The 144179-nt window shown below is 33.2% G+C and overlaps 10 protein-coding genes, 2 long non-coding RNA genes, 2 other non-coding genes and 1 pseudogene across 16 annotated transcripts in view; 11 read left to right on the forward strand and 4 right to left on the reverse strand.

Annotated features, from left to right (window-relative positions):
- The first annotated feature begins 13612 nt into the window (after nt 1-13612).
- On the forward strand, nt 13613-27605 carry LOC131661444 (ABC transporter D family member 1). Of its 2 annotated transcripts, none has more exons than XM_058930986.1 (27): nt 13613-13825; nt 13976-14143; nt 15830-15976; nt 16749-17028; nt 17383-17607; nt 18257-18454; nt 18612-19066; nt 19218-19356; nt 19445-19523; nt 19650-19888; nt 20008-20312; nt 20422-20527; nt 20613-20771; nt 22285-22384; nt 22461-22569; nt 23043-23133; nt 23677-23801; nt 23921-24070; nt 24160-24232; nt 24972-25152; nt 25229-25387; nt 25511-25669; nt 25763-25999; nt 26370-26533; nt 26714-26766; nt 26866-26944; nt 27189-27605. In XM_058930986.1, the coding sequence occupies exons 3-27, from the start codon at nt 15915-15917 to the stop codon at nt 27273-27275; spliced, it is 4014 nt and encodes a 1337-aa protein (XP_058786969.1). In that variant the 5' UTR covers nt 13613-13825; nt 13976-14143; nt 15830-15914; the 3' UTR covers nt 27276-27605. The 2 variants fall into 2 exon arrangements, with proteins under 2 accessions (XP_058786969.1, XP_058786968.1); XM_058930985.1 differs by having other exon boundaries at nt 15834-15976.
- A 9101-nt stretch (nt 27606-36706) lies between these two features.
- Nucleotides 36707-37597, forward strand: LOC131658063 (uncharacterized). Its single transcript, XM_058927399.1, has 2 exons — nt 36707-37137; nt 37240-37597. Exons 1-2 carry the CDS (start codon nt 36707-36709, stop codon nt 37595-37597), a joined length of 789 nt encoding a protein of 262 aa, XP_058783382.1.
- Nucleotides 37598-51383: 13786 nt separating this feature from the next.
- LOC131655743 (uncharacterized) lies at nt 51384-52296 on the forward strand. Its single transcript, XM_058925554.1, has one exon. The coding sequence runs from the start codon at nt 51571-51573 to the stop codon at nt 52150-52152; it is 582 nt and encodes a 193-aa protein (XP_058781537.1). The 5' UTR covers nt 51384-51570; the 3' UTR covers nt 52153-52296.
- A 7156-nt stretch (nt 52297-59452) lies between these two features.
- LOC131661445 (uncharacterized) lies at nt 59453-60381 on the forward strand. The gene has a single exon (XM_058930987.1). It carries the CDS (start codon nt 59698-59700, stop codon nt 60274-60276), a length of 579 nt encoding a protein of 192 aa, XP_058786970.1. The 5' UTR covers nt 59453-59697; the 3' UTR covers nt 60277-60381.
- Nucleotides 60382-62101: 1720 nt separating this feature from the next.
- LOC131661446 (uncharacterized) lies at nt 62102-63134 on the reverse strand. Its single transcript, XM_058930988.1, has one exon. It carries the CDS (start codon nt 62946-62948, stop codon nt 62373-62375), a length of 576 nt encoding a protein of 191 aa, XP_058786971.1. The 5' UTR covers nt 62949-63134; the 3' UTR covers nt 62102-62372.
- A 19240-nt stretch (nt 63135-82374) lies between these two features.
- Nucleotides 82375-83984, forward strand: LOC131658064 (GDP-L-galactose phosphorylase 1-like; annotated as a pseudogene).
- Nucleotides 83985-84940: 956 nt separating this feature from the next.
- Nucleotides 84941-85802, forward strand: LOC131655744 (uncharacterized). The gene has a single exon (XM_058925555.1). The coding sequence runs from the start codon at nt 85051-85053 to the stop codon at nt 85633-85635; it is 585 nt and encodes a 194-aa protein (XP_058781538.1). The 5' UTR covers nt 84941-85050; the 3' UTR covers nt 85636-85802.
- A 7086-nt stretch (nt 85803-92888) lies between these two features.
- Nucleotides 92889-93899, forward strand: LOC131655745 (uncharacterized). The gene is made up of 2 exons (XR_009299870.1): nt 92889-93346; nt 93456-93899. It is a non-coding gene; the product is annotated as an uncharacterized LOC131655745 (long non-coding RNA).
- A 7010-nt stretch (nt 93900-100909) lies between these two features.
- On the forward strand, nt 100910-101866 carry LOC131655746 (uncharacterized). The gene has a single exon (XM_058925556.1). The coding sequence runs from the start codon at nt 101013-101015 to the stop codon at nt 101595-101597; it is 585 nt and encodes a 194-aa protein (XP_058781539.1). The 5' UTR covers nt 100910-101012; the 3' UTR covers nt 101598-101866.
- A 5037-nt stretch (nt 101867-106903) lies between these two features.
- Nucleotides 106904-107801, forward strand: LOC131655747 (uncharacterized). Its single transcript, XM_058925558.1, has one exon. It carries the CDS (start codon nt 106987-106989, stop codon nt 107584-107586), a length of 600 nt encoding a protein of 199 aa, XP_058781541.1. The 5' UTR covers nt 106904-106986; the 3' UTR covers nt 107587-107801.
- An 8407-nt stretch (nt 107802-116208) lies between these two features.
- LOC131655748 (uncharacterized) lies at nt 116209-117520 on the reverse strand. Of its 2 annotated transcripts, none has more exons than XR_009299871.1 (3): nt 117032-117520; nt 116586-116866; nt 116209-116487 (listed from the first exon to the last, which is right to left on the reverse strand). It is a non-coding gene; the product is annotated as an uncharacterized LOC131655748 (long non-coding RNA). The 2 variants fall into 2 exon arrangements; XR_009299872.1 differs by having other exon boundaries at nt 116209-116498.
- A 14002-nt stretch (nt 117521-131522) lies between these two features.
- LOC131655749 (uncharacterized) lies at nt 131523-134129 on the forward strand. The gene is made up of 5 exons (XM_058925559.1): nt 131523-131728; nt 131815-131888; nt 132231-132360; nt 132500-132814; nt 133618-134129. Exons 1-5 carry the CDS (start codon nt 131612-131614, stop codon nt 133891-133893), a joined length of 912 nt encoding a protein of 303 aa, XP_058781542.1. The 5' UTR covers nt 131523-131611; the 3' UTR covers nt 133894-134129.
- An 87-nt stretch (nt 134130-134216) lies between these two features.
- On the reverse strand, nt 134217-134289 carry TRNAR-ACG (transfer RNA arginine (anticodon ACG)). The gene has a single exon. It is a non-coding gene; the product is annotated as a tRNA-Arg (tRNA).
- An 8812-nt stretch (nt 134290-143101) lies between these two features.
- Nucleotides 143102-144179, forward strand: part of LOC131661448 (uncharacterized) — a 2804-nt gene continuing 1726 nt past the window's right edge. Inside the window, exons 1-2 of the mRNA XM_058930990.1 lie at nt 143102-143528; nt 143851-144179. The exon at nt 143851-144179 is cut by the window's right edge and continues 183 nt beyond it. Of these exons, the coding sequence (XP_058786973.1) occupies nt 143409-143528; nt 143851-144179 (449 nt within the window). The 5' untranslated portion in view covers nt 143102-143408. The remainder of the gene's footprint in view (nt 143529-143850) is intronic.
- On the reverse strand, nt 143109-143181 carry TRNAR-ACG (transfer RNA arginine (anticodon ACG)). The gene has a single exon. It is a non-coding gene; the product is annotated as a tRNA-Arg (tRNA).

Raw genomic sequence — 144179 nt, forward strand, 5'->3', positions numbered from 1 at the left:
CAGCATACCCAACTTAACACTAGTAGGAGTACCTTCACATACCAAACTCAAGTCTCTGAATTGTTCAATTAAATCCAATTCCTTCACCATTAGCATAGACATATGCAAGGTCTTCCTACTTAAAGCATCAGCAACTACGTTTGCCTTACCCGGATGGTAATTCAAACTAAAATCATAGTCTTTAAGGAATTCCAACCACCTTCTCTGCCTCATATTCAGTTCCTTCTGGTCAAATAGGTATTTCAGACTCTTATGATCACTGAACACTTCAAATCTAGACCCATACAAATAATGTCGCCACAACTTCAAGACAAAAACCACTGCTGCCAACTCCAAATCATGAGTCGGGTAATTCCTTTCATGCACTTTGAGTTGTCTCGACGCGTACGCGACCACTTGTTGGTTCTGCATCAATACTCCACCTAAACCCATCAGTGAAGCATCACAATATACCGCAAATGATTCTGTCGGATTCGGCAAAATCAAAATAGGAGCACTAGTCAACCTCTTCTTCAGCTCTTGGAATCCTTCCTCGCATTTAACATCCCAAATAAAAGCCTGACCCTTTCTGGTTAATTTAGTTAACGGCAATGCTAACTTTGAGAATCCTTCAATGAACTTCCTGTAGTAACCTGCAAGGCCAAGAAAACTACGAATCTCTGACACTGACTTCGGAGCTTCCCACTGAGACACAGCTTCTATCTTTGTAGGATCAACAACAATACCATTCTTAGAAATCACATGTCCAAGAAAACTAACCTCTTCTAACCAAAATTCACACTTCGACAGTTTGGCAAAAAGTTGCTTCCCTCTCAACAGCTCTAACACAGTTCTGAGATGTTCTGCATGTTCTTCCTTACTCTTAGAATATATTAGGATATCATCTATAAACACCACCACGAACTTATCGAGATAAGGATGAAATATCCTATTCATATACTCCATAAATACACCAGGTGCGTTAGTAACTCCAAACGGCATTACCGAATACTCGTAATGTCCATACCTTGTCCTGAAAGCGGTCTTCTGAATATCATCGTCTTTCACACGAATCTGGTGATACCCAGACCTCAGATCAATCTTACTAAACACACGTGCTCCAACCAACTGATCCATCAAATCGTCAATCCTCGGCAAGGGATACCGATTCTTGATAGTAACCTTGTTCAATTGTCTGTAATCCACACACAACCTCATTGAACCCTCTTTCTTCTTCACTAGTAACACAGGTGCACCCCACGGAGAGACACTAGGACGAATGAATTTCTTCTCCAGCAATTCTTCCAACTGCTTCTTCAGTTCTGTCAGTTCAGACGGTGACATACGGTACGGTGCCATTGACACTGGGCTAGTTCCCGGAATTAAATCAATAGAAAACTCCACTTCTCTTTCCGGTGGTAATCCATTCACTTCTTCCGGAAAAACTTCTGGGAATTCACACACCACAGGTAATTCGCTACTCGCCACTTTTTCTCTCACATTCATCAATGCGGACAACATAAACACTGTTGCACCATCCTTGATAGCTTCACCCACTTGTCTAGCCGTCATCTCCAGATCGTCAGAATGAACTTCTTCAGGAAAGATTACCGTCTTCGCAAAACAGTTGATATGAACACGGTTGAATTCCAACCAGTTCATTCCCAGGATTACATCAAGTTGTTTCAACGGAAGGCACACTAAGTCCATCCCGAATTCCCTACCAAAAATATCAACCGGACAATTCAAGCATGCAGACGAAGTAGTTACTGACCCCGACGCTGGAGTATCAATAACCATACTTCCATTTATTTCAGATATTTCCAAATTCAACCTCTCAGCACAATCCAAAGAAATAAAAGAATGAGTTGCTCCAGTATCAATAATCGCAACTAAAGGTGTGCCATGAATAAAACACGTACCTTTAATTAATCTATCCTCCGGAGTGGTTTCTGATCCAGACAAAGCAAAGACCTTCCCTCCAGCTTGGTTCTTCTTCGGTTTAGGGCACTGTGGGCTAATGTGACCCTCTTCACCACAATTGTAACAAGTCACAATCTTCTTCTTACAATCAGCGGCAACATGACCCACCTCTTCACACTTGAAGCACTTCTTCTGATTCAGCTTGCACTCATTCCTACGGTGCCCGACCTCACCACAGTTATAGCACCTGACAAAAGCACTGGAGTCTCCCCCACTAGGCTTCTTCCAACCACCAGTCTTTGGATTACCTCTACCATATGGCTTACCCTTATCCATAGGCTTCTTCCCTTTCCTGTCAACTAACTCGCGAGAGTGAGATGACTTCAGCTTGAGATTATCTTCCTCGAAGATCCTACTACAGTCCACCAAGTCTACAAATCTCCGGATTCTCTGATATCTGATACCCTGCTTAATCTCATCACGGAGACCGTTCTCGAACTTGACGCATTTCGAGAATTCACTAGCTTCATCGTTGTTATAGTGAACGTAGTACTTCGCCAACTCCACGAACTTCGAAGCATACTCTGGTACTGTCATGCTACCTTGAACTAGTTCTAGAAATTCAATTTCCTTTCGACCTCTCACGTCTTCAGGAAAGTACCTTCTCAAAAACTCTCTCTTGAACACAGCCCAAGAAATAGCCACACCGTCAACTTCCAGTTCAGTCCTGGTAGTAAGCCACCAGTCGTCAGCCTCTTCAGACAACATGTGAGTACCATACCTCACCTTCAGATCCTCAGCACAATCGATGACTCTGAAGATTCTCTCGATCTCCTTAAGCCACTTCTGAGCACCTTCAGGATCATGCGTGCCCTTGAACAATGGAGGATTGTTCCTCTGAAAGCTGTTCAGCTGCCTGTCGGCACCGATCGCAGCTCCATTGGCATTTCCTCCCAGCACACCAGCAATCATGCCCAGAGCCTCATCGATAGCATCATCGTTTCTTCCTCCTCTTCCAGCCATTGTTCTGCTTAAATCACAACCAATTTAATCAGAACAGAAGTATCGACAGTTAACTCTTACTAGTCGCATACATAGGGAAGCAAAACTGACACTAAGACTCTGGTCATAACGACCGACTATGCTCTGATACCACTATTGTAACACCCCTTACTAACCCCGCGGCAATTTTAAAACAATTATTCAGAGTACATGAAATAAGGGTGCCACAATTCATAATAAACAAACATCATTCAGTCATGTCATGCATACACTGAGGTAATCATCATAAATTAAAACGTTTCATGTTCACACAGCGGAAATTTATCAAAAACGGACTAAGTTTAACATCTTCAAAACTTATCCTTCAAAACATCAAAACATAACTAGAGTCATAATCATAAGCTCTAAACAAAATCGCGCCCCCCAGTGTTACAACTATCAGAGCATGACACCTGACGCTACTAAGACCCTGACTCATGAGCTAATCCTCACCGAGTCGAACAGCCGCTATCCTCAATCTGAAAATGACAACATGTAAGGGTGAGTCTCATCATAATTAACAAATGTTATAAGGTTATAAAGTAATAACACATCACAGTTGTATCATTCACCCAATTGTTTCATAACAGACATTCCAAACAATCAAACAACAAGCAACACATCATCAACATTTACAACACTGGAATACATCCAATCATGTTATAAATTATGCATATGTATGAACTGACACTATGCATGTGGTACCAATCATCATCAAATGGGGTAACCCATGACCGATCCAACATCGTCCAAGATACGGCCCTGCCAGCACAGATTCCACACGATGGGAATCATGCCCTTCACTGATCCAACACACCCTTATGGATACAGTATCGTCAATGAATATGAATGAATGCAACATATATAACATACTTATACCATCATCATCATCAATCATCAGCATCATCATCATCATTCCAGTATGTTCATATATATTAACAACATTCAATCACAATTCCATCATCATCATATACACAACATACACGTATTTGCACCAATCATCATATTCAACAAGAATAGCATACATGTATTTTCATCACTCTAAAAACAACTCAATCATCATCATATAGATTATCCTACAAGGTTCGTCTAGCTCAAAACGGCGCATCAAACGGACCAACGGTTAAAAAGTTATACATCTTTGAACTTTTAAAAACATCTCAAAAACACAAACAGCACGCGGCGCCATCACTAGTTCGCGGCGCGCACTGAGCGTCCCAAAATTCATTGGCTCTCTGCCAAGCTGTTCGCGGCGCAAACATCCACACGCGGCGCGAAACGAGAAAAAGTTACGCCTTCGCGGCGCGAACGCAGGTACGCGGCGCGACCTGAGCGTATCACAACTTCTTGGCATTCTGCCCACCTGTTCGCGGCGCCACCCTGTGCACGCGGCGCGAACCGGCAATTTCAGAAACCCCAACCTGCAGAAAACAGCATTCTATGCATTCCAAACACACCCAAACCATACCAGTACGAACCTAGGGAAATAGAATGCACAAACAACACAAAATGCGTCGTATAATACACCAATTACACATCAATTGAGACCATAACAACGCAGACATCGTAGATTCAAACATAGAGATCAACCATCATACAATTGACTCAATCCCTAAACCTATCATATGACTCAATCGACCCGAATTCCACATCTATTCAGTATTATCAACCCCTAACCCGATAATAGATGATAATCAGACAAGTCCCCCCTTACCTTAGACAAATTCTTGATTCTTGGTCTCTCCCTCTACCGTTCTCCTTCACGTTCCTCGTTCCTCAGACTTCTGTTCTTTCACGTTCTTTCTTTCTTCCCAATTCCAATTATTTTATGAAAATAATAATAATATTAGTAAAGGGCCTTCCTATATCACACCCCCTCTTTTACTATTTCTCACATGGCCCAAATGCCACAAACCATTATTTATTTATTATTTTCACAAAATCCTTAATAATTCTAATTATTAATTCAATATTCTTGATTAAATTAATATTAAAATTATACGGGCGTTACATCCACCCCCTTGGAGTGATTTACCTCACCTGAGGATTTAATCCACTAATCACACAAGATTACAATGGTTTTCCACTTAGATAACCTCTAAGTCTTCTAGAGTATTCTGATCACAACCTAATCACTCTAGGAACACAATGCTTAGATACCTTCTAAGACTTTCTAGAGAATCCGATCACAACTTGATCTCCTCTAGTTCTTTACAAAAGAATGTAAACAAATTCTTACAAGAGTGTTACAATGCTTCTTAAAAGCTATAATCACAACTGTGATATTTCTCTTAAAGTTTAAGCTTAATCTCACTAAGATATTACAACAGTAATGAAGTGAGGTTGAAGATGAAGTTTGAGAGCTTTTGAATTTGACAGCGTTTCTGTATGTTTGTGCAAAGTGTTGTTTTCAGCTTCTCATCAGAACTTCTATTTATAGGCGTTTGAGAAGATGACCGTTGGGAGAATTTAATGCGTTGCGTGGTCCGTACAACATTGCATTTAATGTTTCACTCTTTTGTCAACTACCTCGAGCCTTGCTTTTCATGCTTTAACCGACGTTGCCTTTAATAGCTTCTAACGTTCCTTTTGTCAGTCAGCGTAGCCTGCCATCTTGTACTTGCTTCTGATCTGATGTTTGTATAAACAACGTTTGAATATAATCAGAGTCAAACAGCTTGGTGCAGAGCATCTTCTTGTCTTCTGACCTTGAAGTGCTTCTAGCGTGATACCATGAGAACTTCAGTGCTTCTGCTTCTGATCTCAAGTTCTTCTGATTCTTCAATAGACCATGTTCTGATTCTGCTTGACCATCTTCTAATGTCTTGCGAGAGCATGTTCTGATGTTGCATACTTGAACCTTCTGAGTCAGTGCTTCTTGCGCTGATTTTGTGCATACTCTTTATATGTTTCCTGAAATGGAAATTGCATAAGATTAGAGTACCACATTATCTCAAGCAAAATTCATATACATTGTTATCATCAAAACTAAGAATATTGATCAGAACAAATCTTGTTCTAACATTAACCACCGAATGAATTGATTTTGTCGCTCAAAATCGCGCGTTTGAAGCCGTGTCTTTGACACTTTATTGCTCATACTCCAAATACGCAAGAATACCTACAAAAAGAGTAGAAAACTATCAAAAAGTATAAAAGTGTATGAAAATATATCTATTCACAAAGTATACGTATTTATGCACAAAACGGGGTATTATTCAAACGGTATTAACAAAAAGTATCGATAAGTGCAACAAAACATATATACAAAATAACTACATTTTGGCACTTAACAGTCGGTTGTGTCATCATAGGTATCTAGGGAATGCTTTTTCTCCATCCCGTGGGGGAGTGGAGTCTCCATGATTGCTCAAGACAATGGACTGCGGGTGGTCGTCCTCCTCGCTTCTTACCGGCAAGCAGGATTGGGAAGACTCGACCCGAGGGCTCCGGTGGTGGCGATGCGGGTTTCTTGGCCGACCTTCTGCTTGTCGACCGCTTTGGTTTTCTTCTTGTTTAGGGAGTGATGTTCCTTGGAGGGAGGGGTGCGCTCCTGCTTCTTGGGAACTTCTAGGGGTGGTCAAAGGGAGGGGCTCTGAGACTCATCTCACCTGTACTTCCGTCGCGGGTGAACGAGAGTGGTTGTCTCGGAGACAGAGTGCGAGACTTGAAATGTTGCTTCCTCAGGGTTGGAGATCGGCGTTCAACCTCCATCATCATAATTTGCTATTTCAATTGGAATACGAGGAAGTTTGTCTAGTTGATGGTTGCGAGCAGGGCCGCAGAAAAAAGTTGTATGAATTCTCATAACATTTGAAAATTCTCTCATTTTTTACCTTCATCACATTCTTGGGGTAGGAGTTGAATCCCCACCCCTCCCTTTGCAACTCCAGCGCCTATCCACTAGGTTGGATGCTTTACTTTGTGTTATCAATGCGTTGAATGGTATTAATAACATACTTCATTTGTATTCACAATTCAAATATATTATTACTTTTAAGAAAAATTCCAAGAAAATTTTAGTTTTATTTTTCCTTTTTGTTTTTGCTGTTTTTCGTTTTCTTGTTTTATTTTATCATTTTTTCCTTTTTGTTTTTTAATAATATTTATTTTAATTTCAATTGTTTTTTTAATTTCTATATTTTAAATATATTATTACAATCAATTCTAATATATATATATCTCATATTAATTGAGATAATATGTAAATGAATGTAATAATATATTGAAATTATGGAAATGAATGTAATAATATAATTTTATTATGTAAATGAATGTAACGATTTATTGAAATTGTGAATATTAATAAATATATCAAGAAAAATTCCAAAAAAATATTAAAATTAAATAAATTAGAATTGATCACAATATTAAATAAATTGGAATTGATCTCAATATTCCTACCGTCAATATAAAATAAATTGATCTCAATTAATATTAGATTTTTATTAGTATTGAAAGTAATAATATATTTAAAATATTGAAATTAAACAAATAATTGAAATTAAAATAAATATTATTAAGAAACAAAAAAAAATCATAAAATAAAACAATAAAATGAAAAAACAGTAAACACAAAAAGGAAAAAGGAAAAATAATATTTTTTTGGAATTTTTCTTAAAAGTAATAATATATTGGAATTGTAAATACAATGGAAGTATGATATTAATACCATTCAATGCGTAGATAATTCAAAGCAAAGCATCCAACCAAGTGGGTAGGAGCTAGAGTTGCAAAGGAAAAGGTGGGGGGTTGACTCCAACCCCAATCATTTTTGATCATTTAACATATTTTCTCATATTAACAAAAAAATAACATAAAATAAAATGCCAATGTGGCATTAAAATTAATAATAAATTAAAATAAAAAGTCACTTGGCCATTCAAGTTAATAAAATAGTAAAAAATAAAAAAAAATTACCTGTCACGTCACCTTTTTTGATGACTGAATGTGATGAAGGTTAAAAATGAGAGAATCTTCAAATGTTAGAGGAATTCATACAATTTTTTTTCAGGGGGTTTTTCAAAAAACGCTTATAGGACAGGGGAGAGAATATGTATTAACCCTTAAAATAATTGTCAGGAACACAATAATGTGGGTATTCATATTGTATATTGCTTGGTTTCAAACCAAACTCGTCAGCGATCACATTGAATGTGATCATCGATAAAACAAACCATCGAAAACTCAACCCGATCACTTAGGCTATGTTTGCGAGTTTGGAGGAGAGGGGAGGGAAAGACTTCCGAAAACGAAATTTTAAAAAAATGTAGAAAAATATTTGACATTTTTTGAAAAATTGATTTTGTTTAGAATGATAAAAGAGTCATTATCATTACTAAATTGTTAATTTTCAGAATAGTATAACAACTTAAAAGATATTTGGAAAATTTATGTAAGCCCTTCAAAACTCCCCTTCAATATAATTTTTGAGTTCCCTCATTTTATGGAGTTTTTGGTGTTATGAATAAAATGAAACTCTCCAAAACCCTCCTACCCAAAATCTTTTTATTCTTTTCACTCAATTCTTCCTATTTTTCAAAACCTCCCCTTCATTCCCTCCAAACTCGCAAACAAAGTCTTACTGTCTTTTTTAAGTGAACTTCATTTTGTTATCTTGCATCACCTTCTAATCTCCCATATATTCTCGAAAATCAGTTTGTGAAATTTTTCTTAAATTGTCTTCAACATTATGCTCAACCTAGATATGTCCATCAACCTTGTTACAAATACAATAGTTTGCAACTTCTTGAGCATGAACATTGTTAATCATGTGAAAAAAAACCTTAATCAATTCCATCAATCTTCCTCCACAACCTAAATCCACTACTATTATATCCATAATCTTTTACTAAGCTAAACTCCTCAAAATATGATAATTTGTCTGAATCCAACCCTTCAACAATTTTTTCCACACATCCTCTTGTAACATGAAGCTTTCTTGGACAAAGTTTCTCCATGGTAAAATATGACATTGAACAAATCCATGTCTACATAACTCAAATGTGTCTAACAATTAATATAATGGGTACAATAAAATCCTACTTTATATGATTGATAAATGAAAAAACCTAGAAGTTAATAGAAAGTGTACAATAAACAAAAAAATATGTAACAATCATGAACAAGCAACAATGTGGATTTTGGGTACTTGATATTTTTGTAAGCAAGCAATAGCTGCAACGTTTGAGTGAATGAGCATCCAACAATGACGTTCCAACCAACAATGTTGAAGACATTTGTGGAAGACAAAGTTTTATTTTTTAGGTTCCAGAGGTGATTTTTCTACAGTTTAATACATTTTCAATTTTAATTCATTTTATTTTAAATTAATTAAATTAAATTATATAAACACGTGGAAGCACATCAGATAGAAAATAAATTAAAATATTAAAAAACCCAATATAACAATATCATGTCATCAACGGGACTAATTTAATTTAATAGAATAATCTTTATAGGTAAAGGGAAAGTTCATTTTTTTAACACAATTTTTTTTAGACTCGTCCCATGAGACGAATTGAGTATTAATTTTGGGGTCCTCATAAATATCAAAACATTAATTTTAATCTATGAAAATTTTTTCTTCAAAAAATAGTCCTCATAAACTTTTCCTTTCCTAATTTTAGTCCCTGTCGTCTATTTGGTTTGACTGAAACTGACGTGGCACGCCATGTCATTTAAAGTCAACATCATTTTTGACTGCAAATAAAAAACATGTTAGATTGTGGGGGTTTCAAACCTCCTTAAATTAAAATTAATTTTAAAAAATTCCAATACATCAACATCATCTTCTTCAATCTCTGTTTTCCTCTATTTCTCATAATAATTCATAGGTGACTGATATAAATGTCATAGCATTTGGGAAATTTCTCCGAAAATGGTTGATTCATTAAAGATATATCAACAAATCTGTTCTCAACTTTTGACCACTGTTTGTTAAAATACCTCTAATACCTCCGACCTTATTGATTTGGATGACATCAACTTTCTTAAATGTGTGGATTTTAAAAGTTTCTACTAATTTTAAAACTGATAAATTATCTTGTATCAAAGGTTCTTAACTATGCATACAAATACTGCTATTTGTGTTTCCCAATTCCATAAATTCTCGGTGATCATGCAAGTCAACATTGTCTCAATTTTTTTGACATTTAACAAATACCCAAAGTTAATTCATGGATACACTTCTAAAGTTTAGCTTGGTAATTCATGGATACACATCAAATCAGCTTGGTAATTCATGACACCTACTATCTAAATTTTATAGATACATATCCTAGGTAATTCATGGATACACAAAACTCTATGCATGCTTGTTTTGGGTTGTTGCGTTTGAATTTCATGAATTTAGCTTGAAACATCTTACAAGAGATTGATTATTAAACCTAACACACATATGTAATCTTGGATTTTATTCCCATGTTAATGACCAAAATTTAAGTTAAAATGCAATCCTTAAGTATTACCATTTATATGGGTTGATTCAAGTTAAAAGAAACACTTATGTCTAAACATGATTTATTTATTATTTTTGAATGGCATAATCTTCCTAGCATTAACTTGAGAAATAATTCTATCAAAGGCAACATTCCTTCATCTATAGCTAGACAAACTTCTAAAGCTAAGAAATTTACAACATTTATCTTGAACCATCTTTCCTTTCCTTCATCTCATCTCATGCAGATACAATGGATTAATAAATTGAATGTTATCACATCAGGTTCACACCCTGCATCTTTCATTTCCTCATAAACAAAAACCACTTCAAACAATAACAGAAATAGATGATGTATAAAACAAAAACATAAACAAGGTGATTTTAGAACCACCTTCACCGACTTCGAATTTGTTAACAACATCGAAGGATAAGAGCATGGAAGTAGCGACATTGAGTTGTGAGCATCGATTAACATTTTTGTGATGTTTGTGAGCATCAATTCAGGGTTTAATATTTCATGTAAACAAATTTTAAGAAAATAATCCTCAAATTTAGGGAGGTTTATAACCCCCAAAATCTAACTAATTTTTGTAGTGTTAACTTTAAGTGACATGGCGTACAACATGGCGTGCCATGTCAACTTTCGTTAGACCAAATAGATGGCAGAGATCAAAAATATGGATGGAAAATTTTAGGAGGACCATTGTTTGAAGAAAACTTTTAGAAAGACTAAAATTGACGAAGGTGTGAAAAATACTAGAAAGAAGGGGTTTGAATAAGGTTTAACACCAAAAACTTTTCCCTTTAAAAGAAGTAGTTTGTTGATAATAAAGATAAATATGCAAGAAGGAAAGAACAAGGTATGTTTATACTAGTTCACTTGAAAAATATATAGCTAATCTAGTCCACCCACCAAGGTGATTTAGCCTTATCAACAAGGTCTTAATCCAATAATCTAAAGATTATTACAATGCACAAGCTAACTGCAAGTGACTAACTTACAACCTTTAAGACACAATAATCTTAGACTTCTTAAGAATTATGACCGACTGGTCTCTTAAGGCAAAGATCAAACTACAATTTGAAAGAAAGTTTGCTTACAATATATGCTTCTACACAAGCTGGAGTAAACAGTATAATCAGATTCTGGACTAAAGAGATTGAAAAGCTTATGAACAGTCTTTCAAGAGAGTATGAAGAACGTATGAATTAGCAGCTTTCTCTTTTAGTCTTCAAGCCTATTTATAGCCAAATATAATAATATATCCGTTGGAGGGCGTTTCTGGAATTTCCAGAAAGTTCGCAGCTTGAACGTAGTAGGGGACAAGATTGTATGACGCGCCAGTCCTTTCATGGTAGTGGAGCAAACATTCGTTTTGTACCACATACTATGTACTACGTAAACATTATCTTCTATTCATCTTGGACTTCAGAGGCTTCTGATGAGCATGAGTTAGTAGAAAGAAAATAAGTCAGGGTTCTTCAGAGCTTCAAGTCTTAAGAGTCTTCAAAACTGCATCTTTAGTATCTTCAACACTTGGTCTTCTGTACCCTTTATCTTAAAAAACATAAGTCTTCAGCATCTGAACTGTTCTTCAGAACCTTTGTCTTCAGATCATCAGAACTTGGTTTCTTTAGATAGTGTATCAGAGTGACAAACTTCAGAACCTTCTGAAGTGGTTTGCTATTGTTCAGCAGAACTTGTATAGCGCAGAAGCGGAACTTGGTTTCTTCTGATGTGTTGGCCACGCCTTTCATCAGATACAAAACCTATGTGTTAAATACTCAAAATCACAAACATTATAGTATCAAAATTGTTCATACAAACATACTTATTGTTATCATCAAAACTCAGAGATTATATTGCAAAACCAAATCTTGTTCTAACAATTGAATGTTGATCTGTTTATAGGGACTAAAAACATATTTAAGCATTTGTTTTAAACTTTATAAAACATTTTCTTCTATCCTCACAAAATATTAATGATGCGACAATTTTTTTAAGATTTCTTAAATAAATTTTAAATTTAAACTTAATTATTTTGAAAAAATAAATAGAGAGCATTAAAAAAAACTATATTTCTAAATCAATATCATATTATATTAATTAAAAACTCGTAATTAAAAATAAAATATGCAATATATTATTGTATTTGTATGGCTAAACCTAATTTTCTTTTGCTTTTTTTAAAAAAATTCTTTTTATAATTTGAATTGCATTCAATGTCCTAATATAAAGAGATTTTCTAAATGAGCATGATTTTACAACAAAAATACTTGATATAAGATGTAATTCAATAACCAACTTTATTTTTTTAATAATTGTGCAATCTTCTACATACAATCGCATTGATTAATTTCTCTGTGCAGAATTATCATAATGAGGAGTGCTATCAACACTCTCTTTTGAACACTCTCTCCAGCACTCACTTTTTTATTGGTTGATACATGTGTGGGCCCCTCACTTTAGGTCTCACATAAAGTAGTAGGACCCACACATATTTCAACCAATAAGAGAGAAAGTGTTTGAAAGAGTGTTCAAAAGAGAGTGTTGTTGGCATTTCTCTTATCATAATTAACGACAAATATTTTTTAAGAAATTTAACACTGTTGTGTGTTTGAGTTAAATTTGAACCGTAAATCTCTATTTAAATTAAAAGAGATCTCACCATCTCATCCAAGTGTTTTTGATCAATAATCATTTAAAATAAGAAACAAAAATAGTGTAATTTAAATATTATGAAAGATGAACCTAATTTAGTACTACTAGTTTTGGATTATAAATTTTTAAGTTTTAATATTTATTTCCTATATCCCTCTAAAAAGAGTTTGATATTTATTTTTTCATTATTAACTATACTAATTAAAATTTTCTTAATATCAAATACATTTATCTTGATACTAGTATAGCATTATTGTTATTAACACTAACATGATCTAAAATATCGGTTTTAACGATTATCCAATTATGCATTTATTATCCACACGTCTTCTTGCATCACACTAACCGAATCAATTATTATTATTATATAACCTTTTTCCCTTAATGACAATAAATACCATATTAATATTACCCTAAATAATTAAAAAATAATTTTATACTTAATTTAGATTCAGTATTTGTTTTAAATAATTTGAATAAATATCCTTAAAATAATCGCCATCGAACCCACTAGCGTGGGTATTCGTACTGTGTTATATCGCTTGGTACCAAACCAAACCCGTCAGCGATCACCAGATTGACATTCAATGCGATTACCAACAAAATAAACCACCGAAAACCCAACCCGACCCGACCCGACCCGATCACTACTGAAAGTGAAGTTCAATTTCGTTATCTTGCATCACCTTCCAATCTCTCCCATATATTCTCGAAAATCACTTTGCCGAATTTTTTCAAACACCTTGTGTTCTTCTCAATCTTCAAATCTCCAATTCCACGTAATTCAACCGAATATCCTTCAAAATCTATTGTTTTCTTCTTTACTTCTTCCACTTGTTGCTGATTTCACATCTTAATTTTTATCGCTCCATATCCGATTTGTTAATCGAGGTTTTTACGGTGGAACAATTGAATTTTTTTTGTTGCAGATCATTACTGCTAAAACGGATCGTTGCTGAAATTGGTTTTTACAACGATCAGTAATTGTCAATGCTAACAAATGTTTGTATCTCGTTCTGAGATTGGATTTTATATTCTATAAGGTTTAATATACTCGCTTTTGGATGGGGCATGGTTAACACTATCGAGCTTTGAAGGTTAGTTTTTTTTTTTTTTTGCCTTCGTAGTGTATGATTGATACTACCGCGTCGGTGGTTTAGTTTTCTGTTTCTACATGATTTATTTATGGTTTATACGATATTAATTGTGCGAAAGACTAAATTTTTTTAACTACCTTGGTGTGTTAGGTTGTTTGTACACGGGTGGGTATGAGTACCTACCTACCAATATGGGGGTGGCGAAATTTCTAAAAGTTAGGGTATGTGTACAGTATGAGATATTGTGTAAAAAGCATAAAAATGTAAACGATATAGTAATTGAAATCGTAAGAGGCATTAAAAAAATTGAAATCATAGAAAATATTTAAACAAGGCAGAAGTTTTGAAGCAAACTAAATTACTTTGTAGCAAAACTTGTGTTTTAAATGGAATGGCTTGTACTTAATTATTGGGTCATGGATTTGGCAAGTATTTAAGAAAAACCATGCAACCCATGTTTTTTTTACTTGGGCATATAAGCAAGACAGAGTATGGAATGTAATTTTAGCAAAGAGCATAAGCATTTTTAAACTAGAGGAAGAAGTTGGAGATCATATCATAACACCACAAATTACGCGGTTTAAATATCTTGGTTCTATAGTACAAAACAACGGAGAAATATAAGATGTAAACCATCAAATTTAATTGAGTGATTGAAATGGAGAAAGGTTCCATGTGTTTTATGTGATACAAAAGTACCCTTCAAACTGAAGGGAAATTTTTTATCAAATATTGGTAAGACCAACGATGTTGTATATGACAGTGTTGGTTGTAAAGAACAAATCGAAAATAAATTCAATGTAGAAGAAATGAGGGTGTTGCTTTGAATAGGTGGTTAGGTTGAATGAGATATGATTAAAAGTGTCAACATTAGAGAGAGTAGGGGTAACACCTATAGGAGAAAAGTTGGGGGAAACTAAGCTTAGGTGGTTTAGACTTATTGAGAAAAGACCTATGAATTATCTAGTAAGGATAGTTCATTAGCGGAAATGTAGTCAAACAACTAGAGGAAGACCTAGAAAAATTAAATGAGAAAGTATGAAATAAATCTTAGATTAATGAGTTAGATAGAAGTATGATAATTGATAGAACATTATGGCGTGGTTTGATCCATGTAGCCAACTCCACTTAGTGGGATAAAGCTTAGGTGTTGTTGTTGTGTATGATCAGCACAATGTCCCAATCTATTGGCTACACACAATCAATGCCTTGAGAATTGTCCCTGTCTGTCTAATGCAGGGATCTAATTTAAGGTTAGAGCAAACATTTTTTAACTTTTGAAGAATGCTATATTTTCCTTTTGTCATTTTTTCTTCCTTTCACAAATTGTTTGAATATGTTCTCCACCAAGGGGTAGGCTATGCGAAAGTCTATGACTGCTATCATGCTTAAATAAATAGCACTTGCATGTTGCACTATACACACTTTTGTTTCTAATTGTAAAACTTGATTCTATAATCAAGCTTTTGATTTGATGAGCTTATGTTTTATGTTCCGTAGAGCACTATGATCATAATTATTAGAGATATGTATATCAATATTATACTCACATAGTCTGGCGCGAAAATGGAAGCCTAATTAATATGGGGAGCATGGTGTGCTTAAGTATTATACTTTGCTTAAAGACTTATAACTCCTGCAAATCTGTTTACTTACCTATTGTTTTTTGTTGGATTATCATTCAAGCTAGGTTTTTCGTGCTCCTGACTTACTAGGAGCATCTACCACTATTCCATTCTTTGATAAGTAAGGGAGAGGTTGAACTTCTGTAATGCCATCCCTTCAGCTGTTGAAATTAACTCGGCATGGCCAGAGTTTTCTGGCTTCGAAGAGGTATTGAACTGTATATGTTTCTTTTGGTGATTCTTAAACTCATGATTGGCAATTATTTGCCTAACTCTGTTTCAATATTAGCTTAAATATCAAGTCTGTTTTATCAGCTATTTTTTTTGTAATGTCTAGTAAGTTCTGATTTATGCATGGTTCCCATTTAGTTCATAGTTTTCTTCATTTTGATTGTCTTTTTAATAGAATTCTCATAGTGAAATTGAAAAAAAAGATCCAAAACATGATAATGGGTGTTGCACCAAAACTACACTGATAATTGTTTCATCCAAAAATAAAAGATTAGGCGGCAGCATATTGGTTCTACTATTTCAAAATCCCTCTACTCCATTCTCAAGACTTTTAATGCTATTTTGTTTAAACTATTAGAAACTAGTAATTATGAATAAAATAAATGCTAACAATACACTCTCTATATGCTCTATTCACAACTTAGTTGCAATCAGATGGGTCCAAGAAAGAGACAAATCTTTCTGAGGCTGAAGCATCCATTTAATATTTCATATTTGATCTTAGAATTTCCTTCTCGTTTCTGTTCCATTTTGAGGGCAATGCATCTCATTGCTGTGTTGGTTTTGCATGAAATATCATATTATCTTCTACATTGATGCTATCCATGTTTCCTTGTATTAATAGTAGTATCTTTTTACTCTTTCCATAACTGGGTTGATCACGTTGTTGATTAAATTATTAGGTTTTTAACTTGTTTTGCATGTATACTGTATTATTGTTGACCCTTTCTTCATGTGGTTACTGACAGGAAAGCTTTACTACTTGCATCTGGTATCTTAGTTGCTGGTGGAACAGCTGCATATATGCAATCAAGGTTTAGAGTTAATAAACGTGATTTATTTGGTCGTTGCAATGAGCACGGCAATAATAAAGAAGTAACAAAGGAAGAGGTTATGAATGACTCAACTGCACCAAAAAATAAACAAAAGAAAGGAGGCTTGAAGTCACTTCAAGTCCTTACTGCAATTCTTCTATCTGAGATGGGTCAATTAGGTGTGAAGAATCTTTTATCTTTAGTTGCCACAGTGGTAAGGGTGTTTTCTTGTGGAAGATTATGCTTTGTGCTCGGCCTTTTTTTTTGAGTTGAGATGAACCATAGAAATAGTAATAATAATAATAATAATAATAATAATAATAATAATAATAATAATAATAATAATAATAATAATAATAATAGTAGTAGTAGTAGTAATAATAATACATATTCAAGTATTCATCACGGTATTTGATTCTTTCTATTCATGTTTGAAATTATATAAATCTAGTCGTTGCTTAGTGATGCCTCGCTTGCCACATTTACAAATATTTTAGTTGACCCCCACCCACCCACAAAAAGAAACGAATAATAAATGTAAGCCAATGACACATTTAAATTTTTACAGGTGCTGCGAACTGCTTTGAGCAACAGGCTAGCTAAAGTGCAAGGCTTCCTATTTCGTGCTGCTTTTCTTCGGCGTGCACCATTGTTTTTTCGGTTAATTTCAGAAAATATTATTCTGTGCTTCCTCTTGTCAACCATTCATTCTACATCAAAGTATATAACAGGGACTTTGAGTCTTCATTTCAGAAAATTACTGACAAAGCTTATTCATTCCCACTATTTTGAGGTATAAAATGTTGAATTGTATACATATAATTAGATTATTTGTGATGAACTATTGGTCAATTTATATATTTCTAGTTCCGGCTTCCCAGTGAAGTGTATGTATTTTAGTTATCGACTTTCATCCTTCCTTTGTTTTCCCCCTTTCACATTTGCATGATAAGTCTGTTGTCATCTCTGGACATGGTGTTTGAAAATGCACTTCTAAAATATTTTCAGAATTTTTCTGTTGGCACCTTAAATTCTATTGCTGTCTTCTGCTTATATTATATGGTCATGGACTTTTATTTAGCCTGGCTAACAGTCCATAATTGGTCTGCTGGAATTTGATCGTATTAATAATATATCGTATTAGTAATATTTAAAAAAGGAAAATAGGGCTTGATTGTCCAGCTGGTTATCATCTGGCATAGCTTTAGGATCTTTGAATGGTCTCTTAACCAGGATTATTCTAGTCTTGTTCCTTTAATGGGAAGTTACTTGAAAGTGTTCTGACTTTGAGCAGATATTCTACCCTCTCAAAGCAGAATAAATTTCCACTATTCAATAAATACTTTAAAATTCTTAGTAATTTAGTATGCATTGACAGCATTCGTAGTGGGCCCCTTTAGTCGTTAGTGTTGCTGAATGTTTATTGTTTATTTTTCTTTCAGAACATGGTATATTACAAAATATCACACGTTGATGGTCGTATAGCAAACCCAGAGCAAAGAATTGCTAGTGATGTGCCGAAGTTCTGTTCAGAGTTGAGTGAAATTGTCCAAGATGATCTAACAGCAGTGGCTGATGGACTTCTATATACTTGGCGGCTTTGTTCGTATGCTAGCCCAAAATATGTCTTCTGGATATTGGTATGTCAGTAATTGAACTATACTGTTAAATAGATTTCTCACAACAGCTTCTGCTCATATTTTTTGAGTTTTTGCTAATTGCTAGTGGCTTTTAAAGCTTAGATATGATGTTAGAATCAGTTTTTTTTCCCTCAATATACTGTTTTGGCCTTTTCAGGCCTATGTACTTGGAGCCGGGGCTGCAATCAGAAACTTCTCTCCTTCGTTTGGGAAACTTATGTCCACAGAACAGCAACTGGAGGGAGAGTACCGACAGCTGCACTCACGATTAAGGACTCACTCAGAAAGTATAGCATTTTATGGTGGAGAGAAGAGAGAAGAAGCTCATATTCAACAAAAATTTAAGACTTTGGTTGGGCACATGAGTAGAGTGCTACATGACCATTGGTGGTTTGGCATGATTCAGGACTTTTTGTTGAAATACCTTGGTGCAACTTTTGCTGTTATTTTGATTATTGAACCTTTCTTTTCTGGTCATCTAAGGCCCGACAGTTCAACTTTAGGGCGTGCAGAGATGTTAAGCAATCTAAGATATCACACCAGTGTCATAGTTTCCTTATTTCAGTCTCTAGGAACTCTTTCTATCAGTGCAAGACGGCTCAATCGTCTTAGGTATATTTGATATTTTTTTCCTTTCCTTTTTATAAATTGATATTAGAGGCTTTTATTGGTTCGCTACTCATTAAGCGTGGCTTATATGCAATTCCTTCATAAGATTCATATTGTCTTCCTAGAAGTTCTGACCTATATGTATGTATTACAGTGGGTATGCTGATCGCATTTATGAGTTACTGGCTGTATCAAGGGAGCTAAGCTTGGTAGATGAGAAATCATCCCTGCAAAGAAAAGGAAGTAAAAATTGCATAAGCGAAGCTAACTACATTGAGTTTTCTAATGTCAAGGCAAGTCAAATCCGTCCAATCATCTATCAACCATGACTACTTGTTGTGTTTTAAATGTTTTAATAGCAATTTTGCTCCCAAAAATCAGGTTGTGACCCCTACTGGTAATGTCTTGGTGGATGATTTGACTCTCAAGGTTGAGCCAGGATCTAATCTTTTGATCACAGGTAGCCAGCTGAACTCTCTTCTCGATATTATTTTATTATGCATTTCTTCTGTTGAAAAAGTCATTGTAAAATATTATTTGTAACGGTTGATAGTTTGACATCTTATTGACAACTCTTTTGCTGAAGGTCCAAATGGAAGTGGAAAGAGCTCGCTTTTCCGGGTTTTAGGCGGTCTTTGGCCTTTGATATCTGGACATATTGTGAAACCCGGCATTGGCTCTGATCTTAATAAAGAAATTTTCTATGTACCTCAAAGGCCATACACTGCTGTGGGAACACTTCGTGATCAGTTGATTTATCCTCTTACTGCCCATCAAGAGGTTGAACCACTCACAGATTATGGGATGGTGGAGCTTTTGAAAAATGTAAAGTTCACAGCTAACCCCATGTCTTTCTCAACGCCACGTACATATGTAGCAGTTTATTGATAATTTTGTTGATATATTGTTATCATTCACTAAAATTGCATTTGTATGTGTTCCAGGTTGACCTTGAATACCTGTTGGACCGTTACCCGTCTGAAAAAGAGGTAAATTGGGGCGATGAACTTTCGTTGGGTGAGCAACAGAGATTGGGCATGGCTAGACTTTTCTACCACAAACCTAAATTTGCTATTCTTGATGAGTGCACAAGTGCTGTCACTACTGACATGGAAGAGCGGTTTTGTGCTAAAGTTCGGGCCATGGGAACATCATGCATTACCATATCACATCGTCCAGCGTTGGTTGCATTTCATGATGTGGTTTTATCCTTAGATGGTGAAGGAGGATGGAGTGTTCATTATAGAAGGTTTGAACTTAGCTATGTTTTTTATCATTGTTCCACTCTAGTTATGTTATTAATAAAAAAACACTTTATGGTTATGTTATTATTGATGAGATTAAGATTTAAACTCCAGGGAGGACTCTTCTACCGAAATGGGGATTGATACAATGAAGACATCAGAAACAAATAGGAAGAATGATGCAAAAGCAGTTCAACGAGCATTTGCCATGAGTAAAACGGTGCGGATATTTCTGATTTTGATTGTGATGTCTTCATTGTTCTTCGTTTACATTGATTTTAAAGATTTCCACAATTTTCTTCCAGGACTCTACATTCTCAAGTTCAAAGGCAGAGTCGTATATTTCAGATGTTATATGTTCATCCCCATCTACGAATCATACTATTTTGCCATATACTGTTCCCCAACTTCATGGTAATACCAGGATATTTCCATTGAGAGTAGCTGCCATGTGCAAAGTATTGGTGAGTACCTTCTGTAGATATGATGCTAAAAATCTTTATTTTTTCCCTCCATTGTGTTTGTATGTGTAAACTGTAGTGAATTGGTGCTTAATTCTGCATTCATTTTTGGTTTATTAATTATTATTTATAACATTCTTATAGAAATGACAATATTAGAGAGTGTCGGGATAACACCTATAGTATAAAAGATGGTGGAAAATAGGCTTAGGTGGTTTAGGCATGTAGAGAGAAAATCTGTAGATTGTGTTGTAAGGAGAGTAGATCATACGGAGAGGAGTCAAACAACTAGAGATAGAGGAAGATTATTGAAAGTTAATAGGATTGAGTTATGTCTTTATAAGTGGGGGCAATCCTCACCCTAAAAGCTGGTTTTGTAGGGTTGAGTTAGGCCCAACCACACATTCTTAACATGGTATCAGAATCTATAAGCTATCTTGCATCTGATCTCAACCTAATTCAGTATACAAGGATTAAGTCTTCCTTTCTATCATTGGCAAATCCCATGCAGCATAACATAACTAGTATGTCCTGTTGGTGAGTTCTTCTAAAGCGCATCTTTGTTGATTTCTTTTCCAACATCTATACTGACTCCTTTTTTATGCCCTCTTAGATAAATTAAATCAGAATTTTCTCATTATGGAAATAAGTTTAGCAGGTGATTAAAGCTCACCGTCTCCATCCCTTCCATGTTAATCCGTTGATTCCTTCATGCTCTTTTACTAAAGAAGACTGAGTTCTAGGTAAAATCCTCGATGCTTACATGACCTGTGAGCAGCAAGACTGATTACTTCTGTCTTGGTTACAACCTTCCCTGATAATTACTTAAGTCATAGGCAAGACTGATTATTTCTCTCTTGGCTACAACCTCCCCTGATAAGTTCCACTTTTAAGTCATAGGCTGTTTTCAGTTTTCATCCCTATCAATTCTGGGAGCAGGTTCATAATAACTTCCGTGCACCAATTAGAGCAATGGCATGCAAACAATGCACTTATTTGAGGAATACGAAGAAGGCCAATGGAACAACTTATGAGTTTAACATTGGATTGAAGTATTTGTTGATTCATTTTTCTCAGTCGGCGATCTGGTCTCCTCCCCATATAGGCATAACTTGATATCATTCTTGAAGGTCTTCCCAAAGAATATTGTTCTATCATATTGTTGGTCAGCAGTGAAGGGGTCACAGTGACTTAACTCGAGTCCTCTAGGCTTAAAGTGTGGACAATAGATATGCCCACTCTTAATTTTTGTTGCAATTTGAACTAAATTTAAAATGGGGGACTGCTACATATGGTTCTTAAACTGTGTTAGGTGAAGGCCTTACATTAATTTATATTATATTTGGGCTTACCTTCAGAAATGCATTTGCAATCACAATGCTATAGGGATTAAATGAATGCAAATACATGGCTGTTTGTGCATTTTCCCATTGATGACTTAAGATGAGATACCCATTTTAAAAAATTATATAATTTATGTGCTTGCAATATGTTTTATGTGGACTGTTGCTTTCAGGTACCCACTGTATTTGATAAACAAGGTGCACAATTGCTTGCTGTTGCTCTTCTTGTTGTTTCAAGAACATGGGTCTCAGATCGTATTGCATCTCTTAATGGTATTTTCCCATCTTTGACTAATCACTATTCTGAGATTCCATGCATGTAATGTTAAAATAAAATTTATGTTCTTAGGTACCACTGTGAAGTTTGTTTTGGAGCAGGATAAAGTTGCCTTTATTCGGTTAATTGGTCTGAGTGTACTTCAAAGTGCTGCATCTTCTTTCATTGCACCTTCTATAAGGTAAATGGGTGCAAACCCAAACCCTAATTGGGAACAAACCCATCTGGAATGTATTTCTTTTATCTTAAACAAATAACTGATAGTACTAATTTTACATATGGTTCATGATGAAACGTTTGATTATCTAAAGAAGTTCATATAAGTTTCTGAGAAATTTTCCTTTGTATATAAAAATGAAAAAGAGAAAGTTGAATAGATATTTTGAAGTGTGAAATAGGGTGATTGGATACAAACCCATCTGGAATGTATTTCTTTTATCTTCAACTAATCAGATGAAATTTTTAATTATCTAAAGAAGTCCATGTAAGTTTCTGAGAACTTTTCTGATGAATCTATAATAATGAAAAGGGAGAAAGTTGAATACTGAATAGATAGAGTTTGAAGTGTGAAATAGGACGAGGGGGGGTCTGGTTTGTTGGTCTATTATTCCTTTCATAAATCAAAATTTGAGTGAATTGTATATTGCTCCTCAGGCATTTGACAGCAAGGCTGGCCCTTGGGTGGCGAATTCGTTTGACACAACATCTACTACAGAACTATTTGAGAAGCAATGTCTTCTACAAGGTAATTGAAAATGAACTATTCAATAGTTTTGTTCCTTCCTCTATTTTTTGAACATTACAAGCACACTCTGTTGGTCATATTCGTTGCTATTTGATACTCCCTCTGTCCCAAATTCTAAGATGCCTTGCAAATAAGTTTGTCCCAAATTATAAGTCACTTTACAATTCCAATGCAATATTTATAATTTTTTTCTTAATATACCTTCAAGTATTTATTATTATTCATCCTTTCAACTCTTTTAATTTCTCTTTCATGTGTAATTATAAGGGACATTACTGTAAAGTCATACATAATTTGTCTTTCCCATACAGTAATGATTAAGTTTCTTAATTCGTGTGAAATACCCAAAACGTCTTATATAATATGGGACAGAGGGAGTAACTCAGAATATACTTTGCACTATAATTTTTTGAACATGATTATTTTTGAAATGATTTGTAGACCAGTTTACTTTGATTTGTAGACCAGTTTACTGCGTAGTTATGATTGCTTTATATTTTTGGAATTTAGTTTCAAATTTTTGTTGTCTGCTTATCTTTGTAGGTCTTCCACATGGCAAGCAAAAGTGTTGACGCAGATCAGAGGATAACTCAAGATTTGGAGAAGTTAACCACAGACTTGTCTGGACTGGTAACTGGACTTGTAAAGCCATCCGTAGATATTTTGTGGTGAGTGATTCATTCATGAATTTGAATTAATATATTTTACTAGCATAGCACTATGCATTTTATACTAGCATTTGAATCAACATATTTGATGTTTTTCTTCTATGACTTTACTTCTCAAGGTTCACATGGAGAATGAAGATGTTAACTGGTCAAAGGGGAGTTGCCATACTCTATGTTTACATGTTACTTGGCCTTGGATTTTTAAGAACTGTTACTCCAGATTTTGGTGATTTGATAAGCCAAGAGCAACAACTTGAAGGACTCTTTAGGTAAACCAATAACTGTTTGTGTTGCCTCAATCATGGCACTAGTGTTGTGAAAATAATACTGACCTTTTTTAATCTTCTGCTTCTGCTAGGTTCATGCATGAGAGACTTTGTACTCATGCTGAATCCGTTGCTTTCTTTGGAGGCGGTGCTAGAGAAAAATCCGTGAGCATCCCAACTCTACAATATTTAATATCTCTTTTCTTTAGGGTGTGGTTATTTGAGTGTGTTAAATTCAGTTTGAAAGTTACTTACTCACTCTTCCCACAATCAAATGTGGAATGATTGGAAGTGTAATGAAGTCCAACTAATAACACACCACCCCTCAAATATCAGACTCACCAGTACATGACCTTTTTAACAAGCGATCAGGAGTGAATTTCATTCTGTTTCATAATTCTCATTTACCACTTCCTTTGGACACACAAACCCTAAGGCTTTGTTTGGGAGGTTGGAGGGGAGGGTAAATGAAGGGTTCTGAAAAAGAATTTTTAAAAAAATATAGGGAAATATTTGACATTTCTTGAAAGAATGATTTTGTATAGAATGATAGACGAGTGTTTATCATTATTATATTTTTTATTTTTAGAATACTATATCAACATAAAATATATTTGGAAAATTTATGAGCCCTCCAAAACCCTTCCCACCTAAATCCCTCTATTTTTTTCACTCAGCCCTTCCCTTTTTTCTAAGCCTTCCCCTCCAAACTCCCAAACAAAGCCTAAATGTACAACTCGTGCTTAAGTTTTTGTTTTATAAAATTTATTGATCTCAGGCTAAATACAGGGGCACGTGACTAGGTTCAAAAGGAAATGCATGGCTTATTGATTTTTCTTCAGCTTGCAGTTTATGCATTTTGATCACTGTAGATTAAAAAATGTACTTTATGAACATTGTGCAGATGGTTGAATCAAGATTCAAGGACCTTCTGGCACACTCCCAGTACCTTCTGAAAAAGAAATGGCTGTTTGGTATACTAGATGATTTCATCACAAAGCAACTACCTCATAATGTGACCTGGTTGCTGAGCTTGTTCTATGCTATGGAACACAAAGGAGACCGTGCATCGATAAGTACTCAGGGTAGGAATATTCGACTTTTCTCAGTTACTCTATTTCTCTCTCGCTCCCCACTGATATACACAGTACTATATTACAGGTGAGCTGGCACATGCATTGAGGTTCTTAGCATCAGTTGTTTCTCAAAGCTTTTTAGCTTTTGGAGACATTCTTGAATTGAATAGGAAGCTTGTAGAACTTTCTGGGGGTATTAATAGGATTTTTGAGCTTGAAGAGCTTCTGGATGCAGCACATTCTGGTACTTTATCACCGTTACTTTGATTTATATGCAAACATGCCATTTAAATTGTTATCTTCTTGTTTGTATAGAAGTTATACTTTACCATTATCTTCATGTGCTAATGTTTTCTTTTATGCACAGGGGAATCCATTAATGGTGGTGCTATATCTTCAGCGAGGGATTATCATTCTAAAGATGTTATTTCTTTTTCTAAGGTTAATATTATTACTCCTTCTGAGAAGATGTTGGCCAGGGAGTTGACATGTGATGTTGAGCTTGGGGGAAGCCTGCTTGTTACTGGTTGGTATAGTTGTTATTTTGTATATTTTTCCTTTTGGGAGAGGGAATTCTATTTTGATTAGAATTTTAATCTTGCATATCATATTTCAAAAGGTCCAAATGGAAGTGGAAAAAGTTCCATTTTCAGAGTTCTTCGAGGACTTTGGCCAATTGCAAGTGGAAGACTGTCTAGACCATTGGAAGGTATGGACCAAGATGCTGGATCAAGTTGTGGCATCTTCTATGTTCCTCAACGGCCGTACACATGCTTGGGAACACTGAGGGACCAGATTATATACCCTCTATCCCGCGATGAAGCAGAGTTTAGAGCATTGAAGATGTTTGGAAAAGGTATGTTTAGTGCATAAAATACCACTGGCTTAAGAAACGCCCTTGTCTGGTTTAAAATGATGTGTGGGCACCAGTGGTTCATTTGATAGTTTAAAATGATGCTGGCTGCCTGCTTTGCTTTTGGTTATTAGCCACCACTTGAGAATAGGTTCTCTTCCTAGCATCCCTGTAGTTGTGACTCGTGATAATGCATGAAATTGATTACATGTTGTTCATATTTATAGTGTTGAATATTTCCTTTCATATAAATTTAGTTGCTTAAAATTATAGTTTGGTTTCCTTTTATTCTCTTGTAATCATTTCAAAGATGCATTTAGTTTATTTTGCTTTTCCCATTTTAGCTCTGATCGTTAGAATCTTGCTAGTTCAGGTGAAAAACATCCTGATACTATAAAGTTGTTGGACAAGCACTTGGAAGTTATCCTGGAGGATGTTCGGTTGAATTATCTTTTAGAAAGGGACACAAATGGCTGGGATGCAAATTTAAATTGGGAAGATACTCTCTCTCTTGGAGAACAACAGAGATTAGGCATGGTATGTGAATTGATTTTATCAAATTTGTAATTCTAGAATGATTTTGTTAAATTTCTTCAATAATAATTAAATATAGATCTTAGACCTCAGTTTTGAGCTTGACTCTTAATTAGAGGAAGACATTATAATAAATCTGTGGCATTCTTCTGTTTAAATTAACATTTACCTTTTGTTTTGAAGGCACGCTTGTTCTTCCATAAGCCCAAGTTTGGCATCTTGGACGAGTGTACCAAGTACGTATGATCTATCTCTTACTTTTTTCTCTAAAAGAATTGTTTTGTTATTATTTGGTGTTAACCTTGTTTTTCTCTTTTCCTGAAAAATTATCGCAGTGCAACAAGTGTTGACGTTGAAGAACACCTATATGGGCTAGCGAAGAAAATGGATATCACAGTTATTACTTCCTCACAAGTAAGATTTTACTTTTAAATTTTTTGACAAGCATTAAGAGCAAATCATTAGTCGGTTTTCATTGTTTCACTATAGCGGATACGGCAAGTACTTACTTTAACTTGATATAGGATTACTTATAAAATTATACACGCACATTCCTTCTCTGCACACAACTATGTGATTTTTATACAGTTTTAGCAGAGTCAGTTATTAAACATTAACACCAAATCTGGTCAGACTAATTATCGTCTCTTGTCTTCAGCGTCCTGCTTTAATACCATTTCATTCCATGGAATTGCGGCTGATTGATGGCGAGGGTAATTGGCAACTCCGTTTGATCAAGCAATGATACTCTGGTAGGTAGCGTTGATGCAGACTCTCATAGTTAGAATATTTTGCGGAGTCTTGAACATACTGGCTTATCTTGAGCGTAAAGAAGGTTGGCTGATGATAGTATCCCCATTTTCTTTCATTTTGGGTTTACCATTTTAATATTCTCCAAGGTTCAAGTTTTGCAGCACCAACCAAAATGGTTGATACGAAGTTGAAACAAAACTATTTATAGCTGCAGTATATTAAGATCAATCATGTACAGTCCCCCCCTTATATTCCTAGGTAGTTGATATTTATTCATATTTTGTAACCATTGTTTTAATAATAAAAAGAATAGCTTGAAATATAGTAGCTCTTGGATATATTTTGTTACCGTACCATCATCCGTTCATTGTAACAGGTTTGGTTTCTTTTCTTCAAGTCCATCATTTCTCGGTTAACCCTCTTGATCTGGACATCGCTTATATAAAATCTAATTAGAACTTAATTCACATTTCATGTTGGCTAAGACATCTGCATAAGAATTAGTTTTGTGATATGATTCATATGAATGACTGATTTTAATGTCATTCTAATTTCAAAAGTTTCCTGTTTGTTGAATTCTCAAACATGCAACCTTTTCCTACACAAGTAAATAGTCACACTATACTACAACTTGGGAATCAACATGAAGCACAGTTGTCTTAAACCTTTATCTGTAGTCAATTGTAATTCAGCCACATAAGCTGTCCATTGCTTAAATCCAAAAACGTATTTAAACCACCTCATCACTCGCCACCACAGCCTCTGAAGAGACAGACCTTCACAGCATGTTTTCAAACTCTTACTAGCACTTTCCAAATTAAGCCTAATCCTTCCGTGAGAAAGGTGGCCTCCACAAAATCTTCATTGGAACTCTGTCCAAGGAGCAACACAACCAACACCTTGTGGTAGCATCGAGGTCACATACTATTGCTCGAGCGCCTTATATCAACTCAAGGGAAGTTCTCTTTATTTCCCCAATAGAGAAACTGGCAAGCAATTGGCCAACAACATATGGCCAAGACAATCAAATTTGTAACTTTTTACGAACATAATATTAATTTTGACCAGAGAAAAGCAACTAAATGCTACGCAAATACAAAATCCTAGAAACTAACTAAACTCCAACACTACGCAAATATAACATACAATTGTAAGGAAACATTTATAACTGTTAAAAGATAGAAAGGTGATAGAAAGGTTAACACGTATGGCTGGTTTGTTTCAATTTTGTATAGCTCACAAATTTATTTATAATTTATAATTTATTGATTGTAAAAGAATTTTTTTACTCTTAAATGGGATCCACCAGTCATTTCAAGTTCAAGTTTTAAGCTGAGATCCACTCTATGAATTACTTATCGAAATTTCAAAAATATCTTAAAATTTTGGATTTTAAAATTCGGATGCGTCTGAAATATATAACAAATTATGAAACATGTCAAAACAAATGTTAAATATTTTTTTAAATATTTTTTGGTCATGTAGACTAGTGGCTGGGATTCTGCACCTGATGTCCATGCACAACTATCAACTGAGCTGATTTAATGGGACAATATTACTTAACCATACCACAAAGTCATCCTAATGTAATATGGATGGTGTTCAAAAGTGTTTTCGAATTTTGAAATCTAGAATGTACACTGTCATCACAAAAATCAGAATAAAAAAATATATCCTAGGAGATTTTTACGATTTTGAAACATGGAATACTCACTGAGATCAAAAAACCAAAAACAATTTCATGATCACATACAAGAGTTGAAGAAAAAAAGAAATTAACATAAATATTTTACGATTACATTGTAACATTACATAGATCTTTGTTAATATAAATATAGCCTTATATTTCACGATCAAGAGACGACTTTAGATGTTTCAACATTTTTAAAAATTCGAATATGCTACACACACCCTTCTGAACAATATGACAGATTCAACATATAACTCTTTTATAGAAGAATTTATTATAAGTTTTTAGACATTCATTATGTCTTCCAAGATCACACTTGGTTTGATCGTTTCCCTGTCTCCACCCTTGATTTATTTGGTCCATATTGTAAGTTTAAGTCTACCTCTCACATTTTTTGTTATGTGATACCTACATAGTAAATCATATGATTTAGGAAATATCTTTGAAATCAAATTTATTAGTGCGATATCGTGATCGATGACAATCACATGTGACATGTTTTCTTGGTCGTTCAACATAGTCCTACACACTTCCAAAGCTCACGTAAAATTGTCCTCTTTTTCACTTTTCAAAAATGTCAATCTAACTGCAAAAGTCATATGTGTAAAAGTAACACTAATAACTTTCATAAGTGGTGATCTGTATTTATTGGTCTTATTTGCTGAATCAATTATGAGTATAGTAGAAAAATGTTAAACAACTTGATGGAATTAGGACGAGTCTAAAATATATCTCGATCGGTTTTTTCTTTCTCACAACCTCTGTATCTAGATCTTGGACCTCTTTTTGCCTTGTTGTTTTAGGTGCAGACATTGTACACTTACCTAAAATTTGAGGTCTTTACCTTTTCAAAATTGACATTATATTTTTTGTGTTGAACCATGTTAAGTAAGAGAAGGAAAATTAGATGCCATTCAAAGCGTTTTCTTATTAGAGAATGCTTTATGGTTTATGCAATGTTCCAATTACTTTTTTAAGGTGCATCCTTTCTATTTTTTATTTTATTTTTATAATATGCTTGAGATCTCTATAGAGATAATTATGGATGCTTTTTCTATTTTGGTAAAACTTTTGATATTTTTCTTAATCACTTAAATGCCATTTTGAATAGATGCATTGAAATTCATCTTGTTTTAAATTGGAAAAAATCTCATATAATGGTTATTGAAATTCTTTTCTTAGGACATAAAATCTCTTCAAAATGCATTGAAGTCACCACATCTTAATGCGTAAGGAGTGAGAAATTTTCTAAGTTACGGTGGATTTGACCGAAGTTTCCTAAAATAATTTTACAAAATTGCATAACCTTTATGCAATCTCCTTGTTAAGGAAACTCACTTTGTTTTTCAAAAATGATTGTTTGACGACGTTTCCTAAAATAATTCTATAAGATTGCAAAACCTTTATGCAACCTTATTGTTAATGAAACTCATTTTGTTTTTCATAATAATTGTTTGAATTCCTTTATGTTGATTAATAAAAGATGGCAACAACGCCCATAATTATATATCATAGTAGTATTTGAGAATTTTCATTTGAGCTGTTAGTGATTATGTTGTTGGAGCAGTGGTTGGCTTGACGACATGAATTTTCTTATGCTATTTATTATACAAGTATGGTTCTAACTTCTAAATGAAAACTAAGTGAGCTACACTCTAGGATCATTATTTGCTTTAGAAAAGTTTCACTCTTATCTAATTAGCTCCAAAATTATTGTTTTTACACATCATTTAACATTAAAGAATTTTCTAGGTTTATGATATTAGTTGAGATTAAGTTTCATGGTATATTTTATGATTGCATACTACATTATATAAGATTAACGAGAGGAATGAAAATTTTGCAATGTTTTATAATTGATTACAACTAGTGAGAGTGAGTTAGATAAGATTGTCTAATGAAGCAATCATCTTAGCTTTTTTGATGAGTGTAAGTTGAAGCCATCGTGAACTTCAATCATATCCATCGGAATGTTGAAAATTTTCTGAGAGGTGAAATGAGATATGATAATGACACTAAATATGTGTCATGTCCGTTATATTTGCCCATCTAAGAAAGTTTATTGGACCACACCACAATGACCAAAGCTAAAGAGATGAAATTAAAGGCGATTTTTTTTATAAGTGATTGCAATAATAGAGCACAAGGGATGCTAAACCCAATAAAAGGAAGAAAACAACAATAAAGAGAGGAGAAAACAATCCTCAACAACAAAATAACTAGACCCTAACATACTCCCTGTGGTTAGAAATCCAAACTTCCTTAACAACATCTAGCTTGCCTTTTGATAAAGTGGAAATCCAATCCCAACCAAACGATTTAATCAAAGACAGAATATCTCGCTTATTCCAAACATAATTATGAAACACTGCTTTGTTTCTACTCAACCACATACACAAACAAACTAACAACCAAAAGAAGGGAATAAAGAAGGATTAATAAAACCACAAAACCTGTCTTTAAGTTGCACCAAACTGAAACAACCCACTCGCTACCCCACCAACCAACCAGCCCAACACGTCCTTCCACACCCCATCAACTCTACTACAAGTAAGAAAAAAATGTTGAACTAATTCATTCTCCATCTCACAAAGAGGACACAAGCTACCACTCAACAAATGCTCCATTCCTGTATTCAATAGCTCACTTTTAGTAGGTAAGCTATTCAAAATGAGCCTCCATCCAAACAACTTAACTTTACTCGAAACAAAAGCTTCTCACATCTGCCTCAACTACAATAAACTCTCTTCATTCAACATCAAATTTATAGAATTAAATCATTTAGTCTCGAATAGCTATTTTTAACCGAAAAACCCTCACCATTTCTCCACCATACCATTTTATCAACCTCATCCAAATTCGGTTTAACACCCCTCGAAATTGAAACCACCTCCAACTGATCCTCGAAAACATCACTATGAAGATCAACCTCATTAATTCCAAAATTTCAATGCCAAAAAGAGTCCACCCAATAACCCATATTCATAACTTTAAACGACGGAGTAGAACAAGCATTATAAACGAGCGAAATTAATGGACATCTCAACCAACCAACAATGATCCTAAAAATTAATGGACATCTCATTCTCCAATTTCCAAGAAATGCTATTATAGAACCATAATTGACCATTAACTTTAAGATTACAAACTGCCCTAACATCCTTCCACCAAAGTGGCAAATTCTTCAAGCTTCGAGAAGACTCATGCTGAATTACATTCAACAGGCAATCACCATACCTAAAATGGATAAGATTAGACCACAATGCATCTTTCTCCGACAAAAGCCTCCACCCCCACTTGCTAATTATAGAAACATTGAACCTCCCAATATTCTTAACACCTAAACAACCGTCCTTCTTAGAAAAAAAATCCTCTCCCAACTAACCCAACGAACCTTCCATCTACCGACATTTTTTCCTCACAAAAAATCCCTTTGCAACTTAATAAAGCTTTGAAAAAAAGACAACATTTAGATCGAAATATTATTAATCACCGAATTCAAAAGAGTAACCTTCCCTCCCAAAGAGAGATGCTTACCTCTCCAAGAACCTAACCTTTTTTGCATATTTGAAAGAACAAAAGACCAAGTATCCTTACGCCTATGGTTAAACCCCAACGGAATACCAATAAACAAGAAAGGTAATTTTCCTATTTCTCAAGTCAAGAAAGCCAACGCCACTTGCAATAAAGAATCGTCCAAATGAACTCCATATAACTTACTTTTATTCAAATTGATACATAAAGCCGAAGCTAACTTAGAACCTCTTAACATTGATTTGATGCAACACAAATTAGGTCCGACCCATCACAAATAAGAACCGTGTCGTCCGCAAATTGAAACATCTCAAAATGAATATCCTCATTAAAAGAAAAACCCTTGAAATTGCCAACATTTGAAGCATTTCTCATAAACCCAACCAAACCTTCCGCCACCAGAAAAGAAAGGAAGGGAGATAGAGGATCCCTCTGTCCAAGCCCTCTTGAAGCCACAAATATCATCCGTAGGACTATCATTGGCCAAAATCGATAGAGAACTAGAGAAAACTATAGCTTCCATCCAAGACAATCATTTATGACCAAAATCCATCCTTTTGAGCGTGAATATAAGAAAACCCCACGACACACAATCATAGGCCTTCTCAAAATTAATCTTCACCACTAAGCATTTCTTCTTCTTTCTCTTGGCATAGTCCAAAACCTCATTGAGAACCCCAACACCATCTAACATTTGTCTACATTTAATAAACGCCGTCTGAGAGGGAGAAACTAACTTCAAAATCAGACACTTCAATCGGGCCACAAGCAATTTAGAGATAAGACATGCAACCCACCAAACAAATCAGTCTAAAGTCCTCAATACATTGCAAATTATCTATTTTAGGGATGAGAGCTATAAAAGACGCTGTGACCGCTTTAGAAAGTCTACCATGTTCATAAAATTCATGAACAAACTTAACAACATCATCTTTCACAAAATTCCTACACTTCTTAAAAAATCCAAGAGAAAAACCATCCGGACTCTTATCACAATCCCTCAACCAAACCACCTCTTTAATCATTTCTAACAAAAACTGATTCAAGAAGCACTTTATCATCAACCAATAAAGTATTAAAGGCCACCCCATCCATCACTGGTCTATGCAGGACCGACTCAAAAAAGCGCTTTTTGAAATGATTCAACACTTCAAATTTAATATCTACAACCTCCTCAAATCTTCCTCAATCTAAATTCAACCTAAGAATATTATTCCTTCTAAATCGACCTTTCATCACATTATAGAAGAACTTAGAATTCACATCGCCATCTAAAATCCACTTGCTCCTAGATTTTTGCCTCAACATCCTATCTGTATAAAGAATAGAGTCCTCCACCTAGGACTGGTCCCGACATTTTAGAGGTCCTAGGCAAATATTAAATTTCTTATATTTTAATTTATTATTGTAAAATACAATTTAATAATATATTTTTTATAAAAAAAGTAATAAAACTAAACATAAATAATAGTATATTATATTTTATCATATAGATTTAATAATAAATGAATTTATTATTTGATGGATTTTTCAAATATATTCTATATACATTATTCGAATTTTATTTTTCAAAAATTGAAAAGGTCCATGAAAATGTATATATGATATTTTTAGTTATATTAATACTAAAATGGAGAGAGAAATTATTTAAGGCAAACTTATAATATATAAATAAAAAGTGGGGACAACTTTTCTACCCATCACAAAGTTGGGTAGTGTACATTCAACCAATCACACGATCCCATTTAATTTTAACATATTTAATTAATTATAAAATAGTATCATTATTTGTCGTTTCCAAGACATTTTACACTGAATATAACTTTATCCAACTTTTTGAGTTGGGTAGATAAGAATTCACCATAAAAAATCAAGATGGAGAGAGAAATTGCTTTCAAATCCACTAACAATGCATTAACATTTATCACGTTGCTATTGTGGTTTCATAAAGTAAAAATGAAAATATAGATTTTTAACAACTACTCCTACTATGACTCGAGCTTAAAGACATACGCTTTCCATAACCATGGCTTTTTCCGCTCGGCTATTGCTTCAAGTTATTAAATACTTAGCTCGGGTATTCATATGATTATTTAATTAATTTCTAAAATTATTATATTTAATGTTGTATGTTGATTAATATACATTGGTGTTTTAATGAATCTTCTAGCACTTTCTTGGTATATAAGGTTGAGATTAAGAAATTTCTTACATGAAGAACAAGTCAAATGCCAACCTCATCTCTCTTGCTAAAGAACATGATGTTCCAGACCCATTTTGAGAGTTCCTAAACTGGCTACTACAGTAGGATGTGTTCTTCTACCCATACACCGATCACTGCCACACGAAAATTGGATGAGATATGCTTCTATAGGTGTTGTACTTGATGTAGATTATATATGGTCCAATACCTTTTTGAGCAAGTTTTGTTTCAGTTCTGGTATATACAAACTATGCCCTAGAATTTAGCTGTCTCTGCTCAGCCTATGATCATTCTAGAACTAGTTTACCAAAACTATGATGAGTATACAGACAATGTGTTGTTTATCCTTGACCGAGGCAACCATAATCTACATGGATGGGAGACTGAGGCATGGTATATGAGGTGGTATTTTTGGATATATCACATCCTTACCAGCTGTCACACCAGAAGAAGATCCATTAAGACCAGCTGATAAGGAAACACTAATTATATAGGTAACAAGTGAAGGTGAGGGTGACCATACTGATAATGGGGTCTCTTTATGTGTTTGTATCCAAGACATTGCAACTAGGCTTTGTCTGCGAGACCGAGAGTTTACAGGGGAAGGGAAGAGAAGACTTCTGAAAACGAAATTTAAAAAAAAAATATAGGAAAATATTTGACATCTTTTGAAAAAATGATTTTGTTTAGAATGATAAAAGAGTTATTATCGTTACTATATTTTTAATTTTCAGAATACTATAACAACTTAAAAGATATTTCGAAAATTTCTGTAAGCCCTCAAAAACCCTCCAATACCATTTTTGAGTTCCCCATTTTATGGGGTTTTTGGTGTTATGAATAAAATCAAACCTTCCAAAACCCTCATACCCAAAATCTTTTTATTTTTTTCACCAAATTATTCCTATTTTCTAAAGCGCTCTCATCCCTTCCCCTCCAAACTTGCAAACAAAGCCTAAAAGACTCTCTGTTAGGGGTATATAGGAGGGAATTGTAGTTCACGATGTGGTGCACCACAATAGGTAGATGACGAGTTTGGCAGGTTGGATGAAATACAATAAGATGTACTACTTTGACCTTATTTATAAGTAAAAAGGACGATTCTCATTAAGAAAATTAATTAAATATATTTAATTTTTTTTGGTTTCATATAAGAAATAAAACACAATTATTATTATACCCTCAATTAAATTGTCATTCACTAATAATATTAAGTAATTAATGCAAGAATAATTTTAAAATAAAAATATTAAATACATTTAAAATTGTTGATATTTGCTTATATTTAAAACTAAAATATTTAGAAAATTTTTATTTATAAATAAGGCGGGAGTATTGTATATTATATATATTTTGTTAGATATTTTAATATTATATAATAGTATAAAAATTATGTATTATGGGTTTTTTTTGTTTGTTATAATATTATTTGGTTATAGTCTAATATTATTATTAGAATTAATCGATGGTGTTTATTTAAAATATTGGATTCTTCATTTTGATCGCCATAACAAACCGAATTAATCCCGCTGATGATGCCACTGTTTACTTTCATGGAACTATTTTCAAGTTGTCCTATCAGAGGACAACTTGGAAATAATTCCATGGAGGTAAACAGTGGCATCATCAGCGAGATTAACTCGGTTTGTTATGGCGATCAAAATGAAGAATCCGATATTTGTAGAAATAATGGGAGACAATGGAGACTTATGGATGTGGATATTGGAGGCAAATTATGTTCGGCTATTGTTGCGTTAGGTGTTGTAGATGCGGAGGGGAGGACTAATCTTATTAATAGGATTGAGTATTTGGAGCCGGGGGGAGTAAAGAAAGGGGAAGTAAGGAAGGAGAATAAAGAAGGTGTTCAATGATTATTGGTTCCATGAATATTAGGGGGGGGGGGGGAGTGAATGCACTCAAAAGAAGGAGGATTAGTTCTTTGATAAAAAAATGTAATGCAGATGTATTTTTAATACAAGAAACTAAGGTAGTCAACATGGATGATAATTTGGCAAAGTCTTTTTGGTATTCTCCGAAGGTGGGATTTTCTTATTCCAATTCTTTAGGTAGGTCGGGAGGATTACTCATTTTATGGAATGATAAAGTGGAAGTCTTGAATAGCTTTAAAGGAAAGGGTTACTTGGGAATAAAAGCTTGTTGGGAGAATAAGTTTTATTATGTGGTAAATGTGTATTCGCCTTGTATGTTGAACAAAAAGATTGCGTTATGGAAGAAGTTGCTTGAGTTGAAGGAGACATTCAAGGATGGGGAATGGATTATGGGAGGGGACTTCAACGCGATTAAAAACATTAGAGAAAGGAAGGGGAGAGCGGTGTCCGTGAATAATAGAGAAGTGGAGCCTTTTGCGGAGTTTATTAACAAAAGTTCTTTGGTGGATATTCCTTGCAAAGGGAAAAAGTTCTCTTGGTATAGCGGGGACGGGAAATCGATGAGTAGAATCGACCGCTTTATCTTATCAAACGAAGTGGTGACTAGATGGGAGGTGATGGGATAATTCATTGGTGATAGGGATATTTCGGACCATGGTCCCATTTGGATTATGAAGGATCAAAGGAATTGGGGCCCAAAACCATTTAAATTCAACAATGAATGGTTTAGTTTCGATTCTTTTATCCCCTTTGTGGAAAACGAGTGGAAAAGCTTGAAGGTGGAAGGAAGAGGTGATTATGTTTTAAAAGAAAAACTAAGGCTCTTAAAAGATAAGTTAAGAAGTTGGAATAAGGATGTGTTTGGAAGAATTGAATTGGAGATGGAGGACAGAGCTTGCAAGTTGAATTTGGCCGATGACAAATTAGCCTCAGATGATTATATCAACTTTGAAAGCACAATTGAGTTTAGGAAGGAAGCGTGTAGTAAGTTGGATTAAGGAAGGAGACTTCAATAGCAGTTTTTTTCATAAGGTGATGAAACAAAGAAGAAGGAACAATCATTTAGGTCCGATTCTATCTACGGAAGGTTTGGCGGAGTCGGTTGAGGAGGTTAGGGAGAAGGTTTTCAAACATTTTGAGGAGAAATTTGTTGAAACGGAGGAAAGTAGACCAATTTTGGAGGGTATTCCGTTCAAATCTTTAAGTAAGGAAGAGGCGGAGGAATTGGAGAAACCTTTTCTTCAAAATGAGATTAAAGAGGCGGTGTGGGAATGTGGAGGAGATGAAAGTCCGGGGCCGAACGAGTATTCCTTTATTTTTATTAAAAGATGTTGGTCTTTCATTAAAGAAGATTTCTTCAATTTCTTCAACTATTTTTTTTGGAGGGAGTTCTTTATCAAAGGTAATTACCTAATCTTTTTTGACTTTAATTCCAAAGAAACATAATCCTTTGGGATTGGATGATTATAGACCCAGTTGCTTGGTGGGATGCATATATAAAGTGGCTTCTAAACTTTTGGCGGGGAGACTTAAAAAAGTGCTAAACTCTATCATTTCACCTTGTCAAACTGCTTTTGTTCCCGGTAGACAATTGCTTGATGGGGTGGTTGTTGCGAATGAGGTGGTTGATTATGTTAGGAAGGCGGGTAGTAAATGCACTCTTTTCAAAGTTTATTTTGAAAAGGCGTACGATAAGGTGAGTTGGAGTTTCTTAAAATTTATGCTTAAAGCAATGGGGTTTGGTAGGAGATGGATGAAGTGGATGGAATTATTGGTGTTTAAGAGCGATATGTCGGTGCTTGTGAATGGGAGTCCATCTAAAGAATTCAGTGTTTTTAGAGGGTTGAGACAAGGAGACCCCCTTTCTCCTTTTCTCTATGTTTTGGTGGCGGAAGCTCTTACGGGCTTGGTGAGAAAATCTATTGAGATAGGGGATTTCGAAAGCTTTGTTATTGAAGGTTCGTGTCGGGTGGACATCCTTCAATTTGCGGACGACACTTTATTAGTGGGGGATGGTAGTTGGAAGCATATTCGGGCGATTATGGCGGTTCTTAGGGCATTTGAACTTGTGTCGGGCCTTGGGATTAATTATCACAAGAGTAAATTGATAGGTATTAATTCTAGCTATCAATTCTTAGAAGCGGCGTCTCACTTTTTGTCGTGTAAGGTGGAGGATAACAAGTTTTTCTTTCTAGGCATCCTAATTGGTCACAATCCTAGGTTGGAAGCTACTTGGGATCCTTTCTTGAACAAGACGAAGGCTAGGTTGGAAGGTTGGACTAATCGTTTCTTGAATTTAGGTGGAAGGATTACTCTCTTGAAGTCGGTCCTTAGTTCTCTCTCCATTTTCACTATGTCTTTCTACAAAATGCCGTTGAAGGTGGTGAAGAAATTCAATTGTATGCAAAGTAAGTTTCTTTGGGGAGGATTGGAGGAGAAAAGAAATATCCATTGGGTTAGGTGGAAAGACTTATCGCTTCCCATGGAGAAAGGGGATTTAGGAGTAAAGGATATCACTTTGCTCAATATTTCTCTTCTTAACAAGTGGAGGTGGCGAATATTACAAGGTTGAAATTCGCTTTGGCTTAGTGTCTTGAAAGCCTGGTATGGTGACATATCGTCTTCTTTGTTGGTTGATGGGAAGGTTAGTAACACTCCCTCCTCTCATCTTGTTGTTTCTTCTTTTTCTTCTTCTTCTTTTTGGTGGAGAGATTTGGTTAAAATAAGGTCTTCTTTTCTTTTGGATCCTATGGTGGAAAATAGTAAATTTATTATTCACAACGGGTTCCATACGCCGTTTTCGGAAACTAATTGGTTGGAAGGGATTCCTTTGAAAGAGGAATTCCCGGAATTGTATTTAAACTCTAATTTGAAGGGTGTTTCGGTGGCGGGAATGGGGGGTGGTTTGAAGGTGTATGGTTTTGGGGTGATTTTGGTTTAAAGTTGGTGGGTAATTATTTAGAGGCAGATTTGATTAAGATGAAGAACCGGTTGGAATCTTTTAAAGGGTGGAAACACGGCAAGGATGCGGTCGTGTGGACCGAAGAAGCGTCGAAGGAATTTTCGGTAGCATCTTGTTATAATTTTTATTTGAATCTACATATTCCGTTTGGTCCGTCAAACAAACATGATGAAGTTTTTGGGCTATTGTGGAAAATGGAGGTGCCGTTTAAAATCAAGGCTTTTGGGTGGAGACTTTTTCTTGATAGGCTTCCAACGATTGATGGCTTGGTGTATAGAGGTATGACTATTTCCCTTGAAAATTCTAAGTGCGTTTTATGCGGTCTTGAATCGGAGAATAGGGATCATTTCTTTTTTGGTTGTTTGGTGGGTTAAAATATTTGGAATGAGATAGCATTTTGGGTTGGTAAAGGGGGTATTTTGGAAAATGAGTGTTTGCCGCATTTTATGGAGTGGCACTTGTTTTTCCGCTTTCTAAAGATTAAAGATAGTAAATTGGATGTGGTGTGGCTTGCCACCACTTGGTCTTTTTGGTTGCTAAGGAATGGTGTGCGTTTTCGGAAGGAAGCTTGGAGCATTAACAACACCGTGTGGAACATCAAGTTCTTGGTTTGGAAATGGTCTTTTTGTGGGAATATTACTCATCCCAATTATGCTTTTTACGAATTTAGCAAGGAGTCGTTTTTCTTCCTTTCGTAAGGGTAATTGATGTGTAATTTTTCTTTTTGTCGGGCTTTTTCGCGCTCCTTTGAAATCGGGTTGGAGAACCCTTAGTTCTCCGTTTAATATTATTTCTTAATTAAAAAAAAATACAAGAAAACATGTACTCTACATTAAAATACAAGTTAAGATTATAGAATACATGTGCTTTATATTAGTACTTGATATAATATACGAGGTTCAAATACAATAAAAACATGTTCTTTATATTAATATTGTATGTGCAAATGATGTATTTATCACATTCAGATTGTAGAATCTGAACCCAATAAGTTTGTTAAATTCTTATGGGGGTGTCTTTTTCAATTTAATTTATAGAATTCAAATGTGTAAAATAAGTTTGAATTATAGAATATGAACTGTTGTAACACATGAATTTTTTATGTGTGGTCTAGATCTCACGGACAATTTTTGTGGATTTCTTTATACATAAACTTGTATAAATTGATGTATTTCGTTCATTTTCATTAACAACACATAATAATGAACTTTTATTCATACCCAATGTACTCTAACCTTGTTGTAGTAGGAAAATCCAATTTGTTCAGGATCACTGTCAATGTTATACAAAATAATTTGAAGAACAACTTGTGTTGGTGCACAAGAATTAAAGATGATAACAAAGAGAATGAACAAAAGGAATAACGGCGCAAAAGAGATGAGAGAATAAAGTCGTATATTCTACTTGCGTTGTTAATAAATGATAGCTACTACAAGACTATTTATACCAAAGAAAAAATTGACACCTAAGCCCTAACAGACTAAACTTAGTGAACAAGTTTAAAGTACAAACAGTACAATACTACAAAATAATAAAGTACCCTTACTAGCTAAATAGCTAAGCTAACGGGACCCAAGAGGTAGAACTTCTGGTCAACAATATCTTCTGAGTAACCATCAGAAGATCAGCCCACATCAGAACTTCTGATGCTCATCTTCTGAATATGAATTACTCTTCAATACCATCCCTTAATTCATATTCTTCAATCAAAGCTGACAATGCCAATTCCATTCCTTAAGAGAATAAATTGATCCATCTTGATCGCCTTTGTCAGAACATCTGCCATCTGCTTCTGGGTGCTACAGTGCACAACTTCTAATGTTCCGTTCTGGACTTGGCTTCTCAAGAAATGATACTTAGTCTCAATATGCTTGCTTCTTCCGTGTAACACAGGATTCTTGGCAAGATTGATTGCAGACTTGTTATCAATCATCAGCTTCAGAGGCTTCTTCACTTTAATCTTCAGATCTTCTAATAAGTTCAGAAGCCACACAGCTTGATATGCAGCTACAGCGCCTACAATGTACTCAGCTTCACCTTCTTCACTGATGCGTCACCACCGTAACACCTGACCAGTATATCCCACGCCTCCTTTGACGTCATAGAATCAGCAATCTTCTCAAACACATTCACATCCACACACTGATGGATGAAGAACAACGCTTTCTGATCTTTCTTCCTTGTTTCTCTTTGCGCATCTTTTTGTTCTTTGCATCCGCTGCAGCCGGAACATATCCTTCAATGACAAGATCTAGAACATCTTGAGCACCAAATAATACACGCATTTGAATCATCCATCTATTCCAGTTTTTGCCATCAAGAACTGGAAGTTTGGTATTCAAGTTGCTTCCACTCATCTTTAAACTTGTGCAGAAAAAACATATTTCACTCACACAGTGTTTCCCAACCCATAAACAACCAAGAAAAATGTGATTCAACACAACTTTTTTTCCCTGAAACAAAATCAATCACACAGTCACACAAACTCACGTTCACTCGTGTTTCCCTGTGTTTGGAACCGGAGCTCTAGATACCAATTATTGGTGCACAAGAATTAAAGATGATAACAAAGAGAATGAACAAAAGGAATAACGACGCAAAAGAGATGAGAGAATAAAGTTGTATATTCTACTTGCGTTGTTAATAAATGATAGCTACTACAAGGCTATTTATACAAAAGAAAAAATTTCCACCTAAGCCCTAACAGACTAAACTTAGTGAACAAGTTTAAAGTACAAACAGTACAATACTACAAAATACTAAAGCACCCTTACTAACTAAATAGCTAAGCTAACGGGACCCAGAAGGTAGAACTTCTGGTCAATAATATCTTCTGAGTAACCATCAGAAGATCAGCCCACATCAAAACTTCTGATGCTCATCTTCTGAATATGAATTACTCTTCAATAACTTGGACCAACAAATGGTTCTGTCAACGGTGATGTTAGGACGCTAGATTGTAACTCTAACAAACTAAGAAAAAGCTAAGAGAAATAAAAGAGACAAGTAAAATAAACTAAGAAAATTAAAGACTTTTCATTTCATTTGATTGATACTCTAAAATGTGTCAAAGACACTACATATATAATGCTCCTAATGGATAAATAATTAAAAGCCCAAAAGCTATTAAAAGCCCATAAGCTATTAGGAATATTCTAGAAAATATAATAACATCTAATACATCAAAATACTAATAAAACTAATAATGAATTATTCTATTAAGTTCCCTATCATTACCAATCCCTTCAAAAACAACATTTTCCTCAAGGTTATAAAACTTTATTGCTGCATGACTTTCCTGGATCTCAATGCTTGATGTGATGAGATTTTCTTAATGTAGACACACCCAAAATTTGACCTGAACTCCAATGTTGAAAGTGGGCAAAAGAATTTGGAAAGTGTTTACAAATAGTTGTCTGCCTTGCCACCATTAGTATGTTTGAGTTTGTGCAAACAACAGCAAATTACGATCCTTGTGTAGTTGGTACATATGAACAAACACACAATGCAGTACGAAGGTGACGAGGATGGTGGGAAACCACGTCCCGCATTCAAATGCTATAGATTTTGCAGTGAAAATATTGTCACCTGTAATCATTTTGACATTCACATCAGCATGTTGGCAAGCTTCCACCGCGGTCTTCACCGCCGAACGACACAGATCCTTAATACCAACAAGTCTTAACAATGTTAAACCATTGTCTTTTACCACTATCTTACTGTTTTCTTCTTCATCTCCTAGCTCTTGAACTTCAACTTCTGCATACACGAAAGTGATACAACGAAGACTACTAGCTGCCATACCTTGAATAATGCTTTCAAATTTTGACATGGTTTCAATATCAAGATGTTTCACAATACCATAAGCATCATAGTATTTTGAACACATTCTTAGAACCATCTCTGCTACTCCTTTCCAATGTGCATTCATTTTGTTGTCAATATTTCTTCTCAACAAAACTCCACTTCTTTTCTTTTTTGAGTTGAAAGTCTCAACTTGAATAATAGAACTACTTTTTGTCAAATTTTCCATCCCCATATTCAATTCCAAAACAGCCCAAGATAATATTGCCTTTTTTGTTGGACTACCAGAAAACTCAAATTTTGAATCAGAGTCTGATTTAGATTCATGAACACCACCGGTTGTATTATGAGCAACTCTTTCTTTAATCAATTGAATAATAAATGGATCAACATTTAAATATGCATTCCTCCAAGCAACTGCAAGCAACTGCTCCCCTTGAGGAAGCTTGTAAACAGACATATCAGCAAGAATATCATTCCTCCAAACAAAAGGATGATGATGTTCGAGATTCGACAAAATCGAAAGGATCAACGGTTCAATGATATCAGATTCATTAATACGGAAAAGGAACCAAAGAGTAACACCAGGAATGAACTCGTTAGGCGATTGAAGATTGTTACGGAGATTATAACAAATGAGGATCATCTCTACTCTAAACATTTCACCGGTTTTAACATTCACAGTAGAATCCTGATCAGCCTTAGAGTAATCAAACTCTATAGCAGCAAAAACAGGACTCTCAAACAGTTGACGTAGGTTCGCCTCAGGTGGCGGAGGTACCGCCGTAGCAGCGGCGTCAATCAACAAGACAGTCTTAAGAAAAATCTCAAGCAAATGAGCCACAAAATTATCGAGACAATGCTTCAAATCAATCCAAAGATTAATGGAATGAAACTGGACACAAAATTTCCCAAAAATTGAATCAGTAGTACTAAGAATACCGATAATGGAAGTGTAATAGTTAACCTGAGATACGTTCTGGAGACTGGTGACGAGTTTAGGGAGAATCATAGGCCATGCTTTAGGGAAATCGTGTTTACCGATGATAGCTAGGGCTTCGCTAAGTTTTGATTGGATTTTAGGAGAAGCGGCGAGCATGAGAGGAACGAACAGGTCGTAGTCAACGGCGGTTTCGTGGAGGTGGAAGAGAGCTATGTAAGAAGATTCCTGAGCATCGCCGGACTCATCAGTTTCCTGAGCACATGTGATATCTGATTCGATGATAGGGAGAAGATTCTCATTGGAAAAGGATTGTTGACGGCGGAAGAGAGAGCGACGCGATGAACATCTGATGCCTTTCGAATCTTCGACAAATCCAAGGAATCATCGTCACCCGTCGACCGAAGTTCTTTCTCTAAATTGCGGTTGGAGGAGGAAGGGCTCCAATCGGATAAGAATCCACCTTCAACGAAAAGTGCTTCTCTAGCGACTGAACCTCCTTTGCGGAAATTAGGGTTTCCACTGCTGCTTTCGCTGTTGTTGTATCTTCCTCTGTCGCTCCCTCTTCTACTTCCACTGCCCATTTTCTTGCTTCGATTGAACAATCCCGGTTATGGTTTGTTATTGGAACGTGATTTGTTGTCAATCAATGGCGGTTTTGGGAATTTTTTCGACGATTTTTTGAAACAGGGGTGAGAAACTGAAAATTGTTTTTCAAAATCCCTTCTAACCCTACAAGGATTTGGATGCCTAAATTGTTGATGAGCAGGGTTGATTGATGAAATTTCTTGGTAGTGAAACTAATAGTTAGTTTTTGGATAGTGAAACTGATATTTAGTTTCTGGCAAGTGAAATTGTTGTGTGGCTTCTGGGTAATAACTATTCATATAGGTGGACTTGGTGAGTGTTTGTTGTTGAATGAATGGTTGGTGTGAAGATAAAAGTTGTTCTTGTGGGTCGTTGTGTGGTTCATGACCCCCATTTGGATAAACATATGAATATGAAGGATGTGTTATTGAATAAGAGGGATATGGGTTAGGTATATGTGGTGAGTATCCATGATTTGGATACAAACTTGGTGATGATGATCCAACATGAGTGTAACAAGGTATAAAAAGTTCCCTTGGAAAAGATGGTGCGGTATGGTGTCTATGGTGGAGTGGTATGGAAATGAAGGTGTATGATAAGAATAATCCATAGGAGGATTTGAGTACATGGATGAAAGCACCAATTGTTAGGAAGCTAGATTGTAACCCTAACAAACTAAGAAAAAGCTAAGAGAAATAAAAGAGACAAGTAAAATAAACTAAGGAAATTAAAGACTTTTCATTTCATTTGATCGATACTCTAAAATATGTCAAAGACACTGCATATATAATGCTCCTAATGGATAAATAACTAAAAGCCCAAAAGCTATTAAAAGCCCAAAAGTTATTAGAAATATTCTAAAAAATATAATAACATCTAATACATCAAAATACTAATAAAACTAATAATGAATTATTCTATTAAGTTCCCTATCCGGTGACCAATGGTTTATTAATCACTAGCAAAATAGCACCATGGATCCTCTCATTCCCTCCTTTTCTCTCCTTCACCAAAAGCAAGTGTAATTAAATTAATGGTGTGAGATATTGGATCGAACTCTAGTATTGTCGAAGGGTAGCTTCTTGGTTCGACAGTTCGACAGAGTTAAGCATGAAGTCGAAGGATTGTTCAAATGCTGGTGTCGAAGTGTGCATGCTGTAGTCGAAGATGGGTCTAGCATGCAGATGTCGAAGATGCTAGGGTTGTTAGCATGTTAAATTAGGTTTTAGTGCTTAAACCCTAATTTGTTAAGTTAGCTTGTTTATTAAGTTGGCTTGTGTAATGGGCCTTGCTGAAAAAGCCCATTAGTTAGTATGTTAGGTTTTATTATAAATAGCATACTAGTCTCTCATCATTGCTAAGCTGCAAATCCTAATTTAGGGTGAGAGAGGTTATTTGTTATTCTTGTAAACTTGTAATCTTGTTCTAAGAGAAAGTGAAAGAATAGCAGTTATAACCAATTCTTGTGTTCTTATTCTCTTCCCTAATTCCCTATTATACTTTGTTATTGGTATTCAATTCACAACAAATTGGTGCGGTGAGCGTGGAGAAGATGCCTTCAACAAAGTATGAGATTGAAAAGTTCACCGGAGTGAATGATTTCGGTCTGTGGCGCTTGAAGATGAAAGCCCTACTGGTTCAGCAGGGTTGTTTGGAAGCGTTGAAGGGAGAGGCAGCCATGAATGCTGCATTAACGGCAGCGGAGAAGACAACTATGATCGAGAAAGCACACAGCGCAATTCTGTTGAGCCTTGGTGATAAGGTTCTCCGGCAGGTATCAAAGGAGACGACGGCATCAGGGTTATGGGTGAAACTTGAAAGTTTGTATATGACCAAATCGCTGGTAAATCGACTCTACCTGAAGCAAGCTTTGTATTCATTCAAGATGATTGAAGACAAAGTATTGGCTGAGCAGTTGGATATGTTCAACAAGCTGATTCTTGATCTTGAAAATATTGATGTGAAGATCGATGATGAAGATCAAGCGCTGTTACTATTGTGTTCTTTGCCTCGATCACATGCTCACTTCAAAGAAACTCTCTTGTATGGAAGGGAGTCCCTGACGTTTGAAGAAGTTCAATCAGCCTTGTACTCTAAGGACTTGAATGAGCGAAAGGAGCATAAACCTTCGACTGTTGGCGAAGGTTTGGCCGTTAAAGGAAAACTCTTACGAAAGGATGGTAAGTTTGACAAGAAGAAAGGCAAAAGCCAGTCGAAGTCTTACGGTGGCGAAGCATCTGGCATTCGATGCTACCATTGTAAGAAGGAGGGTCACACAAGAAAGGTGTGCCCTGAACGCCTGAAATATCATGGAGGTAAGGATAATGGCAACGCTGCCATTGTTCAAGATGATTTCGAATCATCTGATGTTCTTGTGGTTTCAAGCAGTGACTCTAAGAAGGAGTGGATTATGGATTCAGGTTGCACTTGGCACATGACTCCAAACAAAGACTTGTTCGAGGAATTATGTGATCAAGATGGTGGATCAGTATTGCTGGGAAACAACAAGGCTTGCAAGATTGCAGGTGTTGGATCTGTGAGATTCAAGCTCCATGATGAGTCAATAAGGTTGTTGACTGAAGTCAGGTATGTTCCTGATTTGAAGAGGAATCTGCTTTCTCTTGGTGAATTCGACAAGAAAGGATATGTTTTCCAAGGAGAGAAAAGCATCCTAAGAGTCATGAAGGGTTCGAAGGAAGTCTTGAGAGGCGTGAAGAAACAAGGCTTGTATACCCTTGAGGCTGAAGTTGTAAGTGGTTCGACAAATGTTGCATCCACGAAACCTTTGTCGAAAACAGAAATCTGGCACATGAGATTGGGCCATGTCAGTGAAAGGGGTCTGGTCGAATTAGGGAAACAAAATCTGCTTGGTGGAGACAAAATTGAAAAGCTGAAGTTTTGTGAACCCTGTGTATTTGGAAAATCTTGCAGAGTGAAGTTCAACAAAGGCAAACAAAGAACACATGGATCCCTTGACTACATCCATGCTGATCTTTGGGGGCCTGCAAGGTGTGCATCACATTCTGGGGCAAGGTATTTCCTATCCATAGTAGATGATTATTCCAGAAAATTATGGGTATTCATCCAGAAGACTAAGGATGAAACTTTTGAGAATTTCAAAAGTTGGAAGACTCTGGTTGAAAATCAGACTGGCAGAAAGGTCAAGAGGTTGAGAACCGACAATGGCCTTGAATTTTGCAATGAGGCATTCGACAGTTTTTGTGCTGCCTCTGGTATTGCAAGGCATAGAACTACTGCAGGTACTCCACAGCAAAATGGTTTGGCTGAAAGGTTTAATCGAACTATTTTGGAGAGAGTCAGATGCATGTTGACTAGTGCAGGGTTAACAAAGGTGTTCTGGGCTGAGGCTGTTTCGACAGCAACATATCTGATAAACAGATGTCCTTCGACAGCGTTAGATATGAAGACACCTGAAGAAGTTTGGTCGGGACATCCACCAGATCTCGACAAACTGAGAGTATTTGGCTGCGTAGCCTATGCTCACATTAGGCAAGACAAGGTCGAACCTAGAGCTCTGAAATGCATGTTCATGGGATACCCTGAAGGAGTCAAAGCTTATAGGCTATGGTGCCTAGAGCCAGGTCACAGGAGGTGTATCACCAGTCGAGATGTAGTTTTCAATGAAGCTGAAATGGCTTTTAAGAAAACTGATGATGTTGGTCGAAGTACAGAAACATCTGACGAAGAGCTGGAACAGGTAGAGATTCCTGTTGAGGTGGAGCATGTTGATGCTGAATTGCATATCCCAGATGAAGTCGAAGAAGAAGCAGAAGATGCTGAAGTTGAGGAAACTGACGATGACTACCTATTGTCGAGAGATAGGTCGAGAAGAGTCATCAAGCCACCTCAAAGACTTGGATATGCAGATCTTATAGCTTATGCCTTAATCTCTGCAAGTGAGGTTCTAGACGAAGAACCTAGAGACTATAAGGAAGTTATGAGGAGTCGAAATAAGACTGAATGGCTGAAGGCCATGGATGATGAGATGAAATCTCTTCATGATAATCATACTTGGGAACTGATCAAGAAACCTGTTGGGGCAAGGTTAGTCAGCTGTAAATGGATTTTCAAAGTTAAGGAAGGAATTGAAGGAGTGACGTCGAAAAGATACAAGGCAAGGTTAGTTGCAAGGGGTTTCACTCAGAAAGAAGGTGTCGACTTCAATGATGTGTTTTCTCCTGTTGTGAAGCATAGGTCCATTCGAATGTTGCTTGCCATGGTGGCACAGTTCGATCTTGAACTGGAACAGATGGATGTGAAGACTGCGTTCTTGTATGGTGATCTAAATGAAACGATCCTAATGAGGCAACCTGAAGGGTATGTCGAAAAGGGGAAGGAAGATTATGTGTGCAAGTTAAAGAGATCTTTGTATGGGCTGAAACAATCTCCTCGACAGTGGAATAGGAGATTCGACAAGTTCATGGCACGCATAAGTTTCATTAGAAGTCAGTTCGACCACTGCGTTTACTTCAGATTTCGACCTGGTAATTCATTTGTTATTTTGTTGCTTTATGTGGATGATATTCTCATAGCAAGCAACAATGTTGAAGATGTGATGAGGGTGAAGGCTGAACTCAATAAGGAGTTCGATATGAAGGATCTGGGAGCTGCTTCCAGGATTCTTGGAATTGACATTCGAAGAGATAGAAAGAAGTCGAAGTTATGTCTATCTCAAGAGGCATATCTACGGAAGATTCTTGAAAAGTTTGATATGTCGAATTCGAAGCCAGTTGTGACTCCAACAAACCCTCAATTCAAGCTGAGTATTGATCAGTGTCCCAGTACTGATGTCGAAAGAGCCTATATGAATAGCATCCCATATGCTAATATAGTCGGTTCTTTGATGTATGCTATGGTCTGTACTAGACCCGACATAGCATACGCAGTAAGTCTTGTAAGCAGGTACATGGCGAATCCTGGAAAGGCTCACTGGCAAGCATTGAAGTGGATTTTAAGGTACATAAATGGGTCTCTGAATAGAGTTCTAATTTATGGTGGAGCCTTGGGTGAAGATGGTAAAGCAGTAATCGAAGGATATGTCGACTCTGATTATGCAGGTTGTATGGATTCCAGGAAATCTATTTCTGGATATGTTTTCACTATGTTTGGCACAGCAATTAGTTGGAAAGCAACACTTCAGAAGGTTGTTGCTCTATCAACCACTGAAGCGGAGTATATTGCATTAACTGAAGCTGTGAAAGAAGCATTGTGGCTTGAAGGTTTTGCGAAGGAGCTGAAACTTCAAGGTCGAGGTATCACTGTTAAATGTGATAGTCAAAGTGCAATACACCTGTCGAAGAATTCAGCCTATCATGAGCGAACTAAGCACATTGATGTGAGGCTGCATTTCGTCAGAGGAGTAATCGAGCGTGGAGAAGTCCAAGTGCTGAAGGTTTCGACTGAAGACAATGCTGCTGATATGATCACCAAGACATTGCCGAGTTGCAAGTTTTTCCACTGTATGCAGTTGCTAAAGCTGCATGAAGAAAGCTAGTTTGTTCCCTTGATGTTGTAGAGTTAGATCCAAGGTGGAGATTTGTGAGATATTGGATCGAACTCTAGTATTGTCGAAGGGTAGCTTCTTGGTTCGACAGTTCGACAGAGTTAAGCATGAAGTCGAAGGATTGTTCAAATGCTGGTGTCGAAGTGTGCATGCTGTAGTCGAAGATGGGTCTAGCATGCAGATGTCGAAGATGCTAGGGTTGTTAGCATGTTAAATTAGGTTTTAGTGCTTAAACCCTAATTTGTTAAGTTAGCTTGTTTATTAAGTTGGCTTGTGTAATGGGCCTTGCTGAAAAAGCCCATTAGTTAGTATGTTAGGTTTTATTATAAATAGCATACTAGTCTCTCATCATTGCTAAGCTGCAAATCCTAATTTAGGGTGAGAGAGGTTATTTGTTATTCTTGTAAACTTGTAATCTTGTTCTAAGAGAAAGTGAAAGAATAGCAGTTATAACCAATTCTTGTGTTCTTATTCTCTTCCCTAATTCCCTATTATACTTTGTTATTGGTATTCAATTCACAACAAATGGTATTAAGAAAAATGATAAAAAGAAGAAGAGAGAGAAAATATTAGAGAGAGATAGAGAGAAAAGTGTGAAGGAGATAGTTGGAGAGAATAAATTGAAGGAGAGGATCCAAGTCCAGCAAAATAGAGAATAATTTAAAATGATATTAACGTTATGCATGTCAACCACTACATTTTTGTAAGCTTAATGAGAGGTAGGAAACTTTTGCAATGTTTTATAATTGATTACAACTAGTGTGAGTGAGTTACATAAGAATGTCCACTGAGGTGAGGGTCTTGGCTTTTTGGATTGCTGTAAGATACTCTTTCTTAGTAGCCAATACCATGCATGGGCCAAATTGGAAAATCTAGCCTTTCGAGATTCTAAAGGTTTTCTTTATGAAGATATAATCTTCAGCACAATCTCATGTGCATATTTAAGATTAAGTTGGTATTAAAATATTCACAAAAATCACAAAATGAGATATAGGAAAATATTAGTCTGTCAATTAGTTAATAACTTTTTCTTCACTATATAATACATCACATTGAACGATGCAAACACAAACAAACTCCTCATACATATTCTTTACCTTTAATTTCCTCTCTCTTTCCAGTTACAACACATAATTATTCCCTCAATTTTTCAATGGATCCATCCCATGTAGTTGCTTATGCAAACTTCAGTTGTGAAATAAAAATAATACAAGCTCGAAACGTTGAATTCATCAAGTCCACCAAAAACTTGTTTGCTAGGTTGTATGTTCCAACAGGAAACAACAAAAGAATTCAACTCAACAGCAAAAATGTTTGGGACAAGTCTTTTAATCTAGATTGTTCTTGCCCACAAGAATTCTTGGAAAACCTTAATCAACAAAGCCTAGTGTTGGAGCTAAGGCAGAGGAAGATGTGGGGGTCACAACTTATTGGTAAAGGTGAGATTCCATGGAAGGTGATTCTTGAATCACAAAAGATGGAGTTAAAAAAATGGTTGAAAATGGATTTGGTGAGTGGAAGTGATTGCAAAGAGGTTATGTTGACAACACCAGAAGTGGAAGTAGAGATTAAAGTAAAAGTGTGTTCAGTTGCTGAGATGGAGAAGCTAAGTAAGAAGAGGTTTAATAATTGGAATGAGTGTGGATGTAAAAATGGGCATGATCATAATGCTTGGTGCAATATTGCAGAAGACTGTGATATATTTGCACTTGGTGCAGCTTTGGAAGCTTTTTGATTTTGATGCAAGATTATGCTATGAACATATGAACTAACATCAACTAATTCACGTATCATTGTATTGAACAGATTTTTTTGACAAAAAATATAATATATTGATTCTATATGAACTCCCAAACGCATTACTTTTTAATTTTATTGGAGTTGTTTACTGAATTTATGGTTTCTTTTTGTAGTAAAATTTTGTCATAATAGTTTGCATAGTATATTGTGAACCAAGTACCAACACCTATTGTTAAATTGAAGGGATAAATCTTATTAGCAGTATGTCATGAACACGACTCAATGGGGGTATAACTTGGTGATAGATAGTTTTGACAACTAAATGCTATGATCAGAATGGAAACCTGTTTTATGGTGAGTTCTTAATGACACGAATGACACGTTGTTGGTGGGAAAAGGTACTTGGAAACATGTGTGGGCGATAAAGGGGATTTTAAGAACTTTTGAATTGGTATTGGGTCTAGGAATCAACTATCACAAGAGTAAGTTGATTGGTATCAATATTAATAGTTCCTTTTTGGAAACCGCTTCTTGGTTTCTCTCTTGTAAATTGGAAACTTGCAATTTCAAATTTCTTGGGATCTTGATTGGTGCTAATCCGAGGAAAGAAGAAATGCGGAAGCCTTTGTTAGAGAAGATGAAGAAGAAATTGGAAGGGTGGAAGGTTAGGTACCTTAATTTGGGAGGGAGGATTACTTTGCTAAAGTCCATCTTGAGTTCTTTAATGATTTTCACAATGTCATTTTACAAGATGCCGACGAAAGTTGCGAAAGAATTCACGAGACTTCAAAGTAACTTTCTTTGGAGAGGGGTGGAAGGGAAACGAGGCATTCATTGGATTAGTTGGAAGGAGGTCACTAAATCTTTTGAGAAGGGGGGTTTAGGGGTAAAAAACATCATGGATTTTAATTTATCTCTTTTATGTAAATGGAGATGGAAGATACTTCAAGGGTCGGACTTCACTTGGTATCATATTTTGAAGGCGAGATATGGTGATTTATTGGTGAAAGTTTTGGGGGGTGATAGAGCTTTGGCGGGTAGCAAGAAGGGTTCCACTTGGTGGAGAGATTTATTGAAGATTGGGAGTAAAGTCAGTAAGGATCCTTTTGCTTCTTCATGCATCTTCATTCCTAAAAACGGTTACAAAACTCCGTTTTGGGAAGCGAAGTGGATGAGTGATAAAATTTTGAAGGAGGAATTCCCGCTTGCCTATGACGCCTCGTGTTTGAAAGGTATTTCGGTAGCGGGAATGGGAGGGTGGGAGGTTGTTGGAAGTGGGGGGATTTGGGGGTTTCTGAGGAAGCGGGGAGAAATTTGGAGTTGAATGCCGATTTGGAGGGTTTACGTGATTTGTTGAGAAATTTTGCGGGGTGGGGGGAAGGCGGTGATGTTGTTGAGTGGGAAGCGAACCGGGATGATGGCTTTACGGTGGCTTCTTGTTATGCTCGTTATGCTAGTTTGCAAACATACTTTGGTCCTCCTTGTAAATTTGATGAGTTTAAGGGTATGGCTTGGAAGGCGGGAGCACCATTCAAGATTAAGGTCTTTGCTTGGAGACTCATTGCTAATAGACTTCCTACCAACGATTTGTTGCTTCATAGAGGAGTTCCGCTTTCTATTGATGATTTAAAGTGTTTATTTTGTGGGATACAATCGGAAAGTCGGGATCACTCTCTTTTTGCTTGTATTTTGGTAGTAATGTGATTTACTATAGGCCAATGCAATTATGCGTTAAGTTTGAAATGAGTTAGGGTAGTGCGGAGTGCACGCTCGTCGAGCCAAACGTGTAATTGAATACGAATAATAGAAACGGGGTTCAAAGGGGCGTAGCCCCTGGCAGGCTGCGGGGCAGCGCCCCGTTCGAAAAATTCGTTTGAATAGTTGTACCATTTCCCAACCGACATAACCGTTTTTCTGAAAAGTTGTACCTTTTCGGTTTCTGTTATTAATCTCCTATATAAGGAGTCATTTGGCCTCAATTTTGGCACACGAAATTATACTTCCTCTTTACATTCTGATTTGTTCTCTATTGTCAGAAACAGATTGTTCTTCGAGAATTATCCCCGCAAAGATTTCGTGAACCCAGACAAGAATATGGTCGAAATACTTTGTTCGGAAAGTGAACGAACACGATTCTTCGAAGATATCCAGGATTATCATACCGAATATCTAACAGAGGGGATAGAGAAAGAGGAGTGTCTTTCAAGTTTTATGGATTGACACATATTTTGTAAAGCTAAAAAGGTAGATGTGAAGAATATCGATTTGATTTGGTTAGCCACGACTTGGTCTTTATGGTTGAGTAGGAACGGTGTGTGTTTTAGGGAGGAGCGGTGGAATTTTAATGACGTCGTTTGGAACATAAAAACTACGGTTTGGAGGTGGATTTTTTGCGGAGATATTAAACATCCCAATTGCTTCTTTTATGATTTTAACAAAGAGCCTTTGGCCTACTTGCGATAATTGTAATGGCATTTGGTGGGTAATTTCTTCGATAGGCTTTTACCTTTTCTGTTTGTAAACAGTTTGGAGAACCCTTAGTTTTCCTTTTCTATATAAAATCTCTTGTTTAAAAAAAATGGTGAGTTCTTAATGATTCATATGCTCTAGAGAGACTTTTTCATCACAACAACATCATTCAAAAGTACAGGAAAAATGTAAATTGCATAAACTAGATTAAAGTAAAAACTAGATTAAAGTAAAAGACTTGATAAGTTTTTCTAAGTTACAAGACACCTACCTAATCGGCCTATAGGACACTAATTAACACTAAAACATACTTAAACATGAAGCTAAACCCTTGGGAAACTAAAGAACTTCGAAAAAAAACAGAAAAACTCCAAAAGTCCCACGGTCTGAGAAATTTACGGTCATAATAATTATTATGGGTGACCTGTAATAATTATTACATGTGTAATTTTTATCACTCCCTGAACGTAATATGCACAACTTGGTGCAGAAAATTGACTTTTTGTTGAGTGCAAATTACGACCGTAATTTTTATTACGCCCGTAATATGCAATTTCTTGAGCTATTTTCTTCATTTTTTTCTGACCATTTGTCTATGCTGTGTGCTTTTGACTTTGATGGATTTTCATAGCTCTTGGATTCTTTTAACGACCATTGTTTTCCTATATTACCAAACAAACAAATCAAAGCAAACAATACGAAAAAAGTAACTAAAATTGCGAGAAACAAACACATAATTTAACATAAAACACGAATAAAAATAGACTTATCAACTTTCATTGACACGTTTTCACTAGCTTTAGTAAAATTATACTTTTTGTGAGCAATTAAATCAGGCTCATGCTATAATTCACAGATAATGAAACATCAATCATGAATGATGCATTTGAAAGAAAAACCCTTTTACCATATCATTGTTCTTAACTTTTGTTATCAAACTAACTTTTGTGATTTCATATGCATTTGGTTTTTCAGATCAATTGAACCATTTCCACACAAAGCGTTTTAAATATAAAATTTTCAAACTTTTTCTACAAATACTTAATAATAAAAACAATTTAAATATCACATAATTTGTGTAGGTTTAACTTTGATCTTTCTTGCATTCCACCCTTGTGGCAAATTTTGGTCTATCCTAAGATTTTCACAAAAGGAATGGCGTTCCATAGATCCTCACTTAGTCACATGAATCCTTGCTAAGCCACCGAATTATATGCAACAAGTGCGCTAAGCGCACAACATGCTTCGCTTAGCGGGCACCCTGCAATATTTCACATTATCTATCATACTTGTTCAAATTTCATCTCAAAACACACCACATAATTAAGGGAAGATGTTTCAAACGGTACTTAAGTGTTTTGGGAGTTTGGGCATGCTCATGTACTTAAGAGAGATTAGCATATGCATCATTCATGACAAAAAGATCATGGTAAAAAAGTTATCTAGGCAGAGCTTACTAACACACCAATACCCGATCAATTCAAAAATTTAATCCCTTGTAGTCACTTCTTTCTATCTCTCTCCACTTTGTATTTTCATTAATTTTTTAAATGAATAAATGGCCATGATGAATTGATGAGCCCGTCTAATAATGTCTATATATGGACGACGTTTGTGACTAGTGGTTGCACTAAGCAGTGACTTAGTGGATCATGATCGACCGATTCCACCAGTCCTCTATAGTGTTGGGGAGTTCGAGAGAGTCGGGAGCACCAATGTGACCAATGCTCCAGGACCACAAGAGAGGGAGACGTCACATCTCCACCTAAAACCTTAAGGTGATAGGTGAATGAGTCATCTCTCTTAAAAATCTAACATTTCACCCATTCATAGGCAATGTGGGACTTTAACCACTCACACTTGCACCCAACATTCTTCCCACAAGTGTGAGTCCCCCACATCTTTTAACAGAATCCAACACTGGATCTAGCTCCGCTCTCCCAGCAAGCCGAACCAGGTTCTGATACCACTATTAGGGAGTCCGAGAAAGTGGAGATCACTAATGAGACCAATACTCAAAGGCCACAAGAGAGGGAGACACCACATCTCCACCTAAAACCTTAAGGTGATAAGTGAATGGGTCTCCTCTCTTATAAATCTAACATCTCACCCATTCATAAGCAATGTGAGACTTTAACCACTCACACTTGTATCCAACATTCTGTTGGAGGAAATTTGAGGGTCAACACGAGAAAACATTTTACACTTGGAACATTTCCTTTATGAGCAACACACCTTTTGTGAGAGACACACCACATATTCACTCAAAACCTGAAGGTGATAGGTGTGTGGGTTCTCTCACTTAAAAAGTGCTCAATCTTCTCTTTTCTAATCAATGTGGGACTTCTTTCTCACACTTGATTCTCAACACTCCCCCTCAAGTGTGAGTCTATACACCCTCAAATGGGAGCACTTTCTTCCACATACACTTGTACTCTTCCATTTTCTAATGAACGTGAGACTTTTTCCTCACACTTGATTCTCAACACTCCCCCTCAAGTGTGAGTCTATACACAATGCTCTCCCTCTAGTGGAATCTCTTTATTCCATATACACTTGAACCATTGTTAAGACTCTTTAATAGGACACCTCCTATCCACCACCTCTGGGGAGTACTTTTGATACAAGTAAGCCAGTCCCTTCACTCGAAACCAGACTCTTATACCACTGTTGGATGCAATTCGAGAACCAACACGAGAGAACATTTTACTCTTGGGACATTTCCTTTAGGAGCAACACATATTTTATGAGATACACTCTACATATTCACCAAAAACCTTAAGCGATAGATGTATGGATTCTCTATAAAGTCCTACTCAATCTTTCTTTTTCCGATCAATTTGAGACTTCTTTCGCACATTTGATTCTCAATAAATAAAAGGATCCTATCTAGTCGACTACATGCTCTCCCGTTTGATTGAAACAAAGTAAAACTCCTACCCGCAAAAGGAAGGTCTAAAGCACCGTCTAAATAATAAAATTCCCAAAAGCATATCACTTTTCTAGTCCATCAATCTTGTGTCTCCCACAAGTATATTATTTCTCGCAAATGGAAACATCTATGACTCACTTAATCCCCAGACCACGAATAGAGAAGTTATTCACCACCGTACAAGCAACCCAAATTCCAAGGACCCAATTCCAGATAGGTCCCAAGGAACCTAAGTTTCATCAGTAGAGAACACATAAGTTCCATTTTCTTTACACCATAATAATAAAAGACTCCCGACGTTTCTTATAGTTGGTATTGGTATTTCCTCCGTTTTAAAATAAAAGTCGTTTAAGGTTGTTACCACAAAATAAAAAAAGTAATGATTTGTAGATAATAATTATTAGGGGTAAAGTTGGTAAGAGTTAATTAATGTTGCATTGGAAAAGTAAAAGACTATTATTTTGGGACTTTTTTTTTTTAGCTAAAAAGACATATTTTGGGACAATATGAAATTTCAATAAGAAATAGAGTTACCAAAAGCTGACTAGGGAGACAAACAAGCTCACTAAGCTTAATTTCCCGAGTCTAGGGGTGGCAAAACGGGTCGTGGCCCGCCGAGCCGGCCCGCGCACCCGCAAAAAAATGGCGGGTTGAGTTGAGATTTTAGGCCCGCCGCTCGCCAAAGCCTGCCCCGCCAAAACCCGCCGTCTGCCATAGCCCGCCCCGCCAATGCCCGCCGCCCGCCAAAGCCCGCCCCTCCTCCAAAATTCCCTCTTTTTTAGTTAATTCTAGTAATTCTAATTCTTTATGGTTTATTTTATATATTTATTTGTAAATATATGTAATATTTTTTTAAGTAAAATTTGTTAAAAAGTTGCTTTTATAAAAAATTATTTTAAAAAATAAGTGAAAAATTTAATTAAAAGGTTAAAAAAACCCTATTAATCTATTAAAAAAATGAAAAAAATATAAATAAAAATAGGCGGGCAAGTCCGCCGTCCGCCAACCCGACATCTTGGCGGGGCGGGTATGATTTTTATGCCTATTTCACATGCCCGCCCGACTCGTTTTTTGGCGGGCTTAAGGCAGGGCGAGCGGCGGGCGGAGCTGGCGGCCTGTTTTGCCACCCCTACCCGAGTCACCATAAACCTAAGAGCTATTCTTTCTTATTTATCTCAATGCAAGAGTTAATGACTTGATATCTCCTATAGACAATGGTACATATGAAGAATATAAAAATCTCCTCAATTCAGGCCGAATAATAATGATAAGTGCACATGGTAGTAAAACATTTTTTACATTAATGTTGTTAATAGTATTCATTCTCTTTTGAAAGTTATTCTTCATTTACTTAATAAAAGGTTTTGATGATTAATACTTTTATTCTCTTGGCTTAATTATGATCATTTCTGTCAAAAAAATAAACAATATTTTTTGGAAAAGAAATATATCTTAAGACTTGCAAACACTGTCCTATAATAAGTGACAAGAGTTTTAGAAGATGGTCTTACATTTGTGGATAATTACTACACTCCACCTTAATTTAATATGTACTTTTTATGAGAAGATAACAGATTTTTGTTTTATAATACTAGTTGAGATAAAGTTTCATGTATGGCCAGTATTGACTTAAGTTCAATGTTCTAAATTTTGCAATGTTTTATAATTGATTACAACTAGTGTGAGTGAGTTTGAAAAGAATGGCCACTGAGGTGAGAGTCTTAGCTTTTTCTTTTTGGATTGCTGTAAGATACTCTTGATTAGTAGCCAATACCATGCATGGGCCAAATTGGAAAATCTAGCCTTTCGAGATTCTAAAGGTTTTCTTTATGAAGATATAATCTTCAGCACAATCTCATGTGCATATTTAAGATTAAGTTGGTATTAAAATATTCACAAAAAGAACAAGTGAGATATAGGATCAATTACTACATATATTATAGCTAGGAAAATGTTAGTGCGCTCGAGGATAAGAGCAGTTTCATGGAAAGCATTTCCAATTAGTTAATTGCTTTTTCTTCACTATATAATACATCACATTGAATGACTCAAACTCAAACAAACCCCTAACACGTATTCTTTACCTTTAATTTCCTCTCTCTTTCTAGTTACAACACATAATTGTTCTCTTATTTTTCAATGGATCCATCCCATATAGTTTCTTATGCAAACTTCAGTTGTGAAATAAAAATAATGCAAGCTCGAAACGTTGAATTCATCAAGTCCACTAAAAACTTGTTTGCAAGGTTGTATGTTCCAACAGGAAACAACAAAAGAATTCAACTCAACACCAAAAATGTTTGGGACAAGTCTTTTAATCTAGATTGCTCTTGCCCACAAGAATTCTTGGAAAGCCTTAATCAACAAAGCCTAGTGTTGGAGCTAAGACAGAAGAAGATGTTTGGCTCACAACTTATTGGAAAAGGTGAGATTCCATGGAAGGTGATTCTTCAATCACAAAACATGGAGTTAAGAAAATGGTTGAAAATGGATTTAGCGAGTGGAAGTGATTGCAAAGAGGTTATGTTGACAACACCAGAAGTGGAAGTAGAGATTAAAGTAAAAGTGTCTTCGGTTGCTGAGATAGAGAAGCAAAATAACAAGAGGTTTAATAATTGGAATGAGTGTGGATGTAGAAATGGGCATGATCATAATGCTTGGTGCAATGCAGAAGACTGTGATATATTTGCTCTTGGTGCAGCTTTGGAGGCTTTTTGATTTTATGCAAGATTGTACTATGGACATATAACCTAACATCAACTAATTCACATATCATTGTATTCACTAGATTTTTTCGAAAAATAATATAATATATTGATTCTATATGAACTCTCAAATGCATTATATTCTAATTTTATAGATTGGAGTTCTTGACCCCAGTCTGGTCAAAAGCTCTATCAGTTTAAGATTAACCGGGTATAAAATCTTCAGTTTCAGAGTTCAACAGGTGTAAAATCTCAGTAGGTTTGAGATTAGCCCGGTAAAAATATCGGTTCAATTTGTGGTCATCCCGTGTAAACCTAAGTTTGGTTCACAGGATAACCAACTTTAAATTCCATCTTCGTTCGAGATCAACTGGTGCAATATCTCAGTTTGACTAAGACTAATCGCTCAAAACTCTGCCCATTGTTTGGCGTGAAGACTAAACGTTTTATTTCATAATTTGTTGTTTGGGTGAAATTTAGCCCGAAATTTTATTTCCTTGTATAAGAGGGTTCATGAGCTTGACCTTTTAAAAGTTTTCAATCATTTTTGGACATTCTAAAAATAAGTTCTTAGGGACAGAAGTAGGTCACTTCTTTAAGACCAAATGTAACACCCGAGGCCAACGAAGGAAGGGGAATGGTTGTCGGTGCAAGAGGCATGACAATGAGACACTCCCAAAGCTGAACAGGGCGATGAGAAGTCGCTGGATTCATATAGGAATAAGATGGATTCTGAGACTATGTATGTATAGGATTGCATGGTTGAAGGAAGAGTTATAAGGACTGATTGGTACTACCTATACTAACAAGATGCATCTTCTTTTCGGTAGCATATTAGATAAGAACTTCATAGTTAAGTGTGCTTGACTTGGAGTAGTATTTAGATAGTTGACCTTCTATGAAGTTTCTCGGAAAGCGTGTAAGTGAGAACAAAACATGCTGGAAAGACTCGTGTTGGTTTGTGGGGTTAGTCGATAATCCTGAAAGCAGTATAAGGTGTTACAAATGATATCAGAGTAGACATCTCCCAGTACGATGTAGTTCGGGGACGAACCAAGCGAAAGCTGGTGGGCATGTAACACCCGAGACCAACGAGGGAAGGAGAATGTTTATCGGTCGTCAGATTCACATCGGAGTGAGAGGGATCCTGAGGTTGTGCAGGTCTAAGACGACATGGTTAAATGAAGGCTTATAAGGATTGGTTGATACTACAAATACTAACAAGATGCATCTTCATTTCGGTAGCCTAACCGATAAGAACTTCATAGTTAAGCGTGTTTGACTTGAGTAGTATTTGGATGAGTGACCTTCTGGGAAGTTTTTCGAAAAGCATGTGAGTGAGGAAAAAACATGCCGAAAAGACTCGTGTTAGTTTGTGGGGTTAGTCAGTAATCCATAAATCAGTGTGGGGCATTACACGAAACCTCTATAAAGTTCTGGTGTCATGCTCTCTTCTCTTGTCTCTTTTAATTTCTACTTAATTTCTTTACCTTGAATTTTTCGCTCCTTATTCAACTGTTTTTAATAAAATATTTTCAAACTCTAATTTAGAAAATGATTTTATTTTAAGCAATTGTTTTTCAAACAACCACAATTACGGTTATTATTATTTCCGTTTACAAATCGTTTCACATGCATCAAGTTAAAAAGCCAGCTACATATGCTTTACGCCCAATCATTTTGGATAACGCTTGCATCCTTTGTCTTACTGCGGCTGCTGGCACATAATTAGCCGATGTTTATTCCGCAGATACCCTCATTTTTTCTTCTAAGGGAAAATAAGTTCATGACCCGTAGGTCATCTACCTCCACTCGACTTTGCTCCGTCATGCTTTTGCCCATTGTGGAAAATTCCCCATGGCTATCTCCTGTAGGATCTCCTTTATCTTCTTCTGGTGTATTTAGTTTTATGAATTTCATCTGTTTTTGATACAAAGAGAAGCCCTAATCTAAATAAAGAACTCCAATATATAAAATTAAAAGATAATGCATTTGAGAGTTGATATAGAATTAGTCTATTATAATTTTGTCAAAAAAATCTATTCAATACATGATACATGAATTAGTTGATGTTAGTTTATATGTTCATAGCATAATCTTGCATCAATATCAAAAAGCCTCCAAAGCTACACCAAGTGCAAATATATCACATTCTTCGGCGCTGCACCAAGTATTATGATCATGCCCATTTTTACATCCACACTCATTCCAATGATTTATCCTCTTGTTTTGCTTCTCCATCTCAGCAACCAAAGACACTTTTACTTTAATCTCTACTTCCACTTCTGGTGTGGTCAACATAACCTCTTTGCAATCACTTCCACTCATCAAATCCATTTTCAACCATTTTTTTAACTCCATGTTTTGTGATTCAAGAATCACCTTCCATGGAATTTCACCCTTTCCAATAAGTTGTGAGCCAAACATCTTCTTCTGTCTTAGCTCCAACACTAGGCTTTGTTGATTAAGGTTTTCCAAGAACTCCAGTGGACAAGAACAATCCAGATTAAAAGACTTGTCCCAAACATTTTTGGTGTTGAGTTGAATTCTTTTGTTATTTCCTGTTGGAACATACAACCTAGCAAACAAGTTTTTAGTGGACTTGATGAATTCAACGTTTTGAGCTTGTACTATTCTTATTTCACAACTGAAGTTTGCATAAGCAACTACATGGGATGTATCCATTGGAAAATTGAGAGAATAATTTAGTAGTTATGTGTTATAAATAGAAAGAGAGAGGAAATTAGGGGTTTGTTTGAGTTTGAGTCATTCAATATGTTGTATTATATAGTGAAGAAAAAGTGATTAACTAATTGAAAATGCTTTCCATAAAACTGCTCTTATCCTTGACCAAATAAATAATTAAATGTGTTAAATGAGATGGAATCATATGATTGGTTGGAGGTACACTACCCAACTTTTTGTGATGGGTAGAGAAGTTGTCCCCTTTCCTAGGGTGAATTCTTATTTACCCAACTCAAAAAGTTGGGTAAGGTTACCTCCTTTATAAAATGCTTTGAAAACAACAAATATTTATAGTAATTTAATAAATAATTAAATGTGTTAAATGAGATGGAATCATATGATTGGTTGGAGGTACACTACCCAACTTTTTGTGATGGGTAGAGAAGTTGTCCCCTTTTCCTAGTATTTTAATTCCAACTTAATCTTAAATATGCACATGAGATTGTGCTGAAGATTATATCTTCATAAAGAAAACCCTTAGAATCTCGAAAGGCTAGATTTTCCAATTTGGCTCATGCAAGTTGCAACATGGTATTGGCTACTAATCAAGAGTATCTTATAGCCATCCAAAAAGCCAAGACCCTCACCTCAGTGGCCATTCTTTTCTAACTCACTCACACTACTTGTAATCAATTATAAAACATAGCAAAGTTTAGAGCATGAAACTTAAGAATCAGTACTGGCCATATATAAAACTTTATCTCAACTAATATTATAAAACTCGGATCGTTATCTGCTCATAAAAAGTACTAGTATATATTAAATTAAGGTGGAGTGTAGTAATTATCCACAAATGTAAGTCTGTCTTCTAAGATTGTTGTCACTTATTATAGTGTGTTTTCAAGTTTAAAGATATATTTCTTTTTCACGGAAATGATCATAACTATGGAAAGAGAATTAAAATATCAATCATTAATACCTTTTAATAAGTAACTGAAGGATAACTTTTAAACGAGAATGAATACTATTAACAACATTAATGCAATAAAATATTTTACGACAGTACGTACTAACCATTTTCCTGCCTAAATTGAGATGATTTTCATCTATAAAACACGGACACCCCGAACAAGACATTGATACTGATACGGCGACATCGGTAATAATTTGAAAAAATAAATAAATTAGACGTAACCGCAGTTGTCAGTGCCTGTGTCCTACACAGACACACCTTTTTTCAGAGGTGTTGGAACTACATAGATTTTCATATTCTTCATATGCAACATTGTGAATTTATAAGAGATATCAGATCAAAAACTCTTGCAGTGAGATAAATAAGAAGGGATAACTTTTAGGTTTAAGGAGATTAAGCTTAGTGAAGTGTTTATCTCCCTTGTCGCATTTCTTTAGGGTAACTTTCTTTTATTGGAATTTTGTACTAGCTACTTCATAATGGAACATGAGTTGATGGGTAAACGAGGAGGTTGTGCTTAGTTGCAGTGGTCTAGAAATTTCGATGCGGTGGAGAGCGGACTGACCTGCAAGGTTACCACTCAAATACTCAAGCCAGTAAGAGAGTGACAAGTGAAGTCTGAATGAGAATGACTTTGAATATCTGGAGAATGTAGTTCTTCCTTTGTTTAAACACGAGAAGCGATTGACAACTGAAAGCATGAAGTGAGGCTTGGATTGCGGTCAATCGTCAGATTGATCTGGGTGGTCAGTAAAACTTCTTTAGGCGGAGCTGTCTGCTTCCAATGGGGGTGAAGGTCCACCTATTTTGAGCATTTCCACACTTCCATTTTACCCTTGGGCCTTTCATCTTTGGGCTTTGCGAACAGTCCAAAACAGTTGCCCAAAGCTCTTTGCTTTAGGTCGGTCGCCAGGTTCTAGTAGGACGCTAGACCCAACACACAAGAATGCAAAACATAACTGAGACACCGAAGATAAAACATTGCAAAATTTAGATATGAAACTTAAGAATCAATATTGGCCATATATCACCCTGTTTTCTAACTTTGCCTGCCTGTACTCAACGGATGCATGCCTGTACTCAACGAATGTGAGGGGTGCTAATACCTTTCTTTTACATAACCGACTCCCAAACCTGTTCTTGGTTGCGACGACCATTTTTTTTTCTTTCATGGGTTTTATCGGTATTTTCCCTTTCCTTTTGGAATAAATAAAATTCGGTGACAACTCTGTTGTATTTCGAGCGTGCGATACGCTTGGGTATTTTCCGCGTTGCAACACATCCTTGAGTTGGATTCAATTGTCAGTGCTGTGGGCGTGTCATCTATGAAAATGGTTATATTTTGATTTGCCAGTCCGGGTAAATTCACTGACGGGGCAAAGGGGTCAGATTCATGCTTTTCACAACTAGGTATTAGCATATTCTTGGCAAATTTTATCTCGTTAAGTGTTCAAATGCATGTACTTTTCATACTTATCATACATTCCCTCATCCACATCCTCTCTTCGCCAACAAAATTACTTCCCCAACAGGTGTTCATAGCTTGCTTCAACTGCTGAGGTTGGATTATTAAAGTGAGTGTTAAGCTTCTCCTCCAATGTTATATATGGTCGAGCTAGGTTCAACATATGTTGAGTTATTCTTACCCTTTTTTCCTAATTTGGTGTAGAGAGGGTGGTCGCGGTGGAGGCCATTCTCAAAGATTCAGCATTGAATAGATTCTTCGGATCCTTCTACTTCTATTATGACCGGAGTGAATCAGTCGATGTACAACCATAAGCTCTCTCTGTCTCTCTCCCTCCTTACACGATGTTGTTTAAGGCAACTATAGTAATCAATTATCTCTTCCATGCGGTAAAATGTGCAATAAGTCGATTGAAAAAATCTACCCACGATTTGATGCAACCGTCAAGAAGATCGTTGAACCACATTCTATCCGGTCTAACTAGCGTTAACGCTAGCGATCTTAATTTGGAAGCTTCATTTGTGCTGTAGTAGTTGAGTTGTTTGTTGAAAAGTTGAACGTGTTCATCGGGATCTCCTTTCCTACCGTACTCTCCTAAAATGGGAGGCTTTTGCATTGACTTAGGGGTCTTGCTTTCCAAGATCCTAACACATAAAGGATGCTTAGGTTGTACTCTGACCAGCTGATATTCATTACGATGCGGGGATAGAGCATAAATGCCTCTGTCTCTGCATGGGCTCTCTTCCACTGCTTTGAGTTTTGTTGCTAAACAATGTTGTAAGTGTATTTGATCAGCTCGTTCGCTCCTTGAGAACCTAGGTTCGCCTCAAAAAATGTCGAAAACATGTGAGATCTCAAGTCGTTCAATCAAAAGAGGAGTTGTAATTCCAAGCGGCGGTGCCTGGATTGTTCTTGCTCTCGGAGGAGGAAGGATTAGATCTGGTTGTTGAGGAGCGTTAAAACCAAGTTAGTTTCGCCAGGAGGATGAGTTGTGTTCACTCGACAAGTGGTTGACGGTGCTTTGCCAGCAGTAACTAGAGAGGCTTCACGTGCGGTGGCGGAACGAGAAACTTTGGATCATCCATTTTTAGTAATTGAAGAAGTCAGAAGTACGAAGAACTAAAGATTTGAAGAATTGGCACATCGTTATCGATGTTGAATTCGATGTAATCTAGCGCAACCAAGTTTTGTGTCCGATTTACAAGATCTCCGTTTAGAGGTTGTAGAGAACTCTACTCTAGAGAACTCAAAGTGGAGATGGAGAATCCTAGGATACGCGGGAATCAGAAGTCTATTCCCACTGATGAAGCCATTATTTCGATCAGGAATCAGAAATATAGAGAGTTGCAGAAGCTATAACGGAGTAGAACTTTCGGTGCGACGGAGCAGAGATGTACCTGCAAAGTTAACAGTTCAACGCTAAAGCGAGTGTGTCAATAAGTAGAGGTACTTCAAATTATGTTTGAACCTTGTTGACTGAAATGATGTCATTCTGTATATATAAGGAAGAGGAATAATTGTCTTACTATCTTTCAGACGTGGAATGTTGAAAAACATTAAATGTGTTTCAAGCATAAATCTCCTACAGTTGAATACATGATAGTCCAGTCAGTAGAATATTTTGAAAATCAAATGAGTGTCTTGTTACATCTAGGATTTGGAGTGTACTGTTCAATGGTGGTCGGATCAAAGGAGGTATGGCCCGATTTCTTTTTCAAGTTATCTTGACACTTTACCCGAAAAGATTTTTCAATTTTCATTTTTGGAGTATATCAAAATTATACTAACATTATGATGGAGTAATATGTCACAAAGAGTTAAAGAACATTTTGCAATGTTTTATAATTGAATCGAAGTATTGCAACTTGTGTCACTAAGTTGAATAAAGATGCCTATTGACCAAGGATTCTAGCTTTTTTTATGGCTGTAAGTTGTGGCCAGCATTCACTTTCAAGCCTATTAGTTTAATACATTCACTTAAAACCTTGGACTTTATTGAAATCTAGTACCTTTGGGATCCCCATTTTTGTATTACATAAAGATACTCTTTATTCGTAGCCAATTTCATATTTGCAACTTGCAAGAGCCAAATTGGAAAATCTAGCCTTTCAAGATTCTAAAGGTTTTCTTTAGTAAGACAATCTTGAGCACAATCTCATGTGCATACTTAAGTCTAAGTTGGTATTAATATAATTAAAAAAATCCCCAACTGAGATAAGTGTTCAAGGATAAGATCTCCTTCATGGAAAGCATTTCCAATTTACTTTTTTCTACACTATAATATTTCACAGAGAAAATAGAACAACTCAAACAATCCACTTTAATAAATGATACAAAGTGTTCATCTATCAATTGATTTTAATCAATGTAATACTTTACTTGTGAATGCTCGGACAATATTTATACAGTTCACACTAACAAAAATTTGTTTATTAAACAGTTATTTACCAACAGTTAAAAGATTGTTAAGAAACCAAAAAATAACTTTCTCTTAACAAATTTTACTGACTCTAACTACTAGGTTTTGTTTAGATTGATGGACACTACTAGAAATTTTGGTTTTACCAATGGTTCCTACTAGTGATTTATTGTTTTTGGCGGTCTTAGAAATCTTGATAAATTATGCACGAATTCTAGTGATTTTTTTCTGTGAATTCTTTTCGGCTATGTTTGCGAGTTTGGAGGGGAGGAGAGGGGAAGGCTTTCGAAAACGAAATTTTAAAAAATTATAGGAAAATATTTGTCATTTTTTGAAAAAATGATTTTGTTTAGAATGATAAAAGAGTCATTATCATTACTAAATATTTAATTTTCAGAATATATAACAACCTAAAAGATATTTGGAAAATTTATATAAGCCCTCCAAAACCCTCCTTCAATATAATTTTTGAGTTCCCCCATTTTATAGGGTTTTTGATGTTATGAATAAAATCAAACCCTCTAAAACCCTCCTATCCAATTTTTTTTATTCTTTTCACCCAATTCTTCCTATTTTTCAAAGCCCTTCCCTCCCTTCCCCTCCAAACTCGCAAACAAAACCTTAATGTTAAATTATTGACTTTACTTGTGAATATTTATGCTGTAACATTCTGCAGGAAGTATATTTGTAGGTTAAATTCTTCCTTCAAAAGAAATTCTTGGAAAATTTTTCAGGAATACCTGCGAACATGGCTGTGAAATATACCATCCGACCTTGTTGTAGAATTTGTTGCAGGCTTACCTGCAGAAATATTTAAGGATTTGTTGTATTCCATTTTATTCCGTCACTTACTATCATTTTTTGTATTCTCTTATTTGAGAGGGATGAAAAAATTGCTCTATTCCATTATGAAACACCAAAACAATGTAATGACATCTTTATTTCATTCTGCTTCATTCCAATTCTTTTCATTCCGCTATGCTCTATTTCGCTCCATTCGTTTTACAATATCCAAGAATAGCCCTAGTGTTCTAACTCTAATTGTTTAACATTACTCAAATACTCCCCCACAAGCTCAAGTAGGAGGGAGCGGAAACACATTGAGCTTGGTCTTCATGTCTCAAAAATTAATCGAAGGCAAGTGCTTAGTTAGAATATCAACAATCTGTGATGGTCTTGGAACATGTTGAATGATGAGTTTGTCGGCAACTGCTCTTTCATGGACAAAGTGGATATCCAATTCAATATGTTTAGTTCTAGCGTGTAGAACTAGATTCTGTGAAAGCACGACTCACTAAGATTATCGCATAGAAAAGTAGGAGAAAGGAACTATATGTGCCATTCACAGAGGAGAGATTTCATCCATGGTAGTTCTGAAGTAGTATAAGTAAGTGCTCGATATTCGCCTTAGTGCTAAACCTTGATAGAAGTGGATTCTTTTGTGAGCTCCAAGATACAAGGTTAGGGTAAACGTAAATGTATGACGCAAACATGAATCTTATATCATTAGGATCACTTTCTCAATCTGAGTCATTATTGACTCTTAGAGAAATTTTTTGAATTGGACTAGCTGAGGAGAGAAGTAAGTGATGAGTTTCTGTGCCACTAAGATACTTTAATATCCTCTTAAGAGTGGAACAATGATTTTCAAGAGGATTACCCATAAATTTATAGGATTGATTTACACAAAAGCAATGTCAAAACGAGTTAGTGCTACAAAAACCTCTTTTTGACACTCACCATTAAGGAAAACATTGTTTACATCTATTTATTATATTCCCACTTGTAAGAATAGACAGAGACAAAATAGTTCTGATGATTATTGAATTCACAACAGGGGGAAAAGTCTCGTGAAAATAAAAACCCTGTTGTAGGGAAAACCCTTGTCTATAAGTCTCTCCTTGATTATAAAAATCCAACCTATGGATTTTATGCGAGGAAACAAGGTTGTAAGTGTCCAAGTATCATTCTTCAAAAGAGAATCATATTCACTCTTCAAAGCATCAAACCACATAAGTTGAACCAGAGCTTGTTTTCCAGTAATTGGTTCTAAATGAGCTAGAAAGGCCTTTGGTTTGGAGTTTCCAGTTTTAGCTCGTGTGAGTATATGGTTATTATTTTCAAGAAATGAAATGTTTGAATGTTGATTGTGAGATAAAGAGAACTAAGTTTCTTTAGATGATTATGTAATAAATTGTGAAGCTATGATCCCATAACTTGATTGGTAATGAAGCATGTGTTGGGAGGAAATCAAAAACCCAACATAAACTCTCCCAAATATCACATGCAACGACAATCAACAAAAAAACACATCAAACAACACAACACAATTTTATCGTGGAAAAACCTCTGTTAACTAGGAGTAAAAAAACCACGGGACCCGTAGGCCACTTAAAATCTCCACTATAATCAACAATGTGTATAAAAAATGTTATCTCTAACACTAGTTAGAGGTATACATCAACATCATCAAGATTTGCAATCAATCTTAGAATACAACAAGAATCAAGAGAGACAAAACAATCCAAAAAGCACCAAAAAAATTGACCTCAAAGATGGAATCGACATACCAACTTAGAAAGCTCCGAAATCAATCACCACCGTTCAAAATGTGCTCTTATAAGTCATGAAAGTTGTGTCAAAATTTTAGGACGATCTGACCGTTGGATTTTGCGCAAACTCCGATTTTGTGGGACTGAATTATGCTGAAATTAGGGCTGCGGGATTTTGATGTGGTTGCTGATTTTTCTCTCTTCTCACTTCTTTTCTCTTGTTTTTTTCGCACTTAAATCCTATTCCTGTTTGTTGTATAATAACAAAGACTTACACACACATGATTCATTAACCCACATCCAATTAGGCCTCTCCAAATAGGAGGGAAATCCCAACAACATGTTAAAAGAGAGTCAAACTCATTTCAACTATAAGAAATAAGACTGAGTAATATGAGTGATTCACTAAATAGTGACGCTAATTTCCATAACTCATATCTCTTAACCGTATTTGTGGGCAGAATCACCGCCCCATTATAATCATACTCACGAATTAAGACCGAGAAAAAGTAAATAAATGAAAAGTAAATTATAGAATTGAATAAGGGGGAAACATTCACCGCATCTGAATAAGCGGTAGATGAGGTTTCAAACCTTGCCGTTAAAAGAAAACTTGAAGAAATAAGATTCGTAGGTACTTGAAGGATATAGATATGAGTTTTGGATGTTAGAAGCTGGCGTTTAAATACATAGAGGATAGTAGATCAAGAGTTTCGTAAGGAAGACATATGAAACCTATGCTTAGGTTAGCAATAATGACCCTAGAAAATGGAACAAGTTCCCATAAGTTGAAATCATGAAAGGTATTAGAAGAGGTTTTAGATACTCCATCCCGGAATAGGACGATAAAGGATATCTCGCGCCCTACCCTTATTAGTGAAGTTCCCTTAGACTGAACTAAGGGAGGGAAATCATCATAACTGGATACGCTTTTGTCATACCCCAAAATTTACCCGATGTAATTCACATCTTTTAATTTGTTTAAGGGTATTGAAATTAAGAGTCATGGGGTTTAACATATATATTGTTAAACCCAACCTCTTATGAAACCTTTGACCAAGTTTAGGTGTGTATTTAGCAGGTACCTAGGCCCAACTGATAGCCTATATATCTCGTTCTAGGGATTTCTCTTTTATCATCCTTGTGGATATTACACTACCATTATTTACTGGGTTCATGATTATTTGGATTGTTACTAAAGATCATTAACTTTTAAAGAGGGGGGTGTATTCAAAAATAGGGGGTGTGTGGTAAGCCCAATTAAGATGTAAGCCCATTTCAAAATAAAAGGAGAAGAGAAAGAGTTTTGTTTTACATATATAATTGTGTTGCAAAACATATATATATATATATATATATATATATATATATATATATATATATATATATATATATATATATATATATTGCAAAATACCGATATTAATGTTAATTATTTATTACAACACTATTATTTGAGTTGGTGATTTTGCTAAAATATAAAATTATAAAGATTATTATTAATTAAACATCATTATTCATTGATAATTAAGTATTATTTTTATGTTTCAATTATAATAATTATTTAGCTTTTTTAGGTGTTTATATTAATTATTAATTATTTGATTTATTAAGAGTTGACTTGGTCAATAGGTCAAGGCTAGGGTTTCGTGTGAACCCTGTTCACCTCCTTCCTCACGAGAACTTGACGCCGCCGCAGCCACACCCAAGAAACCCTAATACAATCCTCACACCCAGGCCCATGGATTGAATCGAAACGCATCGTGAATCATAAAATACAATCAAATAACTCAGGATATAATCTTTCCTAACTAAGATATAAACCTAGCCTATAGAACTAAAAAAGAGAAATCAGAAGAGGGGGAGGAGATCTGGAAAAAAGCTCTTGCGCCGCTGCCTTTAGCACTCGAATCTTCACCTTCATACCGAACCTGCAAACGAGAAAAAGGAAACAGAAAGAGGATTAGAGGGAGAGGATCGGAGAAGCAGAACGAAATCGTAGCCATTGAGGTAAACGCGAACATCACTTAGCTTTTTTGGCTTGTATGCTTGAATCTGGGTTTTAAAAGGGGTTAGGGTTCGTCATTCGATGGATTTAGGGTTCGTTAGGGTTCGTTAGGATGCGTTAGGGTTCTTGTTCTTAGTGAATCTAGGTTTTCTGGGTAGATATTATTGAAGATTTGAGTTCGCCGGTTGAAGATCAACCGGGAACTGGAGATTTGCAGCGGTGTGTGGTGGTTTTCGTGGTGGTGGCTGGGTTTGTTCTTGAGAGTAGAGGGAGAACAAGAAAGGAGAGAATAGAGAGCGAAAAAAAGAAAGGAAAAAGAGGGGGGATCGGAAGAAAGCCCTTTTTATAGTCCCATTTTCGTTTCACCGGATGATGACAAGTGGCCCATCCATGGCCACTTGTCTGCGCCACTGAACATGATTCAGTGCGCCATCCATACCATACGCCTCTATTACCAATACAGGCAGACCATTGAGATCCAGTTGAGTAGATCCTGACCTTACATCTCACCTGAACACACAATAACACCACACGCGTACACACACTGAATCAAGCGGATCCAAAACTTAATGGGCTCAGTCCGCTTACTATTAACACACCCCAATCTTACTACTCTAATTAGCAATGCACCCCCCTTTCAAAAATAAAAAAAACTTAATAAAGTTATTCTAAATGTTTAATTGTTTGTTATTTAATTTAATGCTCTCCTCGAATCGACTATCCCTATTAGTCGCACTAGGCGAGAAATAATTTTTAATTTGTTAATATAAATTCAACTAATTCCCGAATAATTCTCTCCTCGACCCGACTAAATCTATTAGTCGCAATGACGAGAGATAAAAAAATGATAAAATCCTTTATCCAATTCTCTTCTCGACCCGACTAAATCTATTAGTCGCATTAGACGAGAGACGAAAAATATCAAATCTAAAAAACATTCAATTTGCTGCTCGCGACGATCGAATCTATCGATCAGAGTAACCAGCAATGCACAATTCAATCTGTTAACTATAATGATCAAACCTATTGATCATCGCAACTAACGGTGTGTAATACGGTGAACTGACTTTTATAATCGAAAATGTTGCGGTAAGCAAGAGTCGCCACCGACTTTTATCTTATAAAAAAACCTTTTTGAAAGAGATTGAGTTCGGGGGGTAAGTTATACAAAGGGAAGGTGTAAGGCACCCTTTGCATCCATGGTTATCCATGGGCTCTTAATTGCTTAGCTCACTTGTTTGTTTGAAATGTTTGAAAAGGAGGTGTGAAAAGTAAAAACTTTGAAGAAGAACTTTAGCTTGTAAATAAGCGTAGTCTTTTGAAAAGTATTTGAAAATTATTGGAAAAAGAGTTTGAACTTGATTTTGAATTTGAAATAGAGCAAGCAACTAATAGCAACTACCCTAAGTTTGAAAATTCGTTCCTTTAGCTTTTCGGGCGAAAGGATCTATCCATACCATAAGAGGGCAGGAAGCCTTTCAATTGGATGTGAAGGGTCATCGAGATATCGTTCGCCATAAGACTGTCCCATGCCATAAAGAGGGCAGGTAGTCTAAGGGAAGAATACAATAGTCATTTAATATTTTAGGCATCCTGCGAGGATACCTTAGCAATTGGGACAATCATCTTTATAAGGCAACATCGAGGGAGTTTCAATAACTTTGAAGGCAACTTTGCTTTAGGTATCCTCGGAATCGAGGGACTTGACTATTTTCAGGCATTATCAATAAGGCAACAAGGCAGCAAATAATAAGGCAACAAGGCAACCAGAGGGATTACCCTAAAGGTGCGTGTGTGGCACAATCAAGTGGTTAATTCAGATATTTTATCTTATAATTAGTGATTCTACGTTCAGTTCATGGTTTATCACTCCCTAGGATTACTAACCACGCAGTTCAAATTTGCAGAAATTAAAGGGAGAAGATAAATTCCTACGCTATTACAATAAACACCTGCGGGGATGGGGAATTAAAACAGAAAATAAGAGAAATCAATAATTAGTATGAACGTCTTCGAATGCCTTGATCTTCCTCGAACCCTCAATTGACTCTGAAAATTATGGGAAAAATAAAATAAGGGTGAGTGCATTACAAATTCATTGGCGGTTGGAATAAACCCTATTTTGGGCAAAAGGCAAAATGAAAATTAAAACGACAATTAAACAAAGAGAGAGTTAGAAACTTAGCTTTTTATTGATGGCGCATGGCTGAAGAACCTTTGATTAACCTGAAAAAATTTAAGAATGAAGAAAATAAAGGTTAGTGTATTAAAGTTCAACAATTATAACGTGGCAGATTAAAACTAAAAGAGTAATAATTGAGGCAAGCAAAATGGCAAGACAAACCCCAAAAGGGATAAAAGTTAACCAGGGTTAATGGACAAACCTACCAGTAAACCTAAGACTATTAGGATTTATAAATGCATCGAAGTTAACAAACCAAAATAAAATAATTGATTAAAAGTCTATACAAAAATAATAATTTTTATGGTTTAAAAAACGATTATTGGTAAAATTGTGAAAAAAACGAGTTTACGATTAAAAAATAAATTTAATACATAAAACTATTTTGTCAAAATAAATAAATAGAGAAAGAATTTACAATAAGAGAATAGAAAAAGAAAATAAAAACAAACATTTAAATAAAATAAAATAAGTAAAAAAATAAATAAATAAGTGCATAGTAACTTAGCTCTGATCCAGTGTGGCATGGCTAAGGAAGAACATGGTACACCAGCGTATTTGCATGTGTTGGATCAGGCCAGATGCGCATCTGATGGTGGAGAAGTGATGATCTTCCATGGGTGCAGACTGAGGGTGCACTCTGGATCCACGAACATTTGTAATTACTAAAAATAAATGGGATTGGTGGGGCTCGAACCCCTGTCTCATACATTACCAGGTATTAGTCTCTGCCAAGTGGGCTACGTTTTCAAGTTGATAGTCATCCAACCAGAATGAATTAAATAGAAAAGCAAAAATTATTGGAAGAGAAAGTCAAACGCTGGTGAGAGTGGGTCCCATGCTGCGCGCGACGTCCAATGACAATGGAGAGAGAGCCTTCGTTTTGTTGACTGGCCAATGAGACGTGGAGAGAGGATTCAATGCGCAGACTCACCAACCAACACTCGCCACGTACCATCTTCTTCAATCTCTAACCTGTAGCCAGACATAGCTGCGGTTCTGCTTCCAAATACACAACTTTTGGCTACCAAAATTTCGTGGAAAATTCCTGAGAACCATCACGGTTTGGCTTGAGCTTGATGATTTGGTGGACCTTTGACTTCAACAATGGCTGAGAACGAAATATGGTGATCTCAGGCCGATGATTCAACGCTCAGAATCGCTTCATAATGGTTGTGATTGTTCTTTGATCATGCCCTAGCTTTAGAAAAACTTCCTCTCTTGGAACCCTATTCTCTTGGTCTCTCCCTCCTTCTTTTTTCGTCCCCCTGTGGCTGCCTTCTTTTGCATATATATAGTTTGAAATTTAGGTCAACAAAAGAGCCAAGAAATCTATGATTGGATGAGAGAATATTTGATTGAAAAAATCATATAAATTATACTATTTTGGTTCAAATAATATCTCTTTCTCTCTCCATGAAATTCTCGTGTTTTTATGTTAATATATTCCTCAATATTTGATAGAAATATAATCCCAATCAAATCTTTGATTATTTTCATTATTTCATTCAATTTTAATTCAAATTTAACTGATTAAATTCAAAATTAAAATAAATAAAAATAATAAAAATGAATATAGGGCCTTTGGGTCGTGGATGAGCTTAAGATAGAGATTAGATGAAAAGAAAATAGGCCCATTTGGAAATATTTGGATTTTTGGACCTTTTCTCTTTATACATGCCCTTGGAAATAGATGAACTTGTACACCTTGTCATTTCCTCATACTTCAACATTTTTCCAAGTTCTTGGACTTTTTAGAACCCTTGAAGAGTCCTCTAATCAATGTTTTTGGTCCCCTGTCAAAATAACTTTCCATTCTCCTTGTGTGCTCTTTTGAAAAAGATGACTTTTGGTTGACTTTTGAAAAGGACCTATAATGTTTTGATCTATGTCTCTCAAATGAAGCATTTTTAGACTTGTCTTGTGAGAGAAAAAATTGTAGAGAATTCAATTTCCTTCAAATTGAGCTTTGGATGGAAAATTTCTGATGTTCCATGTAGGAGTTATGGCTGGTCAAAGTTCAGTTGACTTTCTCTAATGAAAACCCTAATTTAAAAACTTTTGGGATTGTTGATTTCTGATCTTTCCTTGATGAACCATGATCAATTCTTGATCAAATGGTGAATGATACTTCAATATGAGGATCTTTACAAAAAATCAGGAGTTTTGACTTTACTTTGACCACAGTTGACTTTTAGGTTAACCTAGTCGACTGTTGACTTTCTGATTAATTGAGTGACCAATCCTTTAAGCTGAGACTTGATACTTGTCATAGGGGTAATGTGAGATATCTTGGGCCATATGGGATGCCTTGGATCCATTGATTCATTGATTTTCCTTTGAATAAGCCAAACCCTAGTTTCAGAGCCTTGTATAGGAGAGTGTGTCTCGGAGCTTTGTACCTTGATTTGAATTTGAATAGGAGAAAAAGTATGGGCAAATTTTGGGTTATGACACGGTGACATATTAAATCAGGGTTGTACGCCCAAATCTTAAAACACACTAAACCACGACACTACGGATTTTCATCCTTTTCAATCAGGCAACTCAAAGTCCCTTTCAAATCACAATTTCTAAAACTGCGACAGGCCATTCAAAAAGCCTTAAAACCATAACACATCAAATTCAAAGGCGTACAACCCTGTGCCCGAACTACGTTGACTCTGATTCTCCCTAAGGATATATGTAGGCACTTGGATAACCAAGGCGAGTCCCCCTTCCCTAAAACCTCCATTCAGTTCAAATCTCACTTTTCACCCTATTCACTTCTTTAGCTATTAAACCTTAATAATTTTAGCCATAAACCTCCGCCTTTCAATTCAAAACCTTAGGAAAGGGTTAAGGGTGCCTAACACCTTCCCTCGACCTGATTATAATAATCTTACCCCGATCTCTTAACTGCGTAGGGTTTCCTATTCGCCCTTCAGAATAGGTGGCGACTCTAAAACTTTAATTTTTAGGGCAGGTTGCTACAGCTTTAATGAGCAATCAAATCATGATGTCAACATGTTTTCAATATATTCCCAAATCAAACGACATACAAATACCTGCATTGATGATCATTAATAAGTATTAAAAATGTCTTAAACCCCGTCATCAAGGGTATGGGTTATATAAGAAATCGATCTCGATAGGAGAAACAACTCAAACAAAATACAGACAAGTCACCCACTATGACTATCTTGTGGCCATGTCTAACCAATTTCATAGTGGTTATCCATTTGGTGTTCTTTACCATAACACTTACAAATGATATATTCACCAAATAGATATTAACAATGCCTTCTAAAATAGGACACTTCAAGAAGAATTATACATAGTTCAACCACCAGACTTCATTAATCAAGGCAATAGACCCTCGTATGCAAATTGGATAATGCTCCCTATAGGCTAAACCAAGCCGCTAGAGCATGGAATAAGAATTTAGCTCAAGCTCTAATTCACTTTGGATTTTCTCACTCCTAAAGTGATCAATCTCTATTTGTATATCATAAACAAGGTTTGACACTATATTCACTTTTGTTACTCATTGGTCTGCAACAAGAGGAATACTAAGGTATCTTAGTGGAACTATATGGCCTATTACTATCTCCATATAACCTAGCTCATAAATTATATCTAAGTAACTATATTAACTCTAGCAAGGCCGATGATACATATGATTGTAGGTCAACTTCAACCTCCTGTATCTTCTTTGGACTAAATCTTGTTGCATGGAGTTCCAAAAATTAATCTATTTTTGCTGGATCAAGTACACAAGCTGAGTATTGTGACTTGTCTCATACAATTTCTAAGTTACTTTGGATTTAGTTCCTCTTATCTGAGCCAGGTATTTCCTTCTATCCACCAACATTGTTGTTGTTGAGTCATAATCTAAGTGTTGTCACACTATCTATCAATCTTATTCTCCATGCTCGCACCAATCACATATACAACGTAATATTCGCTTTATTAGAGAAAGTGTAGTGTCAAAAAATATTTGTTGTTCAACATGTTCCGACTTCTGCTTAACATGCTAATTCATTCACAAAGCCACTTGGAATGACATCTTTTCAAATTTTCAAATCGAAACTCAAGGATGCTTTTACAAACCCTTGATCTTGAGGCCGGGGGTGTTAGAGGTAAACCAAAAGCAAATCAAAACTCATTAACTCCAACATTTATCAGAGTTAGTTGGAGTTACACTACTAGAAATACACGATTTACCTGCGGAATTTCCTGCGGAAAATTTTCCGCAGTTTTACCTGCGGAAAATTTTCCGCAGTTTTACCTGCGGATTTTCCTGGGAACCTGTTAAATAAGATAAATTTTCCTACGGAAAATAAATCTGCAGGTAAACTCGCAGGAATACCTGCGGATCTTGCTGCCGATTTCATATTTAGAATAAAAGACCAAACTACATTAAGAAATCCGCAGATAATTCCGCAGGAAACTTTGCTGCGGATTTTGCTGCGAAATTTCTATTTTGACTAAAAAACAACTACATTACTTAATCCGCAGGTAATTCCGCAGAAATATTTCCTGCGGAGTTACCTGCGGATTTTCTTCTGAATTATATTTTATTATTTTTTGAATAAAAAAATATTGTAAAATATATTTCTTTTAAAATAAAATGTGTTTTTCCAAAAATAATAGTAATAAAATGTTTTCTAAACTTAATAGTAAATTCTCAATTTTTAAAAAATTTAATAAAGCTATTTTTTTATTTATTTTTAAAAAAAAAATAAAGCTATTTTTTTAATGTAATTCTTCAATTCATATTTTAATAAATGGTATGACAATTTTGAAAATTAAAATTAAAAAATGTATAGAAAAATTGAAAATAAAAATCTACTAAAATTTTTAGAGTTGGAATTGAACTTACTATCTATCTTATATTGGACCAAATTATAAACCATTAGAAAATATTTCACTGAAACAAGTATTATATATAAGTTATTAATTTCTCTTTTAATATATTTTAAAATTATTTCTAAATTTCAAATTTAATCTTATTTATCAAATATACATTTTTTGTTATTGAAAATTATATTTGTTCAATTGTTAATCATTATAAAGTTTTAATTTTAGAAATCCTACTCTAATAATAATGATGTGTTATATGAAATTATATTGGAACTCTGGTTAAAATATCAAATTTTATATAGGATTTTAAAAAGTAAAATTATAAATTAGTTTTACTTTTTTTGGTAGCTTAAATTTTGACTTTGTGGTTGAGTTTTAATGGTTAATTATTCATTATTATTATTATTATTATTATTATTATTATTATTATTATTATTATTATTATTATTATTATTATTTTTTTTTTTTTTTTTTGAACAAATAAAATATGTATTAATTCAAAAGTAACTATTACAAAGTAACCAAAAGTCCAACTAACAACAACTCACAGCATTAACTGTGCTATATAATCCCTATATTTCTTCTTTTGCCAGCTTCTATGTATAATTGCCTCTATGATATTATTTACAATATTGGTGCTATCAAAATTACCCTCAAAACACATAGCATTTCTCCAACTCCAGCAGTGATATATGGTCTCAGCAATGGCAATTTTCATGACCCATACACGCTTTCCTTTTCCTTTGCAATAGTTGCGCAGCCAAAGATTCTCGTTGTCCCATGAGAGGGGTCGATGGTCGACCTGGATCCAATGCAAAATAGCTTGCCAAACTATCTTCAGTTTCTCACAAACAAAAAACAAATGATCAATATTTTCCTCCTCCTCACACAGACTGCACTTATTATCATTTAGGATACCCCATTTTACCAACCTATCTTTAGTTGCAAGTTTCCTATGGCATGCAATCCAAAGACAAGTTACAGCCCTGGGTCTAGCATTGTTCCCAGCTATAAGGTCATACCAGTCAGCACAAGCTTAATCCTTATGTAACAGTTGATACACTTTCCCCATGGTGAATTTATTGGCTTCTAGACTATCCTCCCAATAATTCTGTACAGTATGGACAAGGGTTCTTGCCTTCATAATTCCCTTGATGATCCAAGAGGTATTATTATTATTATTATTATTATTATTATTATTATTATTATTATTATTATTATTATTATTATTATTATTATTATTATTATTATTATTATTATTATTATTATTATTATTATTATTATTATTATTATTATTATTATTATTATTATTATTATTATTATTATTATTATTATTATTATTATTATTATTATTATTATTATTATTATTATTATTATTATTATTATTATTATTATTATTATTATTATTATTATTATTATTATTATTATTATTATTATTATTATTATTATTATTATTATTATTATTATTATTATTATTATTATTATTATTATTATTATTATTATTATTATTATTATTATTATTATTATTATTATTATTATTATTATTATTATTATTATTATTATTATTATTATTATTATTATTATTATTATTATTATTATTATTATTATTATTATTATTATTATTATAATATTTTAATTATCATTTTTGCCTTTAACATTTTCTTTTCAATTTCCATTACGCTGAAACGTGAACAAGCTCTGGTCCCTTCTTTCTCCCTGAAAACCCTAGCACCACCGCATTTCCTCATCGGTTTTCCGACGACCACGAACTAGTGAAAAAATAACAACATATTCATACTCCTCACTTCGTGGCCTATCTAGTGAACCAAATCGTTTTCCATTTCGATCCACCTTCCGCCTCTCCTTCCGGCCACCGCACCTCCAATCGAAGAAAGGAGGTCGTTTTCGTGCTCATCATCATGTGACCTTCAACTTGAACCAGTTGTATTTTTTGGATTCAACTAGAGTTTCTAAGGAAACTACAGGTATGGTTCTTATGTTTTGTGAGTTAGGAGTTTTATTTACTATTCTTGACCTGTTTCTGTTGATACTATTGATGAGAATTACTCTTTTGGCATTGGCTTGAGTTTTACTAACAAGGTGTTTGTTGAAATGCCACAATGAGTATACATATGTTGTTTTGGAGTATAACTCAGTTTATTAATTGTTTTGGAGTACAACCTGTTTAGTTGAATAAACTAAAATGAGATGATTATATGGTTTAATCCAGCAGGTGGAAAATCTCATACTTCAAGTTCTTTTATAATGAGATGATTATATGGTTTCAACCTGTTTTGCTCTATACATAGTTATCTTTTCCTCTCTAAATAACAGTTGGTGATGATTAATCTGGTATGATTTTATAAACCAGTCTTCACATTTTACCTGGAACTTTACTCTTTAAATATTGACATTTATGTACATGATTTATGTTTACATAAGGAACATGTTGAAGGAGTGTTAAACTAGATAATGATTTGGTGATTTTTAACGTTGAGGGAGGAGAATTATCTTGTCGTAATGTAATATATGTAAATTGATATTTGTTGAGGTGTTGTTTAGAGAATAAAAAATAGTGGCTGGACCGGTTGAGTGAGTGGGCATTAACTTGAAAGACTTGGATCGAAAATTGAGGAACAATTTAGATCGGGTGATGTGAAGTCTAGGTGAAGTGACTACATTGAATAATATGCTTGCATGATCCATTGGGGAATTATATTAATGACTTTTTTTTAACTTAATAAAAATTACTAAGTTGTTGAGGGAATTATATTAATGACATTTTTGTTAGCAGTGACAAGTCCATCAAATCTTAAACATTTTGGTATTATGCCTGCTCAACTTCCTGCTGATTAGAATCTATTTACAGTGACTAGCATATGACCGGTTTGGCGGTTTCTCTTGTCCAACATGTTTTTTTCTTATGTTTAGTGATTGGCATGTTTTTTTTTCTTTGTTCTGTGTTGTGCTTTTTGGAGATGCATGAATATACTTGGATTCTTTGTTCTCTGTGTTGTGCTTTTTGAGGATGAAAAAGTTGGTATATGAGCTTAGTTTTGATGTGTTTTTGTGGTGAATTTGGTATAGGTGATTCCGGGTGAGTGTGGTTTCATTGCTCAACTCAACGAGGGTCTTCACCTCAAAAAGAGACCAACCGAGTTCAGAGTCGATAAGGTTCTTCAGCCTTTTGACGGAAACAAGTTCAACTTCACTAAAGTTGGACAAGAGGAGGTTCCGTTTCAATTTGAAGCTAGTGAAGACGGTGAAGTCCAGTTCCATCCAAATGCTCCGGTTGATGTTGAGAATTCTCCAAGTTTCGTTGCCATCAACGTAAGATTCTTTGCCTTTGTTCATATTTTATCCTTGTATGTGATTCATTAAAGCTAAAGTAGATGTTTTATACGATGTTTGTTTTTATGATAACAGGTTAGTCCTATTGAGTATGGGCATGTTTTGCTGATTCCCCGCATTTTTGAGTGTTTGCCTCAAAGGATTGATCACGAGAGCTTACTGCTTGCGCTTCACATGGCAGCTGAAGCCGCTAATCCATATTTTCGTTTGGTTTACAACAGCCTCGGTGCGTTTGCAACTATTAACCATCTTCACTTCCAGGTACTGGACACTATAGCTTATCCTATCACGTTTCTGTCTTGAATATCCCAAGATAACTACTACCTTAATGCTCTTTGTTGGTAATTTCATTGCTTATCATTGTTATGTGTCAATAATCCAATTGGAATTCGATGTTTTTGTTCGACATATGCAGGCTTATTATTTGGCTATGCCCTTTCCTATCGAGAAAGCTCCCACTAAGAAAATTGCAACTTTGAACGGCGGAGTGAAGATGTCTGAATTGTTGAAATATCCGGTTTGAGGTCTTGTATTCGAGGGCGGCGACACACTTGAAGATTTATCGAAAGTTGTTTCAGATGCTTGTATCTCCCTACAAAACAACAATATACCTTACAATGTTCTGATTTCTGACTGCGGAACACAAGTGTTTCGCTTACCACAGGTAAAGAAAATCTCAAACTAAGTTCCTACATGTGAGCACTTATCGTATAAGTGCTTATTTCTAAACACTATTTCTAACAAATAGTTGTGAAACAGTGTTATGCAGAGAAACAAGCTCTAGGAGAAGTGAATGCTGAGCTTCTCGACACACAAGTGAATCCCGCGGTATGGGAGATTAGCGGCCACATGGTTTGGAAAAGGAAAAAGGATTTCGACGAGGCGTCTGAAGCCAATGCCTGGAGGCTTCTTGCTGAGGTTTCACTCTCCGAAGCGAGGTTTCATGAAGTCAATGCTCTCATCTTTGAAGCAATTGCCTTAACTATAGTGATAGCAAGATTCACCTTTTTTAGGATTATTTTATCAAAATCATTAGGGCCCACTACATTTGAATGTGGAACTTTTGCAAATACGGTCAAAGTATGCAAAACAATTATTAAGAATTTGGTTTCAAGTAAGAAAGTATGTATAATTAGTGCATGCATTGATTGTACAAGACATATTATAACTGCACTTCTTAGGAAATGTAATTTCATGGTTTTTTCTTTCTAATTTTGTTTGACTATTTGGTATTTTTGTAATCATGCTCAATTTCTAATTTTATGTGTTTAATTTAAAATTAGTAAATTTGAGATAGAAATTATCTATTTACCTGCGGATTTAGCTGCGGATTTAGCTGCGGGTTGTTTCCTGCGGATTTAGCTGCGGAATTACCTGCGGAATTTCCTGCCGAAGATATTACCCACGAAGGTTTTAGCTGGGGACGAAAGACCGCAGGAAAATCCGCAAGTAACGTGTTTCCTGCGGAAATTTAGCTAAAATCCGCAGGTAAATCCGCAGGAAATTCGAGTATTTCTAGTAGTGTTAGTTATAAGTCACTAAAGTTTGTTAAAGTTAGTTAGCTTCTATTAAGAGTTATCTATATGAGTGTAATGAATTGCAATTGTACAAACTAATAATTGAGTATAATGAAGTTTCAAAGTATTAAGGTTTTCATTTCTTTTTTAGTAGGGTCAAAGCTTAAGGTAATTTGTTTTATGGTCACATAAAATTCCAAACTCACTCCCTCTCAATATTGCTTTGTAAAAGCCAAAAGAAAAACATTTTGTAAAGGTTCATTAATGGCAACCAAAATAAAGAGTAATTTAAAAGATACTAGTATTAACGTTTTTTATGATGGAATAACTTGTAACATACCTTATTTTTGTAAAGCTTAATTAGTGGTAGGAAAATTTCACACTATTTTATACTACTAATTATTATATGTGCATTATAACAACTAGTAAGTTAATTGGATGAGAATGCTTACTAGGGCTTTTAATCTTATCTTCTACTAGCTAGAGCCAAATTGGAAAACCTAACCTTTCAAAATTCTAAAGATTTTCTTCAATATATAATCTTCTACACAATCTTATGTGAATCTTTTAATATTGTGCACAAAAAAGAGCACAGGTGTGATAATTGAGAATTTTTTACATTATTAAGTAAGTGCTTTCCAATACACTTAGCATATACTATTATATTCACACATAAAAGAAAGCATTCAAATTTACTTTTTCCACACTATATAATGTATCACATACATAGAACAACTCAAACAAAACAAATATAACAAGAGAGTCTTAGATATTATACAACAATTTTTCAATGGATTCTTATGCAAACTTCAGCTGCGAACTGAGAATATTACAAGCCCGAAACATTGAATTCATCAAGTCCACCAAAAACTTGTTTGTCAGGATTTATCTTCCTATAGGAAACAACAAAAGAATTCAACTCAACAGCAAAAATGTTTCTGCCAAACTAGGACAATTTTGGGACGAGTCTTTTAATCTAGATTGCTCTTGTCCCCTAGAGTTCTTGGAAAAGCTTAATCAACAAAGCCTTGTGTTGGAGCTAAGGCAGAAGAAGATGTGGGGCTCACAACTTATTGGAAAAGGTGAGATTCCATGGAAGGTGATTTTTGAATCACAAAACATGGAGTTAAAAAAATGGTTGAAAATGGATTTGATGAGTGGAAGTGATTGCAAAGAGGTTATGTTGACAACACCAGAAGTGGAAGTGGAGATTAAAGTAAGAGTGTCTTCAGTTGCTGAGATGGAGAAGCAAAATAAAAGGAGGTTTAATAATTGGAATGAGTGTGGATGTAAAAATGGACATGATCATAATGCTTGGTGCAACGCAGAAGATTGTGATACATTTGCGTTTGGTGCAACTTTGGAGGCTTTTTGATTTTTACTATGAATATATAAACTAACATCAACTAATTCACGTATCATTGTATTCACTAGATTTTTTGACAAAATAATAATATATTGATTCTATATGAACTCTCAAATGTTGTCTTTTTAAGTTTTTATCATGTTTGGTTCAAATTTCTAAATATCAAAATCTTTCATATGTGGCTTCAACAATTGATTATTGGGGTCAATAATTGATTGTCCTAATTTATTATGGTATTCAATTCATTCATAGATTGTTTTCAAATTTAAATCAAAATTAGACCTAATCTATCAATAGAGATATTATCTCACATATTTTTCAAAAAATATATCATTTTTCTTACTTATATTTTGCCATTAGAGTATTCTTGTGTCTAAGTGAGGATCAATATTTTTAGTGAGGATTTAATTGTAATTTATCATATTTTTATAAGAAGTTATTTGGTTGTGAGATAAACTAGTAAAAACTCTTATTTGGTTTGGAGATTGTCTTAGAGAATCTCCGGTTTGATTTGTGAGTTTGGCCAAGAAGAAATGTACTCTTTTGTTCGTGAAGATTAGCTATGAAAATATTCAAAACGGTTCCTGAGCACAACCCGATGTAAAAGCTCTTCAGTTTGAGATTATGTAAAATCTCATTCTAGTTCATGAGTTCAGTCTGGTATAAAATCTCACTTGTTCGAGATTATCTCATGTAAAATCTCTACTCAGTTCGAGGTCAACCCGTGTAAAATCTCGGTTCTATTAAGAGGATATCCAACTTAAAAACTCCAAACGGGGAGGTGGCTATTACAATTGGATTGACTTATTTTAATAGGAAAAATGGAAAGCAAGATGTCACGAAAGTTGTGGAGCACATCTTGGCTCATGTAGTTTTGTGTTTGATTCCAGAGGTTATTACAAGAGTTGGTTCAAGTTTGTTCAGTCCATGTTTCTGCTGAAGTTTCTTTGAAAGAAAGATTTGATTGTACGCAACTTGTGTATGGAACATCTGTGTTTGATTCCGGAGGTGAATACAAAATTTGGTTCAGGTTTTTTCAATATAAGGTTATGCTGAAGTTGCATTGAAAGAAATATTTGATTGTCTAATGTTTAAAGACAACTTGACGAGCAAAATGTCCTAAACATCTGTGACATTTGGGCGTGTGTGCTGCACAGATTGGATTATGATTCTCTTCATAGTTTATTCAAGATTCTTTTAGGATTAATTCTTCGGAAAGTCTGTTTAAGTTATGAATTATTTTAATCCAAATCGGCTTGAAAAATATTTGATTAAATTATATATATTTATTTGGAGAAGATATAAATCAAATATGGTTCAAAAAGGAGATTTAGATTTGTATTTATTAAAATATTTGGATCTTATTTATTTAAAGGAGATTTGTTTCCTTTTATATCCAAACAAAATTTTGATTGATTAAGTGCTTGTTGGTTTAAAGAAAACAAGATTGAATTTGCTTCAATCAAGGGATTTATTCTGACCCCTTTACTTGAGAAATTGAAATTGTGATTTATATCAAGTAAAAATTTTATTTTATTTGTTCAAGATTCAGAATTTTGTTAAGTGATTAGGGGAAAAGCCAAATGTTCCTCGATCTGTGAGACATCTTGTCTTAGACTGATTGCTTGGAGAGCACGATAAATTGAAGTATATCTTGTCCTTTTAAGATTTGTTTCCTCTTCTGTTATACCAGAGCTATAAGTGCATTACATGTGTTTGGATTTCAAAAAGATCTATTTTTAGCAAGATTTTATTTGGAGTGCTTATTTGTTCAGGATTTATATAAATCAATGATCTCAATCTTCATAATAAATATTTGATTGTTTATGTTTATTTTTGGGAGATATGATCTGAATCAAATGTAGTAAGATTAATATAGAGATTCAAATTAATTTTTGAGGTGATCAATCAAGATTGGAAATAAACATTATTGAAGATTGATCTCTTGTGCTTTTTAGAAGATGAGTTGTATTCAAGATGAAGATCCTACAAGGCTTTTGAGATGAACTTTGTGTTGCTATATAAGGAGGCCAACACCTTTATATATGAAGACTTATATCTTAAGAGAAAATATCTACTCATTAGGAGAATTTTGTTTTAGTTAAGTCTCTATTTTTTCTTGTATTTTGTACACTATATTCCTAGGTAGTTAACTCTAAATTAGCATAATAGAGTATTGAAGTGTAAGGTTGTTATATACCATCCATCTTATATTGTTGTAATTATCCAAACACTTGGGAGAGTGTTTGAGTGAAGGTGAGAGGTGTCTCGGATTCAGGGGAGTCATGATCGAATCTTCATAGGTAGTATTAGGAAAGTGGCATTGGACGAAGTAAGTTCAGATAAGAGCAATTGTACTTCCGACTATTAGGAGTGGAGTTCTTTCTATTGGGAGTCTTGAATAAAAATTCATTAGTATTATTAGAAAAAGAAGCATTTAACCAAGAGGATTCAACTAAGACCAATTTGTACTTTTGACTACTAATACTGAATTTCTTTTCAATGGGTTAACGCCTTATAGACGTAGGTGTTTTTACACCGAACTAGATTATGAATTCCTGTGTTATTCATATTTTTCTTTAATTAAATTATCTTATCATAAACATTATGCCATACATTGTGTTTGACATCTTTCCATCTGAAGAACAGGATTTTCAATTGGCATCAGAGCAGACACTCTATTCTATTTTGGTGTGTTTCTATGGTTCTTATTTTATTCAAGATGGAGACTTCCAAAGAAGGAGGAGCAGTTCATCGACCAATGATTCTTTATGATGCTAAGAATCTTCCAAAGATTGTAGCCGAAGACAAATATGAAGATTGTGAAAACTAAGTAGAATATGATACTGAAGAAAATATCAAGTTTGCTAAGACCTTGAGAAAGGTCATGAGAAGACTGGACAAGATATCTGAGAATAATGTCTAAACCAATCTCAAGGACAATTAGAATCACAACTTCAATAGGTGTAATTTTCAGCATAAAGAAAAAGACGGTGAAAGACAAAATCTCAACTATTCTTACAGAAGCAAAGGGATCCAATGTCTTAAATGTAAAGGCTTTGGACATATTCAAGCTGAATGCTCAAGTTCTCTAGAAAACAAAGAAAAATCTACAATGTCACTAATGATAAGGTAGATGAAGAAGGTGAATATAATAAAACAAATAGTGTTGTGACTTTCACTACTCGCAACAAAGACATAAAAGGTGTTAGATATATTAGTGAGCCATCCAATTCAAAGAATGCGTATGTTACTCATATTCTGAAAATAGAATTCATAATGTCATGTAGAAAGTCTCAACATCTTGTCAAACATCATTACCAGTGCATTAATTTGTTCTACTCCGTTCCATCATGGTGTTATGAATTATATGATAGACAACTACATTATCAACATATGAATCCCTAATGTAAAGAGAAGTTTGAAAGGCAACATAAACAAGTTTGGCGTGGCTGTCCTAATATTCTTGTTCATATTTCTTGTACCTCCCTCATGGTATTTTATTGTAAAATTGTTATAGTAGTTGCACTAGACACTTAATGGGAGAAAGAAACTATGTTACATATGGTGATAAAGCTAAAAGAAAGAAATGTGTTGCGAGGAAGACAATCACTTCTAACATTGTAGTGTAGAATGATGAAGATCGCGTTAGTGACTTCATGGATGACATTTTAGATACGAAAATTAATTTATGCCATGAAAATTTTGGGAGTACGAGGAACCTTGTTGTAGAGACGTTGTCATATGTATGTTTGATCTCAAAATTGAAGAAGGTAAAAGTTATGACAATTGTCAAGTTGAGAAGCAAACCAAGATGTAATATTAAAAGATTCAAGATCTTACTCATGTTCCTAAATTACTTCCCTTGGATCTTATGGGAATCATGCAAAATGAGAATCTCAGAGAAGAGATATATTTGTGTGTATTATGATAACTACCCCGGAATTGAGTTTACTCATGAGAAGCCATATACCTCTACTACTTTTGAAGCTCTTTGCCATCACTTACAACATGCAAAAGGAGAAGACATTGGCAATATCATTCGCATTCGAGGTCAACGTAGAAGAGAATTTGAGAATTTCAACTTCCATTTTTTTCTTCACTACTAAAGGGATAGCTCATGAGTTTTCTGCTCTCATCTCTCTCCAACCAATTAGGAGTGTCGAAAGGAAGAACCATACCTTGCAAGAAATGGCAAAAGTAAATCACTATGCCATATAATTGCATATTAGTTTTCCTTCTGTGATTTCTAGGTTTTTGATTAATCAAAAACATGATATTGTGTTTGCTAAGACATACAATCAACATGTATATTAGAAGAAGTAGCATGCTTAGCCAACTTGTGAGCATTCTTCGAATCACCAAAACTGTCTCCCACAAAGTGATCCCTCATATTTATAAACATTTTTAGACAAAAACATGGCAAGAAAATGTTAGATCCTTATATTCACTATAATAAATCAAGTCACATAAATCAAATCCATTTTTACAAAATTAACCTCTTTGTTTACCTTGAACAGACAAAGAGTAAATGAAATTATGAGAAGGTTGGTGATGACTTATTTTTAAATAAGTTTTCCTTAACTCAGTTTGGATGTCAGGATGATAGTTTGAAATTTGAGTCCTAATTCTTGGATTTGTTTACAACAACTCATAATCAACAACTTTAATACTCTTACTTGGATGTTGAGTTTCTTATGTTTCTAGATTATCCGAAGAAGTAGTTTTGTCTCTAGAAAGCACATGAAAAAAATTTCTTCATCCTATTAAGAGAATAGTTAAACCATTTAAAATATTTAATCATACTATAAAGAGAACACTAAAACCAATTGATAATAAAGGAACTCGTTTGTGAGAAATTGAGATAAATGAATTTATATAACAAATTGGAGTTTTAGGGTTCAACACAAAAAGGAGAAAAGAGTAAAGGAAAATTGAAATAGTCACTTTCTCTTTGATTTTCAATCATCTATAAATAAACACAATCAAGCCAAGTGAAAAAATTGGAGAAAAAAATTTAAAAAAATTAATAAATATGAGAGGAAGAGAGAAACATGAGAGATGGTGAAGTTTGAGAGGGGAAAAAACTGAAAAACTGTAAGACAAAAAAGTGAAAAGAAGAAATATAATTAATTTAAAATTTTATTTTTAATTTAAATGTATTATATATACTACAAAAAAATTTAAAATTTTTGGGGTGGCTTTAGCAACACCCTGATAATATTAAACCCTAATAATATTTTTTATAAAAAGAACTAATCAGAGATCCATCTTTCGTCCGGATACATTATTTATGGTGTAGTATTTTTTGAAAGATACGAAAAACGTGAAGGAAAAAATTTGAACAAATTGCATATATAAAATGGAAACTAACCATTTAAAAAAAAAAGTTTTACTAATAAAATATTAGTAGTATGAAAATTAGGTTCTAAGTTAAAATAATGATCCACAAAAAAGGTTTAAGATAGGTTAAGAACACAATCGCAAAATAGGACCAAGTATTGAGAACGTGTAATTTAATTATGATATTGTGTAAATAACTAAAAAAAAATGTAGTAATTTAGAATCTTCAAATAATAATCATGAAATAAAAAAATAACAACAAAATATTTATTAATGTGATAACACATGAATGACTCTTAATGTCATAACACTTAGATAGTATCAAATACAAATATAAAATTTTAGATATAAATGCAAAATTTGAAATAATTTACTTTTATTAAAATGAACAGTAATCATATAGATTTAATTATATTAAATAATCATACACAAAGAAGAAAAATATAATTATGAGATGGAGATAAAATAAATATTTAAAAATAAATATTTTGTCTCTTAAATTAAAATAATGATTGATTAAACTAAAATAAATATTGTTTTGTTAATGACCCGTGAGATAAATACATTTTTAATGTTATTAAAAATAAAAAATATATTATACTATCATGCAATTGATATGGTATAGAATTGTTTAAATACAAATAAATTTTAAATAAATTACTTAATTATTAAATAATTATACAAAGAAAAAATTGATCCATGAGACGGAAAGAGAATAAAAAGAATTTTAACATTTGAAAAAAATAAATAAAATATGTATTCTGTTCATAGTGACCCGTAAAATTATTGTATAAATATGTAAATTTAAAATGAATGATTTAATTATAAATGAATAATAATCATAAAAATTCAACTATATTAAATAACCATATAAAAAAAGAACATGTGAGTTAGAAAAAAAATGAAAAACCGAGAACATATTATCAATAATTAAAAAACACAATAACTCTTTGAATTTATTAGGATATATTGTTTTTATTTTATACTAAAACATTTAATTATGACATTGAATGAGGAGTTATCTGTTTTAATTTTGGTGGTTTATGACACATTAAATTTGTATAAAATTGAGATGATAAAATCGTGTGATAAAAAACTGAGATGTGAAGTTTCCATTAAGAAAGGCAACGCATGATTAAATATTTGACAAATTAACTAAACTATTTTAATATTTTACAGAAAGTAAAAACTTTAAAAACAAAAAAAAAATATTAAGATATTATTTTTATACATTAGGGAATTCATAGCATGACAAATAATAGAAAATAAATAATATTGAATTGATCCTGAGTATAAGTTAGAAGATATATTTACAAAATAATAATGATAATACTATGTTAAAAAAAAATTATAAGATCAATATTTTAAAGAGAGAGAGTATTTATATTTGTTTTTCTTCGTCACTTTCTAGAATGGTACTACCTCCGCTCTTTTTTATAAGAGACAAGTCATTTTTTAGGTTCATTGAATAACCAGTGTATTTGGTCTGTTTATAGACTAGATACAATGATTATTCAATGAATCTAAAAAGTGAATTGTCTCTTATAAAAAGGAATGGAGATAGTAATAGTTATGTATTGAAGAGACAGAGTAAAGAGATAGAGAAAAAAAAGAGTGAGGTAGTGTATTATGTTGTAGAAAGTGTGTGAATCAATGAAAGTGGAACACTTGGTGCAAGAAATCAAAAAAATGAAAAAATAAAGGATTATTTTTTTAGTTACCAAAATGTCTAATTTTTTTTTTTAATATGCAATGGAATTAAAAAGGATCATAAGGGGTGCTCCATCCGATTACAAAGGCGAAAACAGTGAAAGTTATTTTCGAAGGAAGGGCAATTTAGGAAATTTGACCAATCTCTTAATAAAGATCAAAAGTAGACTCTAATAATTTCTTCTCTATATTTTCACACTTTAAATCTACAATATAAGAAAGGTTAATGTTCTTGAAAGTACCGATATACCCCTTTGGTCTGTAGTTGATCCACGTGGCTTCCTTCGTTGATCAGCATTGCTTCCTCCACTTCACATGCTTAAGTCTTGCTTCTCCCAATATGTTCTGCACGGGTTCATTTTTTATAATGTACATGCAAAGGCACAAGCTTTTCAATCTAATATATTAATTAACTTTCTGATAGAAACACTACACATCTCTCTTCCTTTTTCTCTCTCATTCTCTTTCCTAAATTTTCAATTTTTTCTCTTTCTCTCTTTTTTTCTCCAATCCTCTCTATCTTCCTTCACTTTTTCTCAAATATGTTCCCAGCTTTTCATCAATTTTTTTGTTTAAATTTACTCATCTTTATTTAACAATATCCCATTACATATTTTTTTTCCAAGTCTTACTTCATTGTTTAGAAGTTTATTTTGTTCTACTTCAGGTATGGTTTTATAGTTTCTTTTATTTTGTTTAATGATGCTCAAAGTTTTTCAAGTTATGTTTTTAGTATAAATTTCATGATTTGTACTATTTTATCCATCTCGGCTTAGATCTACAAAACTTTGGCGGCGGCTATGACATTTCAGGCTATTTTACGGTGGTAGGCATTTTGATAATGGTAGATCTGTTGCAGCGATAACATGTTTCCGATGGCGATCATGGTGGTGGTTGGATTTGAAATGCTTTATGTGTGATTTCTTCAGTTTAGGTTTTGTTATTAACTTATTCCCCTTAAACCCTAAGTTTAGATTTATTTAATGATTTTTTGTACAAGAAAACAATGTTAATAAAATATTCTCTTTTATTTGATCTGTTTAGGTTTTCAACTTTGGAGAACCAATATTTACTTTTAAGTATTTGTTGGCTTTCAATATTACAGACAATGGTGAAAGTGATGATTATTGATGAAATGGTTGTTGTGTTTTCTTCTCATTTTCTGTAACATTGATACAAACCCTACAAATCAATAACATTCATATGGATTTATTTATTTATTTATTTTTCAATCTCATATATTTTTTGAATTGATTTGCATTTATTACTCAAAAATTCATCTGGATTGTTCAGATCTCTTTCTATTCCAGGGAAACCAGTGAAAAAGATTATTTTTTATTTAGTTGGAGCTAAGTTTCTTGTGAATGTGAAATTTATACTTTATTGGTAAGAAAGTTGATAAATAAGCGTTGCTGTCAAATTAAATACTATGTGATAATATGAAGAAATCTTCTACTTTATAATAATTTTTTATTGTATTTGAAGATTCTTTGTTATGTTAACCATACATTTTTTTAGTTATCATAAACTGATAAAAACTTCAGTTTTAACAGAGACAAAAAGAAAGTAGAGAAAGTCTAAGTAGATTTCACTATGGAGCTTCAATTTTAACTGAGATGAAAAGAAAGCAGAGAAAGTCTAAGTAGATTTCACTATGGAGTTAGAAGTGGACGTTGGGGTGAGTAAAACAAGTTCTTTTTTATTTGATTTGATGGTTTGATTTCTTGAAATGTTTTATGCGATTTCGGTTGGTTTATGTGTTGCGACGACTATAGTGTTTTCGATGGCTTCTATGGCGTTTTCGACGATCTTACCACAGTTTGTATTTTGCGGTGGAAGATATTCTGTGGAGGCAAATATGGTGGTAGTCTTATTTGAAATGTTATGTAATGATGTATTTTGGAATTTCTATTATTATTTGTATCAAATTATGGTATTTCTAAACAAATATTTGATTTTATATGGCATATAGTTTCCTTTTTTTTTTTTTGCAGAGATGTTTATCTTAGGAATGTTTTAATAACCTCTTTGATTTTAATTTTTTTGTGTTTTTAGTTAGTTTTTTTTTTTTTTGTGTTTGGTTTGATTTTTTGGGTTTTTTTGATGAAGTTGTTGTGTGGTTTTGAATGAAAAATGAGAAATGAGGAGAAATCTTAAAAGATAAGTGAGAATTTGAAAATGACCAATAAAGAGGCAACACATATGGATAGCCTGAGGAGAGAGATGAAGAATAATAATGGTCCTTGATGGAAGAGAGATGAGCAGTAATAATGGTTTTTGATGGAGAATTGGACAGTGAAATGACAAGTAATAATGGTCTTTGATAGACATAATAGTTTTTGATGGAGAATTGGACAGTGAAATGACAGAATGAAGGAAGAAAAAAGAACAGAAAATTAATTATGAAAGATTAATATCATATTGAAAAGGGTTAATACCTATTTTCCCCCCTGCCATATAGGCGACATTTGAAAAACCCCCTGCAAAAAAAAAAGTTGCAAGAATTCCCCTAACATTTGAAGATTCTCTCATTTTAAACCTTCGTCAGATCCAGTCATCCAAAATGCTTGCGTGGCATGTATTTTTTTGATTTTTTTAATTTTTTTTGTTGACTGGATAGCCCATGTGGCTTTTTATATTATTTATTTATTATTTTTATTGCCAAGTAAGCATTTTTTATTATATAAATTCTTAGTTTATATTAGAAAGCATATTAATGCCCAAAAATTTTTCTTTGGTGGGAGTTGAACCCACACCATCAATATACCAACACAAGGCTGAAACCACTAGGCCACTTGATTTAACTTGTCTTTTTAATGCTTCGAATAAATCTTATAATATTCTCTTACAGTAATTTAAATATTCATGTTATGTTTTCTAACAATTTTTTTTCATTTTTTCATTTTTCTGTTTTTTTATTTATTTTTTCTGTAATCTTTTTACTATTTTACTTAATTTTTTTATTTTTTTAAAATATTTATTTTTATTTCAATTATTTATTATTTTCATTTTTAATTATTACAAAAATGTATTTTTTTTAATATTTATTATTTGATTTTAATATTTACAACAATATTTTTTTTTAATTATAGTTTTAAATTGTATTCGTTTAAATTTGTAAATAAATAATTAAAACGTATTAAATTAAATAAAATGTATTTAAATATTAAATAAAAACACACGTTTTAATTATTAAATAAAAATGTATTAAAATATTTTTTATTTAATATTTAAAGTTATTAAACAAATACAATTAAAATGTATTAAATTAAATAAAATGTATTTAAATATTAAATAAAAACATACGTTTTAATTATTAAATAAAAATGTTTTGTTCACTAAGCCATTGGTCTATTTTGTTCATTGAACATTTTGAATGGTATTAGTAGCATACTGCATTTTAATTTAAATAGGTTTTACTAGTTTTAATTTAACTATATTAATATAATTAATTTAGTTTAGTTTTAATTTGGTTTATTTTTAATTACATAAATTAGTTTAAATATTAATCTTAGTACATTAATATTTAAAACGTTATTATAATTAAATAACTAGTTTTAATTAAATTTAGTTATTATATTTAAAACGTTATTATATTTATAACGTTATTAAATAGCATACTGCATTTATATTATATAGCATAGTGCAGTTATATTATATTTAAAACATTATTATATTTATAACTAATTAAATAGCATACTGCATTTATATTTTAACTAGTTTTAATTTAACTAGATTAATTAAACTAGTTTTAAATTAATTAATATAATTAATTTAGTTTATACTAACTAAACCATATAAAAATATTTTTATGTTTTATATAATAATTAATAATTTAGTTTATACTAACTGAACCATATAAAAGTATCTATTATTAATTATGATTCTTTGGTTTATAATAACGTTTTAAATAGCAATTAACTATGATTCTTTGGTTTATAATAACGTTTTCAGAATCTATTAAGTATTAGCAAAGGCAACTAAATGACAAGAACAAAGCTGCAGCTGAGTGGTAACGTTGTGCTTTTAGTAAGTTTGGTGTCATGGGTTCAACTCCCATTGAGACCATGTTTTTTAGCTTTAATATTTAGCATTTTAACAACTTGACAATAAAATAATAATAATAATTGCCACATGGAATTAAAATTAATAAATAAATAAAATAAAAAAGCCACCTGGGCTATCCAGTCAACGAAAAAAATTAAAAAAATCAAAAAAATACATGCCACGTAAGCATTTTGGATGACTGGATCTGACGAAGGTTTAAAATGAGAGAATCTTCAAATGTTAGGGGAATTCTTGCAACTTTTGTTTTGCAGGGGGTTTTTCAAATGTCGCCTATATGGCAGGGGGGAAAATAGGTATTAACCCTATTGAAAAATACAATAGTCAAATTGATATCCTATAATAAAACTAATAGTTGTTTAGCATCAGCAAAATACGATATATTTTTATTTTATTTTATCAGCGGTTGGAATTATAGGTATCTCTCTTTTATTACCAGACCCAGCCCCTCATAATTTAAATATACATTTTTATATGCTTAATAAGAGACCCGTTAATAATATGTTATTTAGGGTATACTAGAAGGTTGTGGGTGTGACCCCCCACTATGACTCTTCTATGTTATTTTTGCCATAAAATATTACCACTTTAATTTATTGTTAAAAAAACATTATATTGATATTGGTGGTTCTCAATTTTAAAAGTGAAATATACACAAGTTTTGTATTTGTAAATTGTACACACGGGTATCACAATTTGTTTAACTTTATTGATGCAAGTGCAATACGTTCTTAGCATTTAGCATGATGTGCTCAAATTTTAATGATTTCATAAATGAAAAATTAATTAAATTAAAATGTATGAATATTTGTATATTTGTATAAATATGAATTGAAACAATGTCTATCACATTTAAAAGTAACTCTAAAAAAAAAATACAGATAGAAAAGATACGTAAAGTCAAGTCGTAAATCATATTTTTCATATTTGTATGAATTAAATTTTCACATTTGCTAATATGAATTAAATTTTTCATATTACTTTTGTATTAATATCATATTTTTAGTGTTTTAAATGGACTTCAATATATTGATATAGAATTATAATTTACTTTACAATAAAATTAATTTTTTTCTATAAATATATATAGTAAAACGATAACTTTCAATTAATGTAATTAACATGTAATTAATTTATAATATTATAGTAATTATTTGATATTAATACATTAAAGTCTATTTACTATGAAATAATTTATGAAAAAATTGTAAATATATTTTATTAGGAATAAATTTCAGTTGATAGTGTCATATTGAAAGGTTAACTTTTCTTTTATGGGAATAAAACAATGTATTACATATTAAAATATTTTTTTAAAATTATCGGAATACATTTTAACTAACTTAAATATAACTCTCACATGTTTTTTTTATAATATTGAAAAAATATTATACTTATAAAAAAACAATATTATAAATATAAAGTTTTAAAGAAAAAAATATATAGAATGATTGTATAAATATTAAGTATGATTGGACAATTCTATACGAACCAAAATATTAAGTAGGGTTGAACAAATATATTAAGTGTTATTTACCTTCCCAATACAACTTTCTCTAAAAACGTACTCAATCTTTCCAATCAAAATTTTTTAATTAATTAAATTCAAATATTTCTATTACTTAACCTTCTATAATTTATGAGGGGGATAATTAATGATTGTTTTTAAATTTTTTATCATTTCCTATCATAATAGTCCTTTAATGAATTTGATACTAAGAGCATCTCCGTGCAACCCATTTTTGAGTTTTTTTGGAATCCACTAAGACACGTCATCTTAAAGTAATTTATCCATATCCCACCCAATTTTTTTTACAATTATTGTGTGATTTATTTTAATTTAATATCAAATATTTGATATTTATGGTAATTATAAGTATATTCATGTTTACCAAAAAGAAAAGACAACATGATTTTTTAAATATAATATTTTATTACTTAGTGTAAATGAATTAACTGGTGTGAGAATAAAAGAAATAATACAAAGAAGTGGAATCGATCAAAGACAGAAAAAAGAAATTTCAATGTGATGTGAGGACATCAATGTATTTTTTTAATAGTAATGATCACGTGGGAAGATAGGCTTATTAAAGTTAGGTTTTATTTCTACACAACACACATCTCATGATGTTGCTATGCTTTCTTCTTTTTTTTTTGGTATAAAGGAGGGCCTAAGCCCGAAAACACAAGAAACTACAACAGAACAGATCTAGAACTAAAACTATCACTACTATCCTTCCCTAAGAGATACAGCATCCAGAGAGGAGCTTCCCTATAGAAAATGATATCTCCTTGCATTAATATATTATATATCATTTTGTTCACATTTACCAATCTTCATGTCACTGTTGCTACTATATTCTCATTTTAAATAAGTATCACTTTTAATATGGAACGAATTATCCCTTAAAAATACATTAATCAAATAAGTACCAATTTTAATTTTGTTGTACTTTGCATCGAGAAATTACATTATATTTTTTGAAAATAACAATTGTATTTTAATAAAATAATAATTATATGCTATCAATTTTATTGTTTTAATTATTTGATTCTGTGGTATCAATTTTAAATATTTTAACTAATTAAAATCAAATCTTTCCATTATTTTTTACTCTACTTTTTTGAGTTGATGATCATATTTGTTTTAATAGTTAATAATTGATGATAATAATCAGTAATGATAATAATTGTTTTATATTATTATTAGAAAATATTATTATATATGAGAAATTGTTTAAGAGAGAAACACTTTATCTTCAAAGGAAAATATTAAATATCATAAACTTAAATAGATTTTATGTTATACCAACAAAGGAGAGAAAAATTTTATCTTCAAATTAAAATAATTATTCTAATAAATTTATTATTTTTATTAAATGATTAGATAAAATGATTTAATTTTCTCTGGAATAAAAAGCAATACCCTGGATGAATTATAATAGTGATGGTAGTTGGATACCAACTTGTATTATAATTGTATAATAAGTACACATAGAAATTAATTATTAATATTTGTATAACTGATACACATATATAAAAAAATGCACATTTCATAGATATTTAAAAGTGTTTATAAAAATATATGTCATTTTAGTTAAATTTCTAAGTTTTTTTTATAAAATGATCTTATTGATCTAAATATTTTTACGGGTACCGATTTTTTTCTATACATTCAATTATTATTTTTTCCACGGGTACCAGGCATTTTTTTATACATTTAATTATTATTTTTCACGGGTACCAGACATTTTTCTATATATTCAATTATTATTTTTTTCACGGGTACCAGACATTTTTCTATACATTCAATTATTATTTTTTTCACGGGTACCAGACATTTTTTTATCCATTCAATTATTATTTTTTCACGGATACCAGACATTCTTCTATAGATTCAATTTATTTTTTTACGGATATCAGACATTTTTCTATTAAAAGGTATAAATTTAAAACAAATGCGCGTCCCGTACCAGAACCCGTGCGAACGCACGGGTTAGTTACTAGTTTAATACAAGGAAAGAAGATTAAGGTTTGTTCAAGGTAATTTGGTAAGCATCGAATTGGCTTTCATGGTGAGTATGCTGGTCTATCCATCTCTTGACTCTTACTATCTCTGTACGGGTCAAAGTGTAACGTAATTTCTCCCCCTCAATATTGCTTTAGAAAAGCCAAAAGAAAAGTATATTGTAATGTTTTTCATTAATGGCAACCAAAATAAAGAGTAATTATTATATGTGCATTATAACAACTAGTGAGTTAACTAGATTAGAATGCTTACTAGAGTTCACGCTTTTCTGATGGCTGCTAGTTGAGTCCAGCTTTCAGGCCTTTTATTCTTATCTTATACCTTTATTATCCAAGTTACTGAATGCATCAAGATGAGAATGCTTACTAGATAGTGCCAAATTGGAAAATCCAATCTTTCGTGATTCTAAATATTTTCTTTAATACATATAATCTTCTACACAATCTCACATGAATCATTTTAAGATTAAGCTCGTGTTAAAATATTCACACAAAAAATCACATTGGAGATACTTGACAATATTATACAATACTATGTAAGTGCTTTCCAATACACTTAACATATATTATATTCACACAAAAGAAAGCATTCCGATTTACTTTTTTCACACTATATAATATGTATCGCATAGATTCAAAATCAAACAAACCCAAATACATTCTTAAGCTTAAATTTCCCCTCCTTTTTCTTGCAAACACATAACAAGATAGAGTCTTAGTTATTATACTTCAATTTTTCAATGGATACTTATGCAAACTTCAGCTGCGAACTGAGAATATTACAAGCCCGAAACATTGAATTCATCAAGTCCACCAAAAACTTGTTTGTCAGGATTTATCTTCCTATAGGAAACAACAAAAGAATTCAACTCAACAGCAAAAATGTTTCTGCCAAACTAGGACAATTTTGGGACGAGTCTTTTAATCTAGATTGCTCTTGTCCCCTAGAGTTCTTGGAAAAGCTTAATCAACAAAGCCTTGTGTTGGAGCTAAGGCAGAAGAAGATGTGGGGCTCACAACTTATTGGAAAAGGTGAGATTCCATGGAAGGTGATTTTTGAATCACAAAACATGGAGTTAAAAAAATGGTTGAAAATGGATTTGATGAGTGGAAGTGATTGCAAAGAGGTTATGTTGACAACACCAGAAGTGGAAGTGGAGATTAAAGTAAGAGTGTCTTCAGTTGCTGAGATGGAGAAGCAAAATAAAAGGAGGTTTAATAATTGGAATGAGTGTGGATGTAAAAATGGACATGATCATAATGCTTGGTGCAACGCAGAAGATTGTGATACATTTGCGTTTGGTGCAACTTTGGAGGCTTTTTGATTTTGATGCAAGATTATGCCATGTGCATATACGAACTAACATCAACTAATTTTTGTATCAATGTAATGAATAGGTTTTTTTGGCAATTATAATGGATATTGATTATACATGAATATTGAGTTTTTTTTTTTAAGATAGAGAGACAAAAAAAAGAAGACTTTAAAAAAGAGAAAAAAGGAGAGAACATTATTCCCGTTTTTCTGCAACTAGTTTCACTAATTTGACGATTTTAAAATCGTTAACTGCCAGAACGAACTTAAATTTGGAGGGAAGGTTTGCAACATTTGTATCTACCTTTTGACCATTCGGATCTTCAAAAAGAAGTCTAAAATTAGAAATATCTGATTCACACTAAAGCTGCAGATTTGGGTAATTTTTCAGCTTATTCCTATTTGTAAGTTAGTTTGCTTTATGATTTTGCGGTTATTAGCATTAGTTTGTGAATCACTTTAAGACTCTCTTGTACCATTATTTGATTATAGTGGAGTTTATTCTTTGGTCTGGACGACTCATGGCTTTTACTCTCATATTGAGGGGTTTTCCACGTTAATATATCGATGTTCTCTCGTGTCTTTATTTGTTCTATTTGTTGTCATATATTTGTTGTTGATCCTCAAGGTTCTTACAAGTTTGGGGAATTTTATATCTTCTTTGTGAAATTTTGAATCAAACTCTAGTCTCGACAAGGTTAGCTTCTTGGTTCGACAGAGATTAAGCATGTTGTCGAAGTTTGTTTACATGTTGATGTCGAAGTCATGCATGTTGTAGTTGAAGTATGCTCAAGCATGCAGTAGTCGAAATGCTAGAATTGTTAGCATATCGAATTGAGACTATTTGTTCTGCCTATTTACTTAAATTAGCTTGTAGCTTATGTTATCTAAGTAGTCTATAAATAGACTAGTTCTCTCAGGTTATTGAGAGAGGTTGGTTGTTGTTATTCACTTGTTATCTTTGAATCCTTATTGATTAAGTAAACGGTAAACCAGTTACAACCCATCTTGATTTCCTCTTCTTCTGTCTTCTCTCTCTTTCGTGAAAACCTAATAGGGTTTTTTGTGTTTGTTCAAGAAACTCAATCTTTCTCATAGTTTTGTTTGTTCTTGACAGAACTCTATTACAACAAACTAGTGCAGTGAGCATGGAGAAAAAGGTGTCGTCTATGAAGTGTGAGATTGAGAAATTCACTAGTATGAATTATTTCGGTTTGTGGCGCTTGAAGGTGCAAGTCCTAGTGGTTCAGTAGGGTTTCCTAGAAGCGTTGAAGGGAGCCGCAACCAAGGATGATGCGCTAACGGAGAAGGAGAAAACGACGATGGTAGAGAAAGTCCACAATACCATCGTATTGAGCCTTGGTGATAAGGTTCTCTGGTAGATTTCGAAGGATAAGATGGTGGTGGGAGTATGGACGAAAATTGAAAGTTTGTACATGATCAAATCGTTGGTCAATTACTTTTACTTGAAGAAAGCTCTGTATTCATTCAAGATGAATAAAGACAGAATATTGACTGGGCAATTGGATATGTTTAATAAGCTGATTCTTGATCTTGAAAATATCAATGTCAAGATCGATAATGAAGATCGAGCGTTGTTGTTGTTGTGTGATTTACCATGTTCTCATGCTCACTTCAAAGAAACTCTCTTGTATGGAAGAGATTCCTTGACCTTTGGAGAAGTTTAATTCGCCCTGTTGTCTGTTGGTGAAGGTTTGTCTATTAAAGGAAAATTCTCGAAGAAAGATGGTAAGTTTGAAAAGAATAATGGTAAAGGTGCGAAGAAATCTTATGGTGGTGATACTTCTACAGTTACATGTTATCGCTGTAAGAATGAGGGTCACACACGAAATTTGTTCCTTGATTGATAGAATAATTATGGTGGTAAGGACAATGGTATTGCAACCATTGTTCAAGATGATTTTGAACCATCTAATGTTCTTGTAGTTTTGAGCAGAAATTCTTGCAAAGAATGGAAATTAGATTCTAGTTGCACTTTGAACATGACTCCAAACAAAGATGTGTTTGAGGAATGTTGTGATCATGGTAGTGGATCAGTGCTGATGGGAAACCACAAAGCCTGCAAGATTGTAGAAATTGAATCTGTAAGATTAAAGCTCTATGATGGGTAATAAAGTTATTGACTGGTGTCGGGTATGTAGCTGATCTGAAGAGAAATTTGATTTATCTTGGTGAATTTGACAAGAAAGGATATGTTTTCAAAAGAGAGCAAGGTATAATGAATGGGTCGAAGGAATTCTTGAGAGGCATCAAAAGGAAAGGCATGTATACCCATGAGGTTGAGGCTGTAAGTGGTTCAGCAGATGTGGTATCTATAAAACCTATCTCGAAGACTGATCTATGGCACAAGAGACTTGGCCTCGTCATTGAAAGAGGCCTAGTCAAATTGTCAAAACAAAATCTATTATGTCGTGACAAAGTCAAAAAGACGGAGTTTGAAAACCTTATGTATTTGGTAAATTTTGTAGGGTCATGTTTAACAAATGTAAAAAAAGAACACATGGATCCCTTGATTACATTCAAGCTGATCTTTGAGGGCCTGCAGGGTGTCCTTCACATTTATGTGGAAAGTATTTTCTATCCATAGTTGATGATTATTCACGAAAACTGTGGGTATTTATTCAGAAGACTAAGGATGAATCTATTGATAAATTCAAATGTTGGAAGACTTTGGTTGAAAATCAAACTGACAAGAAAGTCAAGAGGTTAAGAAGAGACAATGGTCTTGAATTTTGCAATGATTCGTTCAACGGCTATTTTGTTGTGTATGGTATTGCCAGGCACGAAACTACTGCAGGTACTCCCTAGCAAAATGGTTTAGCTGAAAGGCTTAATCAAATCATCCTGGAAAGAGTTAAATGCATGTTGGTTAGTGTTGAATTGAAGAAGGTGTTTTGGGTTAAGGTTGTATCAACAGCAACATATTTGATAAATAGATGTCCCTCAACTGCCTTAGGGATGAAGACATATGAAAAACGTAGTCGAGACATCCACCTAATCTCAACAGACTTAGAGTATTTGGTTGTGTAGCCTATGCTCATGGGGTACCCTGAAAGAGTTAGATTTTATAGGCTATGGTGCCTATAGCTAGGTCCCAAGAGGTGTATCACAAGTCGAGGTGTACTTTTCAATGAAGCAGAAATGGCATTCAAGAAAACTGATGAAGTTGGTTAAAACATAGAAATCTCTGAAGAAGACCTGGAACAGGAAGAGATTTATGTTGAGGTGGAGCATAGTGAAGTTGAATTGCATAACCCATATGAAGTCGAAGAAGAAGCCCAAGTTAAATTGATGAAGATGAGGAGAATGATAATGACTACCTACTGGCTAGAGATAGATCGAGATGAGTCATTACGCCACCTCAAAGACTTGGTTATATAGATATCAAAGTGTTTGCCTTAATCTATGCAAGTTAGGTCCTTGATAAAGAACCAAGAGACTACAAGAAGCTGTGAGGAGTCGAAATAAGACTGAATGGATGAAGGCCACGAATGATGAGATGAAATCTCTCCATGATAATAACACTTGGGAGCTGATCGACAAACCTTCAGGAGCCAGGTTAGTCTGTTGTAAGTGGATTTTCAAGGTTAAGGAAGGAATAAAATGATTAATGTCGAAGAGATACAAGGCAAGATTGGTTTCTAGGAGGTTCAGTCCGAAAGAATGAGTCGACTTTAATGATGTGTTCTCATCTGTTGTGAAGCACGGGTCCATTCAAAGTATTGATTTGTTATTGTGGGTTTATTTCTCATCAGTTACCATACTGTAGCCGATGTAATTTAAAATTTGAAGGTAATTTGCAGTGCAATACCATTGTGCATACTGCCGCATAAACAATATTACAGATACATCCACTTTTTAAAAACCATTTTGACCACAAGTTTGATTGAAGTAGACGATCTATCACATTAGACAAACACAAATTGCTTCACAAAAGGCAAATAAACAACTATTTTTCTCACTGTATTTTGGTGTGCTAGCTATTATAGTAAGCATCGCAATCATTTTCAAGGTGAGTGTGCTGGTTGATCCAATCCATAGTATGTTGGTACACATTCGAGCCATCTCTAACTATCTTTGTACGAGTCAAAGTTTAGGGTTTTTTTTTTTTACTAAAAACGAATTCATTCAAATTGATTGAATACATCGAATAATACAAATTCAAAGTTGCTATAAATTGAAAAGGACGAATCTGCGAACAAACTCACAATGCTCATGTTAATAGCATATAATGACAAAATGCCTACAAATTTTATAAAGCCTATAAATGTGATGAAATTGAAATACTCAGAATACTCATGTCTTCGAGTCTGCAGCATTGATGATGTCAAAATCATTGATCAAATATGCACTGAGTCGAAACTAATTTATCAATTAGCACCGAACAAACACATCATCAGGACGAGAAAACAAAATAACACTGCAATAAGACGACGACCAACACAACGTCGCACTAAGGCGACGAAATTACGAAGGAAAAAACTAAAAATGTATGTGAATTTCCTTATTTGAATGAAAAGGAAAGGAAAACGAATGAATTTAGAGAAGTAATTTAGATAAAAATTGACCCTAAAACTACCTCTCTTTAGTGGATGTAGAAAAAAATAAAAATAAAAAGAGAGTGGATGAAGAAAGGAAATAAGTCTTCTAGTTAGTCACAAAAATTTAGGATTGCTTTAAAAATACCAAAAGAAAATGATATTGCAATGGTTCATTAAGTCAATGAAAATAAAGAGTATTTTAAGATAATACTAGCATTAACATTTATTTAATAAAGAAATAACATTAACGTTACGATGGAATTACATGTCACACACTTTGTTTTTGTATGCTAGATGAGTGGTAGGAAAATTTTGCAATGTTTTAAAGTAGTAATTAATATGTGCATTACTGCAACGAGTTAATTAATTATACAAGAAAGCCTACTAGGATTCAAGCTTTATTTTATGGCTGTGACTGTGAGTTGAGGCCAGCATTGAAGCCTTTTATTCTTATCTCATACCTTTAGGATTTGCATCAAGATACTCTTACTTTGTTACTCTATTGGAAAATCTAACCTTTTTAGATTCTAAAGATTTTTTTTAATACAGATAATCTTCGATATAATCTCATGTGAATGACTTAAGATTAAGCTGGTGTTAAAATATTCACCATAAAAGCACAACTGAGATACTTGACAAGTAAGTGAATATACTTAGCACATATTATATTCATAAAAAGAGCATTCCAATTAACTTTTTCCACACTATATAATGTTTTGACATAGAACAACACTCAAATTCAAACTCAAACAAACCCCTTAAATATATTCCTTATCTTTAATTTCCTCTCTCTATTTTTGCAACAAGATAAACCCCTAGTTATACTTCAATTTTTCAATGGATACATCCCATGTACAAGCTTATGTAAGCTTCAGCTGTGAGCTGAAAATAATACAAGCCCGAAACGTCGAATTCATCAAGTCCACCAAAAACCTGTTTGCAAGGTTTTATCTTCCAATAGGGAACAACAAAAGAATCAAACTCAACAGCAAAAACGTATCTACCAAATTAGTACCCTTTTGGGATGAGTCTTTCAATCTAGATTGTTCTTGTCCTCAAGAGTTTCTGGAAAACCTTAATCAACAAAGCCTAGTGTTGGAACTAAGACAAAGGAAGATGTTTGGCTCACAACTTATTGGAAAAGGTGAGATTCCATGGAAGGTGATTCTTGAATCACAAAACATGGAGTTAAAAAAATGGTTGAAAATGGATTTGGTGAGTGGAAGTGATTGCAAAGAGGTCATGTTGACAACACCAGAAGTGGAAGTAGAGATTAAAGTAAAAGTGTCTTCGGTTGCTGAGATGGAGAAGCAAAATAACAAGAAGTTTAATAATTGGAATGAGTGTGGATGTAAAAATGGGCATGATCATAATGCTTGGTGCAATGCAGAAGACTGTGATATCTTTGCGCTTGGTGCAGCCTTGGAAGCTTTTTGATTTTGATGCAAGATTATGCTATTAACATATAAACTAACATCAACTGATTCATGTATCATTGTATTGAATAGATTTTTTTGACAAAATTATAATAGAGTGATTCTATATAATTAGAGTTTCCTTCTTTCTTTTTTTTCCGCCAACTATCAAATGACTTAGCAAATGCATTATCTTTTAACTTTATTGATTGGTATATTGTATATTTAGTTTAAGGCTTCTCTCATTTTAATAGAAACTTGTCCCAATAATTTAAATCTCCTCTTGAGCAAGGGCTTGGTTGTGTTTTATGTAAAATTCAAACTTTATGTTTCAAATTCAATGGAGTAAGTCGAATGATATTTTCTTATATATGAAGAAGTCAATAGTTTGAATGATCTAGTAGATTTCTGGCAAATGTATATCCATTGTCGTAGGTAATATAATTTATAAAATATATATTTGTAGGGATTGTTTCAATTTCTATTCGATACTTATTAATTTTCTTTAAATGGTGTAACTATAATTAGGGGATATGCTGAGCAAATTTTTGGCAATAGAAAATTTGAAGTCTTTTAAGAAAATTATTAATTAAAAACTCTCAATCCTTTTTAAATCTTTTTATTTATTGTTACTAGACTATGAACCGCGCGATGCGCGGTTGTTTGCGTAATTAAAAATTTATGTATTAATTATTTTTATGCTTATAATTTTAGAAATGATGTATCAGTTAAATTTTAATAAATAAAAGTAATAGTATACATTATCATTCATTTTTATAGTTACAACAAAAAACACTTTCATATATCACTTTTTAATATGAATTTAATAGTAAATAAAATTAAAAAATTATTAACAATATTAGTGGGCTGTTATTAAAATTATCAATAATATTAGTTGAAAGTAATAAAAATTAATAAAGCATTTGAAATGCAAGATTGAGAAATATGAGAAGTTCAAAAAAAAAGTGAAAAATGTATTTTAGTAATTCATTTATTCAATTTTTTATTTTAAATATTCAAATTTTAAGATGAATTAATAAAATTGTGACCAAATAATTATTCTATATAATAATTTATTAGGAATGTAAAAAATTAGATTAAAATTTTATTTTGTGAAGAAACAATTCAATACAACAATATATTTTCTTTGAATCAATTAAATAATTAATTATAGTTGTTGAATAAATTAACTACTATTTATTTTATTTTATTTATATTATTAATATTTATTAACATATATTAAAGAAAACTTTTTCATGTATCAACTAAATTAAAAAAATATATATTTTCTGAGTTTTAATTTAGATATCAAATTGAGTTTATAATTCTTGTTCTAATATTCTAATAGATTGTAATAAAAAATAATTATTTAAAAGATATACATATGTGGTTTTCTTCTATAAATTATAAATTTGAAAATATTTTAATAAATACATGTGTACCACAAATTGATTTTTTTAATAAAATTAATAATTATAATATATAGGTTTATAACTCATTCATTATGTAACATGAATGTAGTTAATAGTATTATAATTCTTTTATTATGCAAATTTGTATAAAGTAAAGATAATGAAAATTTTTTAAAACCGAAGTAAAATAAAAAATAATGAGATATAATAAAGAATGACTACTAAATAATTAAAAAAAAACCATTTGCTAAAAAAATAAAATATATTTTTCAGTTGTTTCTTAAGTTTGGTTGTCTCTTGAAAGTCGCCATATCATAATATATGTAGATTCTTTTGCCTGTATATGTAAATGTAAATTTCTATTTTTATTTGATTATTATATTATTAAATCGAGAAAGTACACTTCAAGATATTTGATATGGATATAACACCATATGTAAATTCCAACTTTGATTTTATTTTTTAACCCACAAAATACACTTCAAGATATTTGATATGCATATACCATCATATATAGATTCCAACTTTGATTTGTAATATATTTTAATAAGAAAGGAATACTTTGATAATCGTAAGTAAAATAATTAAAAATTTAATCCACTTTTATGTAATAGAGTCAAATATTGAATACAATACATATCAAAATGAAATAATAATTATACATGTAAACTAGTAAAGGACCCGTGCGCCCGCACGGGTCACGTAAAGTCGATATAAACAATAAATAAATATATAACGATGGTTAATAAATATATATATATATAAAAGATACACAAATTAAAAATAAAAAACAATTGAAATTATAATTGTCAAATAAATATTAATTTAATCTAGTTAGAAATATATAGTTTAGTAGAAAAAATAAATAAAATAATTAAGTAGTCATCTACCCGTGCGTTCGTACACATTATACAATATAGCTATAATCTATCGTGAGTAGTCATCTACCCGTGCGTTCGCACGTATTGCACAATATTATAAATAATAAATAAATATAATATATGTGATTATATTTATTTGATTTGGTAACAGGTACCAAACTTTTTTGTCCAAATTTTGTTTATTGTCACTCATACCCCTATCTTATTATAAGCATTTGAAATCTTTTTACTTATTTTAAATAAAAATTTCAATATATTTAATAGATTTATTTTTCCAAAAATATCAGTTATAGGTTAATATGTACATATAAAAAATAAAGGAAATAATTAAGCATTTATCTATCACAGTTGTAAATAAATATAATATAATGATGGTTAAAAATGTAAATAAAATATATACACATTAAGTAGCTTTGTCCCGTCGAAAAATGTATATTTGAGTAGAAAAATAAAGAAAATAATTAAGAAATCATTTACCCGTGCGTTCGCACGGGTCACGCTAAGTCGATATAAGTAATAAATAAATATATAATGATGATTAATAAATATATATAAAAGATATGCAAATTAAAAAGAAAAAATATTTGAAATTATAATTCTCATATAAATATTAATTTAATTTAATTAAAAATATATACTATAGTAGAAAAAATAAATAAAATAATTAAGTAGTCATTTATCTTGCGTTCACATGCATCATACAATATCGTCATAAAGTATATGATTTATAATTGATATATTAAATTATTGTTTTAAATATAAAGAAGAATAATAAATTTGTGTTTTTCATAAGAAATTTTTTTGTCACTCGTTTTTTTCTTTGTATTAACAAATATTTGTATCATATTTTAGTATAAATGCTAACATTTTAATATAAAAAATACTAATATTTAAATATAAAAATGCTAACATTTTTTCAAGTCAATTTTATTTTTCGTTGTATCATGTCATAATATCATATATTATTTTTATCAAATATATGATATTTTTGTTTTAAAAAATTATTAAAAAAATTACATGTAATTGATTGAATTAATTTTTATAGAAAAAAAGGGTCAATACCAACTTTCTCTTTGTACGAAATATTTGATATTTTTATGGATATTAAAGGAATAAATTAAAATTAAAATTAATATCAACTATTTTTTATGGATATAAAAATAATGAACATTTTAATGTCAATCTTATAATAGTGCATGTTTAGGTAATGAAGGCATTGGAAATATGAGAATATGTTTGTATGCATTTACTTTTTAATACTATATAAAATCTTTTTTGTACGTTTTTTTTAATTATTTCATACTTTTCTGATTTCTCGATTTGGGTTTGAATTATGTCAAGATACTTTTTATTTTATTTGTATTGTATGGAAGGTAGAGAGTTATGTTTATTGATATTATATTTGAATTCTACTTTTTTTTATGATTAATTAAGCATAATGATTGCTTTTAGATATTGAAAAACTTTGTCATCGAAAAATGTGTAGCATCAAAAAAATAATGATTCTTTTTAATATTGTCAAGTATTAAAGATATAGGCGTGTTAATATGAGTTAATGATGAAAAAGATAATTGAAGACATGTAAATCGGATTAAAATTGGAAATGAAATTAATTTTGGTAGACATATGATTTTTTTTATTATGATAGTAGTTATTATAACAGTAGATGAATAATTTCTTAAAAAACAGTAATAATTGCAAATACTAAAAAAGACTGATTAATTATTATCACCTAAAACTACATATTCCCAATGACATTTTCTTACAATTTTCTAAAAATTTTTTTTTACTAATAATTTTTTCACGTGAATAACAATGAGTGTATCAATTGTAATTGGCCTCATTAAATATGATATTTCAAACTTCCCAATTATCAATAGTTATTGTATTTTATTATTACTAAAAAAGGAAAAATAATTAAAATCTAATTCATCCCATTTGAATAATCACTTGAAAGAACATCAAAAAAATGACAAACAAATCCAAATATTTGTTAAACTCTAATTTAATACAAATTTGAGAAAGAATATGGAAATAAATCATTAATATACACTATTAATTAAATTACAATTAATATACTGATTAATGGAATAAAACATATACGGTTTAATGAGATAAAAAAATATGACATAAAAAGATTTCATTCTATTTAATACAAAATAAGTGCTATTTTTTTACGGTTGTTATGACACACGGTAAAATCTAATTGTATAAAAGTAGTGAAACAATGTATTGGGTAAATCAATAGTCCAAAATATTAATAAAATCTGACAATTAATATGCATTAAGAATTATATTTCAATTCAAATGAATATTATAATAAAAAGTTAAAAAAAAAAGAGAATAAAGTTTATGTAATTGAAATGAATATTATAATTAAAAAATTATATAAATAAATCACTTCTCGTAGTCTTTATTAAAAATAAGATAATTATTTTATAATAAAAGTATCTCTTTTTTCATTTTTTTAAATAGTTGGAAAATACTAATGTATAGATCTATTACAGTAATCAATGAATATACTATTTATTATTATAACAAATATAATATAAATGATTTGATTTTTTTAATATAAAAACAAATGTCATCATTAAAAATTAATATACTATCTTTCCCAAAATAAATATATTATAATTATAATTATTAAAAGTCAAGATATTTTAAATAATGGGCTAGTTTATATATTAATAAGTGTAAATATGATTTGCATATTAATAAGTGTAAATATGATTTGCATATTGTTGAGACCAAATCAAAATATAAAATTAATTATTATAAAATAATTTGAAAAAAATCAAAATATAAGTTTTATCTCTGCATTGAAAATTTAAAGAATTACTCATATTGATTTAATAATTTGATTAGATTTAATGAATTGAATAATATTATGTTGTTAAATTTGTGTAGTAATTTAAAAGTTATATGCTATAGAGATTCATAAATCATTAAACATATGATCTCTAACATTCGTTCAATTTAAGTAAATATTTTGTCGGTCCGTCACAAAAATAGGTTCGGCCCGTCGGGCATGCCTATAATTTTTAAATTCTTCTTTATTGTAAATTTATGGATTCTATTAATATTATATGATTTTATTATCTAATAGAAAATAAATGTAAATATAGTTATTAATAACACATATTTATCTCACAAAATTGAAAATAATTGTTTAATTGGATCAGTTTGAACATATTATTCGTTTATAATCTTGGACACCAGTCATATTTTTATTTGAAATAGCAATAATAAAAAATTGCAAAATAGGATGATTATATAAAAGAAAAAAGTATTTAGAAAATCTAATAATAATTATATTTGATTAGAAACATTAATGCATCCATTTGAAATAAAGGAAGAAAATATTTAAAAAATATTAAATATTAAATATATTAGATTAGAAACATTAACGCAATCTTAGAAAATCTTGTAAATTGATTATTTAAATTAATGACAATTGATATCTTGTAAATTGATGTTCTTAAAAGCAATCCCCAATTGTAATTGGTGTTGTTTTTTTTTTTTTTTTTTGAAATAAAAGAATATATATTATTTCAAAAGTAACTGTACAAGTACAAACACAAACAACTCTATGGACTAGTTACATCATGAGTAAAGCTAATTTCTTTCTAAATTTATCTTTCATCCAACCTCTAAAGACTATAGATTCAATGATCCTATGAACAACAGTAGAAGAATCTTTATTTGTATTCAGACCAAAGGTATACTCATTACGAAACCTCCATATACCATGGACAGTTTCCGCCACAGCGATCTTCAGCATGCTAGCCCTGAAACTCTTGCCTTTCGTGTTCTGAAGAATCCACTGCATCTCTTCTTGCCAATGCAGAGGGTTCCGCTTAACTTCAAGCCACGATAACACATCCTGCCAAATGTTCCTAGTAACTTTGCATTTGGTAAGCAAATGGTCAATGTCCTCTTTGTGGTCCTCACACAGGTTACAACAGTCCTCATGTAGTAAACCGAGTCGTTTCAATCTGGCTTTAGTAGCCAAACGATTATGGCAGACAAGCCATAAGCAGACTATGGCTCTAGGCCTCGCACCATTGTGCTGGATAAGATGACACCAATTGACCTGTTCCTCTTCTAGCATCAACTGTTCATACATATTCTTCATGGAGAACCTCCCTCTGCTAGTCATACCATTCCAGATTTGCCTGTGTTGTTGGATGTCCTCCCTTCTAGCCAAAATAGCTTTAGCAATCCACGATGCAGAAGCAGATATATTGGCAGTCCAGATAGTATCATTCTTCACATAATAAGTGTGCATCCACTTGATCCATAAACTATCCAGCTTCATACTAATGCTCCAAAGACACCTCATCATGGCCACTTTATTCCAGCATTCCATATTTATTAGATTCATGCCACCTTGCTTCACAGGTCGACAAACACGGTTCCAGGCTATAGGACTTTTCTTGCTTTTCTCCGTACCTGTCCAGACAAACGCTCTACAAATGGAATCAATTTTTTGGATAACAGTCTTTGGAATAAGAAAGCACATCATCCAGTATTGAGTTATGGCTAAGAAGATACTTTTGACCAGAAGGATTCTACCAGCCATACTTAGGAGCTTAGAGGACCAATGACTGATTCTATTGGTGATTTTCTCAATCAAAGGGAGGTAGTGGATGATGTTCAATTTCTTGCTAGCAAGAGGTACACCAAGGTACCTAACAGGGAGACAACCTCTACCAAAATCAGTAATCTCTTGTATGTTCTTAATGGTGCTTTCCTCCATACCACTGCAAAACAGTTTACACTTTTGAGGATTAACAACCAGGCCTGTAGAATCAGAGAATTCCTTGAGAAATTACACTTTAATTGGTGTTGTTTTAAAAGCTACGATAATTGTTGCACATTTTTATTCCGTTGAGAAATTAAAAATGACATCTACCATAATAATTAGAATAAAGTTGTTGGAAGGAATGCAGATTTTTAATCCCATAAAAAATAAATAATATTTATACATAAAACTATATTTAGTATAATTATATATATTTTAAAAAATAACATAAAAAAATAAATAATATTTATACATAAAACTATATTTAGTATAATTATATAGTGTTATTGTTAGTAGTTTAGATTAATGAAGCAATAAATAAATATATAACGATTGTTAATAAATATATATAAAAGATACACAAATTAAAGTGAAAAAACATTTGAAATTATAATTGTCATATAAATATTAATTTAATCTACTTAGAGTTATATAAAAATTTATGGATTTACGTGGACCGAGTTAAACAGGGCGGTTTACCCCACATACTCAACTCAAATTATATTTAGAGAAGTTTTTTATATAAAATAAAATAAACAAAGAAATAGTTTTATTTAATGGGAAGAAAAACCAAGAGTTAAACATTGTATGAAAAGTTTACTACACGCTAGTGACACATGCATGCTATAGGCCATCATTATTATGAATAGCCATCATTACTATAGATAATGGCTGGGTGGAATAACTTGCAATGAAAAAAGAAGAATTTATTGCAACCTATTTTCTTATGCAATTTAATTTTATCATTATTACCCAAGATTGGACAATTAAAAACGAAAGATATTAACAAATTAGACTACAAAAGGAGTATTTTGAGATAATAAATTGGGCAAAACATCATGACAGTAAATATTCAATAATTAATTCATTATCTTATAAAAAATAATAATATTGTTAAATGAATTATTTTAAAATATAAATTATGGGATAAGTCAGTTTAAGGGACCAATTCAAATGTGAAGAGATACTTTCACAAATAAGATAATTATTTTAGAATTAAGAATACGGTTTTAAAATATGCACTATTATCCCTTAATATAAACACAAACAAATTAAATATTATAAATTAATTTTCACTAAAGAATTTTCAGTTATAGGTCAAAAATAATTTAAAACACAATAAAATGGAATTTCATTAATTAACTATTACTATAAAAAACACAGTCAAATTTAATTTTATTAAAAAAATCACTAAACATTCTGTAAAATTGGAATATAAACTACCATATACAATTTAGCCCGTTTAAATTGGAATATTAAATTATACTATAATTTAGTCATTAAAACTTTAACTCTTCAGTTATTTCCATGGGAAGGGAAAAAACCTCACAGAATCGCAGGAGGAATATTGAACATTACACTATATCTCTGTATATCTTTATAATAAATACATAGATTTTATTAGCCACAATGTCAAAAACTACTGCATCAGACAACACAACAGCTCTCGTTTTATATCTGTAAAATGTAATTACACAAATCTCTATATATCTTTATAATAAATACATAGATTTCATAAGACAGAAGGTCAAAAACTACTGCATCAGACAACACAACAACTCTCTTTTTATGTCTGTAAAATGTAATACACAAATCAAAATAAGCAAATAATAACAAAACTTGTTGCTAACATTAATTTCTTTATCTGCAACAATATAACCAAACCAAAATATACAAATAATAACAAAAATAATGAAGAAGAAAGAACCTTATTTAACATTCACGTTACGGCTCTTATTGCTATTGAATCGGAGAATGAACGTTTTCCGTACCTTCATCCAAACCCTAAACCACCATTGTTTCTCTTTATTCTCCGAAAATCGTAACTACAAAGAAACTAAATTAGAATGAACGCCGGATCAAAATGGAATCGATTTTGAATGAAAAGAGCAAAACTTAAAAGAACACAACAAAAGAAATTTACTGTGGAGTTTTTTCTGGTTGTAGAGGCGGAGAGGGAGAAGAGATCTTGGGGTTATTTGGATTGTTCTACTGGGTTGATTTATTGAGGATCTTTCTTCATACATAATCGATTGCCAGTATTGGAAAGGGATTCCCATTGTTTCGATGCAGAAAAAATCACGCGTGAGGATTAAACTACTGTGGTTGCGGCTAAATGTATGAACGTGAACAATGCAGAAAAAATCTCCAGGTTTCCTTTTTGTCGCTAATATCTTTAACGCAATCAAATTTTCGACTCATTTTCTGCATAAAATGACATAAAGGATCAATAAAAGGAAAATATGTATGAAATATGGATGAGGATTAAATGGAACTTTTGTTATGCAGGTGGCAGAAAATTTGAGAAGGAGAATATGGATTGGTATGCAGTTGCAGATGGAAGGTTCAAAACTGAAAAGACATGATTACCATAATGAAGGATTCAGGAAGAAAGATTTGGGACTTGGTGCACAGTGGTCAGAAATAAGCAATAAGACATGTTTTTTGATGGCAAAACCTAAAATCGAAAATCAAAACAATGAGGATTAGAAGCACAAACCCTGAAATCAATAGAGTGAAAGGAAAAGAGAAATAATCGCGTATAATCTGAAAGTGGTGGTTGTTGTTTGGTCCCGCGCAGCGGAGTGACAGTGTTGGCGGATGTGTGGTGGCCGTAAACAGGCGGTGGTTCAAGGGTTTGAAGGAAAAAGAGAGAGGAGTGAAAATGGAAGAAAGAAAGAAAGAAGGGTTAAGTTTTGTCTGTGAGAGAGAGAGAGAGGGAGAGGGAAAGAGATGAAAAATGTGTGTATTGGAATGAAGAAACGTGTAAAAATTGAAAAAGTGTTGAATTGGTTTTGCTGTAACCAAGAAGATTTGCACAATTCCAATACCTTTCCTCACGTTAGTATTAATGATGGAAAATAAAATGGACAATTGAAAGGGTATGCAATGATTAAGGAATATATATTTTTAATTAAAATAATAAAGGAGATCCAATTACCGTTGTGTCCCCGATTATCACCCTCAAATTGAAAGATTAGAGGGATATTGAAAGAATTTCATATGTATTGTACTTTATTATATTAAAAGTAGATAAAAATTATATTGGTATTCAAGCAAATTATTATAAAAGAGTTTTCTAAAATATTCATTAATTAATACAATATAGTAAGTTGAGTCTTTATCCTTACACATAGATATGAGAATATTGAATTTATGTGAGAAATAAAATATATAAATTAAATTACATTACAAAAAATTTAAAAAAAACGTATACATGACTCTTGTAATAGTAATTGATGATACAAAAATGAATAGTAATACTAATTGAAAGTTACCAAAATTAATAGAAAGGTGAGAAAATGTACACTCCTTGTTAAATAATCGTCACCCTATACATTGTTGTTGATATGCAATGAAAAAAGATCTTCATATTATAATCTATATTTCAACTGCAATTCATAATATTAGCACTCAAGGTTAAAAATACATAAAAAGTATATAGCTTATGATGAAAGTTTTACAATACACCGCAATAACTTAAAAGCTTACATAAAAATGACAATGAATAGAAAGAAAAGTGGTTAGTATAATTTAATATATATTTAGTGCTGTAATGTTAAAGAAAAATAAAAGAAACAAAATTAAAAAGTTATAGTGTCTACCTTTTTGTAAGAGAATTGATCTTTTAACAAAGTTCTCATATATATCTTCAAAACCTGCACATGAAGTTTTAAACAAATAATACACATTTTGAAAAATAAAAGAGGAAACATATGAACTCCTATATAATGGGTTTCTATGGTTTCATAAATTATATATTAATTGTTATAATAAAGAATTATTAAAATTAAGAGAAAAACGTTTTAATAGTTACATTGTTATTAAATAGAGAACCTTATAGAAATGAAAAGTTTTTAAAAAAGATATTAAAGAGAAAATTAATGGATTTATAAATAAAAAATGGATAAAAATTTATAAACATGTTAAAAAAATAGGGGTTTAGTTAGATTTGATTTTTGTTTTTATAATTATTTAAATAATTTTATGAATTAAGTATAAAATTATGAAAAATTATATGAACTCCTAAATAATGAAATATTAAAAAAATGATACAAATTTTAGAAAATGAAAGAGGAAACATATGAGAATAAAAAAATTGCAAAAATAAAAAATTTAAAATCAGTATAAAAATAATCGTGCGATTGAAGATGTATAGTTAAAAAAAAAATAGATAACTAATTGAAAGCTTGATATTATATTAATAATAATAGAAGTTATAAAATTAATAAAACAAATGCTTTAAATTATATTAAATTGAAATTTTGAGGATTTTACGGTTTCATAATAATAATGCACTGATTAATAATATTTATTATATAAAATATAAAAGCTAATAAAAATTATTTTAAAGTTACATTATTATTATTATAATAATAATAATAATTATCATTACTATTATTATAATCATCATCATTATTATTATTATTATTATTATTATTATTATTATTATTATTAGCTATTAAATTAAGAATCAAAGACTTTTTATATAAAAATGTGAGAATTAGAGTAATAAGATAAATGAGACATTTGCTTATTTTTGTATAAATAATTATTCAATTTTTTGTTTAAATATAAAATTAAAAAATTAATTTACATAAAAAAAATTAATTTTGAAGAGCACAAATACATCTCATTTTTAAATTTTTTGTATTAATTTATTTCCCCATATCTTAATTTTAATTGAATATTATATTATTATTATTATTATTTATAGGGTTAATACCTATTTTACCCCCTGCCATATGGGGCGTAGTTGAAAAAACCCCCTGCCAAAAAAAAAGTTTCAAAACATGCCTCATAAAATTTCAAAAGTTTGCATTTGAACCTTTATCACGCCACCTCACTAAAAAGTCTGATGTGGCAATTTTTTTTTAATTTTTTTAATGACATGGTTGGGCTTAGGTGGCATTTTTATTATTTTTTATTTTTTTTAATTCCACGTGGCATTTTTATTATTATTTTATTGTTTGGTTTTTGGTTAATATGAGAAAACATGTTAAAATTTTGTTGGAGGTGGGAGTTGAACCCACTCCTTGCAAGTTCAAGAAGGAGCGCACAACCACTAGGCTGGAAGCTTTATGATGTTATATGTTTGCATTTAACTGTCGTTATAGTACCCAACTAATTATTTGCATTTAGTTGATAATTATTTACAACTAATTATTTACTACTTACTGTAACTTTTTTTAGTATATAGATTTTTTAATACTATGTTTTATAGTATCCAACTAATAAAGTTAAACATATACTATTTACTATATATTTTATAATATTTATTTTACTATTAACTTAATTAAATTATAAACTAAATTAAATTAACATAAAATAATATTAATTAATAACGTTAATAGTAAATTAAATTAAATTAAATATAAATTGTTTAAATTAATTAACATAAATCTAGCGTTAATAGTAAAATAATATTAAATAAATTAAATAAAAATAAATTAAATTAAATAAAACATAAACGTTAAATTAAATTAAACTAATATTAATTAGAAAATATAAACTAAATTAAATTAATATAAAAAAATTAATTAATAACGTTGACAGTAAAATAAATTAAATTAAATTAGATATAAATTAAACTAAATTAATATAAATATTATTAGTTTATATTTTATAAGTTAGTTAACTTTAATAGTAAAATAAATATTAATTATTATTTTGTAATTTAACTAATATTAATTAAATATTAAATTTGTTTTACTAATAATGAGTTTAGATAAATATAAAATATAAATCTATTATTATTAACGTTAATTTGTTTTACTAATAATATTTGTTAATAGTAATAATATTTTATAATAATTTAGTTAACGTTAAACACACATAAAGTAATAATATTTAGTTTAATTTAAAGTTAAACACACATAAAGTAATAATAATTTAGTTGACGTTAAACACACATGAAATTTGCAAACGTTAAAATATAAAATATAAAGCAACAACATTTATAATAATTTAGTTTAATTTAGTTTATATTTTATAATTTAATTATTAACAGTAAAATAAATATTAATTATTAATTTATAATTTATAATTTAATTAATATTAATTAATTGATAAATATTAATTAATAACTAATAATATTTACATTAATTAATTATGAAAACTTTTGAAATTTTATGAGGCATGTTTTGAAACTTTTTTTTTGGCAGGGGGGTTTTTCAACTATGCCCCATATGGCAGGGGGTAAAATAGGTATTAACCCTTATTTATAATAGTGATAGTTGGATATTATATTATTAGTAATAGTATTTTCTTTTATTATATTATATTAATATTAATATTAATATAGGGTCAAATTAGTCTTAATATATTAATAAGAATGGAAGTTATAAAATTAATAAAATAAATATTTTAAAATACATTAAATATAATTTTTGATGGGTTTTTATGGTTTCATAATAATAATAATGTATTAATTGTTATTGTAAAGAATTATTAAAATTCAGAGAAAAACGTTTTAATAGTTACAATTTTATTAAATAGAGAACCTTATAGAAATGAATTTTTTTAAAAAAAGATATTAAAGTGAAAATTAATAGATTTATATAAAAAATGAATAAAAATTAAAAAATAAATGTTTAAAAAATAGGGGTCTTGTTAGATTTGATCTTTGTTTTTATAATTATTTAAATAATTTTATGAATTAAATATAAAATTAAGAAAAATTATATGAACTCAAAAATCATGAAATATTAAACAAATGATAAAAAATTTAGAAAATGAAAGAGGAAATATATGAGAATAAAAAAAATAGCAAAAATGAAAATTTTAAAATCAGTATAAAAAGATAGATAAACTAATTGAAAGGGTGATAATATATTATTATTAATAATAAAAAAATTTAAATTAATAAAACAAATGCTTTAAAATATATTAAATAATAAGGACTTTCAATTTTTTTACAAATTACTTACATTTTATTTTTTAATTTAAATAAAATATTATTAATCATTTATAACAATAGTTCGAATTTTTTTAAAATTAATAAAATATAAACGTTATGTTAAATTTATTTTTGTTTTTAAATATAAAATAAACTAAATAATAAGGACTTTTAATTTTTTATTACAGATTACTTACATTTTATTTTTTAATTTAAATAAAATATTATTAATTATTTATAACAATAGTTTGAATTTTTTTAACAAATTAATAAAATATAAACTTATAAATATTATATATTACATATTTATATAATTATTATTAATATTCGTGGCTGAATATTATATTATATTATTATTATTATTATTATTATTATATTTATTTATTTTTAATATAGGGTTAAATTAGTAAAAGTCAAAGTTAAGATTTTTGTTTAGATTTATTATGAAAGTGACATGTGGCCAAATTTTGTTTAGAGATACTACCAAGGTGACATGTGGCTAGGGTTGCCATCATGACAACCTTGGATTTATATATATTAAGATTAAGATTTGGTAATTTATTCCAATTCTTACATTTTCATCCTTGATATTATAATCAACCAAAAATATAGTTATGAATCTTGCTCGTATCTCTTCTATAATCACAACTCTAATGTTTTATGTGAATTTGTAATTGTAGAAGATATTTCCTACCGTTAATTCTTACAATCACAATCAAATATTTTTACATTATGTTTAGAAATATTATCTATTGAAAATAAAGCTAGGTCGGGTTATGAAAGTTATAGTTACTACTCAATCACAATTTGAAATCGATTTATATATTCGTCACGAATGGCCTCAAAATTAGAGATTTTAATTAGTCTCTAGCGCAAAAGTCGACATCCTTAATGAAGGAGTTTATGGCTATAGCGGAGTGCTATATCACAGAACAAGAAAGTAATGTAGAGAAAGGGACCAAGAACGCAAAACAACGAAGTAGCAGAAAATCAAAGATAAATGGATGAAATATGAATCAAAATGTAGCACTGGTTCGCGAGAAGGCTATCTTCAAGCCCGCTTGAAAGCCACTAATGCACTTCACACCCAATGAACTCAAGGATGGAGCAAATACTTCAAGATGTCTACCACTCCAAGATCATTCATGAATGCCAAGCCCCAAAAGGAGATTCCACGGTGAGAAATTCGAATAAATGGTGCAAATATCACAAGATACGAGGCCATCATATCAACGACTGTCACCATCTAAAGTGGAAGTTTGTAAAGCACAATCAAGGAGGTTTCCTGTACAGATTCGTATAAGAAAATTCCAAAGGTTCAAAAAGAAGAACCTAGACGTGAAAAGAGTCCCACCGAAGAACACCCTCAACCGCAAAGGAGTCGAAGTACTAAGTAGGGCTATGAGTTCGAGCAAGCATACCACATGTTTAATAAGATTGTTGGAGGATTTCTTGGAGGTGGAAGTCTAGTTCGCCCAAAAAAAGTATGTCCAACAAGTGATTCATGTCGCCAGTACGCCACCTATTGAGAAATAATCCCCTCGCCAAAAACTAGTTTTTCCAACAGGGATGCGGAGGGAATCATACCCCACGAGGATGATTTGATGGTAATCAATCTTCAAATTCATGAATGGAATGTCTAAAGGGTCTTGGTAAACCCCGAAAGCTCAAATGGCGTCCTTTACTATGATGCTTTAGACGGTTTAAAAATAGATCTCGAACTCCTCCAACCTTTTAAGGGCTCGTTAGTCAATTTCTTAGAAAAACATATGCAGATCAGGGGTATGTCTCCTAAGGGGTGAAGTCTAGAGACCGTAAAAGTGAGATATGTGGTGGTGACGACTTTCCCCGTATAATATCATCATTGGACAATTGGTTGTCAATGACATGGAGAATCGAGGGCAGTTGGGGTAATCGATGGCGGTCAGGAGCTGGAGAGAAGGTATTATGAGACAGCTTAAAGTTAAGAAACATGAAGGTAAAATCAACCTTCACATATAACTCCTACAAAGTCAATTGAGAGGACTTAGATCCACATATGGGCCCTCAAGAAAAACAGGTTGACACATATGCAAAAATTGAAGACCGTACAGATAGGTCCCAAAAGCCATCGGATCATTCAAGGACAAAATTGATCGATGAAGAAAAAGAGGTGGATATTAAGAAGCTATTATAGAGGAATTTGCATTTATTCACATGGACACTAGTCCATATGCCCAAAATAGATTAGGATACATTATGTTATTATCTAGCCATTAAGCCCAGATTAAAATTTGTCACTCAGAGGATGCGTAGAGAAAGGGAAGATAAGACAACATCCATCTTGGAAGAAGTTAGAAAATTTAAGGAAGTTGAGTTAATACAAGAGATTAAATATTCAACCTTGTTAGCTAACATTATGATGGTAAAGAAAACATCCAGAAAATGGTGAGCTTACGCACATATTTCACCATCCTTAACAAAGCATGCCCTAAGGAATCGTATTCGCTATCGAGTATTGACAGGATAATTGACAGTGGTCATAGATTAAAAGAATTAGGTTTTTTTTTAAAAGACTTTTCATTATATCAATCGTGGTCATAGATTAAGGGTTACAAGTTTCGAATCTCAACATCAACATTTTTCCACTTTTTTAATAAAAAAAATGTGTGCCCCTTAACATGTATTGTTAAATAAAATTTAAAAAATATTAACTACAGTTGTTTTAATCAACCATGATTATATGTGTTATATTTTATTATGGTTGGTATTTGTAACCGTGGTGAAATTCTTCCCTGTCAAACTAAAACATAACATGTTCTTTTATTTTCTTTATAACACATGCCCTAGCGAACCAGACGACTGCGATAGTGAAATATTCACCATCTTCATTCATTTCTTGGAACGTCCAATCTTCACCATCTTCATTCATTTCTTGGAACGAAAATTATTTCTTAGTCTCTTCCTCTTCTTCGAAGTATGCTATGTTACCTTTCTGCGTTCGTTGTTCATTGTTCATTATTCATTTATTGGTCTCTCTCTCGCATTGTAGTGAAGTTTTCCTTTATGCGGTGTGAATTTTCGTTTTGTTGCAATTTGATTACTTTATGTTTTGGTTTTATTTATACTTTATGATGTTGTCATGTGTCTTGTTCTTGTGCTACGATGTTTTTGTTGTTATAAAGCTATGTTTTTCTTTTTCTTTTTTTTTTGTTATAACTCTATTGCAAATGAATAAAGAAATGTGGTTATGAATATGCTTTAGGTTTTGGTGTTTCAAATGAAATTTCTGGGTTATCATAAACTGTAGAGGTTGGTTATGAATATGTTTTAGGTTTTTGTGTTATTTTGTTGTGATTGAAATATTAGTATGCATATAACTAACCTAGTAAAGCAAATGTCCCTCTTATCTTTTTTAATTTTCCATTCCATTTTCCTAGTAAGGCTGTATTGAAGAGCCTCAAATTTCTAATCTAGACCCCCTTCGTCGCCTTTGAAACAAGATTCTAATTTAGAAATGATACCCGGCAGGGTTTTAAAGAAGAAAAGGAAGTAGACTGGGATAGCATACAAGACCGACTTTAATATTACAATTCGACCACCAATAGATAAATATTTGTTCTTCCATATATATAATCTAGATTTCAGTGTATTTATCACATGTGACCATGTCTTCTTACATTTTGATTTTGCCCCTGCTAGTAAACCAAGGTAATTGAACGGTACAGAGTATATGCCACAATTTAGCATGTTAGCGGCCTCCGCAACCCAACAATGATAAACATTGAGCCCTACAATCGAGCTTTAGTGAAAGTTTACCTTCAATCCGAAAATTGACTCGAAAAAAAGCAAAATCGCCTTAATAGTCAGAATATTATAGACTATTTTTCCTCACCTATGATCAGTGGCGAAGCCAGAAAAAATATATAGCCTGGGCAAAAAATTTAATGACCGAAAATCACTGTCTCAATTACTTTATCCTCAAAGTCGGCACTAAACTCTTCTAAAAAACATGAGTTCAATAGCATCTAAAAGGAATCATAAGATCTTCACTCATTTGTTGGCTTCGATACCGATCTCATACAATTCAATACCGATTCATCACCCATGTCCCAATTCAATACTGATACATATGGCCAAGTTTTTTTAGAAAACACTGGTGCCATCATTTCCACCCACCTGCAAAACAAGTTCATTACATATTAAATTTAAAATTATATTTGACATCACAAATGATTTAGTGATGGAGTTAAAACAAAATCACACAGCATATTGCAATTTTTTACCCTAAGAAAGGAGGAGAAGTGCTACTGTCATCACACCTTCCTTCTTGTAACTGTGTGAGTGTGTGAACATATATTTTAAAATATAGCCTACAAGCTGACAAGGAAGAATGTAATAATCTAGCTCATTAGTCCAACACTGCATTAGTTATATGATAATAAGGATGAAGAGGTTAACCCGTGTGTTGCACCCCAAAATTTGCCCATCTAATTATTCCTAACTGGCTAAGTTTCGCATTCATATGCATCTTTCCATTAGGTCATTTTACGCAACATGCCTTCATTGGATACATAATCAAAGGATCAAGAATCAGGGTTTATTTCCTTATGATTGCATTCATCAAAGTTTTACTAAGATCAACTGGATTAGGCTTACTTCATTATTCATTAAGCAAGGAGATCCCTTTTATGGAAGGTGAACACAATCATTTGATGCACTACTTGGATTACAAGTTATTGAATACATAATAAGATAGTGGATTTTGGTTTCTCGTCATCATTCAAAGAGTAATTTATCTCATTTACTTGGGATACGATTCATTTAATGGCTTTGTATACAATAATTGGAATGTATATAGAGTCCTCTCGAATTCTTATTGGACGTTGGTTGCGAAGATGGCAAGTAAAGTAATAGCAAAAGATTAGATCTTTCAAATGGAAAATATTGGAGGGAAAAGTAAAATTCAATTGTTATTTTGAGAGGAATCCAAGTGCTTTACAATTACATTTCAAGTCAAGTTGTTACAATCCAAATACAAACATCCATAGCAAATTACAAAAAGAAATATCCAATTCCAAAGAAAAATACATTTTTAGTTACATCACAAATATCCATTACACCAATCTTTGCAAATTATACAAAATACAAGTCAACCCTAAACCTATTTCTCTTCATCTCTTCCACCTTCATTCTTCAAACCATGTGCTTGCTCTCCAAATAACCTCATCCTTAAACTCAGCACCATAACTCAGTTTCAATTTTCTTTTTATGAACCTGTCAACAAAAAAAAATATGTTCAGAAGTCATACAAACCAAGGCAATCATACAAAAATATATGGGGCAGTACATTCATTTCAGAACACCATACAAGCCCTGCATTTTCACAAGTAAACCCTTCAACCATTCAGCCCCTGCCATGTTATTGTCATTCAGCCCAAGAGAAAAAAAAACAAAGCTCAGCATGAACCAAAAAAAATAAGAGAAAAACAGAACACACACACAATCCAAAACCTGCATTAACTACACATTCAGATCAGCTCTGCATTCAAACCAAAATCAGTCCTATAACTGTTTTCAAACCCTTAACCAACCATTAACAGTTCACAACCAAACCCACTGCTATAACAGAATTCCCAACTGTCCTCATAACTAACTTAACAACCTTCTAACAAGTTTCTAACAGAAATGTAACTACCAAAAAAATCAGTTACAATCCATAACCACCAAAACAGAACTCTAACAACTCCTAACCATTTTCTAACAACCTAGATAAATCTCCTAACTGCCATAAGAACCGATAACAGAATTATCCAACAGATTCACTAACAGAAAATCAGAAATGGAGAAGGGAACTAACCTTGCAATCTCTATAAATCAGAATCATTCTTCATCCTTTGAACCGCCCCACCATTTTTGACTTCTCTTCACTCTCTTCACACATACATCATTCCCTCCCTCCATAGTCTTCAACCACCATTCTTCACTTTCTTCATCACTTCTCATTCCTCATCTTCCTCCTCCTTCCACTCTCTCTGAACCTCCTCCATAACCAAATCCACAAAAAGCTTCTTGAACCATCCTCTTCAGAGCATTGATCAAGCTCTGAAAGAGGTGAAGCATAGCCTCCTTCGACCTCCACCTTTTCTCAATCATTCTTCTTCTGCATTCTTCTGAGTTCTCCACTTCACACATCTTCACCTTCACAATCCCACCACATTCGTCTTCCATTCACCTTTTCTCAATCTTCACATAGTACCATCATCTTCTCCTCTTCACCATTGTTCAATCACCACTCAGTCATACTTCTCACCTCTGCAACTCTCCAATTTCGTTCCAATCTCCTTCACCTCCACGCTTCAATTTCATCATCTTCGAATCTTCTTCAACCTCACCACAAGATCTTCAATCTCTATCGGTAACAGGTTCTTCTCCGATATCATCAGCATCATCATCAATCACCACCATCGCATCAAAGAAACCTTCATAAACAAAAACGCGCAGCAATCTCTTTCAATAGAAGAACATCAACACAGCAACGATTCACAAGTAGCAAGATCAAAGAAGAATCGAGAAGAAGTTGAAGAACACGGACGCTTAATATTACCTCCCCTCTGGTATTCTCGATCTCCGATCTCTTTCTGCACTCAGGTAAGTACGAAATGCTCTTCATCTTTATCTTCTGATGTCGCTGTGTCCTTTGATGCGTTCCGAGCGATAACCCTAAGGTCTCAGGGCCCATGGCTTCATCTTCATCGTTTAATTCAGATCGAGAACTTTTAGGGTTTGCTATTAAGCTAGATATAGGGGAATTGAAAAAAGATTTGAAGAAACGAAGGTCGATTAGGAATAGAGGGAGATGAGAGACTCCAGGGGATGGTGCCGATTTCTTGGTTGGGATCATCGCCGTCGTAGCTACCGCCTCCGGGCGATTTCCGGCCACCGTTTTCTTTAGACGAGAGTGAACAAGAGAGAGTTGAGTCTGAGAGTGATAACATGAAGAGTCACAATATTTCTCAACCCTAATTTCCCTCTATTCCTTATTTCTTTTTTTATTTTCAATTAATTTTTTTATTTTATTTAATCCAATTTTTTATTAACAAAATTTTGAATAATAAAAATCTGGATCAATAAGTCTTGGGCTGAATTACTATTTTTACCCCCCTGGCCCATACGTTTTTACCAATAAAAATCTGATCACAATACTTCGTGGGCCTGCTATGCTATTCACACCTCCTTGGCCCATGCTCTTTTTTGGCTATTAAAAATCTGTAACAAAAATCTCCCTTGGGCTATTGGTTGGGCCTGCGCCCAGAGCTGCTATTCACCATCCCTGTATTCAGTCCTCACCCCCCTGTGTACATAATTTTACATGTTAGATTTAGTTTTTATCATATAGTTTTAGATCATATGTTTTAGGCATAAAAATACTGATTTTCTCCTATTAGTTTTTAGACTCTAATGCAATTTTTGACATAAAAAGATACATAAAAAATGCTAGTCTTAGGCTTAATAATTTAGGTTTTTTAGCATATTTTAGGCTTGAATTAGAAGTCTCTTTTGACATATAAAAATAATCATAAAAAATATTAGTTTTTAGGCTATTGTTTTTTAGTCTTTTTACTTGACTTGTAATTCAATTTCTTTCATAAAAATCAACATAAAAATAATAGTACTTTTAACTCACTTTTGTGCTATATTTTGACTTGTTCTATTTCATGCTCTTGTACTATTTTCATGTATCCTACTTGTTGACTTCTAATTGTGATCTTTATTTTCATATTCTTTTATTCCTAACTTTAGGTAGAAACCATGATAACATTAGGTAGAAATTCCCTTCATACTTAGGCTAGTTTCTTTTCCTTTTCAACTTTAAAACACCTAACAACTATCCAAATTAAATCCCATAAAAAACACCAAGAAAATACTAAAAGTCATTAATAAAAAAGTGAAAATCATTAAAAAGGGAATGGAAGCTTGAATCTCCCTTGCTTTAGAGAATCATTCGAGTGCTTGGATCTCCCTTGCATTAGGGAACCATTCGAGCGTAAGTTCCCAATTTCTAAAAAACACAAACCAAAGAGCAACTCGAGTCTCCCTTGCTTTAGGGTGCCACTTGAATGCTCAAACTCTTTTCTCTATCTCGCCTCCGAGGCATTCTTTAATCGGACACGTTATTTCCGCTCCATTCCCAGCTTAAGACTCCAGAGGTCGAGTAGCGGAGTGCGAATGTAACTTCGTCCACTAAAAAACACAAAAACAAACAAAAACTAAAGAGCCGAACTACGGCGCTCTGATTCCTGAAAAGGATACGTAGGCATTAGGTCGCGGGGCCTAAGCGAGCACAACTATTTATAAACCTTATTTTCCCCGTGTTTCTTTTCTTTCATTTGCATGCATTCCCTTAGTAATTAAGCTTTAGATTTATACACCCTTTAGATAGCAACAAACATAGGTGGATACCATCGAGTACGATGGGCGTGAGGGGTGCTAGCACCTTCCCCTTGCGTAACCGACTCCCGTACCTTATCTCTGGTCGAAAGACCTCGTTCTTATTCACCTTAGGTTTTCTGATATTCCTTTCCCTCCTTGGGATAAATATATTGGTGGCGACTCTGTTCATTTTCGCGAGCGTGCGACACCGTGCACTTTGGATCCTTCTATTCAAGCTGTGAGTGGATGATAGATTTCGGATTTACTAGGATCAAGTACAGGCGGTGATATCTCTAGCCCTTCTTGTTTCACAATAAATATATACCTAACCATATAACCAACAAATCAAAACACAGTGAATAAAAGAGTGTCACTTCTAAAAAATAATCTACAAATGAGCAGTGCTATCAACATACTATTTTAATTTTAGTAGGACATAGACACAAGTGCCTTACCTTTTCGGGTCAAAATTGTCGACAAGAAGGTCCTCATCCCATGGGAATATATAATTGTATTCAGCAACTAATAGTGTACCGGTTTTTGAAATGCAAATCGCATAGGTATAACTTACACATGTTTGATTTGAAATATGTTAAACGGTTGATATAACACCAATTCTCTATCAATTTGCCAACTACAATCGATCACAACACGGTAACAGCAACTCCGACCTGCAATCAAAAGATTTCAACACTTACACATGTTTGATTTGAAAGATGTTAAACGGTTGATATAACACCAATTCTCTATCAATTTGCCAACTACAATCGATCCCAACACGGTAACAGCAAGTCCGACCTGCAATCAAGAGATTTCAACACAGAAAAACAAAAGAATATAGTTCAGGCATTTCACCGAACACTTGGTGTGCATAGCACGAAACGATAAACTCAGACACAATTCTTCACTGATTCATAAACCACAACCTGCAACAACAATAAATATCATCACAACAATGATTCCGTATCGACAATCGAGCTTAAAGTGAAAGAAAAAGAAGAAGAGAAATCGCGATGATTCAACATACTATATTTGTTCTGCGACTACTCCCTGAAGCAATTTCGATTTCATGAGTGAGAGACCATTGTGATGAGATTTTGAAGTTCAAGATGAGAGAAGGAAGAGCCCGGGCAGCTGCCCTAGCTGGCTAGGCGCTGGCGTCGCCCCTGCCTATGATCAAGGTGTCATCCGCGTATTGCATTTCAACTCTTGACTCTACACAGTTGACCAACCAAGTGACATACCAAAATCTGTATATTTCACCCTATTTCTCCTAACTCAACCAAGTGACATACAAAACTTAACCAAATGGTTGACTTAATTAATAATTTGTCAGATTTTTTCACAAGTAAACATTATCGTGTCTTACGGAAATAAAAAAAAAAATCAATAATATTTGAAAATTGGAGTGAGATACTGAAACCATGAGACAGCACGTTGAAATATTTTGCCTTGTCCGAAAAAGGACACGTGGTGATCATCGAAGCCATCACATCACATAGAAGACTCTTGTGAATATTTAAACAAGGGAAACTATTTTTTTCATTTCAAACTTGAGTGACTATCTATCTCCCATTCCATTCTTGAAATCTTAAACATTTTCTCATTCATTTCTTCATTCATTCATTTCCAAGAAAACCATGGCAAGCACGCCGGTGAGAAAGCCACACACAAACACCTCCGATCTACTCACTTGGTCGGAAGTTCCTCCTCCGTCTGACTCCTCCGCCACCGTCTCCGCCACCCGCTCTCGCCAGGTTACTATTTATTAATTCACGCTTTCATTATATTTTTTCAAATTTTTCTCTGTTTAAATGATTTATTCAATGCATTTAAATTTCAGCCTTCTGATAGAATTAGCAAGGTTCTCAATAGCGACCAGCTCTCCGAAGAAGAAGCTCTCACTCTCTCCAAAAGGTACATCAGATCCGATCTTTCTTTCTTCTTTTTTCTTTTCTTTTCTTTTTTAATTTTTTTCACTTTTTTTCCTTTTTTTTCAACGCTATTCGATCTGATTAATTCATGCATCTTTTTCCGCATAGATCTGTTTATTAATTTGTAATTCCGGTAAACTCGTTAGTTTATTTATTTCGCTTCATTTTGAATTCCTGTTATTAATTAATCTATGTTTCTGTATGATTGGGTGCGATGAATGTTAATTAGAGAAGTGTTTTTAGGAACTTTAGTTTGTTTTATTAATTTTCAAATGTTCATTTTTTTTTTGTTGAATATATCTTTATTTCAATTTGGTGCTTTCAGCAAGCCATGCTCAGGGTATAAAATGAAGGAGATGAGTGGAAACGGTATATTTTTGGACAATGCTGAAGATTCTGCATCCGAACCTGGTTCTGTAAATTCAAATAACAGAACTAGCATACGCATATATCAGGTTTACTTCAATAATTTCCTTTATCATGGGTCCAATTGTTATTTATTTCTAAAACATCAAATTGAACTTCATTTTGATAACAATGTTTTTGTTTTCTTTTGTTTTTGTTGTAATTGCATGGCAATGTCATTCATTTCAGCAAGCGGTAAATGGAGTTAGTCAGATATCGTTCAGCACTGACGAAAGTGTTAGTCCTAAGAAGCCTACCTCTCTACCTGAGGTAGCAAAGCAGCGTGAACTGAGCGGGACCTTGCAGACTGACTTAGACGCAAAGACTCAGAAGCAAACATCTAATGCCAAAACCAAGGAGCTCACTGGGAACGATATATTTGGCCCTCCTCCTGAAATTGTGCCCCGTTCCATGGTAGCTGCACGAACTTTTGAGTCGAAGGATAGTAAGGATATGGGAGAACCTCTTCCTAGAAATCTGCGAACATCGGTGAAAGTTTCTAATGTAAGTGTCTACTATTCTAGACATGAAAGTGATTAATCTTCGTCTATAATTTATATAGGATGAATGTTTGGCTGAAGAATTGTTGTTTTTGTAATATATTTTCTGATGACAATGACATGGTTAATTGGTTAACGATGTAAACTGAGCTAGGCTTATGTGTTATTCCTGGGCTAGTAACTTCTACAAGAATATTATTGGTGATGATTTTTGACCCCGACAATCCACCAATGTTACCTCACACTTACCTAGAATGCAAATTGATCCAATGTAGATCAATTTGTTTATTTTTTTCGAGGTGGGGATTGGGTAGGACTTTATTTAAGATACAACTCAGTTGTACTAGAGATAATCATAATACAGTTGCAGCACTTAAGGGTCAATCATGTGCATCTTCAAATTTTATTTTGCCTTTTATTTCCTTTTCTGAACATGTGCCTGTTAAATTGAATTGAAGCCAAACTGCACACCACAAGGTCCATCAGTTTGCTACATTGTCTTTAAAATTTCTGTCATGGTATTGTTCTTTTTAGATTATTGTCTTCTAAAATTTGAAGTCTATTTTTGGGTGTTAGAGGTGGGATTTCTAGTAATGACATAAGTATTTTTCAAAAATATTATGTGTGTGTGTGTATGTTTTGATCGACGGTGACGCTATGATTTGCTGAAACTCTAAATTGTAGCTTTACTCAAATTCATTGTAATGTTAACTGTCCCACTTTATGATCAAACACACTTCCTCGTCATTTCGTTTTGCCTCATATTTATGACTCCATTTTGACATTCTTTTTCCTGTATTTGTATAGCCTGCGGGTGGGCAAAGTAATATCTTATTCGGTGAATCACCTGTTGTTGAGAAGACATCGAAGAAGATACACGACCAGAAGTTTGCAGAGCTATCAGGAAATAATATTTTCCATGGAGATGTTCCTGCAGGATCAGCAGAAAAATCACTGAGCAGGGCAAAGCTGAGAGAAATAACTGGTAGTGACATATTTGCTGATGGAAAGCCAGAAATCAAAGAGCCTGCTAAAGGTGCCCGCAAACCCCCTGGTGGAGACAGCAGCATTGCATTGCTTTGAAATAAATATATGTAAACTTAGCACCTTTGACGTAGGCATTCTATAATTCTGTCTGAACTCCCCATGTGTTTCAGTAGAAGGGTAAGTGTGTTTCATCATTTTAGGTTTTCGAAATTCAACCATGAACATGTAGAAGATGATATAACATGAATTCTGCACTGGATTTCAAAATTCAACTATGAACATGCCTTAACATGTAGAAGATGATAACATGAATTCTGCAGGAAATTCAACAATGAACATGTCTTACTCATAGAAGATGATAACATCTAGCTTTCAGTCGTTGGAGTTATGTGATTTTTATTAGGCACAAAATAATAAAACGACTTCACTGGGGATCGAACCCAGAATCTCTGGTTCCGTAGACCAGCGCCTTATCCATTGGGCCATGAAGTCCAGACATTTTACATGGTTTAATTAGTCTCTAAAATTAATAATGTTTAAATCACAATAAAAAAATAAATTTTAGTTACAAAGTGTCTGATCACTTATGAGCAAATCTTAACTATTACATTTGTTTTTTTGACCTTACATTTATTTGGACTGATACATCAGGAAAAAAATCAAATAACTTGATTTTTAAAACAAATTAAAACAAAATCATTTTTTTCAAAAAAATTATCTAGATAATCTGGTTTGGGGGGAGCCCTACACATTGGCGCCACCTCTATGGCGCATATGTTAATTTTTTTTGTATGTTTGCGCCAACCCATGTGGCGCCTTAGTGCAACCCAAATTAGGGTTTGCATGGTGGTGGCGCCTATATACATATTTTGTACATATGAGCCATATGGGGTGGCTCCTATGTGTTAGGGTATTTTCTATAAATATACTCTCAATTCCCCTTCATTTTGCACACTTGTTTTCCGCCGTTTTCTCACATTCTTTTCAATTTTTTTCGTCATGGCGGATTTTCCGATTTAAAAGAGAGATGGTCATGTGTTTTACTCAGCTGTGAAACCTCCGTTTAAAATGAAATTTTGGAACATTCATTTCATGGACCATTTGAAGAGGTCGTTGTTGCGCTGGTGAAAGCATCAGACAAATCCAGAGGCAGAGAACGAGGACGACAATTATCACGGGAAAAATCGAACGTTGGTGGGTTGAAGTTAAGAACGACGTTGAAGTCATAACCATGATGCATGACACATATGACATCCCCCAACTGATTTGAGCAACTGGAATATGAAAAGAGTGAATCGCCAATGGGATGTCCAAGATTGGAAAAATTCCGCACCTGAATTATGTCAGATGTGGAAGGATCGTCGCCGCCATGTTCTCCGATTCCCCGTTGCCCCATTCCCAATGTATCCAGTTGAAGAATATGTAAATTGGTATAGGTCGGTCACAATCCCTGAAATGTATGTGTTTAACCCGTTCTACTTGCACGACCCCCACCAACACCAATACAACCAACAAAGTCAACAACGCCAACAAAGTCAACAACGCCAACAACGTCAACCAAGCCAACCAAGCCAACCGAGCCAATATAGCTTGTACCAAACTCAGTTACAACTCCACCATACCTCCGAACATCAAAGCCCATACCCATACCATACAGAGTATCAAACTCCCTACCAACAACAATCATATGGCTTCACCCAACAACGCAATGAGGCCGACCCCTCCACATCCCATATTAGCCCCGACATAAGCCTAGATGAAGAATACGACCCAAGCCACCCAATAATCACACAGGATGACCTTTACCGTAGCTCCCAACAAAAATATGACTTCACTACACCCTAACCAACAATGTCTTTTTACCAAGACAATTCAAGTGTTAGTTGCTACCAACCATACATGGCTACCCCACCACCACCACCACCACGACAAAACTATGAGGGTATGGAAAACCGACTCTTTGACAGTAGGATCGAAGAGTACATGGACAATGAGCGCGTGGAGGGGATAATTCAAGGCCCACCTACCCAAACACAACAAGAATCTCATAGGGGTAGGGGTCGACGTGTTCAACGAAATCGGGTAGCGCCTAGGTGCAGAACTGACGGCCGTTACGGTGACAATAGGCATTAGAATATTTGTAATTCGTTTTTATAAAATTTGCAATGCACTTTTTATCACTAATATATATATTTTCGTAATTATAATTATGTTTTAAAAATTTAATATAAAAAACATAATTAAAAAATTTATAAAAAAAAAAAAAATTGTGCATTGGCGTCACCCCGCATAGCAGCTCATTTTGGACTTGCACATTGGCGCCATGTGGGATGGCGCATACCTTCAAATTTTAAGACAATGGCGCTATAGGGGGTGGCACCTACGTGTAGGGCACCTCCAAACCTAATTACATAGGTAATTTTTCTGAAAAAATATTTTTTTTTAAAATCTGGTTATTTCAATTTTTTTTGATACATTGTTTAAAATGTAAATATCATGGAATTGAATGGGTTTTTAATGGTTTTTCCTATTTTTCTCTCTAAATATATAAGGTCTCGGATGGTTCTCTAATCTACTAGGAAATTCTTGATTTATTTTCCTATTGTCTCTTTTAAATCAGGATGCCAATTTAGAAAATTTCTTTAGCCACCTCCCTATGGGGGTCACCCCCAGCGAAAATCCCAAAATACCCCTGCTTCGAAAATGAACTTCCGAAGCGCTTTTTTTTTAAAAAAATTTCCACAATTCGGAAGTGCATCTCCGAAAACACCTCATGGGGGGTGTCTTCGGAGATGAACTTCCGAAAACACCTCATGGGGGTGAATTCGGAAATGAACTTCCGAATTATGCAGAAACTGTGTTTTTTTTTAATGTTTTTTCTTAAATTGTCTCGCATTTTAATTAAACGCAAACGCCAAATAAAAATAAGCAACAGATAAACTGAAAATACTAAGATGATAAATCCAATCCAAAAACACTGTGCGAAAGATACAATCCGAAATCAAAACAAAACAAAACAAAACACGTCAAACAAAACAAAAACACGTTATCCTGCCCGACGAGCGTTACAAAATACACATCAAACAAAACAAAAACACGTTATTCTGCCCGACGATCGTTACAAAATACACATCAAACAAAACAAAAACACGTTATTCTGCCCGACGAGCGAACTCCTCCGAATGAAGATAATTATACCAATCCTCATCTCACTCAGTCTCAGAACCATCAGCGTTGATCATGACTCTCACGCCTGAAGACTGAGCCTGCACGTCCGAGCCATGGACCCCCAGGGGACGAGAAGCAGAACCAGTCAAAACCTTCTTCTTCTCCTTCACCTCCTTCACTCCGCGAGAGCACGAGGTTGAAGAACCCTTTCTTCCCTTAGCGCCACCCATTCCTGCGTAAAAATGAAGAAAGAAAGGTCCATGAGACCTCCTTTTATAAAAGAAGAAAGGGGACAAAAACGCTTGGGAAACAGACAAGTCATTAAAGAACAAAGACGTTGGAAACCAGCGACACGCCGTCAAAGAAGTCAGAACGCATGCACACAAACTTCAAAGAAACAGGCACAATAAACAAAGGCGTTAAAAATAAAGTACTTGCAAATTAAAACGGACACTCCCTACCCTCTCAAGCCGACGCAGTTTGGGTCTCCCTACCCTGTCTGATGCGTGCTGGTTGGTTGTCTGACATGTTCCTGTAAACAATTGAAATCGATTAATATGCGAGACAAAATAAAAAACTAAAAAATTTGAACTTCTGATACAATTCGGAAGTTCATTTCCGAAAACTGGGATGGAGGTGTTTTCGGAAATGAACTTCCGAAACATCCCTGCGATGGAGTTTTCTGCAACTTCCATGGCAGACCCCAAAATCAAACATAAAACAAATTCAAAAAGCTTCTAAACAACCTAAATACTACTAACAACCAGTCCATATATCATTTATGCAATTGAAACCCTAAATAACATGCATTTGAATAATGAATCTAACAAATTTAAAACTTATAAATTGAGTGATTTGTGGGCTTTTGAATGTTGTATAGCAATGTGATTGGAGCCTTGATGCAGCCTTGGAAGTGTGTTTGCACAAATTTTCGCCTTTGCTTGTTTTTTATTTGAGTTAGGGTAAATGAATGGGGGAGGGGGAGTGTTTTGATAAATCTGCATAACGCGCAACATTTCGGAAATGAACTTCCGAAATACTGTTTTCGGAAATGAACTTTCGAAATAAGACAATTTTTTCAAGAAAAAAGGCGTTTTCGGAGATGCATCTCCGAAAACACCTTTTTCTTGCATTTTCGGAAATGCATTTCCGAAGTCAGGGGTAGTATGGGGTTTTCACCAGAGGTGGACTAGAAGGTAGGGAGGTTGGGAAAGAAATTTTCCCAATTTATCATTATGAACACTTTCTTTTTTAAGAACTAGTTCTTTTCCATAAAAAACGAAATTGATGCTGAGTGCATTTGTCGATTTATTGCTACAAAATATATATGTATGACTATTATGTTTTTACGACATCACTTCTAAGATTCTTCAACCATATTCCACGAGTGACACAATAGGTAGTTGATATATATTGTGTTTGTTGTAGAAAGTAAGAAAACTTTTTTTTTTTATTCTTAAACAACCATCCTTAACTTTGAAGAGATCAAATTTTTCATTGGATTTGTACTTAGTATTATACCCTCTTTTCACTCCTATATATACTATTTGTTTACTGGGTAAACCTTTCGACTCTAATGTTTTATTCTAGGTTTAAATGCACTTTTCGTCCTTGTAAATTAGCGAGTTTTTTATTTTCGTTCATGTAAGTTAATTTTTTTGTTTGAGTCCCTATATTTCACTTTCGCGTTCGTTTTAGTCCCTTAAATCAAAATCCGTAGGAAATTTCACAGGAAAATCTGCAGGTAACCTGTAGATTTTCCTGCGGATTTTGGCTTTAGGGACTAAACCTCAAGCAAAAAGTAAGATATAGGGACTCAAACCAAAAAAAATAACTTACAAGGACGAAAATCAAAAACTCGCTAACTTACAGGGACCAAACGTGCATTTAAGGCTTTATTCTATTAGAGTTTGTCCAAATTTATTCTTACAAAATTGGTTGGTAAGGTGAGGAGTGTCACTCTATATAAACTCTCTCAATACTCTATCTTCAACCAATGTGAAACTTTAGGAACTTCTTAATATACCCCCTCACGTCCAACATTCTTTTTGGGCTTGGTGCATGGATATTAACGGTGGGTAGCTCATGGTCCGATCGATAGGCTCTGATATCATATTAGAGTTTGACTTAACTCATTATTACAAAACTGGTTGGTACGATGAGGAGTGTCACTCTATATAAATTCTCACAATGCTCTATCTCCAACTAATGTGTGACTTTAAGATCTTCCTAATATAAGTGGGGGCAATCCTCATCCTACTAGTCGGTTTTGTAGGGTTGAGCTAGGCCAAAATACATTTCTTAACATGGTATCAGAGCCTCGTTTAAGATCCGGTGGACCACCTATTATGGTTTCCGCTATCGGGTCACCCACCATTTATTTTTACCCTCCAATTGTCTAGTCCTGGGCGTGAGGGGAGTTAAGAGTCTCACATCGGACAATATATGGCCTGAACATGTACTTATAAGGGGGACAAACCTCACTCTATTAGTCGATTTTGTGGAGTAAGTTAGACTCAAGCACATTTCTTAACATATTCCTCCCAATTTCATTGATTTGCTCATCCATGACTTTAATCTAATTTGCTTGAGGTTTTTTCAAAATTCATTAGTTCACAGTCTGCAAATATGATAAAATTAATAATATCTTCTTCAAAATTTTCTTTAATGGAAATAAAATATATTAAAAAATAAAGAAGATCAAGTTACAATCGAAAAATCACAAAACACAAGAAGTATCCAGAAACAGGATAAAAGTAGGAAATATGACAAAAACAAGAAGCCTTTAAAGGAGAGGGGTAATTAAAAGCAAACCATAACTACTAGAGAACCCCTCGCTGCTTTCAGGCTAGAACTCAGTTCAATAAGATTCACCGTCAACAGATCAGATTGCAAGAAAAGAGGTACTTAAATTCCACCACCACACTCTAAATCAAAGCAAACACTTGATCTGTTATAGATGTAGGAAGAGGATAGGGTTTTGAAATCAATCCATGAAAGTGCAAGAGTTCTCCCTCGACTTACCCAAAAACTATTTCTAGGCCAAAAATATACTATTCTCCTCCACTTCATTCACTATTTTTGTGACTTCACTAAAGATAATATCATTTCATACTTTTTAAATAGACCAGATTAAAAACATGCTAAACCATAAGATTACCACCCTTATACTTAACCCTACCTCCCAAAGAAAGCAAAGACTCAAAAACACCCAAAGATTCTGGTGAATGACTACCTAGAACCCCAACCACTTAAAAAGTTTATACCATATTCACGAGGCTATCTCACAAGTAACAATAGGATGAGAAGTAGTCTCGACATGAAACCCGTAAAAGGGATGTTCATCAAATGGGTCATTATCATTAATCAAAACACAAGCTTGAATTATGGATGATAATTGATATTGCATTTGTTCAAGATTAGATGTTTATGACTTTTTAGGTTTTTTATTTATAAGCTCATTCTAGTCAACGCAATCATTTAAAATTCCTATTGCTTCTTTTTGTGAATTTCTTTACTAGTTTTTTTATTAAAAAATAACGAGTTTTAGTTCACTTGTAAGATCAAACTCGAAAATCCTAGACAATACTTTAAGTAAAACATTTTGAGAGAATGTAATAATGGTGGAAGAATTTCTAATGCAAACAAAAGAAATAAAGGAAATGCGCTTAATTTAATAAAATCTAGTAAAAGAAGTAAACAATAGAAAGCAATCGAAATGCTTGATTTAAAAATGGAAACAGGTTCATACATTTCTCACAAACTCGTTATCTCACTAAATCACATGTATAAGTTCTAAAGAGAACAAAATGAAATGCAAATCCTGATTATAGAGTCAAAATTTACTTATATACTAGGTACATTATCAACTGCCAACAACAACTATCTCTTAAAAAACTAACACGTATACTGCTACGTGTGTTTTCGTCTTCTGAATTGTTTCCACATGTCTTCGCCTCTTGAACGGGTTCAAACCACCACTTCTTGTCGAAAACGTCCTCAAGTTACTATATTTATAAAGTTGTTACAAGAGATTACAGATGAGTTACAATAAAATAGTCTTCGCCTTCAGAGTTTCCAAGAACAAACCCTTATTTTCTACCGAAGTGTTTCCCAACCTCTCAAACTCTCAATAATGTAAGCACGCAAATCCTAGGTGTAGACAAGTGTTTCTCAATCCCCTTATATAACTCCAAAGGTTTTCCAAAATTCATGCCTTTTTAAATTTTTTCATAAGAAGACCCTAAATCCTTCGCTCTACCCTTTTGTTATAAACTCTATGATTGTCAAACACTAAATAGATACATATTTATAATTACTAAAATCCAACATACAAAGCCCAAAACACAATTATTAGAATAAAATATTATAAATATTTTATAATATATTTTCTATTAATTTAGAATATTTATAAATTAATATATATCCAATATTCTAATATTAAATAACGGATCCACAGACCGAACCAGTCTAATTTGAAATTCGCGAACCATCCAAATCGGACATTCTTGCTACTTTTCAGCTTCTTAATTTTTGACAATTTCGAAATATATTTTCTTTCTCTTCATCAACAAAGATTTTAAGATACACGTCAACGTTAATGACATTACATCCTTAACTCTTAAAGAAGAAATATGTAATATACTTCCTCGTCATAACCTTGATGTTTTTAACATTTGTGGTCATTTGTATGATTATGATATAAATATGAGAAGAAAATGGAAAGATTAACAAACACACTTTGTGAAGGACTCTCTTTATGCATACTACTTTTTTTTACTCATTGATTGTAACTTGCATTGGTTATCGCATAAAGATAAAGAGAAGTCAAACAACCTCAAGAAATCTCTAAGAAATTTGTTTTTGTTTTCAATGTTTTTTGTTATTTTACTAAGTACATTGATAATGATGAGTTACAAGCTTTCAATTCAGAAAGAAATTGAATATTCGTTAGATATTAATAATATTATAACAGATAAATATGCAAATCAAGTTGGTATTTTTGGACGAGTTAGAGATATTTGTTGGACATCATATTCCAATTTTATTTATTGATTGAAAAGTAAGTATAAAGCAATTTGTTCAATTAAAAAAAGACAAAATAATGATAAAATTTATGTTACACGTGGAAATATTGATAATTCTTACAATTACTTGAAGGTTTTTTATTTTATATTTATTGCATTTAATTAAATAAATTGTGAGGATAACATATGAACTTTGTCAAGCTTTAAAAAAATAAGATCATGATTTAGTTAATGATATGCTCTTGGTTCTTTCAACAAAAGCTCTCATTCAAGACATGAGACAATAAGATTTTGGACGCTTTTATTTTTAAGAAAATTTGGACTCTTTCATTTTGAAGAGAATGAAGTCACGATAGAGAATTTGTTTATAATTAAAATCTGTTTTAAAACCATTGACAATCAATTACAAAAAATGAAGAGCATTAAAAATTTACTTTGTTTCTTAAGGTGTGACATAAAGTTCTTAATTTTGATACTATCTGTACCTTAGTTTGAAAATATTATCCTATATTTTAGGAACCAAGGGGAGAAGAATTTACAAATTCAACTTCAACATTTTCTATTTGTTGTTCGCAAAACATCAAATTTAAATACTTTATCAACCATTCAATAATAATTTTCAGCTTTGGTTATAAGTGAAATTTATTTCTTAATTGATAGACTATTCTATTTTGTCATGACTCTTTTGATTTTTCAGCCACAATTGAGATCTTTTTTTAGCGACAAAAACTATTAAGACTAATTGAGAAACAAGATGAAAGTTGAATTTCTTAAATAAAATGTGACAATTTAAATTGAGAAGGAATTAACTTCAAGTCACATGAAACATTAGTTTGAGATGTTTTTAAGTCATGTAGTTTAATTTTTTGATGCAACTTTATGTTTATTTTTACTTAAATATTTTGCATAAAATGTTATTTTATATTTATCTTTAAAATTTACTTTATTTTGACAATCATTCCAAAAAAATTGATTTGCCTCCATTGGTAGTTGAAATATTCACTACAGACAAACTAGTGACTAAATCTCATATTCCATAACCATTCATCATACTCAAGTAAGGAAATCTTACCTGTTAAATTTTCAAGCAAAGAAAAGGGAAAAAACAGTAAAATTCGACTTCACTGGGGATCGAACCCAGAATCTCTGGTTCCGTAGACCAGCGCCTTATCCATTGGGCCATGAAGTCATCTTTTGTTACTGCTCATTATTTCACCACACTTAAGAAATACTCATAGTTCTCAATAGCTGATTCTTCAACTTTAACCATGGCGTAGAATCGTATGTCAAGTGACCCAGTCAACCTATCTCACCGACTCTCTGTTCTGCACCGGCGTAGCTTCCCCCAACAAACAACACACCACAATTACTTACTATCTTGTCTCTTTACCTTGTTGAATACCAATCAAAGTAAATATGAAAAAGAAACAATCTTTGCGAAACAAAGCCACCCATTTTGTATCTCTCCTTCTCAACCCCATCTCCGATCCTGATTCTCACCAACAACCCTCAAAACACCCTCCATCCTCTTCCTCTGTAAGTTCTCTTTTTCATTTTTTTTTCAAACTGAATTTAATCCTTAGCTCCAACTGTACATTTCACCGTACGAGGTTCATGTTTTTTTCAGATATGTCTTAGCTTCATGTTTTTCTTAGATATGTTTTAGGTTGTTTTTTTTAGATATGTCTTAGGTTCGTGTTTTTTTAGATATGTCCTAGGTTGCTTTTTTTTAGATATGTCTTAGGTTCATGTTTTTTGGGATGTCTTAGGTTCATGTTTTTTTAGATATGTCTTAGGTTGTTTATGGCATTTTTTGTTTTCAAACTAAAATTAAGGTTACTATTTTGTTTCTTATCAGGAAGAAGTAGGTGAGGTTAAAATAAGTGATGAAGAGGGTAATACTAATAATCATGATTTAGTTGATGGACCTGATACTTCATCCTTCACTGCATTTCTCTATTCTTTTTTATCTTCCTCAAACTCTAAAGAGGATGCTAACTCAAATGGACAAAAGAGTGATGATAAAGGTAAGAATAGCCCTTTAACTGATTCATCCATGAAAGAAAATGGTGGGAAGAAAAGTTTGTTTACTAGAGGTAAGCAATCAGTTGGTATTGCTATTCGCCGAGCTGCCAGAATCGGTAGATTTCGCCATCATGGTCCAAAAGATAATAATGATAATAATCT

The sequence above is a fragment of the Vicia villosa genome, linkage group LG3 (assembly GCF_029867415.1).
Source record: "Vicia villosa cultivar HV-30 ecotype Madison, WI linkage group LG3, Vvil1.0, whole genome shotgun sequence".
Lineage (NCBI taxonomy): Eukaryota > Viridiplantae > Streptophyta > Magnoliopsida > Fabales > Fabaceae > Vicia > Vicia villosa.

Excerpts from the sequence above, each read along its gene's own strand:
- LOC131661446 (XM_058930988.1), bottom strand. The coding sequence starts at position 62,948 with ATGGATACATCCCATGTAGTTGCTTATGCAAACTTCAGTTGTGAAATA.
- LOC131661444 (XM_058930986.1), top strand. The coding sequence starts at position 15,915 with ATGCCATCCCTTCAGCTGTTGAAATTAACTCGGCATGGCCAGAGTTTT. Across the intron at positions 17,608-18,256 it reads TTCATTCCCACTATTTTGAG|AACATGGTATATTACAAAAT; the intron begins GTATAAAATGTT and ends TTTTTCTTTCAG. Across the intron at positions 26,000-26,369 it reads ATTGAAGATGTTTGGAAAAG|GTGAAAAACATCCTGATACT; the intron begins GTATGTTTAGTG and ends TTGCTAGTTCAG.
- LOC131655747 (XM_058925558.1), top strand. The coding sequence starts at position 106,987 with ATGGATACATCCCATGTACAAGCTTATGTAAGCTTCAGCTGTGAGCTG.
- LOC131655746 (XM_058925556.1), top strand. The coding sequence starts at position 101,013 with ATGGATACTTATGCAAACTTCAGCTGCGAACTGAGAATATTACAAGCC.
- LOC131655749 (XM_058925559.1), top strand. The coding sequence starts at position 131,612 with ATGGCAAGCACGCCGGTGAGAAAGCCACACACAAACACCTCCGATCTA. Across the intron at positions 131,889-132,230 it reads GCTCTCACTCTCTCCAAAAG|CAAGCCATGCTCAGGGTATA; the intron begins GTACATCAGATC and ends TGGTGCTTTCAG. Across the intron at positions 132,361-132,499 it reads CTAGCATACGCATATATCAG|CAAGCGGTAAATGGAGTTAG; the intron begins GTTTACTTCAAT and ends CATTCATTTCAG.
- LOC131655743 (XM_058925554.1), top strand. The coding sequence starts at position 51,571 with ATGGATCCATCCCATGTAGTTGCTTATGCAAACTTCAGTTGTGAAATA.
- LOC131661445 (XM_058930987.1), top strand. The coding sequence starts at position 59,698 with ATGGATCCATCCCATATAGTTTCTTATGCAAACTTCAGTTGTGAAATA.
- LOC131658063 (XM_058927399.1), top strand. The coding sequence starts at position 36,707 with ATGGATGATAATTTGGCAAAGTCTTTTTGGTATTCTCCGAAGGTGGGA. Across the intron at positions 37,138-37,239 it reads AAAGGGAAAAAGTTCTCTTG|GGATATTTCGGACCATGGTC; the intron begins GTATAGCGGGGA and ends CATTGGTGATAG.
- LOC131655744 (XM_058925555.1), top strand. The coding sequence starts at position 85,051 with ATGGATTCTTATGCAAACTTCAGCTGCGAACTGAGAATATTACAAGCC.